A 121,896-nucleotide genomic window follows, 5' to 3' on the forward strand; every position below is an offset into this window, starting at 1 on the left:
TTTTGAGAACATTGACCTCCCCCTCTCCGTGCCTCAGTTTTCCCGTCTGTAAAATGGAGATAATACTCCTCACCCACCTTGCTAAAGCACTTTGCATGCCGAACGCTTGGTAATGCTTGCTGGAGAGACCATAGAGAGAGAGGAACTTTCATCACACACGGATCAGAGACCTAGCAGCAGCCATATTGCTTCCCACCCCCTTGACTGAGTCCCTGGAATGCCCAGTGAAAATATGCGTCCACTGAACAATTCTAGACTGCCTTTGCATCTCTCATGGTCACTAAACGGCTCCTCAGTGGTACATTGGAAGAGCAGATGCCCCTGACAATACTGCCTGGGGTTGGGGGGACAAGATACTCTTATTACAAAGGAACACTGAGATGATCAGAAAGCCGGAGCCAGGGACCATCCTATAGTTTGGCAGCTTTTCCTTAAGAGAGTCAAGAGCTTTGATTAATTCTAAATTAGACTCTTCCTCAGTCACTCTGTGTGAGTGTGTGGATACAGAGAGAGAGAAAGTACTTGGGTGTGTACCAATATGGGTAGGAAAAAGCAGGGAGAGGCGGCAGGGAGCAGAGACAGGCACTAGGGAAAGACACCCATGCGGAATGGGGAGCAAGTGGGTTGGGGGAGGAAGAGCCAAAAAGGGACAGAAGGAAAGAAAGAGGGGGGGGGAAAGAGCCCACAGGCCCCAGGGAAAGGGGTTGGAGGAGGTGCAGAGGAAGAGAATAGAAAAGAATGAGACAGAGAGAGGGAGAAGATGAAGGGGGAATAAAAATCATAGGGAGAAGAAGGGATAAAAAAATGGCTCAAGGGGAGGAGAGAGCAAGACAAGCCACCACGTTAGTGGAGCCTGTTGTAATAATTTGGGCCTCATACGCCTACCCCGATTGTAAGCTTAACTTTGGGTAAGTGGATAAAAAGTTGATCAAATGTTCCAATAACTCATAACAGGGAACGTTGAGGAAAGGGAGACAGACTGAATGAGCCCAAACAGAAAGGCCAACTAGTAACTCAAGGACACTGTTAAGATCATGCTTGGTTAGGGTTACCATTCGTCCGGATTTACCCGGACATGTCCTCCTTTTGTGTGCTAAAAATAGCGTCCGGGGGGAATTTGTAAAGCACTCACAATGTCCGGGATTTCCCCCTCCCCCGGCAGAGCGAGCGGCTGGGAGGGCTGCAGGAAAGTCCCGGGCTGGACTCCGGAGCAGCTTCCTCCTCCCACCCCCCCTCCCTGCATTCTGAGCCGGCCGGCAGCTCCTCCTCCTGCAGCCCGCTCCGGCAGCCCTGTGCAGGGCCAGGGACCGGGTTTTGTGTTGTGCAGGGGAGCTCAGCCATGTGTCCAGCTGGCACAGAGCCCAACACCCTGTTCTGAGCAGCAGGGTAAGGGGGGGCAGGAGAAGGGACAGGGAGGTTCTGGAGGGGGCAGTCAAGAAACGGGGGGGGGCTTTTGGAGGGGAGTGGAGAAAGTTTTGGGCAGTCAGGGTACAGGTAGGGGGTAGGGTCCTGGGGGGCAGTTGGGGGGGGGTCTTAGGAGGGGGCAGTTAGGGGACAAGGAACAGGGAGTCTTAGGTAGGGGGTGGGGTTCTGGAGGGCAGTTAGGAGCAGGGGTCCCAGGAGGGGGCAGTCAGGGGACAAGGAGCGGGGGGTAGGGGGCTGGGAGTTCTGGGGGGGAGCTGTCAGGGGGCAGGAGTGGGGAGAGGGATCGGAGCAGTCAGGGGACAGGGAGCAGAGGGGTTTAGATGGGTTGGGAGTTCTGGGGGGGCTGTCAGGGGGCAGGAGTGTGGAGAGGGATCGGAGCAGTCAGGGGACAGGGAGCAGAGGGGTTTAGATGGGTTGGGAGTTCTGGGGGGGGCTGTCAGGGGGTGGGGAGTGGTTGGATGGGGCGTGGGAGTCCCAGGGGTCTGTCTGGGGGTGGGGGTGTGGATAAGGGTTGGGGCAGTCAGGGGACAAGAGGCAAGGAGGCTTAGATAGGGAGTGGAGTCCCGGGGGGCAGTTAGGGGCAGGGGTCCCAGGAGGGGGCAGTCAGGGGACAAGGAACGGGGGGAGGGTTGGGGGTTCTGGGGGGGGCGGGAAGTGGGAGGGGCAGGGGCGGGGCTAGGGCGGGGCTCCTCCCGTCCTCTTTTTTGCTTGTTGAAATATGGTAACCCTATGCTTGGTCAACAAGAGAACTGTGGGGCTGGAAATCAAGGGACCAAAACTGGTGTGTCGGAAATGAGGTCTAATTGGTAGACAAAATAATAAGGGGAAGGACTATTCCACCCATCGCTCCCTTTGGGGTCCATTAGAAAAAAGACCTTTGGGGAGAATGAAGCGCTCTGACTAGCTGGGAGATGGGTGGACAGGAAGAAGTGAACTTCACTGCATGGCTGCCACATCCACCATCTCCTCGGGACCTCAGGATCCACCGTAACGCTGTTGGGCCTTCATGATCCTGGTCCTGATGCTGAGAAATGTCCTGTCCAGACCAGGCCTGAGAGAGAGGGACTCAGATGACACGGCTACCTCCACTGGCTCCAGCCAAATCCCAAACACCACCTGGGATGTAAGGGGGTGTTTGCTGTGGGACTGAGCAGACCAATGTCTGTGTGTAGCAAAATTCCAAGCCTTGTTTCACTGTTCAGTGCTGTACAGTGGCAGGAGTCATGTTAACACCTTTCAATCTCTTGGCCAATATATTCCATTAAACCAAACCACGGTCTCAACCTTGGGGTCAGCTACAACTCTACCTCTCCCCCTCGCCCCACCCCACATCCAGGCTGCTGCCCAATCTTGCCAGTCATAAAATCATAGACTATCAGGGTTGGAAGGGACCTCAGGAGGTCATCTAGTCCAACCCCTGCTCAAAGCAGGACCAATCCCTAACTAAATCATCCCAGCCAGGGCTTTGTCAAGCCTGACCTTAAAAACCTCTAAGGAAGGAGATTCCACCACCTCCCTAGGTAACCCATTCCCGTGCTTCACCACCCTCCTAGTGAAAAAGTTTTTCCTAATACCCAACCTAAACCTCCCCCACTGCAACTTGAGACCATTACTCCTTGTTCTGTCATCTGCTACCACTGAGAACAGTCTAGATCCACCCTCTTTGAAACCCCCTTTCAGGTAGTTGAAAGCAGCTATCAAATCCCCCTCGTTCTTCTCTTCTGCAGACTAAACAATCCCAGTTTCCTCAGCCTCTCCTCATAAGTCATGTGCTCATTTTTGTTGCACTCTGCTGGACTCTTTCCCATTTTTCCACATCCTTCTTGTAGTGTGGGGCCCAAAACTGGACACAGTACTCCAGATGAGGCCTCACCAATGTCAAATAGAAGGGAACGATCATGTCCCTCGATCTGCTGGCAATGCCCCTACTTATACAGCCCAAAATGCAGTTAGCCTTCTTGGCAACAAGGGCACACTGTTGACTCATATCCAGCTTCTCGTCCACTGTAACCCCTAGGTTCTTTTCTGCAGAACTGCTGCCTAGCCATTCGGTCCCTAGTCTGTAGCAGTGCATGGGATTCTTCCGTCCTAAGTGCAGGACTCTGCATTTGTCCTTGTTGAACCTCATCAGCTTTCTTTTGGCCCAATCCTCTAATTTGTCTAGGTCCCTCTGTGTCCTATCCCTACCCTCCAGCATATCTACCACTCCTCCCAGTTTAGTATCATCTGCAAACTTGCTGAGGATGCAGTCCATGCTATCCTCCAAATCATTAATGAAGGTATTGAACAAAACCGGCCCCAGGACCAACCCTTAGTGCACTCCGCTTCATATGGAATGCGAAGATCTACGAGAAGATCTCCAAAGCCATGATGGAGAGAGGATACAGCTGGGATTCAACGCAGTGCCACGTGAAAATCAAGGAGCTAAGACAAGGGTACCAGAAGACCAAAGAGTCAAACGGATGCTCCGGATCCCAGCCCCAGACATGCCGTTTCTACGAGGCACTGCATTCCATTCTTAGGTGCGGCCGCCACCACTACCCCACCACTGACCGTGGACTCTGACGATGGGATATTGTCGACGGCCACTTCCTTGGAGATGTTAGCGGACGGGGAAGATGAGGAAGGAGATGAGGAGGACAAGGCAGTCGACAGCGCTTACAATGCTGATTTCCCTGACAGCCAGGATCTCTTCATCACCCTCACGGAGATCCCCTACCAACCCTCCCCAGGCGTTAACCTGGACCCTGAATCAGGGGAAGGATCAGTCGGTAAGTGTTTTAAACATGTAAACATTTATTTTTAACAGAACAGGAATATTAACAATGGGTTTTTCATGATTAGTTTGCCCTAGGCGCTTAACGATTTAGTCCTTGGCAGTGCAACTACTGCAAAAGAATCTAAAAATGTCCGGTTTATCATGATTAGTTTGCCCTAGGCGCTCTACTTTTTAGTCCTTGCCAGTGCAGCTACTGGAAATAAGATCTATATGTCCAGGGATAGAGCTGAAATCCTCATGGGACATCTCCATGAAGCTCTCCTGGAGTTAATTGGAAAGCCTTTGCATGAGGTTCCTGGGGAGAGCGGCCTTATTGCGTCCTCCGTGGTAGGAAACTTTTCCGCGCCGGGCTAGCAGAAAGTACTCTGGGATCATTGCCTTACAGAGCATGGCCGCAGATGGCCCTGGTTTTTGCTGGCATTCATGCAGCATGCGGTCTTTCTCTGTGTCAGGCGCAGATTAGGCGGAGAAAGAAAAGGACACGGGACGAGATGTTCTCCGAACTTATGGGCTGCTCCCGAGCCGAGGCGGCCCAGCAGACCCAGTGGAGGGAGAACATGTCGCAATACCAGCAATCACAAAGCGAACGGGAGGAGAGGTGGCGGCAGGAAGACCAGCAGGCGAGTCAAACGCTGCTTGCATTTATGAGGGAGCAAACGGACACGCTCCGGCGCCTTGTGGATGTTCTGCAGGACCGGAGGCAGGAGGACAGAGCCCCGCTGCAGTCTATCTCTAAACGCACCCCCCCCCACCACAAAGTCCCATCCCCCCCTCACCCAAAGTCCCAAGAAGGAGGGGCAGCAGGGGCTGTGAAAACTGTCACTCCACCCCTGCAGACTGCTCAAGTACCAGAAGGCTCTCATTCCCAAAAATTTGATAAGTCCTTTCCTTCCTGCCTCACCCAAGCCCCCGTCCCAGTTTCATCCCCTAACTGTGTAGTTGCTAATAAAAAATATGTTTCTGTTAATTACTGTTTCCATCATGTTCTTTTAGAGGAGAGTGTGTTTGAAGTGGGGAAAGGGAGTTGGTAATTGGAGAGGACAGTCACCTTTACCAGGGTACAGACACGGGGGCAGGTTCAGCAGAAGGCCTCCAGGATGCACAACGCGTCCCGCTGGGCTCTTCTAATCGCACGGCTGTCTGGCTTGGCGTAATCAGCAGCCAGGCTATTTGCCTCAACCTCCCACCCTGCCATAAAGGTCTCCCCCTTGCTCTCACAGAGATTGTGGAGCACATAGTAAGCTGCAATAACAATGGGGATATTGGTTTCGCTGAGATCAGAGCGAGTCAGTAAGCTTCTCCATCTCCCCTTGAGACGGCCAAAAGCACACTCCACCACCATTCTGCACTTGCTCAGGCGGTAGTTGAAGAGTTCTTTTTCAGTGTCCAGGGCACCTGTATAGGGCTTCATGAGCCAGGGTATTAGCGGGTAGGCAGGATCCCCGAGGATCACTATAGGCATCTCCACATCCCCAACAGTTATTTTGTGGTCCGGGAAGTAAATACCTTCCTGCAGCCATCTAAACAGACCAGAGTTCCTGAAAACACGAGCGTCATGAACCTTGCCCGGCCTTCTGACGTTGATGTTTGTAAAACATCCCCTATGGTCCACCAGTGCTTGCAGCAACATTGAAAAGTAGCCCTTTCTGTTAATGTACTGGCTGGCCTGGTGGTCCGGTGCCAGGACAGGGATGTGAGTTCCATCTATAGCCCCACCGCAGTTTGGGAATCCCATCGCGGCGAAGCCATCTATGATGACCTGCACGTTTCCCAGGGTCACTACCTTTGACAGCAGTAGCTCAACGATTGCGTTGGCTACTTGCATCACAGCAACCCCCACGGTAGATTTGCCCACGCCAAAGTGGTTCGCGACTGACCGGTAGCTGTCTGACGTTGCAAGCTTCCAGAGGGCTATGGCCACTTGCTTCTGGACAGTCAGGGCTGCTCGCATCCGGGTGCAGGGGACAGCAACTCACAAAGTTCCAGGAAAGTTCCCTTACACATCCGAAAGCCACCGTGATTCATCGCAGACCTGCAGCACTATGCGGTCCCACCAGTCCGTGCTTGTTTCCCGGGCCCAGAATCGCCGTTCCACAGCATCAACATGACCCATTGCCACCATGATGTTCACAGCACGGGGTGCCATGCTTTGTGAGAGGTCTGTGCCCCTCTCAGACTTAATGTCCTCACCGCACTGCCATAGCCTCCTCGCCCGATTTCTCAGCATCTGACTCTGAAAAAGGTGGATGATAAGGTGCGAGGTGTTGACAACGGCCATAACTGCAGCGATGGTCACAGCGGGCTCCATGCTCGCAGTGCTGTGGCGTCTGCGCTGTCACTCACCAGAAAAGTGCGCGAAGTGATTGCCCGCTGGCGCTTTCAGGGAGGGAGGGCGGGAGTGACGGTTGAACGACGACAGTTACCCAAAACCACCCTCGACACATTTTTTGCCCCAGCAGGCATTGGAGGCTCGACCCAGAATTCCAATGGGCAGCGGGGACTGCGGGAACTGTGGGATAGCTGCCCACAGTGCACCGCTTCCAATGTCGACGTTTGCCCCATTAGTGTGGACTCACAAAGTCGAATTACTGTCCTTAGTGTGGATACACACGTTCGACTTTGTAATATCGGTTCCACAAATTCGATTTAAGTAAAATCGAACTACTCTCGTAGTGTAGACATACCCTGAGCAATATTTTTATACTCCTTCCTGGTCATTTGTCCAATCTTCTACTTCTTGTAAGCTTCTTTTTTGTGTTTAAGATCAGCAAGGATTTCACTGTTATTTACTATTCTTTCTACACATCGGGATGTGTTGTTCCTGCAACTTCAGTAAGGATTCTTTAAAATACAGCCAGCTCTCCTGGACTGCTTTCCCCCTCATGTTATTCTCCCAGGGGATCCTGCCCATCAGTTCCCTGAGGGAGGCAAAGTCTGCTTTTCTGAAGTCTAGGGTCCGTATTCTGCTGCTCTCCTTTCTTCCTTGTGTCAGGATTCTGAACTCGACCATCTCATGGTTACTGCCTCCCAGGTTCCCATCCACTTTTGCTTCCCTACTAATTCTTCCCGGTTTGTGAACAGCAGGTCAAGAAGAGCTCTGCCCCTAGTTGGTTCCTCCAGCACTTGCACCAGAAAATTCTCCCCTACACTTCCCAAAAACGTCCTGGATTGTCTGTGCACCGCTGTATTGCTCTCCCTGCAGATATCAAGGTGACTGACGTCTCCCATGAGAACCAGGGCCTGCGATCCAGCAACTTCTGTTAGTTGCCGGAAGAAAGCCTCATCCACCTCATCCCCCTGATCTGCTGGTCTATAGCAGACTCCCACCACGACATCACCCTTGTTGCTCACACTTCTAAACTTAATCCAGAGACTCTCAGGTTTTTCTGCAGTTTCATACCGGAATTCTGAGCAGTCATACTGCTCTCTTACTTACAATGCAACTCCCCACCCTTTTCTGCCCTGCCTGTCCTTCCTGAACAGTCCTTCCTTTACCATGTCTCTACAATTCCCCTCATCCTCTCCAGCCCACCTGCTCCAGGCCTTGATCACCCATCCCATTAACTCTGCCCTCCCCCCACATCTCCTCTCATTCCCCTTCAGAGCCCGCTGTAAAATCATCTAACCCATCAGACCAGCCTATTCTGATCCCTCCCCTGGCTCCCTCGCAGGTCCTACGCTAGAGCTAGCAAATTCCCCAAAAATGCATCTCTCAGGGCCATCCAAACCAGGTGCGAATTCAGCAAATCCTTTCAGCCACACACAAAAAGGGAATGTTTTCTTTTAAAAGTCAAACCAGTCTGTTTGGACCATTCCACAGCAAAATGTTGTCACTTTTCATTTTGAAATTGAGGCAACTTTAAAAAAAGTGGGGGGAGGGTTGAAAAACACCCACAAACAACCTGAAACGAAAAACCAAAACAATTTTGTTTTAGGCCAAACCGAACCAATATTTATTTATTTTTTGTATTTCTCCAACTGGCCCCCAAACTGAAAAGTCACTGATTTGCTCAGCTCCATTCAGCACCCAAGTGCGGCTCCTTGTTGAGTCTTTGCAAACTTCTTCCCCACCTAGCTCTCCGGGCTCATTCCCCCGCCACTCTCCCAGCCATTCCCTTTGTGTCCTTCCCTGGCTCTCCCTTGCCAACCCCCTGCCATCTTCCTCCTCAGGCTCCCTTTCTCCTGCCCCAAACTTCCCTCTCTTCCTTCAAGTTCCTGCGTAAACAAGATCCTGCTCAGGAGAATGGGAAATCAAATAAACCAAGCAAGAGATTCGCTGCTCTTTGGGGTCAGGCCTGTGCCCTCCCCTGTATTGTACAGCCCCCAGCATGCTGTTGGGACTCAGTAAATACCCACAGGTCCTGCGCTCTGACTGCCTTTGATTGCAGACTTTAGGAATGGGATTTAGTGTCTGTGTGTATCCTTAGGAAAGAATCTTCTCAGCCCTTTTATTCTCTCGGCCCAGGGCACCGATGCAGCTGTGGCTGGACTAACAATTGGAGCGCCTCACGCTGAGACAGACGGCCAGTCCAATCTCATGCTTCAGGGATTCCATGGTCACTGAGGGGTGAGGAAGGAATTTTTTACCCATATGTCAGAGAATAGCAAAGCTGGCCAGGTGCATTGTGGGGATTTCACCTTCCCCTTTGCTGATGCAAGAGGCAAGATACTGGAGTGGACTGACACAAAATGATTTTGCACCTTGTGATCGAATCTCCTTTTCTCATGACACATTATACAGACAGGGTTTGTGGGGAGGCCCCGGGGCTCCCTTGGATTAAAATTCCCAACAAAAGCCAAGAGCAATCCTCCTTTAATCCAATCTGGGGGATGCAAACCCCAAGGGCCCTAGCCAGACAGCCCCAGCCAACCTTGTCTCTGTGATGTCAGCAGTGGCCCTGTGACACGAAGGGGGCAGGCAGCCTGTGGCTCAGTGTGCTCTGGGAGCTGGAGGAGGGAGCACACGGCTGTCTGGGCTCTGCTTTTCAGACAGTTGGGAGCGGTTTTTGGAGCGCATAGCACCTGTTTACACAGAACTCGTGGAGGAATCCACATCCTCACTGTCATCTGCGATTATATGTGAGACATCAAAATTCTTCTGTGGCTCGACCATCCCAGCACAGGGGTGAGGGACCTTTCCTAGTGTATCCTCAGGGTTAGGAAAAAGAAGTACGAAATTATACCAAGCTCTGAGAATCAGCCTTTCTTTAGGTAAATATCTAAAAAGCAAAAATGGAAAACAAGTTTAAAATCACTGATTTAAATCAAGATTTCCTGTGCTTGCTGATTTAAATCACAATGAAAATCATTGATTTGACTCGCTCTGATTTAAACCAGTCCATACTGCCGTGAACTTGGTGTGGGGTGGAAAGGGGTCATTTTAAATTGTGTTGGATGTCAAGTAATTTTATCCCAAAACTTAGTACAAATATTTAGTTTAGAGAAACAAGAAATGCTAGGCTAGTTCTTTCTCTCTCTTTTTCTGACAATTCAGGGTGTGACTCCACTATTTTAGTCACAGGGGCTCTTTTACATACCTTAGAGGACACTGTGATTAAAGCCAAGCAAAATAATCACTGTTATTAACCATGGCTATTTAAAGAAAAGAAAACACTAAACAAAACAACAAAAGACAGAACACAAATGATAAAAGGCTGATTTCTGTCCAGTCTCATCTGTATGCTTCTCTCTGGAGAGCTTTTAACAGATTACACCTTTGTGAGCAGGCTGGCCTTTGATGGGGCACTTTTCTTTTGGTAAATTGAAACCAGGTCTTATTTCCCAAAATTATTGTGAGTCATAGATACTAAGACTGTTTATGGATGGGCAACATACTTTTAAGAGCAGGCGGATCCTATTAATAACTAGACTGTTTATATAGATGGGCAAAGTAAGCAATTTTAACTCAATCCTCTGAAATAGAAGAAAGTAGTTAAATTACTTAGTTAGAAGAAACCATTTAAGGAGCTGGCTTGAGACTGGCCAATTAACAAAATATTTAGAATCTTAAATTCAGTTAAATCCCACTATTTCTCCGTTTCCCAATGATTAGCCCTTGTCTCTTTCCCAAATGCATGGTCTAAGCATTTAATGGTTAACAGGAGAAACTGTTAACATCTTAAATTACAACAGCATTTCCATATCACAACAAAACGGTTGCAAGAGTTTATCACTCTAATCCCTTGGCAGGGTTTTAGTTAACTTCTCTTACCAACACATGCTGAAGTTTTGGGGAGGTTTCCTTGGGCTGGTTTCTTCCCAAGTCTTCTCTCTTCTGTCTGTGTCAGCTTGCTTGTAGAGAGGGAGAGGATGAGTTGAGTTTGAGCAGGGTAGCAGAGCGTGTGCAGGGTGCTCACTTAGAGTTTTTATACTCGTCTCTTCCCTATTTCTGTGCAATTTTAGAAAAACACACCTCTCTCGACCTTTCATTGGCTCCGTACATTCATGGAGCCTCTTCATCTTATGGACAGGTAGTTTGTTAATGTGTATATGTGTTAGGGTTGTACATCTTTCTTGACAATTATATTTCCTTTGTTTTTGTTGGAGAGATTCTCAGAACATCTTCAAATTTAGTCTTTTAACTCTTAACTTATTCAGTTCATTTTCTGAGGTATTTCTTCAGTTTCATTAGGGTTCAACAGGAAATGAAATTCTGTTTTTAAAAAGTCCAAACCTGTGGTTTATGTACAGGTTTTTAGTTCTCGAAGCAGTCTTTTAAAATTAAATCATTCTTAACGAGTCTTTAGCTTAAATACGATTGAAGAAGTTGTTGATTCTCTAGAACAATTGTTGATGATGATTCTTCTTATCTTTCTGAGTTGGGGGAAGGAGTGGCTAGAGCTCTGCCAGTAACTAATTACTTCCCCATTAATATAATAAATAGTCTAAACTTAAAATGTCTTCTTATAATCAGCTGAGCAAGGTCATTAGATTTCATGTTAGTACATAATGCATTTTACCACATGTAGTAATGTATTAGAAAATCAATTAGATACTTTGCATTCAGTTAAAATACTTTGCAAATATGCAAATATGCAAATATGCCCTCCAAAACAGTTTGCCATTTCAATATTTTAGAAATCAACTAAGGTTTTCTACAAAACTTTTTCTCAACTACACGCATTCTTCTCTAAAGTTTTAAGGACACAAGCAGAAGGTTTTCTTGCAAAGAGGGGCTGGTAGAGCCCACTTTACAGCCTAGATGTATTGTTCTAACACATCCCTACATTCATTTTGGAATATCCAACATCCTCACCTTCTCCTACAGGGCCAGATCTTTCCTAAAACATTTCTCTTTATAACATTTCTTTTATTGAGATAAAGGATTAGATCTATAATAAACTGGCAGCTTATAGAAGAGGGAAGTGTTCTGGTGTAGATAAAACACTCTTTTGGTTGGTTTGACTCTTGACCCAAGCGGTCTGTTATAGCAATTAAACTTCTCTTAAATATTTTGTGCAAAGCACAGATGCCAATAATCAACACATATTTTAAACATAGCACAGAAAGAAACTAGTATAAAAGTTAAAGCAGATTAAAATGAGCACAGGTGCCTTTTAAAGTTTGTACAGACAATCTTGGGGGACATAAACAGTTTTGTGGTCAAGGAGATGTTATTTTCCGGACATTTGCATGTTTCTGGATGACAGAAAGCTGAAGACTTCTGCAATGTCTTTGATTAGCGTGAACATTTTATAACCTAGCTAACTAAAACTGGGCTACTGTTCTATTTTCAAGCCTCCTGGTGACAATATACTTATAGCTATGTTTGAATGTTCAGTAAAGGCACAAACATGTTTGTAATGACCTAACATTATAAAAAGAAGTGATAATAATGCTATTCATAAAATTTTACATCAAGATTGAGGTCTCACCACCTCATAGCGGTCTTGTCTCTCCAGCCAGGTAGGCAGCAAAAGAACTACGCCTGGGTCCCTTTGGCCCACCTAGAACCGTGTGTGAGTATGGTGGGGTCTGTGTCATGGGAAGGAAGCCTCAGGGACTCATTCATGTTGGTTCTTGTCTTAGGAGCCGATATGGATCTTTACGACCACCTCCGCCGACTGCTGGTCCGGTCTGGAGGTGAGTAGGAATTCTCCCCAGAAATGGACCCTCCTCTCCCCCCATTGCTGTCCTGTCCAGAGCTACCTGCAGGGGACCACTGGGAATCTGCATGGAATCTCCATGTGCTTGGGGAGTCAGGGTCTCCTGATGGAGGAGGTTTGTTTTCTCCAAGGTTCCTTGCAGCATTTTAGCTTTATTTAAACCCCCAGACATTTCTAGCCCTTCTGGACTGGCAGGGAATTCTCTGGTGGGACCCCAATGCAGCACTGCCATCCCGGCCTTGTCTGCACTCTCCTTGTCTCCTGAGGGAGATCTGTTATTAACTAGAGAAGCGGGGACAAGCAGAGCTGGGGAAGTCCGGGCCTCTTGGGCTCAAATCTCTAATGGAATCCTGCTGGTTAGGGAAAAATTGGGGGCAGATTCTCCTCAAATTTCCCCCTGGCCCCTATTGCCCCTCCCCATGTTATCTCAGCTCCCTACCTGTGGGGTGAGGTGTTTGTCAAATGCCTTGGCGATGGGTGTGCAATATAAATGCTCTGGGCTGTGACTGGTGGAAGTCCCTCTCCAGAGGTGCCCTGCAGTGTGATTAGTTCCCCACACATATGTATTATCTACCTCACCCCCCTGGGATTTCTATCAGTGACCAGGAAAGGAGGAAATGACCCCTACCCCTTTGCACTTATCCACAGCCACAGACCAGGGGAAGGAGGATACAGCAACAACTGGGTGTTGCAGCCCTTCCCTGTCTGGGCCTGCTTCAGGTAAGTAGGAAACAGGGGTACCGACTCCTCAGATTCACCCCTTTTCCTGCGTAACCTTCTGGAACCTTCATGTTGAAATGTTTCCAATTCATAGTAAGTTGTTACAGATAAGGCTGCAAAAAAACCCAGGTTCAAGCCACTAGGTCAGTTACAGAAAATGTATTTAGGCGACACTATGAATGATAAAACCAAACTTCATTCCAAAATAAAACGATTAGTTAAGCAAACAGGTGCGCAATTACCACCTACACTGTCAACACTAACTGTTGTATTGTGGATCAATGCGGGATCAGTCCACTGACAACAGCGTGAAGTACAGCCTTAGAACCCTGGGACATAACGGTACCCTTGGGGCGTTCATTGGAGCGCTCACCGAATTAACAAACAACTCCCAGGAGAAGCCATTCTCATACTATTGAACGTGCAACTGCCCCTTACACTAATTATATTTCCATCGCCTCCTTATTGACTCTTTACATTACACGTGGTGTACATTAACATCTGCACCAATATCCTTCCCATACTATTAGTATAGATAACATTTTAATAAAACAGTCACAATTCTCAAAAACACTCATTAAAAGCCCTGCTTAAGCCAGTTATAACCAAAACCTAACAGTAGCATAATCCCGGGCCATGTCCTTGCTAACTCTTACTTTCCCATAACAGGATCTCCAACTTATGGCTAACTTTCCTCACACTAACAACTTCAGTTTTCTAAACTCTTCTACACTTAAGCTAACTTAGGCCCCAGACCTATTTTCTACTTATTTCTTAACCTAAACCATCCCATAGGTAGGCCAAATTCACAGCCATGAAAAAGTCATGGACCATGAAATCAGACCTCCCCTATGAAATCTAGCTATTGGGGAAGGGCAGGCTACTGCCATGCCCCTGACTCCAGCTGCTAGTCCCCTCTGGGCTGGGGAGGGACGGAACTGGCACTTCCCCTGCACAGCCGCCCTCGCCGGGGAGATCAGACCCCCCTCCGGGTACATACCCCGGTTGCTCGGAAGGCAGCGCAGAAGTGAGGGTTGCAATCCCACAACCCCCCTACAACAGTTTTGCGACTCCTCTGCAACTCCCTTTTGGGGCAGAACCCCCACTACAACATTGTGACATTTCAGATGTAAACATCTGAAAACCTGAAATTGGGTTTCAAATCCTATGGCCACAAAATTGATCAGAATGGACCGTAAATTTGGTAGGGCGCTACCTATAGGCTATACCTGCTCTTTGCCAACTCCCTCCAGTGGGTCGGCCCCCTCCTTCCCATTACTGAGGTTCTGCTTGTGCCTGGCATTCGACTTCTCCAGAGGCCTTGTGGTCTGCACTGCCTGAATGAGGAGGGCTCTTGGAGTCTCCATCTCCCTGCGGTTCTCCCTCCCCAAGCACTGCACGCGCTAGATTTCTAAATCCTCCAAGCTGTTTGCTGCAAACTAGTCCCCACCCCCTGCACTGCTGAGACCCCATTGTATACTGTGTGGGAGTCGGGGGCTGTGATTGTTGGCCCCAACCTGTGACAGTGAGAAGGAGAGCTGGGGTGGCTTTGCCTCTGTTTAGAGAATCGCTCCTTTCTGGGTCACACAGGTGTTCTCTGTAACTGAGAAAGTTCTTTGGTGACCCAGGTGTGACTGTATTTGTTACTCAGTGAAATCAGGTTCATTGAAGTGTCACAAGAGGACTGGGACCTGCTGCTTTGGGTACAGAAAACTCCCTTCCCCTCAGCACTATCATTCACATCATTCCCCTGGCGGTTCAACCAGAGACCTTTAATGGAGAAATTTAACCCTTCTCTTCTATTGACAGACACAGCAGTGCAGGAGACTGCAGTGTCAGCCAGAGATGGCAACCCACCTGTCACAGAGTCTCCTGGTCCAGGTAGGCAGAAAGCGGCGTGATACACAGCCAGAATTCCTTTCCAAGGCCAAAGTTGCTGTTCATCTGCACTGTCTTTTACAGAATCAACATAATGTTTAGTATCGGGGGCAGCCATGTTAGTCTGTATCCACAAAAACAACAAGGAGTCCGGTGACACCGTAAAGACTAACAGATTTATTTAGGCATAAGCTTTCGTGGGTAAAAAAACACTTCTTCAGATGCACAGAGTGAAAATTACAGATGCAGGCATTATATAATGACACATAAACTAACATAATGTTTAGTTCTAGCTTGTGCAAACAGTATACTTCCCATAGGATCCTTCGGGGTGAACAGTGGTATATTAACACAGGGTGCTATATTAGAGAATCACAACAGTTATTATGAGAGTAAACGTCTCATTAGCCTCAAAATTCAGAAGGATGTCCACAACTTTAAACTAGCTTTGATGGGGACAGGTGAGCAAAGCCCACAGGTAAGTGGAGAACATGGAGACCTGGGAGATGGATCAGAAATAGGAGGGAGCGTGGGCTATAATGGCAGAGAGAAAGGTGGGTCAGGGCAAAACTGGGAGGCAAGATCAAATCAGTATCTTAGATGCCTATCTACAAATGCGAGAAGTATGGCTAACAAGCAGGAAGAACTGGAAGTGCTAATATGACATTGTTGGCATCACCGAAACTTGGTGGGATAATACACATGATTGGAATGTTGGTATGGATGGGTACAGCTTGCTCAGGAAGGATAGACAGGGGAAGGAAGGGGGAAAAGGGAGGAGGTGTTGCCTTGTATATTAAAAATGTACACACTTGGACTGAGGTGGAGACGGACATAGGAGACAGAAGTGTTGAGAGTCTCTGGGTTAGGCTAAAAGGGGTAAAAAACATGGGTGATGTCATCCTAGGGGTCTACTACCGGCCACCTAACCAGGTGGAATAGGTGGATGTGGCTTTTTTTAAACAACTAACAAAATCATCCAAAGCCCAAGATCTTCAACTATCCAGATATATGTTGGGAAATTAACACAGCAGGGCACAGACTATCTAATAAGTTCTTGGACTGCATTGCAGTCAACTTTTTATTTTGGAAGGTTGAAAAAGCTACCGGGGGGAAGCTGTTCTAGATTTGATTTTAACAAATAGGGAGGAACTCATTGAGAATTTGAAAGTGGAAGGTAGCTTGGGTGAAAGTGATCATGAAATCATAGAGTTCACAATTCAAAGGAAGGGTAGAAGGGACTACAGCAAAATAGAGACAATGGATTTCAGGAAGGCGGATTTTGGTAAGCTCAGAGAGCTGATAGGTAAGGTCCCATGGGAATCAAGACTGAGGGGAAAAATGACCGAGGAGAGTTGGCAGTTTTTCAAAGGGACACTATTAAGGGCCCAAAAGCAAGCTATTCCGCTGGGTAGGAAAGATAGAAAATGTGGCAAAAGACCACCTTGGCTTAACCACGAGATCTTGCATGATCTAAAAAATAAAAAGGAGTCATATAAAAAATGGAAGCTAGGACAAAGTACAAAGGATGAATATAGGCAAACAACACAGGAATGTAGGGGTAAGATTAGAAAGGCAAAGGCACAAAATGAGCTCAAACTAGCTACAGGAATAAAGGGAAACAAGAAGACTTTTTATCAATATATTAGAAGCAAGAGGAAGACCAAAGACAGGGGAGGCCCTCTGCTCAGTGAGGCGGGAGAAACAGTAACAGGAAACTTGGAAATGGCAGAGATGCTTAATGACTTCTTTGTTTCGGTCTTCACCGAGAAGTCTGAAGGAATGCCTAACATAGTGAATGCTAATGGGAAGAGGGTAGATTTAGAAGATAAAATAAAAAAAGAACAAGTTAAAAATCTCTTAGAAAAGTTAGATGCCTGCAAGTCACCAGGGCCTGATGAAATGCATCCTAGAATACTCAAGGAGGTAACAGCGGAGGTATCTGAGCCTCTAGCTATTATCTTTGGAAAATCATGGGAGACAGGAGAGATTCCAGAAGACTGGAAAAGGGCAAACATAGTGCCCATCTACAAAAAGGGGAAAAAAAACAACCCAGGAAACTACAGACCAGTTAGTTTAACTTCTGTGGAGTCATAGAATATCAGGGTTGGAAGGGACCTCAGGAGATCATCTAGTCCAACCCCCTGCTCAAAGGGGGACAACTCCCCAGACAGTTTTTTTTTAAACTCTAGTTCCCTAAATGGCCCCCTCAAGGATTAAACTCACAACCGTGGGTTTAGCAGGCCAATGCTCAAACCACTGAGGGAGGTATCCCTGTGCCAGGGAAAATAATGGAGCAAGTAATTAAGGAAATCATCTGCAAACACTTGGAAGGTGGTAAGGTGATAGGGAATAGCCAGCATGGATTTATAAAGAACAAATCATTTCAAAGCAATCTGATAGCTTTCTTCGATAGGATGACGAGTCTTGTGAATAAGGGAGAAGCGGTGGATGTGGTATACCTAGACTTTAGTAAGGCATTTGATACGGTCTCGCATGATATTCTTATTGATAAACTAGGCAAATATAACTTAGATGGGGCTACTATAAGGTGGGGGTATAACTGGCTGGATAACCGTACTCAGAGGGTAGTTATTAATGATTCCCAATCGTGCTGGAAAGGTATAACGAGTGGGGTTCCGCAGGGGTCTGTTTTGGGACCGGCTCTGTTCAATATCTTCATCAACGACTTAGATATTGGCATAGAAAGTACGCTTATTAAGTTTGCAGATGATACCAAACTGGGAGGGATTGCAACTGTTTTGGAGGATAGGGTCAAAATTCAAAATGATCTGGACAAGTTGGAGAAATGGTCTGAGGTAAACAGGATGAAGTTTAATAAAGACAAATGCAAAGTACTTCACTTAGGAAGGAACAATCAGTTTCATACATACAGAATGGGAAGAGACTGTCTAGGAAGGAGTATGGCAGAAAGGGATCTAGGGGCTATAGTGGACCACAAGCTAAATATGAGTCAACAATGTGATGCTGTTGCAAAAAAAACAAACATGATTCTGGGATGCATTAATAGGTGTGTTGTGAGCAAGACACGAGAAGTCATTCTTCCGCTCTACTCTGTGCTGGTTAGGCCCCAATTGGAGTATTGTGTCCAGTTCTGGGCACCGCATTTCAAGAAAGATGTGGAGAAATTGGAGAGGGTCCAGAGAAGAGCAACAAGAATGATTAAAGGCCTAGAGAACATGACCTATGAAGGAAGGCTGAAAGAATTGGGTTTGTTTAGTTTGGAAAAGAGAAGACTGAGAGGGGACATGATAGCAGTCTTCAGGTATCTAAAAGGGTGTCATAAGGAGGTGGGAGAAAACTTGTTCATCTTAGCCTCTAAGGATAGAACAAGAAGTAATGGGCTTAAACTGCAGCAAGGGAGGTTTAGGTTGGACATTAGGAAAAAGTTCCTAACTGTCAGGATGGTTAAACACTGGAATAAATTGCCTAGGGAGGTTGTGGAATCTCCATCTCTGGAGATATTTAAAAGTAGGTTAGATAAATGTCTATCAGGGATGATCTAGACAGTATTTGGTTCTGCCATGAGGGCAGGGGACTGGACTCGATGACCTCTCGAGGTCCCTTCCAGTCCTAGAGTCTATGAATCTATGAAAAACTGCTTATTAACTCGTGTGCACAGTTGCAGCAATTAGCTAAGCAGTTGCAGTGACTGCTTGTGCAAACGATCATTGTGATCTGTAACTGGCTGACTGTGTGTCAAGCGACCACGGCTGTGGTTGGAACTGTGGGTGCTACTGAGCTACTGGACAGCCAGGCCCCACTGACTCTTCTGTCCCAGGTAGGAGTCAACAGCCTTTCGCTGTGACAAATCACCACATGTCTATTTCTGTCCCATCAGGAAGTTCCATCCCAGTGCACACAGGATCATTCAGTGCCTCAGTTTTCCTAGCTTCATAATGGGGCTAACAAGACTGACAATCTTCACTGGGGTCTGGAAGGTGTGGGTAATGTTTGTAAAGCGACTGGAAGAGGAAATGCCTGATCTCAATGTTAAGTAACATGACACTGTCTGGGCAGTGATTGGTGGAAATCCCTCGCCAGGGGTTCCATAAGATACAGACAGTTCCCACACAGTTGTATGTCCCTGTCGCCCCCAGGGCATTCTATTAGTGACCATGATTGCGGGAAATTAACCCAGCATCTGCCTGTATCCACAGACACAGAGGAGCAGAAGGCGGCCCAAAAACAAGACCCGGCGCCACAAACCCTGGCTGCAGGAACGGGCAGCCACTGCAGCACTTTCTGTGCTGAGCCTCCTGATCCAGGTAGGCCCATGCCCAGTATTGAGTGCCAGGAATAAAGCCGGGGAAAGTAGCCACAGTGACAGCCAAACCCCAGTGCTGAGAGGGCAAGAAGAGACTCCAGCCAGGCTCTGTGCCCTGCTCTGCACATGCCCATAAGCCACTGCCCTCTGCTCCACCTTACACGCCAGCCTCCGTGCCATCCCACGCTGGGCTAAAGCCCTGCTGCCATAGGGCAGCACTGGAATCATCACTGGGCAGCCTGGGTGCCAGTAAAGGGGGAACTGACCCACCAGGCAGCTCCCTCTACCAGCTCAGCTCCCCAGTGGCTCTTCATAAGAATATAAGAATGGCCATGCTGGGTCAGACAATGGTCCATCTAGCCCGGTACCCTGTCTTCTGACAGTGGCCAATGCCAGGTGCTTCAGAGGAATGAACAGAACAGAGCAATTATCAAGGGATCCATCATCCCCTGTCATCCAGTTCCAACTTCTGGCCATCAGAGGTTTAGGGACACCCAGAGCATGGGATTGCATCCCTGACCATCTTGGCTAATAGCCATTAATGGACCTATCCTCCTTGAATTTATCTAGTTCTTTTTAAACCCAATTATACTTTTGGCCTTCACAACATCCCCTGGCAATGAGTTCCACAGGTTGATTGTGCATTGTGTGAAGAAATACTTCCCTTTGTTTGTTTTAAATCCACTGCCTATTAATTTCATTGGCTGACCCCTGGTTCATGTGTTCTGTCAAGGGGTAAATAACACTTCCCTAGTCATTTTATGATATTATCGGTCTTATTATCTATCCCTTTCCTAATGATTCCCAACATTCTGTTAGCTCTTTTGACTGCTGCTGCACATTGAGTGGATGTTTACGGAGAGCTATCCACAATGACTCCAAGATCTCGTTCTTTAGTGGTAACAGCTAATTTAGACCCCGTCATTTTGTATGTGGGATTATGTTTTCCAATGTGCATTACTTTGCACTCATCGACACTGAATTTCATCTGCCATTTTGTTGCCCAGTCATCCAGTTTAGTGAGATCTCTTTGTAACTCTTTCCAGTTTACCTGGGACTTAACAATGGTGAGTAATTTTGTATCATCCACCTATTTTGCCGCCTCATTATTTTACCCCTGAACAGCAAAGGCCCCAGTACAGATCTTTGGGGACCCCACTATTTACCTCCTTGTGAAAACCGAAAATGTATTCTTACCCTGTCTTTTAACCAGCTACAGTCCATGAGAGGACCTTCCCTCTAATCCCATGGCTGCTTACTTTGCTTAAGAGCAACCTTAGTTTCCTGCTGTTCATTTTAGGCACCAAGCAAAAGGCCTATTTGTCACCCAGGGGACAGCTCGCCCCAATCAGCGAGGAGGAGGAAACGCCAAGGAAGACCAGCGTGAGTGAGGAGAGAGCGGGAAATCCACAGCACACTGGGGAAGTGCCCATGGCACAGATGGTACAAGGTTCCCTCCATCACCAACTCAGCCTGGACTCCCGCCCCCTACTGCCTTTCCCACGACACACTGACCCTCTAAGGCTCTGACTCCCTTTCCTCATCTCTTGCTCCCAGATTCACTGCCATTCTCTGGCCCTAGAGAACATGCTCTGACCCCCCCTTGCCAGGGCAGGTGTTGCAGACGGGAGGAGAGAGGCGACTCCATTCCCAGCACCTGGCTCTGCTTTCTTTCTTCTTTGCTGGCTGGTCAGCAATGGGCTGCATTAGGGAACCAGGGAGAGAAATAATCCTGAGCTTCACCTCTCCCTAGAGTGTCCCGCGCACTCACCTCTCCCTGGGCCCGGGGCAGGGTTAGCTGTTAGCCCAGCTATAACTGTGGAGAGCAAGGCTCCAGGAGGGGAAGTGGCTGGCCCAAGGCCAGAAAGCAGGAGTGTACATCCCTGGTACACTCTGGAAGTGACCATTGTAGGAGGTGAGCAGGCAGAGACAATGGGCCAGATCCTTGGCCCCTGGTAAGGCCGCATGAAGAGACATTAAGCTCTCCCTTCCAACTCCCGCGTGGTTTCCTCAGCCCAGCACGGGGGCAGGGAGGAGCCCTTGGATGCTGTCTCCCCATCCCTGACCTGTCTGCGTGGGTCTCTAGACTGTCAGCCCTTCAGGACAGACATTGTCTCTGTCTGCGTTGTGCTGCACCCAGTGCAACAGGGCCTGATCCTGACTGGAGCCTCTGGGCGCTACCATAACATCAGTAGTGATAAGTAATCAGGGCAGGCCCCACTCTTCCAAACCGGGCCCCGCCATCCCTGCCATCCTCTCAGCACACACCACCCCAGCTGGCGCCCGGTACAACTATCCTGTTGAACGAACCCTAAGTGATACTAGGCTAGTGCAAACCAAGGGGTCAAATGCCCCTCCCAGAGAAGGGAGAGTCCGGCACCAGCTGGAAGCTGCTCTCCACCAGGCCATAACTTTATTCCTTCCAAGTCTGGGTAGTGGTAACCCAGCTGCTGATGGAGACTCTACACATTGGGGCTTGTCTGCCTGACACGTCATCGCCATGCCCTGCGTCTTTTCTCTTGCACAGGGCCTTGCTTGCATGAGGGACATGGATGAGGCTGCCCTGAGGAAGGACATTGGCACCCTCTTCCCAGCACTCCACTCCATGGTAAGAGATGCTGGGATCACTCAGGCAAAATCCCGGGGCCTGTTGGCTTAAACTGGGTAGGCTGTGGGAAGAGCTGTCCCTGCCTCATCCTGTTCCCATTGGGGGATGGATCCTAGAGAACTCTCCTTTGGTTTCTTTTCCTCCCACTCACCCCACCCCCTTTGACTGGGAACATCAGCATCCCGCACCTTGTTCCAACGCTCCACATCTTCGGTTCCTGACCCATCAAACTCTGCTTCTACATGAGCCATGGCCCCCGAAGCCTCGGCGTCACTCATAGACTGATCCAGCTTGCTGGCCTGTTCTTTAGATGGGAATTAGAATCTGCCTCTCCACCCTCACCCCTTCACTCTGCCATCCGAGGGCTGGGCCTGAGAGACACTTGATCTAGTTTGCCTTTGCTGGTGTTGCTTTCTTCCCCTAGGTGTGTCATCTCCCCAGAGAGGCCCTGGAGGAGCGGAGAGAGGCCCTGGACTCTCTGATCCATCTGGGTAAGAAACCCATTCACCTTTCCCAGAGAAGGAGATTTCCCAGAGCCTGCGGAATTTCAGAGCCCAGGCATAGAACTATATTCCCTTCCCCTTTATGATTCACTCACCCCAGTCTGATTCACTCCTCTTCCTGCAGCTCACTTGTTCCTGGTGGAGCTGCTTGTGTTCCTGTTCAGGAGGCTGAACAAGGACGAGGAAGAGGAGACCTGTGCCAGTCTCTTCATTCTGGACCGGATAGTCCAATCCAACAGTAAGTGACCCCACAGCAAGGCCTTGTCTTTTGATGTCTTATGGCCTCTTGTGCAATTAGCAGCGCTTAGCACTGGGCCTCATTGGGGTCATTTATACCTGTCTGCAGTAGATAATCCAAGTCCTGCAGCCAGGGCCGTAGCAACAAAGAACGTGGCCCCCTCCGAACGGTGGCCCCCTCCGAACATATGTCCGGGCGGAGCCCCTTACAATGTAGAAACTGGAATGTGGTATTTATTTTGCCACTTTTTGGGGCCCCCTTCCTTGCGGGGCCCCCTCCGGTCGGAGGGTACGGAGAGCGCTCGCTACGCCTCTGCCTGCAGCCCCTCAGCCGATGCTGCGGCAATGAGAGAGGACAGTCACTGCTGGAACTGCAAGCGTGGGCAGATGCAGCTGGTTACCCATGGGGGTAACCTGCCAGGAGGGTCATGTAGGGACATTGAGGTTGCTCTAAGGTTCCTGAGATCTCAGGTCCCTGCACACCCCAGTTTAACATCAACCCTGCCGAGCCGTGTGTCTGTGTCTCTTACAGTTTCCGAAATGACACAATACCGAGAAGCTGTTCATAGCCCTGGGGCCACTCCTGCAGAGCACAAGCATACGGGTGAGTCTGGAACCATGGCCAACGCGGCCAAAGCTAGTGAATGTCTGCCTGCCAGTGCAGAGCCTGCCGGGACCCTGTGCATCGAAACACATGACCCATCAGTGCTCCATAGTGTAGGGCAGAAGGTGGGGGAGAGAATCCCTGCAGGGCTCCAGCTGCATTGTCATCTCTGGGCTGCCTAGTAGTATTTCACCAAACCCCCCCGCTGAGAAAGGATCCCAGCCTGGACTGGGAGGGGACAAGGTCCCTCCACACTGTGTGCAAATCATTTCTGTTTCTCTCTGGGTCTGGCAGGTCAGAGAAGCCCTTGCTTATTTTATAAGGACAATGGGGGCGCATGGGCTCTTGGAGAAATCTGCCTCAAGACCCTTAATTGACTTCTTGGTGCGTCAGTGCACCCTGACCCTCGACAGCACGGTAAGAATCTGCAGAGACCTTGGTGACGGGAGTCCGTGAACAGGGCAGAACATGGGGTCAAGGGATAGGGAAGGGGGGCAGCTGCAGATGGGGATGGGCAGGTGATGGGCAGCAAATAGGACTTGGGAAGCAGATGGAACTGGGGACGGCACCCTCCGTCTACTGATGGAAGATGATGACAAATAGAAGACAGTGTTTTTTCCTCCCAGCCCATTCTCTCTGATCCCTCTCCCAGCTGCCATCTGGGCTCTGTCCCTTGAGCAGGGAGGGCAGGACCCCTGGCTTCCTCCTTCTCTCGCCTCACTGTGATCATCCACCTTAGGAGACTAAGCCATGATGGATCTGGTTTTCACCAGGCAGAGGGGTGGAGCCTAGAACTGGCTCCACACAGACCCTGGGCTGGTTATGGCACAGTCACAGCCAGGGTTGCGCCTTTTCTCTTCAAGCCCCATTTTCACCCCTTGCCATGCCCACTAGAGTTACCGTGCCACGAAGCTCTCCACCGAATCTAAATCTCCCTGGTGTCTCCCTTACTTCTCACCATCAGGAGGAAGCAGACGGGAGGTGCACTATGGAGCTCGAGGTCCGCCAGCTCTGCTCCAGCACCTTGCAGTCCCTGGCTGACTCCCCCAGAATGGCCAATGTAAGTGACCCTGCCCCTCTCCATTGGACACAGGCCTCTCTGGGTCTGAGCTTTTCGATGAGACAGGCCCCAACCAGACTTATTTATCTGAGCCTCCCCGCTCCAGAACATCATGGGGTTGGTTAAAATGGACCCCGGATCCGAGCCAGACCTGGGTCTTTGGAACAGGGAACACTCACCGACTGAGTGCCCCTGCACGCCAGCGTTTGGTGTCACAGGGGCTCTTCCACTCGAGTATCCCCTGTGGTCAGTCATGCTGGTTCTGCAGCTTCCATAGCTCTCAGTCCCTCTTCATTGGTCCTTCTGTTAACTTTTCCCTGGCTGTTACAGGCTGGGGTCTATACAGCCCATCACATTCTTGTTTTGCAAAAGCCAACCCTAGCCCAGGAGTTCCTGCCTCTCACCCACACTACCCTGGTGCCTACAGGAGAGTCCACTGAGCTGGGAGACACTACATCCAAATCTCATCTCTGCTGACCATTGCTTAGGTTTCCACACACTGCACAGACCTGATTACTGACCCAGGCGTCAGAACGAAGCCTAAGCAGTCAAGTATTAGCCAGCCCCCTCCACACACTGAACAAATTAACAGCGAGGTTGTGCACGGTCACTTCAGGCAGAGCTGAGACTAGAAGCCACATTTCTAATAAGGCAGACCCAAGTATTGTGCACTCAGCTACACTGTCTTTCAGATTGAGCATGCCCAATATACGTGCTTTAGTTACTACAGGTGGGGATAGACCCCCGGGGATTCCTGATCTCCACTCTTCTATACTGTCTAGCAAAGAGTTGTGTAACCCTCTGGCACAGTGTGTGTTAAGTCCCCCTCTTGTCCACACAGCAGACAGCAATTGCGTCTGTGCTTCAAGTGGCGCAGGTCTGTGTGGGGATGTGAAGGTCAGAGCTCAAACCTCCCTGAGCGCCTGTCATGGTTTCACTTGATAGTATTGGGTTTCCTAGTCTCCTCTTTATTTATCAAGCTGGTGTATTGCGTTCCTGCCGTGAGAACACAGCCTTTCCCAGTGGGACTGGAGTTAGGAAATACTGTGCTGTCAATGACGATGCTACACTCAACAAAAGGCGGGGGGTCAGTCATGTGTCACTTGATTTGGTGCTGGAGGCAGACACTGAAGGTGTGAAGGGGGGGGAGTGGGGATCGCTGCATGGTTCAGGCTGGGTAGAGAGGTCTGGCTGGCGGTGGCGAGGCCAGGGGTCCTGTCTAGTGTAGGAAAGAGAGAACTGGTGCAGGAAGAGGATATTTCCCTACTGAGATGGCTTTTCTCTGCTCTGCAGGTTTTATGGCCTGGGGTGCTCCTTCAACTGAGCCCAGCAGCCCATGGGCCAGCCCTGCCTCTCCTCCTGCAGACCTCGGTCGGGGTGGTAAAGAGGATGCAGGAGGAAGGCAGGCCGCCCTTGGCCAGGAGGTGCGGCAAGGCGAACAGAGGTGAGTCCCACCCGCTCTTAGTCCTTCTGTAGCGAGAGGCGTCTGCCCCCAGGTGGGGTGGGGATCAGCTCTTGGCTCTGGTTCCGGCTCACTGCAAGGACACAGCCAGCCATCAAGGGCGCAGGCAGAGCTCAGAGACTAATGCAAAAGATCCCTCCAGAACCTGATGGGATGCCTCCCCTTTCTGTTCACAGGGTGTCGGTCAAGCCCCAAGTCCACTCTACCCCAGGAGCTGCTGGCTCGGCTGCTGGTGAGTAACCCACAGCCAGGAGGTTCCTTATGCTCAGTGGGAAGGAGCCGCTCCTGGAGCTGGCATGCAGTGTGTGGTGGCTCTTCTCCCCGCAGCCCCCAGAGGAGCTGGCTCGTCACATTCCTCGCGTTCATTGCACATCGACCCAGCGCCTCTCGGCATTTAACAGAACCAGCGAGCTCTCTGAGCCAGCCACCTTCCTGGCTCCCCTGATCCTGGGGCTGGACCGGGTCCCCCAGCTCCAATAGAAGCCAGCTGGAATGAGCCCTTAGGGACTGTTGTGCAGGCCCCCTCCTGCCCCCTGGCCTCCAGCATCCTCCCTTACCAAGGGGCAGCTGGGGAGTCCCTTGACGGCCTCTGGATAATCCTGTCTCCCTTCATCTGAGCTAGAGCCAGCCCAGGAGTGAGAGGATGGAAGGAGCCAATAGCTGGTCCATGGAGTGTCCCTGATCAACTGAAATATCCATCTCAATCCTGTCCTGGTTGTCAGCTCCACCTCCCTGCTGTCTCCTTCCCTCCATCACTGAGCTCTCCCCCGGCACCTGTAGGGAGCTCCCTTCTCACACTGCCTCGCAAGGGAGGGGTACAGCCACCTCTGCCTCTTTGTCCGCCAGATGCTCGGTGCGTCTTCGTTTATGACGGTGCAGGTCAGAAGGGCAGCCATGTTCCTCCTCTTCCAGCTGATGAGCATGTTCCAGGCCGGGTCGGGCCGGTTCTGGAATAACTACAAGACGGAAATGCTCCTCTACGTGGAAGGTGAGGAGGGAGTGTCTCCCCTTGCAGGAGCAAAGGGAGGGGACACCGTGATGCTGGGCTCAGAGAGGGAGAGGCCAGGGCCTCCCTCTGAATCCAGTATAATATGATGCTGTGACCTTGGAATCCGAGAGGATCGCGTCAGGATCATATCCCTTGGTTCATCTAGCCCAGCCCCCCATGCCTAGACAGGAAGGATCCTTTCCAGGACCGTATCTAACCTTCATTTGATATCTCACACCCTAGGGAAGGATCTTGGCAAGCAGAACTCCTGGGTATTTCACATCAAGGGGTTTGGGTCTGAGGAGCATTGTTGTCCATCAGCAATTTGCAAAGAGCCATGGGTCCCCTCGGGGCCCGTGAGTCGGCAGCTCCTCCCCACCCCCTGCCAAACAAGAGCCAAGTTGAAGGCTGCTCCTCAGTAGAAGGGTCTAAACACAAAGGAAACTGACCTGCCCATCTCTTCCAGATCACAAGACCTGCTTCTGCCAGAGGGAGTGGGAGCAGCAGCTGCTGCAGGTAAGGGTCAGAGAAATGGAGGGCTGGAAAGGAACTCAAGAGGTCATCTAGTCCAGCCCCCCCCCCCACGCTGAGGCAGGATTAAGAGGCCCCTCAGCAGCACTACATTGTGGGACAGAGGAAGCGGCTGAGTCCAGCAGATGCAATTGGAGAAGCACCAGGGGCAGCTCACAAGGATTCACAAGCATTAGGAGAGACGTGGGGGGTGACAGTGCACGCTCCCTCTTCCCCTCCCCTCCCAGCTGTGGTGGGTTCCTGGCTGGAGCTATTGAAAGGACCAGTTTCTTGGCCCCTCTTGGTTCTAACTGGCTCTTCTTTCCCTGGCAGTTCCTGGAAGACCTTCTCTTTTTCATCTCGGACCACACCTGGCTGGGTTGTTTCATCACTAGTATCAGGCGCCAGCTGGCCTACGGTGATAAGCGGCCCGGTGACAAGGTCAGTGACCTGGAAGGAATTGGGGTTCAGTGCCTAGTTCAGAACAGCAGTCGCTAACCAGGGGCAGCTTGGGGTCAGTGAAACAGACAACTATACCCAGTGGGCTCTGTGCATGCCCCAATGCATCCAGCATGATGGTGTCTCTTTCACAGAGCTTTCTCTACAAGTGCTGGGGCACCGTGATGATGTTTTTTCCAGCAGAGAGCATCAAGCCCCAGCTATGGCTTCTGGTGGAGATGGTCGATTTCCGAGAAGAAGAGGAAAGAGAGGTGAGGTCTTTGCTCCTCCACTGTCAAGTGATCCCTCATTCTTTGTCAATCCCCTGATGCTACATGTGTATGTTCTGCCTTGGACAAGGTCCAGTGGATTGAAAAGATCTTCCTTATACCCATGCCCATGGCAATGACTTTGAGAGCCCATCTTGGCCCCTTGGCTTGTTGCTCAGCATTCCCAACCTCCATCTTTCTGTCTCTCAGGGATTCGCCCGAGCGCTTGGGCTGTGTGCCAGGCAACAGCTATACGAGATTTTCGCCATCCTGGAGCACTGGGAAGAGTTTGTCAGCAGGGTGCAGCTCCAGCCTTCTGCCGGTGGCTCTCTGGAGGTACGGTCCCACCTAGCATCTCTGTTCTTTCATCCATCCCTTCACCAGCCTTTGCAGGTAAAGGGACCTGCCAGGGAGGACCCTGCTTCCCAGAAGCCTGTTCAGCGAAGAACTGAATTTCCAAGCAGTGGCTCAGCCTCCGTGCAGGGAGCCCTTTCCTTACTCCTCCGTGGAGTTGCAATCACAGCACAATGGGGTGGATCCAGGGGGGAAGGTGGGTCCTGTTGTCTAAGCTCTCCAGGGTATCTCCTGGGGAGCTCAGACATGCTCCATGCAGCCCCATAAACAAGGCTCAGAGAGGGCCCAAAAGACACTGCCAAGCCATCAGCTCCAGCTGACACATTTCTAGCAGAACAGACCCTTGGTCTTCCCCTGAACTGGGCTATTTCACAGACCTTCCTGGCAGACTCACCAGGGCTGGCATGTCTGACATTAACCTGCATCCCCCCTTCCCCTGCACCACCACCACCACCTTCCCAGTAACTCTCTGGGCCAGTGCAATCCACTGTAGTCCAAGTGACATCTCTGGAGCTAGGCTGAATTAAAGCAGCTGCTAGTGCGTCCCCTTCGGCTGCCGGGTCACCTCAACCACCCAATCCTGGGGAGCTGGGAAGGGCCTCGGAGTCCAGGCAATTCAGCTCAGCAGAGTAGCCTTTGGTTGCTAAGCCGGCTGGGTGAAAAATCCTCCCCTGGCCCCATTTGTAAGTTAGGAGCAGCTGGAGGCCATCCCTTCTCCTCACTCTTTCCTTTGCAATTCTCAGGAACCAGCTTCCATCGAGCAGCTGAGAAGCCTCCTGCTCCTCACCTATGGGCACGTGGTCCACTCAGGCCCCACGGATCTCATCCTAGAGACCATAGGCTTCAATATCCTGGCTCCCATGCGACAACATTATTTTCTGAGCCCACACGTAAGTCAGAGCCCTCCCCTGACCGCCCACACAGCACCTACCCGGGCTATGCACAGCAGCACAGAGCTATGTCTTTGCATAAACTCAGCTCAGAGGGCTGGCCCTTTGCCCCAGGAGGGACAGGAGACATGGGAACAACACCATTCTCTGTGACTGCCCCATCTCAATTAGCTTCTCTGATTCCAGGCCCATGGAAGCTAATGGAAGGACTCCTATCTGGGCCTTGTTAGAGTGTAACTGAGCATCACTTGGTGCTATTGTCCCAGAGACGACTACCCTGTTTGGTACCTCTAGGCTTGTGCTGCACTCACGGATCAGAAGATAAAGATTTAGGGCCTTTTTCCCCACACACTGCCGTCAATGGTGTAGCTGGACACAAAAGGTGCACAGGGGGATTCAGGCCCCTAGCCCGGTTGACAGGCTCTGGTGCTGAAGGGGGATTTTTGAGATAACTCTAGGTTGTTTTCTTGCCATCGGAGGTTTGAGGCCAACGTTCAGTCCTACGCTGGTTACGATGCCCCTATGCGCGTCCCAGTGAAAAGGAGAGGGGATGCTACTTTGGTTTAACTGAATGTTCTCTTTGGAGAACGGATGCCTTGGTAGGGAGAGCAGCAGATTCCTGTCCCAGATCGGACAATTACGACCTGATTGTCAGGGGAGCTGAGCAGCCCCAGGGCCCACTGACAGCTCTGGGAACTGCAAGTGCTCAGCACCTCTGGGAATCAGCCCATTCCTTGCATTCATCTCCAGAGATATTCCCCTAGGCCAGGGGTTCTCAAACTGGGGGTCGGGACCCCTCCAGGGGTCACGAGGTCATTACATGGGGGGGTTGCGAGTTGTTAACCTCCACCCCAAACCCCACTTGCCTCCAGCACTTATAATGGTGTTAAATATATTAGAGAGGGTGTTTAATTTATTAGGGGGGTCACACCCAGAGGCTTGCTGTGTGAAAGGGGTCATCAGTAAAAATAGTTGGAGACCCACAGCCCTAGGGAATGCAAAGATGTTCCACTCGGCAAGCCAGGTCCTTTCCCTTAGGGCGTGAGGGCAATCCCGCCTAGGACAGCAGCTCCCTTGTAGAGACTCGCCCTGTAGCCTTGTGTCTCAGCTCTCTATTGCCTGTGGCTGTTTCCTCATTGTTCTCTCCCCCTCCTGCCTGTGAGCCCAGGACCCACTGGTGAGATCTGCTTTTCTGAGAAGCCTCGCGCTGGTGGGTGAAGCTGTCACCCAAGTGAGCAGGATTCCCTTGGTGAGCCAGGACACATACACCGTGCTGTCCCCCCTGCTGGTGAGTGAGCACGCTTGGGTCCTGGGAGGGGTCCCTAGGGCAGATGCACGTGCCACAGTCTCTAGCGTTTAAAGGCCATGTGCTGTGTTTGCAACCCGGTGCCCAGGGTTCTACATTGTGCACTGCAAACCCAGTGCTGATGCCAGATTCTTCTGGTGCGATTCCAGCCCAAGGAATTAAATGACACTATTTTCCATTAGCGGATTCATGCTACTTACACCTGGGACCATTCCCCATCCCACTTCTCAGGGATCTGCCTGGCAGCCAGAAAGCGCCCTGGGGATTAACTCCAAGGGTTTTCACTCCGGGACATGATCCTGAGGAGTTAACAGGCGCAGCCCTCCCTTGGTTTGCAGGAAAATATTTGACCTCAGCTGTTCAGGACTCTAATGCTCCCCGTCACAAAATCGCCTCTGCCCAGATCCCCCTTCCCTGCTCCGTGGCAGATGCTGAAGTTTCCAGATGTGCCGTCAGGAATGGCGAAATAGGGGCTCTGGTGAATGTCTCCTGCATTCTGGCCACATGGCCGCTCCCAGGCCAGCTTCCCAGCTCCGTGCCCCAGTGCACTGCACGCTGGGGCTGAGGGTCGGTGGGGGCATCAAACTGCGTTTAGAGATTCCACATCTTGCTGAGGAACCGGGCTCCCCCAAATTCTTTTGCCTTTCACTCTCTGCTTTGTGCTGCAGGAGATACTCAGAGGCAAGGACCGGGCCTGGCTGCAGAGCCCCGATCACCAGCATGCCCTGCTGGCCATCTCATACATAGGGTACATCCATGGGGCCTGACTCAGCTGCGGAGCCCAGCAGCCGGGGAGGGGCAGATGGAGGGAGAGGAAGTGGGGGAGGGACGAGCTGCAATAAGAACCGGAGGATATTTCTCCCTGGTGGCTCACTAACGAGCCATACCCTCCTCGGCCTCCGGGTCTCTTTATCCAGCCCCCATCTCTGCGTCTTGCCTGGGAAGAGGGAGCCCCTCCCGTCAGCATGAAGTGCTGTGAATGGGTGCAGCCGCAGAGCAGGGCCCAGGATCAGCCCCGGAGAGCAGCTTCCCCAGCAGAGCCCCTGCCGGGCCCAGGGGGCAAAGGCATCTCCAGACAGGACCATTCCCTAGGCGGTGGCTCTGCTGGAGATGCCCCCTGGAGCTCTGCTGCTAAGGGAGGGAGCTGTCCCTCGAGCCATCAAACTCAACCTGACTCATGCCAGGACCTGTCTCTGGTCTAATGGCCCCGTCTGCTCCGTTCCTTCCAATCAGGAAATTTGAGCCTCACCTGTCTAAGGAACAGGAGGCTGAGACCATCGGGACTTGTATCGCCAGCGCCATGATTCAGCGCCCAGCCCTGGCGAAGCTGAGAGGGACTGAGGTGGCAAAAAGCTCCGCTCTCCGGGCAGAGGTTAGTGAGGCATGGACAAAGCTGCAGCTTCCACCTGCCTCCTTGGCTGGGAAACTCAGCCACCCCCCTGCTGAGTAGCTGGACCCTGGCCCGATGCAGAGAACTGCGTGTCCAGCCAAATCCAGCCCCTCGGTTTATTTTCCAAAGGGCTGGTGACAAGTGGCTACGCAGTTGACTCTGCAGTGGGGTTGGCAGGGAGAACAGCTGTAGAGGTGAATGTCTGTGAGACTGTATAGAATTACCCTAGATTCTTGGCACAGGGAGCTAGAAGCTACCCCCGTTTACACCAGCTGAGGCTCTGGCCCAGAGCGTTAAATAGCATTTGGTGCAGAGGGAGCAAAGCATAGATTCGGGACAGCCACACGGCCAGGCCATGACTCGCCCTGCCACAGAAACAGAGATTGGCTGGAGCGGGATGAACAGCTCAGCCCTTGGGGAGCCAGCGGGGTGTTGGGGGGCAGCTGGGGCCCCTCCAGAGCAGGAGGGAGGAGGCCTTCCCTCCAGAGCCCAGCTCAGTACATGTGTTGGGGAGCCCAGGTGGGAGGAAGGATTCTTTGGGGAAGGGCAGCCCGTGGTCCAGGTGAGACCCATGTCTATGTGCAGGGGGATCAGTATCACCTGGGTAAAGGGACCCTGAATACCAACAGCACCTGGCTCCAGACGGGGGGATCCACTCGTCCCCCTGCCTCGTGCACCCCACCTCCCTTGTTATTTACTTCCCTGCTTCTCTCTGCTCCAGTCTCTCCAAGAACTGCCCTGGGAGGGCCTGGATCTTGTGCTGCAGACATTCCTGGAGCAGCACCTGACCCCCACCACGCTACTGCATCTCTTTCTGGTATGATAGGGCGGGGGGAGGGGCCCATTCGCACTGGCCATCTGGGGATGGGCCGGCTGGTCAGGTTCTACCCGAACCACAAGAGGGAAGGCTCCAGTTGATCCCGAGGGGGCTGAGCAGGCCTCCCAGCTGCTATGAACTAGACAGTCCCCCTGGGGCATACACCCAACCCTGGGATCCAGCAAGACAATCCTAGTCCTGCTCCAGGGGTGTCACTTTGGCCTCCTACATTTGGCCTGGAGCCCCTGTTCCCCTGAAGGAAACAGCCCCGAAACCCTACAGGATCAATGGGGAGAATCCTCAAAGCGCTGAGCCCAAGACCCTCAGACCTGTGCCAACGCCCCCCAGACAGGAGAGGAGCGCTGAGTTCCAGTGTCCGGAAGTGGAGGAGAAGAGGTTAAATGCTCCATGTCCTCTCCCTGCTGGGGCGGGAAGCAGGTTCTGGAGGTCGCCCCGGCATTGCTGCTGCTCACACGACTTTCTCCCTGCTCCCCAGCACTTGCAGCTGTGGATCTGCTCTCCCCGGGCCCAGGAGAGGAGCCGAGCTGTGAGAGCCAGCGCCCGGCTCTTCATGTTCTACCGCTTCAAAGCCATCACCGAGGTGAGCAGCGCAGACCCTGCTGCCCCCCCCCCACCCCCCCAGCACTCACGAGAAATGGGGGGAATACAGACAGAGCTGGGCTCGTCCCGACCTATGCCCTCAATTTCTGTTTGGTGGCCCATTAGGACCTGAAACCCATGGTAGAGCAGGGCTACATGGCCGGGCTGCTGACAAGCCAGGCCTTCGATGCTCAGGAGGCCACCAGATATTGGGCATCTCAGGCTCTCTACTGGCTCTTCACGCCTTGCAAAGGTAAGATAGAGCAGAAGCAGTCGCCACTTCTCAGCCTTCACAGCCCCGGCCGTTACCTAGCGAGCAGGGCTGCAGAGAGAACATGGCGCCTTCATCGCAGCCCTGACCAGAGGGACACAGAGCAGAAGTGGGTTGGTACCTCCCGGGCTGACCTGGCATCTGCCCTTCACCAGGTGCCTGGGACCTTCTGGGACCTCCCCTGATCCCACCCCAGCCCCAACACACCTTCTACATCAGGGTGAAGAATGGGCAGTTGGCCCAGAAGCCAGCTGAGAGCTCACCTTAGCTGGTCGTTCCCAGCTGTGGCTGGAGTCTGGCTCTTTGGCACCTCTGATCTGGCTCGAAGGGGAGGGGGAAGAATCCGGCCCTGAGAGCTCTGCCTGAGCACTGCTGGTTTCTTGTGCAGCTGTCGTGTACACCAAGACAGGGGCGGTGGTGAGCATGCTGAGCAAGACGCAGAAGGATGCCAGCTGCAGAGAGAACCCTGTCCATGTTGCTATGGTGAGTAAAAGACTGTGGCTGGAGAGACAGACACACACATGGGAAAGGGGGGTTATTGGCTCCTTCCCTCAATGAGGAGCCGGCAGATGGAAATTCCTGGGTATGGGCTCCAGTGCCCACTCACATAGCCCTGGGCACAGGCTGCCAGTGCCTCTGTCCCCGTTCCCCGAAGAGCAAACCCACCTCCCCGGGCCGGGGCTCGCTGCTCACACTCGGCTTGTGCCTTTCCCTGCAGCTCATCGCGAAGCACCTGCAGTCGAGTGACCTCATGCCCTTCAGCTTCACCCTGCTGGTGGGCCTGCTGGAGAAGGAGGAGTGTGCAGACCAGCTGGCGGGTGTCATGGAGGCGGTGCTGAGAGAGCAAGAATCAGAGCTGCAGGGCCAAGTAATGGCTGGGCATTGGAGGCACCATGCTGACATCTCGGGCAGCTCCATCTTGCCCCGTGCCTAGAATTCCTGGGGCACGAGGGAGGATGTGGAGGGGAGACATCCCTTCTCACCATCATTGATCAATGGGACCCATCCATGCCCTGTCTACAAGGGGGCCGCTGGGCACGGCCCTGTAATGGTTTTCAGGCTTTGATTCCAGGAGTCTGGCTTGCCCAGCTCACTCCCTGGGAAATGTGCCCTATCTCCAGACCCATCCCCCAGCTGGAGGAACAGAGCCTGCGGTGGGGTCCCCCGTGTCCACTGACTCTTTGCCCAGTGGGCATGGATTGACGTACAGGATGGAAATGCATCCCAGATGCTTAGACCCCACTCTGGTGCTGAAGCAGCCCAGGCATGTTGTCACAAGGGGAGGTACAGCCGGGATATCCGGGGGGGTGGGGTGTCACTGGGCAGCGGGATTGGGACCCTTAGTTCTACGGTGCTGGATCACGGGTGGGGGTTTCAAGAACCCAGAACCCCCCTCGGCTCAGTCACTCGCTAGGAGAGTTTATCCATGGCCTCCGCCGGGCCATGTGACCGCTGCCTTGTTTCTGAGCCTGCCCAGTTCCTCTTGGCCCTTGCCTGCCATCCACCCACAGCGGGGGTAGGGTCTCAGCCCCTGCTTTGCCTCCGCAGGTGCAGGATCTCCAGGCGGCTCTTTCCTACACACTGAGCCCACCCCGGGGGGGGCGGCTGAGTGAGGGGACGAGAGACATTCTCCACCTACTGGCCAGACAACACACCAAGACCGCGGTCAGCATCCTCCTGAAGATGCCCTGGCCTTACAAACGGTGAGCGCCGGCCCCAGGGAAAGGATAGAACACCCCACTCCGGCCTCCAAGCCCCCCCTTAATGGGATCACTCCACAGCACCACGGTTACATGCAGCACAGACCCTCCCCTTGCACACAGGCCCCCAGGGAACAGCCCTGCCCCGGCATAGCCTCCCTGTCCCTTGGAGGGCTCCGTGTGCTCTGGGACCCCCGGCTCAGGGCTCCCCCAGCTGAGCTATTCCTAACACAGCTGTCACCCTCCCCCACTTCGTTCTGTGCACTGCTAACCAGTCCACCCCATCCCGGTTCAGCTGTGCAATGGCTTGGCTGGCTGGAGGCCAGAACAGTCTTCCAGCCCCCACTCCCCCCATCACTACACAGACCAGGAGAGACCCCATGTGAGCAGGGTCACCTCCTCTGTCAGCATGGCCCCCCGCTCCCGGCAGGGCATCCCTCCAGGCTGAGGTAGGAGAGGGGCCAACCTAACTGCATTGCCCCCACAGACGCCCCTACACTGAGCATGTCCCCGCAGGGGCACCCCCTCCCCGCAGCTGGGAAATGCCCTCTCCCCCCTGGAATCCCAGCCTGGTATCTTCCCCAGGATTTGCCTGGGCACAGTTATTGCTAGACCCAGCATTTCTCTGCTGCTTTTCAGCCCATTTCTACTATCAGCTTTTCTTTCCAACTGACTGCTCGGTTGGGCCAGTCACTGGCATGCCTCCAAGAGGAGCTGACCTCTGACCTGGGTGGGGACAGGGACAGAAATGTGGATCCACCCATGTTCAAGGCCTTGGGCAGGGCAGTATTAGCCCCAGTTGCTAATTTACCTCTACATTTTTTAATCCCTCCACACCTCGCCTGGAGCTGGTGAGGCTGCGTGAGCAGGGGCCCCCAGCACACAAAAGGCCAGACTGCTACTGGTCCGAGTGGGTTAAATGATTTGGGCTCAAAGAGCCAACAGCAGCGTCAGCCAGCATGTGATAGCTCCAGGCCAGGTTCTGGCATGGCTGGAGTGTTGCCCCGCACGTCAGCGCTGCCCCAGGACTCCCACATACCCTGCCCCTTACAGCTGTGGAGCCTTTGCACTGATGCAGTGGCTGGCTCCACCTCGTAGCGCACACTGTGCCCTGCTCCTAGCAAGGCAGGATGCAGCGGCCGACACACTAGAGAGGATGAAACCTACGGTCAGTCCCCACTTGAAATTCCCAAAGAGCAGCCGCAGGAGGGCGGGTAAGAACGCTCACGTCATCACTTTGGTTAGGAATCCATTTATTCCAGAGCTTGGCACCTCATCACACCAGTCACACTCCTTGTTAGAGTCTCTCACTGCTACACAGCTGGCAGGCGTGTCGCTCATGTCCTAGTCTGAGCAACAGCACAGGCAGCTGTGGAGGAAGGCCCTGCAGCTTAGCGCTTAGCCCTGCTACAGGCATCGCCCCTTCCATGGGCCTCACTGCATTGCTTCTCAACCAGCATCGATATACCACAGCACAAACAAGAGCCTAGGAACACTGGGCAGATACCTAGACACAGCCACTCGACGATATTTAGGCACCTAACGGCCACTGAAATCAGTAAGTACCTTTATAAATCTGTCCCCTCGTGCCTGGCCTTACAGGCTCAGCCCTGCCAGTGGCCATGCGCTGTGTCGCTCTCATGAGCCCATTCTGCAGAGGGGGAAGCTGAGCCTCAGAGGTGCCATGGCTGGCCTAGGGTCACTCAGCATGTCAGCAGCAGACCAGCCAAGCGAGATCACCTTCAGAAGGGCACAGAACATGGGGTCAGTTTGGATTAAAAGATTTTGTTTCACGAGGCAGAACTTTGTGACTAGGAGTTCCCCGAAGCAGATGCCTGCTGGAAATAAACAACTGGGCAGGAACCACCCACTTTCCATGCACTTCATTCCCCAACCACCCTGCAGTCCCCCTCCCCTCCTTCAGCTCTTCGCCTCTCCTCTTTTCCCACTTCCTTGCTGTGGGCTGATGCTAGACCATTACACCACTCGCTTTGCAGGGGCACAGACACGGAATGGTTGGTCTCAGGCTGAGCCCCAAATCGCTCGCTGTTAGATGCCGCATGAGCACAGTGGTTTATTCATTCTACAGGCCTGGAGGTACTCACAAGCCAAAGCTCCCTATGAGCTGATGGAAGCGAGAGGTTTCCCATTAGAGACCCACTAAAGCAGGACACACCAACCATCCTGGAGCTTACTCCAGGGAATGTGGTGAACCTCGGGAGCAGAGATTTGCGTGGCCCTGCCAAGTACAACCCCAATGGGATTAAATGGCCTTACAGCCGGCAGGGCTGGGCGATAATGATAGGAGGGAAGCAGCTGCCTGGCGAGTTTCCGTGCAGTCCAGTCAAACTGTATAAAGAATTCTCAGCAGCTGGCTGTGCGGGGGGTCTCTCGGTGGTGGGAGCTCTGGGTCTACCTGTGCATTGAGAGCCTCATGCTCACACACCGAGGTACACACAGCACCAGGCCCTACACACACCAGGCTGTGAGGTGGGGACATTCTGTCCTGGAGGGACGGGCTCAGCAATAGCAGGGCAGGAGGGTTTCTCGGTTACAGGGATAAGTGAGGTGGGACTAAATTGCTGGCACTGCGTCCCTTCCATCCACGTCCCCACCGCCTGCCTTTTAACAGTCATGGCTGCCGCAAGCTCATTCCTCAAGCCTGGCAGCTGTTGGAACAATGGTGCTGCTAAGAGAGACGCGTCCTTCTACACCTGCAGGAGCAGCCTCAGCGGCAGCTTTCATTAGTGCCCCTAGGCCTCAGCACAGCTGGAGCGAGCGCCTCCATCACCCCACGCAGCACTCTGAGCCAGTCAGAGTCCACGGGGGCATTCCAGGCCCAGGAGACTTCAATTGGCCGTGTGGGTCGAGCTGGGAAAGCAGCTCCCTGTGCTGCCACGCTCTGATGTGGGGAACCCGCCAGCTGAGTTGACCCGGCGCTGTCATTAAAGCGAGTCTCTGCACCATCCCCTGCCTGCTGCTGACTCGTGCTGGCCGTTCCTGGTGCAGCCGGCCCTCACATCTCGACAATGCAGTGCGGAGAGTTTGTTCTGATGGCGTCAGCGATCACCTTGGCGCCGGACTGGCCGATGCGATTCCCCTGCAGACTGGGAGAGGACAAGGGACAGGCATGACCTCAGTGAGCGCACAGCAGCACTAGTTCCCAGCACGGTCTGCCCGACTGGCAGGGGTATGGCCACACTGCGCACTAAGCCCCGGGCCATGGGACTCGGTGTCCCCATGCCCACACCGCATTGTAAACCTGGGCTGACAATTGCTGGAGCCAGGTCTCACAGACGTGCTCCGTGGCCACCATGCAGGACCTCCTGGCTCAGGTCTGTGGGTTGAGTCCACACTGCAAACTGACAGGGCTCGACCACCCCTACACCCCGCGCACAGTCCTGGGCCCCGGATCCTGAGCTCTTGCTGACCTGAGTCAGACTGATCTGTGTGGGGATGGAAGGTGCTTGGGCTTAAACCTGAGTCAGAGCCTGGGCTCAGTGTGCAGTGTAGACATGCCCAAGGGGGCTGGGAGACCCCGTCTCCATTGGCATGACCTCGCATACGCGGTGTGTGCAAGCTCACGCCATACAGAGGCAGAGCAGCACCCTCTTCAAAATGGCGCCCCGTTTGTTACCAGCCCAAACCACGTCCGGCTTTGGCTCAGGACCAGATGGGGGACAGCTTGGAAAAGCAGGAGTGTCTGACGTAACAGCAGGTGAAGGGCCTATGGCTGGGGCTCCCACAGGGCAGGAGAAGTCGTCCAGTCCTGCAGGCACAAGGGCCCAGCGGGAGCAAGGGACGGTCAGGGAAGGAAAAGCGCTGCTCCCCACTTCTGCTGCCTTCAGCCTCCTGCTCCTCATCCTCCGCCCCCACCTCCAGCCCCCCAAGTCAGCCCGCCCAGGGAAAATCGCCCTCCCCCACTGCCTCGGCCCAGAAACAACGTTCAGCCCACGCGTGCTGCGTGAACTTTCAGGCCAGGGCCCCTTCCTTGTCCCTAGAGGCCCACTGCCGACGCCAGGGGCCTGGCACAAGCTCCAGTTGGCCTGGGGAGCTTGCCCCCAATTCCAAGGCAGCTCTGGGCGCTGAGTCCATCCATCAGCTGGGAGGCTGGAGTCCGTGGCCCAGCATCTGCCTGGGCATAGTTGGGGACACTGCCAAGGAGTAGCCAGTGAGGAGGTCAGCCCAGGCCACGAGGGAGCTGGAGGGACCCAGGGGTTGGCACAGCACAGCCCTGTGGGCGTCCTGGAGAAGGTTTGGCTTTCCGGAGGGTTCCACACCTTTGTGACCCCATTAGCCCAGTGGTGTTTGGCAGGGACTTGGGGGCAGGGCTTCACGCCTCCTGTGGAGTTTGGGCATTCCATTGTGAGGCAGCAGCCTGGGGCAGGTCTGGGGTGGAGGAGTGGGTCTCACAAGGGACGCTTTATGCTGCCCACAGTGGGACACTATCGCACAGTCGCCATGGTCCCAGAGGCAGGTGAGTTCACGCTCTTTCCCCACGTCTCCGTCCATCTGCCAACCACGCCCGCAAGCACTGGGCACTCAGCTGCCACTCACTTGACGTAGGTGAGGCCATGGTTTCCGGTCAGAGCTGTGGCAATGCAGATAGCTCCATCCATGCCTAAGGAGTTCTCCTGGAGGCTGAAGGGGAGACAAAGACTCGTCAAGAAGTGAGGCCTGGAGAAAGCATCGGGCAGGTCTGTCAGGGTGGACTGATTTAAATCAAAACAATTCAAAACACAAGTTGTATTCATGGGTTTCAGTCAGCAAGCAGGAAACCTTGATTTAAATCATTGATTTTAACCTTGTTTTTCATTTGTGCTTTTTAGTTATTTTCCTAAAGAATGTTTGAGTCTCATTGGTTGGTACCATTACAACTCTTTTAATGTGCTAGATACATAAGAAAAAAATTATCAACATTTTGCAACTAAAACAAATTGATTTATTAAACATCTGAACTATTATCTGTAGTTAATGAACAGAACTGATTGTTTCTGGTCAGTCCTGCAAGATTTTAGAACTAGCAGAGCTCGTCATTTTTATTCATAGATTGGAAAAAGAAAACAAGTTTTCCCGCTTTTCTAACGTCCAATCACTTTCTTAACTTAGAATGAACTAGTCATTCAACCAAACTAGTTGACTAAACTGAAATGAAGAAAATGTTCTCTCTGCACCTGAAAAAAAGGCAACTGATATCCAAAGCCGCTTTAGCATTGCATCAGCCTCTGGTTTCAGCTGCTTAGCCACTGTCTTTCACCAGGTCAGTGATCTAGCTTTCTTAAAGACTTCAGCAGCAAATACATACTGCTTAATATATTTTTGTATTTAATTTTAAATGATTTTAACAGAATAGAGTAAGTTTAGGCCTTAACACCTGTTTTCGTAATTTCAAATGTAATTTTAAATAGGTTTATTGTTAAAAATAAACCCGTATTTAATTTAAAAATTTTAAAAGTCTGATTTATTTTATCGATTAAACTCTCTATTTTTATCCATACTGGAATTTGTGTATTGACTTGGATTTCTTCCTTCATAGCTGGCCTCTTCTCCCTGCCTGATTCCGTCCACGTCACAATAGAGGGTTAGTAACAATGACGTCACACTCCAGTGAGTGTGACATCACAGCTGCTCCTTTGATGATGAAGTGTGATAGAACAATCTATCACTAGCAGTCAGATCAAAGGAAGCCAGTTAGGGCCCAAGCTGCTGTTTAGATACAGAAAAGATACATGACCGTTTGGAAGCATTTTGGTGACTCATTGTAGACAGTGCTGGTGGCGATGCCTCTAGTTAAGGTTGCCTGACACTTTCCATTATAAGACTCCATTTTCAATTATAACTTTGACCATTTGGATTGAAATTTCCCATGCTGGGCATCAGCCTCAGGCTGAATTTGTTTGGAACATTTCAGCAAACGCAGTTCAGCCATTTCCAAGACAGATTGAGGGGATTAGATCGGATGCACTGAATGAGGCAGGGGTCCAGTGGGGGAAAAAATAGTATGTGATCAGGTAATTAAAGCCTGTATCACGATGCATGTGCACAAGGAAGCCAAATTAAGATTGCACAAGGAACCTTCATTCTGGCACTTCCTAACTTTTGAATGCTGGACTTTGCCACCTTTCCAGCCTTTTACTGTAGCTTTGGAATGCAGGGCGTTTTTTTAGTGTTTGCTCCAGCATGGCAGCTACTTACTTCAGAACGCGGAGACTGCGGTTAACCTTCAGCGCGTTGGCCATAGCTTTGGCTCCAGCCACACCGATGGAGTTTCCTCTTAAGCTGCAGGGAAGCCAGGAAATACAGAAGTGCAATTAGGACAAAGAGCGCCGAAGGCTAATACAGGGATTCCATACAACCACAGAAGGCAGGTTGAGGGACAGTGGGGGACACAGAGCACATGTCAGCTGGCCTGGGGCTTAGACATGCTGGAACTGAGGGCTCCCAAAGGATTTCCAGCCGAATGAGCTGTTGGAGACTGGATGTGCTACAGAGCTGATGAATTTGTCTCCCAGAGGGGCCCAAGGAGAGGTAAGTCGCAGGGACTGCTTGGAGAAGGGGCGCAGCTGGGGAACACTTACTCCAGAGTTGTGAGGGTTCTGTTAACAACTAGGGCCTCCGCCAGGGCTTTTGCCCCGCTCACCCCGATCGAAGCCACCTGGAGGCTGCAAGAGAACAAGGAACATTCAGTGCAATTCATAGCTAGCTATCCCAGCTGGCCTGCACCCGACAGATGCGCGTTATACTGAGCTGGCAAACCGGAGCCCAAGAAACCCAGGCTGCCGGGGCCAGCTTCACAAGCCAACACCGTTCTTCTCCGAGCACGTTCATCCTGCGGAGGAGCGTGGCAGCCTGAGGAGACGGGGTCTGACGTGAGGGCATTGATCCAGCCAAAGATGTATTGATGAGCTGGGCAGATGGCAGCACATTCTCTATTAAAACACTCGCCCCACCGAGTGACTCGCAAATAAACAAAGAGGAAGCTGTGAATGGAGTCCAGCACAGACAGACACAACAGTCTCTGTGAGCTAATTGACTACAAAGCAGGGCTGGCTCCCTGCTGTCGGGCAGTCGGCTGGCTCTCTGCAGGACATGGTGCTGAAGTGCAGTGTGACAGGTACCTATAGCCATCCCCTAGCAGCAAAGGACTCCTGTCCAATGAATTAGCAGCCTGCGGGAGCCCCCCTTCCCGTAGGACCCTGAGGCAGACTTTATTAGCTCTGGCACATCACCTGGGTCAGGCCCAGCTAAACTCCCACTGTCTCTCTGCCTGTGACAATCCAACGACAACAGAAGAGTGAGATTTCTAATGGTCTCAGCCCCCAGGAAACATGGCTCGACTATTCACCCCCAGGGAATAGCTCCCCTTTGCCTTCCCGTGGCCACCCTCCCCTTCCCCATTCACAACACATCTCCCAGCTCAGCCTAGCACATGCATTACTGCCATTCTAATGAGCAGGATCTAATGTCACTCTACGACCTGGCCTGCCTGCCTCGACCAGCCGTGCATCCCCATACAGCATGGTGACCAGAGGGCAGGGCCCCGTCACTTTTTATTAGCTGCAAGGGCGAGCGATGTGAGGAAGGGGACAGAGAGGCGTGAGCAGGGCGTGGGGTCTTGGGAGAAAGAGGCAGGGCGGGAGCTCAGGAAGAAGGGGCAGCACAGGGGTGGGGATATAGTTCAGGCACTACTGCCGCCCCCTTTAGGGAGCCCGCGCTCACTAGTCAGACTGGGAGCCCTTACCAAGCGGGACAGGTGCAACTGTCTAGTTACCAAACTCTCCAAAAGTCCAGCAATTGGAGGACTACAAGGGGCTGGGGAGCAGCAGGTTCCGTTTGCCTGGAGGGTCTTGGACCAGATTGGCCAGCAGGCTGAGTGCCCCTGCTCTGCACACCACTACACATTTCACATAAGGGGCATATTCCCTCCCCCCCATGTGGACACTTACCAGAGGGTGGTGAGAGTGGTGTTCACCTTCAGAGCAGCAGCGAGGGCGATCATGCCTTCATCGCCAATAGCGTTCTCCTGCAAACTGAAACACAACATGTGCCACGTGACGGCATATATGGCCCTTGTCCCCTAGAGTACATACATGGGGAAAGGGTCACGCGGGCGAGGGTTAATGGCTCCTCACGGGGTCGGGACACAAGCTGGCTCCCCTGAGTTGTATGCCCCAAAATGCTGCGGCTTCCAGGCGACCCACGTGGACCACTGCCCCATGGCGAGATGGGGGGGTGCTGTTAGCCCATGGAACTGCCCAGTGACGGGGTCCAGCCACTTGGAAATCAGGTGTACATTTTTAAGTGAGGTTAATTAGCCACTGGGACAACTGACCAAGGGCTGTGGTGAATTCTCCGTCATTAGCCATTTTTATATCAAGATCGGTTGTCTTGCTAAAAGCTCTGCTCTGGGAATTATTGTGGGGCAGGTCTCTGGCCTGTGGGATACAGGAAGTCAGCCTAGTTGATCCCATCCCTTCTGGCCCTGGAGACAGAGACGATGGAGCCCAGAGGGGCAATGAACAGATCTCTCTCAATAGGGTGAAATTCAGAGGGTGCCAGGCAGTGAGATATAAGGCAACAAAAATATCCAATACAGGGTGACCAGCTGTCCAGATATTAGGGGCTCTGTCTGTATATGCAAGTATCCTCCCTCCTTGATGCAACATTGTGGCATTACGACCCTTTCCTCCACCACCCAAGGGATGGTGGCAGCACCCCGCCGCCTCCCCAGCCAGAACACCGAGCAGGGCCGAGTGGCCACGAAGGGGGATGCTGCAGGACCCTGACTGCGTGGGTCACAAGCGGTTTATTGTGGGGGGGGGGGTGATGCTCCAGGAGGGGAGACCTGGGGGTGAGAGGAGCTGGTTTAGGGAGGGAGTGGGTCCCTGGAGGGACCTGCAGAACAAGCGAGCTGGGGAACCACTAGTCTAGAGTGTGCTCGGCAGGGTCCCCTGCTGGCTCCGGCCGGTCAGAGGTAAGTGACTAGGACACAGCGAGATGGGTGCATGTCCTGAACAGAACCTCCTTTGCTGGGGGAGCGAAGGCGCAAGAGCCCCCAGAGAATCTTCTTCAGCAGACAGCTGAGCCCACGAAGGGCTGGTCCTTCTTGCTTGCCCCATTCCTGCTTGGCCTCCTGTCCTCCCCCAGTCCACAGCTCAGCCACACATGCCACATGTGGTCCCTGCCAGCGAGTCACTGAGCCAAGCAGGACGTGCTCCCTGAGACAGCTCTGCGATGCTCCCACGGCGCAGGGCTTTGGCATTGCTGGGGGGAAGTTAGGGGGTCCTGATCTGCTCCTAACTCCTAACTCCCCCCCCGCAAACTCCTAACTCCCCCCGCCCTGGCACCCTCGGACCCTGAGCCAGCGATGCAGCCAGGCAGGGAGACGTGCTGCATCGTCACTTACTCGAGGATGGTCAGGCTTGTGTTGGAGTGTAGTGCTTGGGCCAGTGCCTTGGCCGCCTTCGACTGGATGAAGTTCCACTGCAGGCTATGCAAAGAGAGTGAGCGTGAAGGATTACCACTGTGGGGTGGGGCGGGACTCTGCAAACAGGGAGAAGCCCCCGGACAAGGGGAACGGACCCGTCTCATCAGGGGACCAGCGGGAAGAGGGGATACCTCTCCGCAGGCTGTTCTGGAGTAGCTGCATCCCACCCAATGAAATCCCCCCTGGGTTTGTACCGGACACAATAGCCATCTGCACATCCTGCCCATAACTGTCGCTTATCAGCCTTGGACAGTGCTGAACAGCTGTTGCCTTTGACCCCAGAAGTAGCAGCATTGTGGTGGAAGGTGAAGGGCTGTGATCTCCAGGGGGGTACGTATCTAGTTTGTAATTCTGTAAACCCGCATATCTGAGGCTTCCAAACACCGCTATGCAAATCCATCCCTCACACTACTGTGCACAATCCATTGGTAACGTGGTAGCTTTGATTAATCAGACATTAATAAAAGGGCCAGAGGAATTGTGGCACATATGGCTCTGCAGCCTTAAAAAATGACATGGTTGAAGGGCTGGTGAAAGTTGCCAGCCTGACAGTGCTGGAGAGAGAGGACAGGCTCCAGGTGAGAGAGGGGTTCAGCGCCTAGGGCCATTCAACCTTTGCCAGCAGTGGAAGGGGCCTGGGATGTCGACTCCTATTCACCATTTACAAAAACTATGTTGCTCTTCCCCAATATATTGTGTTTTTCTATGTGTCTGATAATTCTGTTCTTTACTAAAGTTCCAACCAATTTGCCTGGTACTGAAGTTACGTTTATCAGCTTATTGCCAGGATCACCTCTGGAACCTTTTTAAAAATTGGCATCACGTTAGCTATCTTCCAGTCACCTGGTACAGAGGCTGATTTAAGCGATAGGTTACATATCACAGTTGTTAGTTCTGCAATTTCATATCTGAGTTCCTTCAGAACTCTTGAGTGATACCATCTGGTCCTGGTGGCTTATTACTGTTTAATTGACCCATTTGTTCCAAAACCTCCTCTAATGACACCTCAATCTGAGACAGTTCCTCAGATTTGTCATCTGAAAAGAATGGGTCAGGTGCAGGAATTTCCCTCACATCTTCTGCAGTGAAGACTGATGCAAAGAATTCATTTAGCTTCTCTGCAATGGCCTCATCTCTTTTAGGTGCTCCAGTAGCACTTCGATTATCCAGCGGCCCCTCTGATTGTTCGGCTTCCTACTTCTAATGCACTCAATTTTTTTGCTGTTAGTTTTTGTGTCTTTTCCTAGTTGATCTTCAAATTCTTGTTTGGACTGCCTGATTATAGTTTTACACTTGGCTTGTCAGAGTTTATTCACCTTTCTATTTTCCCCAGTAGGATTTTACTTCCAATTTTTAAAGGATGTCTTTTTGTCTGTAACCACCTCTTACTCTGTTGTTCAGCTACGAGGGCATTTTTTGGTCTTTTTTTTTATTTGGGGTACACATTTAGTTTGAGCCTCCGTTATGGTGTTTTTCAAAAGTTTCCATGCAGTTTGCAGGCATTTCAGTCTTTTGACTGTTCCTTTTAATTTCCAGTTAACTAGCTTCCTCATTTTTGTAGTTTCCCTTTTTGAAGTTATATGCTATTGTGGAGGGTTTCTTTGGTTTTTTCCCCCTTATAGGAATGTAAAATTTAATTACATTATGGTCGCTATTACTGAACAACTTAGCTATATTCACTTCTTGGACAGATCCTGTGCTCCATTTAGGACTAAAACAAGAATTGCCTCCCCCTTGTGGGTTCCAGGACTAGCTGCTCCAGGAAGCAGTCATTAATGGATTTATGGCTCATTACAACAATCTGTAACCAAGTAACCCCACATTTTTGTCATGATTGCAGCGGTGTTAACAGGCCACTTCACCTCTGAATGGTCTCTAAGAATACATGGAAACTATTTATGCTAAACTATCTGTTCCACCTTGTATTTGGCTCTGAGTATCTTTCCCACCCTGAAGAAGAGTTCTGTGTAGATTGAAGGCTTGTCACTCTCACCAACAGAAATTGGTCCAATAAAATATGTGACCTCCCCCACCCTGTCTCTCTAATATCCTAGGACCAACACGGCAAAATCATAAAGTAACAGTTTTCAGCCTCTACTGGCCTGGGCTGGATCCGAACCAGTGAGCTAGATGCAGACTGTACAGTGCTGCCCATGACGATGGAATTCTGCTGATGATGCCATTGTGCATGGAGCCCTCCCCTCTCCCCTCAGCTGTGCCATGCTGAGAGGGACTGAGGCCCATGAAGGATGTTGCAGGCTGTTCACTCACTGCAGGGACAGAGCAGCTAAAGAGAAGGAACCAAAAATCAGGGCCAAGGTGAAACTCACTGCAGGGACATGAGCGCCTGGTTCTCTCTCATTGCCAGTGCAATGGCCTTGACGCCTTCATCATACAACAGATTCGCCGCTAGGCTAGAGGCAAAGTACAGAGAAATGAGTTAAACATGGTGTGATGCATTACACCTGCCTCTGGTGGGTTGAAGTGCAGTGAGACAAGTGCAAGGCGGGGGGGGGGGAGGAAGGGAAGAGACAATAGGATGACATTAAAAGGCAATTAATGAGAAACAGAAAAAAGGAAATACATATGGTTTTTACACTGTAATGGGTGATTAATCTGTGGAACTCACTGCTGCAGGACATGGAGGCAAATACCTTCAAGGTTTCAAAATGGAACTAGACATTTTTAGGAACAAGAAGAGTGTCTGCACTGGTACTAGTCAGGATAATATTACAAGGGCTTGCTCCATCCTCATAATTCAGGGCATTTGCTAACCATTAGCTGGAGTAAGGAAGATTCTACCCCTTCTTCCCCTGCCCCCAATGGCAGGATATTCCACACTGGCTTATGTCTTCTTCTCAAGCACTCATTGGTAACTTCACTGGATGGATCGCTGTCTTATCTGCCGAGGCAAAGTGCTCCAGAGGGATCATTAGTCAGGTCCACGCTGGTTATTCTACATTCTGCTTTCCACAGAACTCCAAGTTACAAAATGATTAAGCCAAGCACAAGTTCTTTCGGTCTGCTTACATACGTGAACCACAGGCTCATCAGGCTAGATCATGCCTAGCGAGAAACCCCAGGAGCTTAAACTAACAGAGCTCCTGGAGTATCGTGTGGGTGGGGTTTGCCATTGGAAAACCCTCACCCTCCCCCACACTCCCCAGCCTCCTGACCCTCATGGCCTGCTCACCTGTGTTTGGGCCCAAACAAACCCTCCAGGAGGACCTGCCAGGGCAGACCTGGTGTCTGCAGAAGTTGATGCTGGCCCTGGAGGGGGGGATGGTGCTGTGGAGAGCAGCTGTCTTGCCCTGACTACTCTCCACCCAAGTACAGCACCCCCCAAAGCAGCAGAAGCTCAGAGACGCAGCGTGCAGATGGAGGAACGTCTGCAGAGCTGGAGGGAGGCGGGAGGATGCTGGTTTGGGGCAAACCCCTTCCCTCAAAGGGAAAACAATGGAGGTGATGATATGGCTCCAGAGATTTGGACCTAGAAAGGGCTAATCCACCCCACCCCGATGAGCCATCACAGCGCTGCTCCTTGTCACGCCTTCTCCTTGGCCAGACTCACCTGATACCCAGCCTGAGTGCTCCCCATTGCCCCAAGGGACACACCCTTGGCCACGGGTATTCCACCAACCTGTCCTCCCGCACAGGAGCAGCCCCCTGCACCTGCCTGAGGGCAGTACTGGTGCTGAGCACACAGCGTAAGCTGGGGAGAGGATTTGGACTTCGAAAGCCGGCTGACTTACTCTAGGTTCCTCAGCGTGCAGTTAGCGCGCAGAGCGTTGGCTATCTCCGGCGCCCCCTCTTGGCCGATGGAATTCTCCCGAAGGCTAGGAAAAGACAAGAGATGGGACAGGTCACTGGGATTCCCTCCTTCAAGGGCGAGGAGTGGGAACAGCTCAGGACATTTCTCATTCTCTTTTGGGCACTTTTTGTATTTTAGGGCAAACAAGACAAACCACCTGGTGGCTGGGCCAGCAGGGGGCGGTAGCATCTAGGCGAGAGCTCTCCAGGGCAGATGTGGGAGGGCGAGGCCGCCTGGCAGGTGCCTGTGAATGTTCGATGCATGAGCAGCTGCTGCAGTCACACACGTGTCTCAGGCAGAAAAAGGATACCCCTGAACAACGCCCCTCCCTCTCCCTTCACCCCATGCACAGCCTCCCTACGCCAGGCCCTGCTCTTTGTAGGCTGGCAAAAATCCCCCCATTAGGGGACAGAGCAAAATACCAGACTGGAATAATCAGTGATGAACTTCTAGTCCAGCCCCTGGTTTTCCTCTTGCACTGTTCCCATGACCCTCCCCAGGTCATGCGGCTGCTCCCCCCAGTCATTGCAAGCTCCCCAAGTCAGAGGTGATTAGAATTTCTATCTCACTTTGGGAATGACTCACAGACTCCCTGCCCCGTGCCTCGGACACAGCGTGTTACTTCAGTGCCATTGGTTTATCCTCAAGGCGGGGAGCAGCAGCAAAGGAGCGGCTGAGTTTGGGCTGGGCTATTCAGCAGAAGGAGATTTTTATTTTTCCCCACCTCCCCCGAATATACACCATACTCATTGCCTCAGGGTTTCTGCTGGGCACAGAGATTGCACAGCACAGGGCCAGATGTTTCCTGTCTCTGCGTGGGGGTAGCCGTGGGAAGGATGCAGGGAGTGGGCAGAGTCCCTGGAGAGTAATGATAGCATGCTCAGAGGTGCTGTGGCCCGTAAAGGGGAAGTGGCTGGGTGGGAAGCGGTGTGGCCAGGGGTAACAATCGCTGCATCTCCAAATCAGGAGCCATGGTACATGCAGCATCAATGTGTGCTCCCCAGTGCCTCTCTATGATCTCTGCCAACCTCGCAGACAAAACCCCTCAAGCAACTGCTACTAGGGCAGTATCCTTCAGCAGGAGGCTGCAGTGCAGCTCTGCCTTTCCAAGCCACAGTAGTCCCCATAAAGGTTCTTAGCACACCTGTTGTGGGACCCAAGTGGCCTGAAATATTCTGGAGAACCAAAGCCATCGGGAGCAGACTGCAAAGGCTCTCAGCATTGGCTCACTTTTGCTAGAATTTTTCATTCCTTCTCATTTTGTTTGTATTCTTGTAACTTAAAATGGAATGTTCTGGAAAAAAAACTCCAGTAATGGCCTTTGTATTCAGTGGAAGCAATCAGCCAGGCCGGCTAGGAACGGAATGCACGTGGGAACTCATGGCAGCATTTCTGGAAGAGGCTTAGTGGGTCTTCATCTGTTACCAAGCAGCCCCTGCAGGCCTTACGGTCCTTTCTATGGCAATAATCAGTGAACGATCTTAAAGATTTGTGTCTCCATTGGTGTCTGATCTGTGCAGGAAAATCTACTTTAGAAAAAGCACCTTTGTGATTTAGCCTATTTCATTTGTTTTTTTAAGAGGGGGAGAAATGCATTGTGATCAGTTACACATAACATTGCAGCAGGAAATAAATAGCCCAGGTTTCAGTCTGTCACATTGTACTTTCTAAATGTAACAATAGGAACATGTCATTCTGCTTTGGATGTTTGCCCAGAGTGTTCACAGACATCTTACTTCAAACTCACAGAGTTTGGCAACACAGTCCAGTGCTCTTTGCTGGGGATTCTGAAAAAACTCCCTCCCTAATTTTGTTAAATCTCTCTCTCTCTCTCTCTCCTTTGTAAGTGAGTTTAGCATTGGACTGATGGCCTGTATTTATCCCCAGAACTGGAGCAGGGCATGCGCCCCACCTATCCCTGCTACCAACATGCCTCACCTCTGAGCCACCCCCTGCAAGAGTTCATGCCTGGCAGAAACCAGGGGGTCCAGTAGCACCAATAGTGGCCCTGGTTTCTGTCTACTCTTCATAGACTCCAAGGCCAGCAGAGACCATTGTGAGCAGCTAGTCTGACCTCCTGTGTAACGCAAGCCAGAGAACGACCCCAAATAATGCCAAGAGCAGAGCTCTTAGACAAACATCCAATGAAACGGACTAAGACCCAGCAAACCCATTTCCCTCACTAGCCATCGGGGAGCAGGCTGGGCTGGACTGGAACTGACCTACAGATGGAAGCTACTAAATCATCCCAGTCCCCTGAGCTGTCCAGCTCCTCAGTTGCACGTGGGTGTTTTGGAAAATGTTAAGTGTATTGGCCAAGGGAGGGTTACCATACGTCTGGGTTTCCCTGGACACTGCCTCTCTTTTGATCCTCCACCCTCTGTCCAGGTGGATTTTTCAAATCAGAGGCAACATCCATGAGTTTTCAAGCAGACGTTGCAGCTCAGAAAGAGCTGGCTCCACGTCTGATTGGTCCTTGCAACTGCAGCTGATTGGTCCTTCCCTGTAGCGGGAGCTGCCAGATCCCACCCACCCAGGCCCCAGCTCCCAGCCCTGGAGTGGGGGAAAGCCCCGCAGGGAGGCACTGATGGACGGGCTGGCGCTGTGTCCCGGGTCTGCACCAGCTGCCCTGCCACCATGACAGGGAGCGACACTGCCCCCCTCAAGAGTGAGGCCACAGGTACCCCCTCCAACACTCCCCAAATACTCCCTCTCCAGCACCCCCTAAATGCCCTCTCCTGTCCCAATATGCATACACCCCTCCAGCACCCCCCAAATACCCCCTCCTGTCCCAATTTGCATACACCCCTCCAGCATCCTCCTGTCCCAGTACACACACACACACCCCTCCAGAACCCTCCAAATACTCCCTCCAGCACCCCCTAAATGCCCTCTCCTGTCCCAATACATACTCTTCCAGCACCCCCCAAATACCCACTCCTGTCCCAGTACACACACACACACACACACACACACACACACACACACACACACCTTCCAGCACCCCCCAAATATCCCCTCCAGCTCTCTCCCACCCCACCCCACCCGGCAGTGTCCTCTTTTTGAGAACCTGAAATATGGTAACCCTAGGCCAAGGTGACACACACACACACACACACACACACACACACACACACACACACATTTACCTTCTTTGGCTTGCAATGTTTCACTGCTAGCAGCAGGATTAGGAAAAGCACAGCTGAGCTGATACATTTCACAAGGAGTTAGAAGAGAAGCTCAGCTGTATGAAGAGGCGACACCCACCAAATTAAGATCCAAACCAATGAGCTGGGTGCAAACCTGTTGCCCCCCTGGGCCTGTCCCCCCTCTCCCCCATACTGGTCCCATTCGCCCAGGAGCTGCAGGGTGGGGGGCCCTGCTTCAGTAGCAAGGAACTCAGGCTGTACTAGTGCAAAAAACAAGATTACTGCCCAGGGCCAGCTCCAGGTTTTTTGCCGCCCCCAAGCAAAAAAAAAAAAAAAAGCCAGAATGCCGCCCCTTGAAAAGTGCCGCCCCAAGCACATGCTTGGAACACTGGTACCTAGATCCGGCCCTGTTACTGCCAGAGAGACCTGGGAGGTGCTGCGCCGAATGACGCAATTCTTGTGGTGACAACACGTGGCAGCTCTGGCCAGATGGCTGGCCAGCCAGTGTACGTGTTCGCGATCTGAGCGGGGCAGCGTTGGGAAGAGCTGAGACCAAGACTTACTTGAGGCTGATGAGGCCCCGGTTGGAGCGCAGCGCTCCTATCAGCGCCGTGACCCCCGTGTTACTGATCGAATTGCTCTGGAGGCTAAAATACAAAGAGATACAGCAGAGAGTCACCACAGGAACGACACGGTGGGCGTTCGTACCAGCCCAGCACTGGATACGTTCACCTTATGTGATTAAGAGTGAATTCATCATGGCAAAATGTGCTGGCCTGTTGGAAATCCTGGACAGGTCAGCAGAGCCCGGCAAGACCAAAAGCCCCGCCCCACACCAATGGAGGAGGGGCCACAGAGCCAGCAATCAGCTAAGCAGTGGGGACACCAAATGATAAAACAGGAGGAGGAGTTAGGGTCACAGGTTCAGAATGAGGTGGCTGGGGACACCAAGCAGAGAGCACCAGACAATGCCCCCGGCTCCCCAAAGGAGCCCCAAGAGACAGTGGATGCCACCCAGAGGAGCTCATCTTGGAGAAAGGAGGTAGGTAGAGGCCAAAAAATAGGCACTGTAGGTGCAGGGCACATGCCTGTTGAGCTTCCTCTTCTGGGACTGACAGACCCCCCTCAAGAGGCGGCTGGCTAGGAGGCCCCTGGACTGCGTGGGGCCATACATGGGGAGCGTGTAAAGGAAAAGAGGTGGGGAAAGTTCGGCCAGAGCCCCAGCAGGCAGTCCTGGGGGAGCTGGGAGAAGGGGTGCACCCTGCTGCACTGAAGGGAGGTGTGCGCTGAGGTCTCCCTCTTGGCACAGAAGGGGCATGAGCTCCCAGTGAAAGGTGCCAGACTGAGAAGACAAAAGTATTCCATTTGCCCCCGGGACAGGGACAGTACAGACAAGAGCAGCAGGCGCCCTGCCCATGGTGCCAGGTTACCCTGCCCCACTCCTGAGCAGGAAGGAACACGTCCGTCGGGGCAGAGGGCTGCTTGGTTTCTAAGGCGAGTCAGTCTGCGGCCCCTCTGCTGAGACTCCTAACCAGGGTGGAGAAGTTTTGTGATGGAGCCCACAAGGAAGCAGACAGTGGACAGCAACTCATTTCCTACAGGCCACCAAACCTCTAGCAGGGAAATAACTCTGAGCACAACAGATGAGGGCTGGTTGCAACGGGGGATGCCGAGGCTCCTTATGCCACCCCCAGTCCTCCTGTCTTGTTTGCTGACTCGTCCTGCTACTACCCTCCTCTGAAGCTACCAAGACTTCCAGGGAGACCCCCTGGAACTGATCCCCTGCAGAAAATGCTGCTGTGCAGTAGCCATGAGGCCATCACGCCCCTGGCCATTCCCCTCAGTCCTGCAGTTCGTCAAAGGGAAATTTCCCCAAAGGAACCTACCGGCCCCTTCCCCACAAAGGCCCCTACTGCTTTCCATGGACATGAGTTGGGGAAACAGACAAGGATAGGGTAGGAGGCAACCCCAGATCACTCTGGATCACATGACACTGCCCTTGGGGGAGCTGAGCAGTGGAGCATTAACAAGTGCCCCTTGGCAGCGAAGAACAATGCGTATGGGGTGCTCTGGGCACTCGAATGGCAAGGGACTTACTCCAGGGTTGTGAGACTGTGATTCACTCTCAGAGCTTCGGCCAAGGCTACAGAGCCAGTGTCCCCCACACAGTTACTGGAGAGGCTGTGACAAAGAAAAGGAAGATCAGTCATTAGCAGCTGTGAAATTGCAGTCAGAGCCCAGAAGCAGGGGATCCCAATCAGCCTGAGAAAAGCCAGCAGGTGCCCCCACCCGTGGCCCCGTAGTGAGGGGGTGGTTTGGTCTCCTCACGGCTGCCAAGTCTCACAGCAGGAAAAGCGAGTGTTCTGCAGTGACGTGTCAAGGCCGAGTCCCCAGCAGGCCAGTTACATCCCAAGAAAGGAGGAGCTAAGCGGGCGACAAGGCCCAGCACTTTAGCAGCAATAAGAACACCTCCATCTGGATTCTGCATCTGATCACCCCATCCCAACATAGGACAAAATGACAGTAGAAAACTGACCTAGAAAAGGAAAAGCCACAGGCACCAACTACGTTTACAATGCAAGCCAAAGCAATGGAGACCTCGCCCATCCACAGAGAATGGCTATGTCTGCTCAAGCTCGAAGATCAATTGCCCATTCAGTGACACTGTGTCCCTGTCAGCTGCCAGGGCTGTAGTACCATGTGACATGTGGCGATCCCATCCCATACCGGTGGGGTGTGTGGAATGTTTGCTCTGTGAGCCCTCATCCACCTATTTAAGGGAACTTGGGTGCTCTTCTGATTTATATTGTGCCCGTTGCTGTGTTACCTGGGCGTGGCTGAGAGATTAAAGTGAATTGATGCCAACCGCTGACATAAATCAGCAGCTGTTCCTTCTGCACCCTCACCCACTAGCAGGGCAAATGCTATCTGGCTGCAGGCCCACATAAGAAAAAGACAGAGCAAATAAACGCATCTTGCACTGCTTCCTAATTGTTTCCACACTTGCACCTTGGCAGAGTGTCGGAGGAAGTTAATTCCAAAGCTGAAAGCGCTCCAAAGACAACACGCTTCTGCCCATCCCCTGGAGATCAGCCCTTTTAAGAGAATCAGAGAAATGTAGGGCTGGAGGGGACCTTGCGAGGTCATCAAGTCCAGCCCCTTGTGCAGATGCAGGACCAGGTAAACCTAGACCTTCCTGACAGATGTTTGTCCAACTTGATCTCAGAAACCTCCTGTAATGGGATTCCCCAACCTCCTGTTCCAGAGCTTACCTATCCTTATGACTAGAAAGTTTTCCCTACTATCTAACCTAAATCTCCCTTGCTGCCAATTAAGCCCATTACATCTTGTCCTACCTTCAGTGGACCTGGAGAACAATTGATCACTGGCCTCTTTATAACAGACCTCAACATATTTGAAGACTGTTATCAGAACCCCCCATAGTTTTCTTTTCTCAAGACTAAACAGGGTTTCTAAACCTTGTGGCATTTTGGTTGCTCTCCTCTGGACTCTCTCCAATTTGTCCACATCTTTCCTAGAGTGAGGCACCCAGCACTGGACACAGTATCCAGCTGAGGCCTCACCAGTGCTGAGCAGAGTGGGATAATTACCTCCTGTGTCTTATACAAGACATTCTTGGTAATGTACCTAGAATAATATTTGCCTTCTGCAACTGCATCACTTTGTTCACTCATTCTATTTGTAATCCACTATAACCCCAAGATCCTTTTCAGCAGTACTCCTGCCAAGTCGCTTATTCCCCATTTTGTAGTCCTGCAGTTGATTTTTGCTTCCAAAGTGTAGAACTTTGCACTTGTCTTTATTAAATTTCATTTTGTAGATTTCAAACCAATTCTCTGATTTGTCGAGGTCATTTTGAATTCTAATCCTGGCCTCCAAAGTGCTTGCAACCCCTCCCAGCTTGGTGTCATCTGCAAATTTTATAAGCATCCTTTCCACTCCATTATCCAAGTCATTCATTTAAATATTGAATAGTACCAGACACAAGACTGACCCCTGCAGGACCCCACTAGATACACCCTCCCAGTTTCACAGCGAACCACAGATAATTACTCTCTGAGTACGGTCTTTCAACCAGTTGTGCACCCACCTTATAGTAAATTCATCTAGACCACATTTCCCTAGTTTGTTATGAGAATGTCATGAGGGACTGTATCAAAAGCCTTACTAAAAATCAGGGTATATCATGTCTACTGCTTCCCCGCATCCACTAGTCCATGAGTAACCCTATTGAAGGAAATTAGGTTGGTTTGATATAATTTTTTCTTCTTTAATAATTTGCTCCAGTATCTTTCCAGGTATTGATTTCAGGTTGTCTGGTCTATAAATCCCTGTGTCCTCTTCAGTGTTCCCTCTAATTTTTCCCATCCACGTGCGGAATGAATATTGTTATGTGCACCAATATGGAGATGATGTGTGACACATCACCTTCATATTGATGCACATAACAAAATTCATGTGGTGGGGGTGGGGCCGAGGGCTTCGGAGTGTGCGGGGGCTCAGGGCTCAGCCAGAGGGTTGGGACGCAGGGGTGTGAGGGCTCTGGCTGGGGATGCGGGCTCTGGGGAGGGGCCGGGAATGAGGATCTCAGGGCTAGGCAGAGGGTTGGGGTGAGGGGGGGGTGAGGGCTCCATCTGGGGTGCGGGCTCTGGGGAGGAGCCGGGGATGAGGATCTCACGGCTGGGGCAGAGTATTGGAGTGCATAGGGTGAGGGCTCCAGCTGGGGGTGTGGGGCTGGGGATGAGGGGTTTGGGGTGCAGGAGGGTGCTCTGGGGCTACGGTGAGGAGAGAGGACTCTGCCCAGCTCTCTCTCCCTGCAGCAGCACCTGGGCTGGGGGCAAGGAGAGGTGCCTCTCCCCCATCTGCAGCAGGTCCAGGCCGGAGCTGGGTTGGGGTCAGGGCTGAGTTGGGGGCAGGGGTGGGGTGCCCCCATAGGCACTGACTCCATGGGTCTCCAGGGCTGGAGAACTCACAGAGAAAAATTAGCGGGTGCTGCCACTCCTCCCCCTCCTTCTCAGTGCCTCCCGCCCACTGCGAACAGCTGTTTTGCGGCATGTAGGAAGCTCACCAGGAGGGAGGGGGAAGAGTGGGGATGGGGCGCGCTCGGGGGAGGAGGTGGGGAAGAGGTGGGACAGGGTGGGAAGATGTGGGGTGGGGCCTGGGGTGGAGGGGGGGATCAAGCATCCCCCTGGCTATAGGGGAAGTCGGCGCCTCTGGGCACCCTTCCCCCGGCTGCGGCGGGTTGGGGCTGGGGAAGGAGCGCCCCTCCCCTGGCCGCGGCAGGTCCCAGCTGGGTGGGTTCCTTGAGCGCCTGCCCAGTGCTAAATAAACTGCTGCACAGCCAGCAGCTTATTTAGCTTACAGAGAACTTAGGTCCTCTTTGTCCCCCCTTCTAAAGACAGGTGCTGTGTTTGCCCTTCTCCAGTCCTCTGGGACTCACCCATCCTCCAGGAGTTCTCAAATATAAGCTCTAACAATTCCAAGATTGCTTCAGCTAGTTCCTTAAGTACCCTAAGATGAATTTCACCAGGCCCGGCTGGCTTTAATACATCTGATTGAGCTGAACATTCTTTAACCTGTTCCTTCCCTAGTTTGGCTTTTCAGAGAAATGCCGTTGGGAGGGAAGCTTTCCAGGGAGTTGCAAAGCGTGATCCCAGACACGTGTTTAGCTCTAGTGCTTGTCCGATTTGTGTTCCCTGACTACAGCGGTTCGTATTTCTGGGGGCACAGCTGCCGTGAGCAGCTGTACTTCCAGTAATGGGTGTGTCCAGGCCCTCTCCAGGGTATGTTATTAACGTAAGAACAAGTGTGGCCAGACTGTACCCTTCTGGTCGGCATGCAGAGAGGGTCCCCTTCAAACAGATCTCTCCCTCCCCTGGTGGAAAAGGGGCCATGGAGGTGTGGCTCGTCACAGGCCCAGTGAGGCATATGGGAGGGATGGGGCAGGCAGTGGGTACACTGGAGTAAGGTGGCCACTCACCCGTTCCAAGAATACCAGACATCCTGGTACTTCCAGAAACAGCACGACCCCACCCCCGCCAACATGATCCTGCCCCTGCCGGCAGGACAGTGTGTGTGAGGTCACACTGCCCGGATGGGGCCATTTTTAAGAGACACAGGGTGCTGAGCAGCATCCCCCTCCTATATCAGAGAAAACCACGTCTGGTTCTGTCCCGGTGTCGCACAGGGACAAACCTCTCAAAAAGGGGCCTGCCTAGTTTGGTACCTACACTGGAGGAAGGAGTGGGAGATGCATCTCTTGCCTCTGGCACCTAGTAGAGATTCCTCCGGAGATGTAATACAGCCAGCTGCCCCCTCCACAGTGGGAGCCCCTCTCCCCTTTAACGGGAATCCCTGACAAGACGGCTGCCAAGTGGCCATGCAGTCAGGAAACAAAGCTATAGCTGCAGAGTGCCCAAGCTGCTGCAGAGCCCCAGATGGCCTGCGTGGATGGCCCTGTGCCCATGCAGCTCCCAGATATCCCTTCCAGTCTCAAGGTATCCACAGGGGTTTGGGACCACATGCTGCAGGAGGGCACTCGGCAGCGAGCAAGGGATGAGCAGAGGTCAAACCCTGGCCTCCCGAAGAAGAATGCACAGGAAACCCTGCCAGGGAAATAGGGGTGGCAATATCTGGCCTTTCTTGTACAGCATGTCATAATAGGTTGGGACAGATCCTAAGAGGACTCAGAAGTTAGTGTCACCCACAATCATTGTTCATCTCTCTATTAACGTGTATCCTTTCTGTCAATCCTTACATCAGTTCCCTGAGATTCCCGTTCTGCTTCAGTGCTTCTGCTATTTTCTTTGCACCTTGGGGTCCAATGGAGTTCTTCTGAAGACTGTGAAGAAGACAGAAACACCCATAAACTTCAAAAAGAGGGAGTCAGCTCTCCATCAATAACACACTTTAACTTTCTTCTTCTCACTTGAGCTCTCCCATCTCTGGCTGAGGCACTTCTGCCTCTGTATATTTTGTACACCCTAATGCATACAGGTAGCTTTGGTGCACACTCTTTTGCTATTTATACCTTCACCCCATCTCTTATCATTCTCCACTAGACCTAGATCCTCAAATTCTCTGTGGATAGCTGCCCAGGTAAGCTGGTGGGTGGACTTTTCCACCAGAGTAGAGGATGGCAGACTACCTGGCCTGGTCACATCAAGTAACGGCCATGATCGTGTTGTTATCAGCCATTACCATATCAACAGACATCATCATCATCAAGGAAAATCCTTGCCAATCAAGCATCACACTGACATCACACTCTGTTACATGCCCTATTCGACTTGTCCTAAAATCATAGTGAGATAGGGCTGGTAGGGACCTCGAGAGGTCGTCTAGTCCCTGCACTATGGCAGGGCCGAGTAAACCTAGACAATCCCTGACAGGTGTTTGTCCAACCTGTTCTGAAAAACCTCTAGTGATGGAGATTCCACAACCTCCCTTGGAAACCTGTTCCAATGCTTAACTGTCCTTTTCCCAATATCTAACCTAAATCTCCCTTGACTGAGGCTGAGGGAAGTGGGATTGTTTAGTCTGCAGAAGAGAAGAATGAGGGGGGGATTTGATAGCTGCTTTCAACTACCTGAAAGGGGGTTCCAAAGAGGATGGATCTAGACTGTTCTCAGTGGTACCAGATGACAGAACAAGGAGTAATGGTCTCAAGTTGCAGTGTGGGAGGTCTAGGTTGGATATTAGGAAACACTATTTCACTAGGAGGGTGATGAAGCACTGGAATGAGTTACCTAGGGAGGTGGTGGAATCTCCTTCCTTAGAGGTTTTTAAGGTCAGGCTTGACAAAGCCCTGGCTGGGATGATTTAGTTGGGAATTGGTCCTGCTTTGAGCAGGGGGTTGGACTAGATGACCTCCTGGGGTCCCTTCCAACCCTGATATTCTATGATTCTGTGATTCTTGCTGCCAATTAAGCCCATTAGTTCTTGTCCTGCCTTCAGTGGACATGGAGAACAATTCATCACAGTCCTGTTTATAACAGCTCCTCATGTATTTGAAGACTGTTATCAGGTCCCCCCCTCTGTCTTTTCTCAAGACTAAACTTGTCCAGATTTTTTAAACCTTTCCTCATAGGTCAGGTTTTCTAAACCTTTTATCCTTTTGGTTGCTCTCCTCTGGACTCCAGTTTGTCCACATCTTTCCTAAAATGAGGCAACCAGAACTGGACACAGTATCCAGCTGAGGCCTCACCAGTGCTGAGTACAGCAGGACAATTACCTCCATGTCTACATATAACATTCCTGTTAATACACCCCAGAATGATATTAGCATTTTTTTGCATTTGCATCACATTGTTGACTCACATTCAATTTGTGATCTACTCTAACCCCCAGATCCTTTTCAGCAGTACTATCACCTAGTCAGTTATTCCCCATTTTGTAGCAATGCATTTCATTTTTGCTTCCTAAGTGTAGTAGTTTGCACTTAGCTTTATCTTCTTAGTGGTTAGAATAAATAAGACAGACTGGGCATGAACCAGGCAAACAAACCACACACCATCTTCCTCAGAGTCCACCCCACCATCTATCATGTTTCCTTCAGATCGTCTCTGTCCTGCCCCCTCCTGCTCCTTGAACAGAAGAGCATCTCTCTCCACACACCGCCTCTGTCCACTTTTGGGCACTGCAATTGCAGTAGATTTAGTGCATTGTAGGTGAATGGGTTTGTGTGTGGAAACCAGCTTTGACGTGAGCAGTGCAGGCTTCCTTGTGTGAAATGGTGGCACCCTTGCAACTGGGGTCTGGGCACAACCTACCAATGGAGGAGGAACCGTATTTAGTGTTGTGCAAAGACATGATTAAGTGTCTGAATAGAGACATGGAAAACGGTCAGATTGTGGGGCTGAGAACAACTGCTCCATCTGCTTGTGCTTTCAGCTGGCCCTGACCAGGAGGCCAAGCCAAGAAGGGGAATTAGCAGCAGGCTGCTTTGACCATGGAGATGCCCTTGCAGATGGCCATGGAAATGAGCAGACAACAAACCATAGGGGAGCTTGGGGGTTAGAATCACTCACTGCAAAGTTCTCAGCTTGTGGTTGGTTAAAAGGGCCTCAGCCAGGAATTTAGCACCATCTTCCTTGATCATGTTATTCTGGAGGCTGCAGAGATAAAACAACACAATTATTGTGGAAAAACTGGAAATTAGAGCAGGATGCAGCCACAGACTGTCCCAGTCTGTCTCACATTAGCCATGCCATCTCCTGAGGCCAGAGGCAATAGTATAAAAGAATGAACCCCCATGCGCCTGAACTTCCTGTGCTGTTCTTTTCCTAGTGCGCCTCCTGAGTCTTGCCCCCCGCCTTTTGGGACTGCCTCCTGCCCCCTTAGCAGCCTACCTCTTCCAGACACCTCTTGCCCTTTCTCTTCTCCTCCCTTCTGTTTAAGGTGCTGGGGTTGAGTCACATGTTCCAATCTCCTGAGCACACCTACCAGCCTTTTCAGGGCTCATGTTGCCCTAAGACGTTTTGCTCCAGACACAACAGTGCCTCGTGGAAATATCACAACATCCTCAGTCAGTCATTGATTTGAATCTCCATGGGGCTGATTCACAGTTGCACTAAGGCCCCTTCACACCACTCCAGCATGGTAAAGAGTCCTTAAAGTGGCTGTAGGTTACACGGGCATCCACTTTACAGATCTGCCTGCACCTGATGGCCCTCACGCTGCCAGAGCAGGGTAAAGCAGCCTGAGGGTAACTGAGACATCAGGCTCTTTGTTGTTTATATTGTCTTATAGGCCACTTCTATCCCTCCATTTCCTCCTCTGCCTAGTCTCCCTTCTGCCTGCCTTCCTGCTCTTCTCCATCCCTCAGTGCAGTCAGAAGAAAATAAGAACAGCCATATTGGGTTAGACCAGTATCCTGTCTTCCGACAGTGGATGGTACCAGGTGCATCAGAGGGAATGAATAGAGCACGGCAATCGTCATGTGATCCATCCTCTGTCATCCAGTCCCAGCTTCTGGCAGTCAGAGGTTTAGGACACCCAGAACATGGGTTTGTGTCTCTGACCATCTTGGCTAATAGCCATTGATGGACCTGTCCTCCAGGAACTTATCTAGTTCTTTTTTGAACCCAGTTATACTTTTGGCCTTCACAACATCCCTTGGCAATGAGTTCCACAGGTTAACTGTACATTGTGTGAAGAAATACTTCCTTTTGTTTATTTTAAAACTTGCTGCCTATTTTTTTTTTACATAATCATGATTTTTAAATAGCAGTTGAATCTCAATATGGAGAATAATTAAATAAATATAAACAAGACAGTAAGTCAATAGATATTGTACTGAATAATAAGACATACATATTAGCATGTACACCCCAACCAGATCCATTCCAATCCCTCAGTCCATGTACTAAGTTATGCCCTATGACTTCTACAAAGAGAAAGGGGGAGGAGGGAGAATTCAAAGTAGTTCTGGATAGTTGGTTCAGGGCAAGAAGATATAAGTAGAGCTGGGCTGGAGCCAGAATTCCTCAGCTTGACTCCATCACAACTCAAACTGGGGAGGAGGATATTCAAAATCCAATCTCAATTTTGTGGTTTGAGCCAATCTCTAGATCTATTGGGCTTGATTCTGATCTCCCCTTGGTTTCTCATTCGCATAAGTTCATTGACTTCCTATTCCTGATTTACACCAGCAACTTGGAGAGGCGCACCAGACCCACTGGATCCATAACCTATGAAATACAAAACTCAACAGGTTCAGTTGCTAGGGAATCACGTGAACAATTCCTTTCATTTCCGTCCACATGGGCCCAAAAGTCCAACAACTCCAAAACCTCAGAGTGCAACTCAGTCAAAACCACTGAGTTTCTCCTCATTCCATAGCCAAAGTGCAAATGCAGTACGTTTATAGATACAAACAATTTGCCCTGGACCTGACCTCATCTTATTAAAGAAGAGGGATAGCAGAGAAAATCCAAGAACACAACGTAGATGTTGCTGTGTCCCTCACTGCAGGGAAGCCTAGAATTAGCCTACGACAATGACAATTAGAGACCTCTGTCGTTCTGACGCACCTTTCAACCCAACACCATATGCAATGTTTCTAATGCTGGGACAGCCCTTTTGACACGACACCATAAAGCACAGCATCACTGTAAAGAGCTAGCAGCTTCAGTGAGCGCATCTCCCACTTCAGCTGGGCATCTGGAGAGAACTAAGTAGCATTCCCAAGGTGGCTTCTCCTGGGTCCCCTGTAAAGTTAAGATGGACTCTCAGGAGTTGTCTGCCAAAGCCCTGCCAGGAAAAGATTGTTCCTGGATATTGCAAGTGACACATCGTTTCTATGGCTACTGCTCTTGTAACAGCCACCTGCTGCAAGCTGACTGTACTTGTACTGGGATGAAGGCAGCCGTTTACTATCCACAATCTTTCTGGTCTAGTCATTTGAACATCTGATAGCCAGTGAGATGAAGACTGTTCACACCCACACAGCGGTCTCTTGCATATACAATTATGTCTATTAGGAATTAGCTTTCAGAAGAAGCCAAGGAAGGGAAACCAACAGCACTTACTTCAGGGAGAGTAGGACTTGATTTATTTTCAGTGCATCAGCCAGTGCTTTTGCCCCTGTGGGTCCAATGGCATTACTGCGAAGGCTGGGGAGAAGGTGGAGCGAGGATAAAGAGAGACAAAAAAGCTAAAGTTAGAAAATCCGGACAAGAACAAAACTGGTCTGACAAGAGAGAGTTAAGGGTGGGCGTTCAGTTTAAACCTTGATCTTCCCAGCCACTGGGACTTAGCCTCTGTTACTGGATCTCAGGGTGTCTTTAGTGCAGTTTAATAGATCATCATGGGAGGAGTCAAGAGTCAACTGTCCATCATTCCATAGATTCACAGCTAAGGCCAGATGGGCCCATTGTGTTCATCTAGTCTGACCTCCTGTAGGACACAGGCCAGAGGTCTTCCCTGAATTACTGTAGTTCCTGTCTAAACTAGAGCAGAACTTTTAGAAAATACATCCAGTATTGATTGAAAACTTGCCAGTGATGGAGAATCCACCATAACCCTTGGTAAGTCATTCCACTGGTTAATTACCCTCATTGTTAAAATTTGTACCTTATTTCCAGTCTCAAATTTGTCTAGCTTCAACTTCCAGCCATTGGACCTTGTTAGATCTTTGTCTGCTCGACTGAAGAGCCTATTGTCAATTCTTTGTTCCCCATGTAGGTATTTAACAGATTGTGATCAAGTCACCCCTTTACCTTCTTTTTGTTAAGCTAATTAAACTCAAGGAGCTCAGTCTGTCACTGTAAGGCAGGTTCTCCAATCCTTTAATCATCTTTGCAGCTCTTCTCTGAACCTTCTCCAAGTTATCAACATCCTTCTTGAACTGGGGACACCAGAATTCGACACAGGATTCCAGCAGTGGTTGCACCAGTGCCAAACAGATGTACTATAACCTGCCTGCTCCTATTCGAGGTTCCCCTGTTTGTGTGTTCAAGGATCGCATTAGCTCTTTTCAGCACAGCGTCATACTGGGAACCCATCATCAACTAATTACCTATCATGACCCCCAAGTCTCTTTCAGAGTCACTGATTTCCAGGGTAGAGTCCCCCATCTCGTAAGAATGGCCTATGTTCTTTGTTCCTAGATGTATAGCTTTACATCGAAAAGTTGAGTACATTTCACACGAGTTTGGTGTCCCCCGACTATTATTCTTGAAAATCATTTACATCACAAATAAATAACTGCGAAACTGAGGTTGTAGAGAGAGTTTTTCACACCCCAGGAAGGAATCATACAGCGTCTTACATTTCCTGGATTAATAACTTTTTGGGCTCCCTCATTTTGAATCTTTGTCACAGGTCATGTTCCACATCTGGGCCAGAGCAGGTTGCAAGATATGCTTGGCATGTTTAATATACTAGTCACTTGTAACAGGCTACTGACTGCCACCGTTCGTTTCCATGTTGCCAGGGTCTGCTTGAATGTCCACTAAAGACAATGGAAAGACTCCCATTGCCTTCAGTGGACATTGTATCAGGCCACCAATGAACTAGGAATGAATGTTGCTCATATGAGATGGACTCTGCACTGTCACACTCATTAAGGGATGCACTGATGGACATCAGAGCTGCACTGCCGGCACATCCCAGGAGTGGAAATGTGCAGAGGCTACTCCCAGAAGGATCTTGAAATCTGCAATGTCGTTCATTCTGAACGTGGGGGGAGCAGGGAAGGATTTTAACCTTTCATTTTTTCACAAGAGGGCATCACATGAGCTTTCTTACTGGATTTCAGCTGTTCAAGCTGCTTTGGGGTTGAAATCTTTGAAATTTGGTGACAGCTGATTTCAGAAAGAGAAAACAAGCTTGGCAGCTGACATTTCTCTCATTAGTCACCAGTCTAAAATACTACAACAACATTATGCATCTCTTCTGGGAACTGATTACGGTGGGCAGGAGCCATCCTCCAATGTGGAGAAATTAAGGTCAGCTGACATCACCCGTTCTATTTAATTAATTTTCATGAAGGAAACAGCTGACAGCACATGAGGGCGCTGCAGGCACCCATGTTTGCCCACAGGGTGGACGACATCAACTAGGAAACATACGAAACTTACTCAAGTACTGTCAGGCTCCTGTTGACCATCAGGGATCTGGCGAGGGCTTTGGCCCCTTTGTTACTGATCTGGTTTTCTGCCAAGCTGTCCAGGAAAAGAAACTGGAGTTAGCATCTAGTCTAAGGAGAATAAATACAGTTCCTAGCCCATTACATCCCTCCAAGCCCACTGCCAGCCACCGAAACTGCCAAGGACACAGCTGAGGAATTTGCATGGAAGAGGAATACTGATATAACATGGAGGTCACCATATTACGTTTGACAAATACAGTTCCATTGGTTCATTCTAAGATCATGTTAACCCTTCGGAAACCAGTTGATCCCTAGGTATATGTCATCTGGGGACTGAGGGCAATGGCAGGTGCAAGGAGAGGTGCTGGCGGTTGAGAGACCACCTCGCTGGACTGGAAATCATTCCTGCAACAAGTCCCACAGCCCCAGCGAGCCATCCCTGTCCTTGGCTGTGCTCTGCAGCTGTGACTGACGGCTCTCGCTGGCTGGGCCCCAGGAGGGCAGTGGGAAGGTGCTGTACCGCACTGGGGCAGGCAATGACTCATGTGGAAATGAGAGGGAGTCTGGGCAGGGGCACAGAGCTGGAGGAAGGAAGAGGTAGGTGGGGAAAGGCAGACTCTGCTTGCTGGGGGCCCAGTGCTCCCAGAGAGGTGAGGGTCTCCTGCTCTAAGGGGGCAGGAGAACAAGGAGCCACGAACTCATCCTCAGGAGCAGTGCTAAGCAGGAGAACACTATACTCAGCATTGGTGTCCTACAGGGTTAGCCATTTGCCCCACAGTTTTCAGACATGGGCCACTAACCAGACCCGACTTTAACATTCCAAATAACTCCCAGACTCAGAGACCTGGGCCAGAAGGGACCATCATGAACCACTAGTTTGACCTCCTACATGTCACAAGCCCCACCCAATCCTGTAACAGCCCCCTCACCTTGGGCTGTGTCACCCAGGTCCTCAAACCTCGCCTGAGAGACTCCAGTAACCTGCCAGTGTATGGTACTGGGGAATTATCTGCACCACTGACTTTGAAGGCATCAGCACTTCTTGTGGCCTGGCTACTTTATGAATGCTTTTTCTCAGAAGATCTCAGGGTGCGCCTCCACCAGCATTGCAAAGCACTCTGTCTGCACTGGCACTTTAGTGTCTGAGACCACGGGAACCATTCCTTGTTAATTACACATTTCAAATCCCCCCGCCCAAGAGAGCTGGGAACTGCAATTTGGGGAGCAAAACTCCAATAAAACTTAGTACAAACCACAGTCCTCACTTCCCTGCTTTCGGCCACAATTTGCCGCTCAAGCAGCAGGCTTCGGAAAAAGTCAGAGGCTGAAATCTAGCTGAAAATAACTGGTCTAGGTGGCACTGATCACAAGTTTTGAGGGTCGAAGTCTGCCCATGAACTGCAAATAGCTGTGTAGAGAGAAAGTGTGGCAGTGGGAGACCTGCCCTGCTCACCTACCCCTCTTGACAAATGTGTGCTCCCAGAGCCGCCATCCTGACTGTGATTACAATAAACATCTATTCTCATACCAGCAAAGGACATCATCATCATCTTGGCCAATCAGAGTTGTCCAGCAGGGGAGCCTCCACCCTGGAAGTCCCCCTGTTAGAGGAGGCGTTTGCTGGTCAGTTAAGATGGGATTGAGCACCAGTTTAGCAGGCAGTCAAGAGGCTTAGGGACATCCAGACCATGTGGTTGCATCTGTGACCATCTTGACTAATAGCCATTGATGGACTTGTCCTCCTTGAACTTACCTAATTCTTTTTTGAACCCAGTTATATTTTTAGCCTTCACAACATCCCCTGGCAACAAGTTCCATAGGTTGACTGTGTTGTGTGTGAAGAAATACTTCCTTTTGTTTGTTGTAAACCTGCTGCCTATTAATTTCATTGGGTGACCCCTGGTGCTTGTGTTATGTGAAGGGGTAAATAACACTTCCTTATTCACCTTCTCCACACCTCTCATGATTTTGTAGACGTCTACCATATCCCCCCTTAGTTGTCTCTTTTCCAAGATGAAAAGTCCCAGTCTTATTAATCTCTCCTCGTATGGAAGCTGTTCCATACCCTTAATCATTTTTATTGCCGTTCTCTGCCCCTTTTCCAATTCTACTGTATCTTTTTTGAAATGGGGTGACCAGAACTGTGCACAGTATTCAAGGTGTGGGCATATCATGGATTTATATAGTGGCATTATGATATTTTCTGTTTTATTATCTCTCCCTTTCCTAATGGTCTCTGTTCTGTTCTCTTTGTTGACTGCCACTGCACACTGAGCGGATGAACATGCGGAGACACATGGTGCAATGCTGTGTTGAGGGCACATCTTACAACACGGCTTAGATCATGTGAATGTTTAGATGTTTAAATGACCACTGCAGTGACACCCCAAAATATTTTATGAATGCCAGCCAGTACCTCATCTTTTGAATCTGACAATCCTTCCCGCTCAGGACGCTGCCCAACAGCTCCATCACATTGTCCTTAAACTTGTTATTGTCCAGCCTGGCCAACAAAGCAAAAGAAGAAGAGATGGCTGAGAACAAAGCATTTTGATAACACGAGGAGGAGGAGAAAACGTCCATTTTGAGCTGCTGAGAGTGAGAGCTCTCAGAAAAAATGAAGAGATCCTGATCTGTGTAGCTTCCATGCTCAAGAGTTCACAGAGCGACCCCCATCAGAGGTAGTGTGTTCCTTGAGATGCTGACTTTCACAGTGAACCTGACCTCACCTACTATCCCCCAGCAAGGAGCCGAGAGCCCATATGCTGCTGATCCTCACGACTAGAGAATATTCCATATGCACAGCACCGGAAGAGTCTGTTCTCTCTAGGATAACTCAGTCACACTTACCAGCATCCCAGGATAACTCTAGGAGGCCCTACTCTTCCAAAGAGAATGTCCTTTAAAAACTTGGAAGTGCTTCACTTATGCAAAAATCACATTTAAGTCCTTTGGGTTCCTCCAATGAAAGATAGGGCAGGAGTGTAAAGCCTATTCCAGGATAGAGATACAGGACTCTGCACTGCCCCAGGGCCTCTCTTTATAAGTCTTGTAAGATGGCACTAGGTTGTAGCTGCCACAGGTCATGTCATGACCATTAAACACATACTTTAGGCATGCACAACACTAAAATGCACTGTGTTTAAGCCAGTGCCGGTCCTTGTCATCTGATCGTACCTTGTCCACTTGTCGCTAAGTCTGATATTACCGATAGATGACTTTTGGGGATGACTATCCAATGGGCAGAGGTGAAAGTAAGCCGGACCGGTCCGGTGTACCAGCAAGAGCCAGTACGCCGTGCCGGACCGCACCGGCTTACGCACAGGGATTTAAAGGGCTCGGGGCTCCACACCACTGTGGGGAGCCCCAAGCTTTTTAAATCCCCACCGCAGCTCCAGCAGCCGGGCTGGGCCTGGGATTTAAAGGGCTCAGAGCTCCGCACCACTGCGGGGAGCCCCGAGCTCTTTAAATCCCCCCGCAGCTCCGGCGGCTGGGCTGGGGCTGGGATTTAAAGGGCCCAGAGTTCCTGCCGCTGCAGAGAGCCTCGGGCCCTTTAATTTGCCCCGGGGGCTCCCAGCCACCTCTGCAGCTGGGAGCCCTGGGTTGATTTAAAAGCCCTGGAGTTCCCAGCCACAGCCGGTGCCCCAGGGCCTTTAAATCTTGAGAGGCCCCCCCTCTTCTGGATGAGGCCACGCCCCCCTCATGACTCCAGCAGTACCAGTAAGTCCTGTAAGTTACTTTCACCCCTGCCAATGGGGGTACTAAACCAGCCTCAAATGGTATAACGATCCAATAGACCCCTGGATTGCTCAGGGGACTGTGAGTGAAACATAAAATCTTCTACCTGTGAGTTGCTGATTCTCATTCATCCAGGCCAGCAATAACTAAAGGTCTTTTAAGGGCTGTCCATTGGCCAATGTGAAATGAGTTGGGGATCTGAGTCCAAGTCCTAGTGGAGAAGTGCCCATATCATCCCTCACCCAATTAAATTGACACCTATTATGGTAACCTCAGCAGAGAGGCCAAGTACTATAAAGTGAAGGCAACTGAATTAGCCTCTGCTCCTCAGAGGTGAAGGTACAATGTGAAAGTAGTTCAAGTAAAACCACTTGCCTCCTATTAGTCTTGTTATCTCTACCAGCCTACAAAGCAAAAACCCCAGTTCCAGACTCTGTGGTTTCCTAAGTGGCCCCCATAATGCAATACTAGCAGCATCTCAGGATAGCTCATCAGCCATTGATATACATAGGTAATAACAAACACAGTATGATGTTTGGCATATTAGCACTGCCACTTCCACTTCTCCAGCTTCTTTCACCCAAAGAACACATGGCATTTTGAATATATTAGATAGGGTTACCATATTTAGTGCCTCCAAAAGGAGGACACTTTAAAGGGGCCCCAGCCCCGCCCCCAGCCCCGCCCCAACCCCGCCCCCTCCCCAAAGTCTCCGCCCCCTCCCCTGCTTCCCGCGAACATTTGAGTCGCGGGAAGCCTGAAGCAGGTAAGGGGGTGTGTGTGTGTGAGGGGGTGGGGGGGGAGGAGGCGCGGCCCACCCCCGGCACCGCAGGTCCCCAGCCCGTCCCCCGAGCCCCCGGCCCGGCCCGGCACCGCCGGCCGAGCTCCCGGCCCGGCACCCGGCCCCCCCGAGCACCGCCGGCACCCGGCCCGGCACCCGGCACACGAGCCGCCGGCCGAGCCCCCCGGCCCCGCCCGGCACCGGCCCCCCCCGAGCACCGCCGGCACCCGGCCCGGCACCCGAGCCGCCGGCCGAGCCCCCCGGCCCGGTCCGGCACCGGGCCCCCCCAGCACCGCCGGCCGAGCCCCCGGCCCGGCACCCGGCACCCGAGCCGCCGGCTGAGCCGCCCGGCCCCGGCCCCCCCCCCCCGGCACCGCAGGCCGAGCCGCCCGGCCCCGGGCCCCCCCCCGAGCACCGCCGGCCGAGCCGCCCGGCCCCGGGCCCCCCCCCGAGCACCGCCGGCCGAGCCGCCCGGCCCCGGCCCCCCCACGAGCACCGCCGGCCGAGCCGCCCGGCCCCGGGCCCCCCCCCGAGCACCGCCGGCCGAGCCGCCCGGCCCCGGGCCCCCCCCCGAGCACCGCCGGCCGAGCCGCCCGGCCCCGGGCCCCCCCCCGAGCACCGCCGGCCGAGCCCCCGGCCCGGCACCCGGCACCCGAGCCGCCGGCCGAGCCGCCCGGCCCCGGGCCCCCCCCCCGAGCACCGCCGGCCGAGCCCCCGGCCCGGCACCCGAGCCGCCGGCCGAGCCGCCCGGCCCCGGGCCCCCCCGAGCACCGCCGGCCGAGCCCCCGGCCCGGCACCGCCAGCCAGGCCCCCGAGCCCCCGGCCAGATGTCCGATTTTCCCGGACATGTCCGGCTTTTTGGGATTTCCCCCCGGACGGGGATTTGGAGTCCAAAAAGCCGGACATGTCCGGGAAAAGCCGGACGTATGGTAACCCTATATTAGACTAATAGACTTTAAGGTCAGAAGGGACCATCATGATTATCTAGTCTGACCTTCTGCACATCGTAGGCCACAGAACCTCACCCACTCCTGCAATAGATCCTGGATTAACCAAGCCTCACATCACCCCTGCGAAGTAGGTATTATCCTCTCCCTTTACAAGTGGAGAAATTGAAGCACAGAGCTGGACTGACTTGCCCAAGGTCATACAGCAGGTCAGTGGCAGAGCCAAAAATAGAATAATAGAAGCATAGGACTGGAAGGGAACTCAAGAGGTTTTCTACTCTAGTCCCCTGCACTAGAAGACCCCAAGAGTCTGGACTTTCAGCCCCCTGCTCTGAACATGACACATATTTCTCAGTAACACATGACCATACTATCTTGGGTGACCAGATGTCCCGATTTTATTTGGGGCTTTTTCTTATATAGTCACCTGTTACCCCCACTCCCTGTCCTGATTTTTCACACTTGCTATCTAGTCATCCTAATACCATCCTCAGAGTATATTTCTGTTTGCAGGACAATAGTCCTGAATAAAATAATTGCCACATATCCTTTAAACAGCTGCTACTTTCTACCGCATGTCACAGAAACATGGAAATAGTCCCGGTCCCTACACAAAACCCTGATCTGACTTACCGGAGATTACTGCAGAAGAGGAGCTGGGAAAGCAGACTTTTGCAGATATTGTAGGTGAGGCAGTTGGAGAGGTTTGTCTCCTCCATGCACACCTCAGAGACCTGCAGGAGATAAGCCAGGGCAGAGCAATTCACTGGCGTTAACATCCCAGCTAAGCTCTCGTTTTTCATAGCTTCCTCCACAGTCTTGGCCAGCTCCATGTGCTGCACTTCATACAAGCACTGCATGACGTTCACAGTCCTGGAGGAGATGACATAGTCAGTGTTCAGGCAGCTCTGGAGAAAGCTGATCACGTGGCTTCGGAAGCTGTTATGCTCATCCTTTATCAAGAGCCAACCGGACAGCAATTTGTTCACCTGTGGGGAGAGAAGTCCAGAGAGAAAGCGCACAAAGATATCCAGCTGCCCGTCCTCTGACTGCAGTGATCTCTGGACAGCGTTCTTAAAGTGATTAAGGAAACCAAACTTAGGCCAGGACATCCCGCTCTCAGTGAAGAGATCAAATATTGCTCGCTTTGCTGAAGCATAGTAATAAGTGGCTGCCAAAAACTCCTGGAGGGTTAAATGGGAGAAATAGTAGACAGTGGAAAACTGCATCTCTTCCTTGAGTAACATCCTACTGCACAAGCTGCCTTGTAGTGATGAGAGGTCTATGCCATAGGCTTTCATGTCTTGTTCGTAAAATACGTACTTTTTCTTGAGTAGACCATAAAATGCCAGCCGACCCAGGTTACCAATAATTTTTTTGCTGTTGTTTATAGCTTGTTCTATCCTGGGAGTCTCCTTCTGTTTTTCCTGCCAGTCACTACTCAGTGCCATTTTAAAGTAATAGGAGTAGATTTCTGATAAAGTCTTAGGAACAGTTGTCATTTCTTGGGATTGATCAGTGCTGTTCTTTAGGAAATAGCCCATTGAGGAGCCAGATATCCAGCAAAAGGCAGGAACCGTACACATTGTGTACAAAGATCTATTAGCCTTGATCTGACCCAAGACTTGACTGGATAAGTCTTTGTTCTCAAGGAACATCTGATCCAAGAAGTCCTTGATCTCCACAGCTCCAAAACCTCGTATTTCTGTCATCCGGTCAACTAGGCCACCTGGGATTTGGCTGGCTGCTGTGGGCCGTGAAGTGACCCAAATGGAAGCTTCCTGGAACAGGTTGCCACGGATAATATTGGTGATCAGACTATCCACTTGAATTTCCTTTTTGGGGTCCGTGCAAACGACTGTGTTGGAAAAATCTAAAGGAGTCTTAAACTCATCCAAGCCATCCAGAATCAGTAAAATCCGGGCAGTGCCATTGGAGATAAAGCTGGGTTCAGTAATATGAGGGAATGCTGACCGGATGAGCCTCTCAGCAGAGAGTTTCTCATAAGTGTTCAGTTCCCGGAAGGTGAGAGGCAGCACGAATATGATGTCCTTATTGACCTCCCCTTTGGCCCACATGCAAACAAACAGTTTCACCAAAGTGCTTTTGCCAATCCCAGCCACGCCCACGGTCACAGAGATACGAGGAGGAATGCTGACTTTAGACAGAGGTAGGAAGAGCTTCTCCAGGGGGATTTTCTTGGCAACATTTCTCATGCCTTTGGTGGCCTCAATCTGCATGACGTCATGCTCTTTCTGCTGAATATCTGTCAAGCCTTCCACCAGCAGAAGATTAGTGAGCCTCTCCAGCTGCCCAAGTTCCACACCAGTTCCATAGCGGTTCTGGAGACTTTCCAAATGCTTTTGCACCATAGGGTCTGTGTAGAGAAAAGCAAAATAGGTCAAGAGGGAGACAGACAATGACCACAAGCATAAGCAATAGGCACAGCCTGACTTTTTCTCATTATTGCAAGGAAGAGAAGCCAGCCGGAGCTTCTGGAGGTCAGGAAAACAGGTTTGAAAACTTGCAACCAAGGGGGAGGGTTGCACTGGCTGTGGATGTGATTGTAATGGGGAGCAAGGTTCTCATTACTCAGACACATCCACCAGCTGACCAGAAGGATGGGGCTGGAACTGCTTTAGCTGCTGGTTATCTCTGCTTTGTTGAGTAATGTGTAAACTGAACGTCAGGGCAGGAGATTGCACCTCTCACTGAAGTTAGAGATGGAGTCATCTACTCCAGCCCCCAAGCAAATGCCCAACTGTCCCTACTGTATGTGCTGTAGGACTTTGTTCAGTTTAGTTTAAAATGTTTCATAATGAAGTTTAAAAAGCCTGAAGTGGCAAATCTTTGACAACAATGGTCACAAATTCTCCCAGCTGTGATCCCATCAATCTAGTTCCCAGTGGAAGAAGTAGCACTTGTCTTAAATTGCCTTGATAGAAAACACTGGTTCAAATAAAATGGAACCATTGATTTCTGGGGGAGAGCTTCTCTCGCAGTCTGAGATTTGAACTGGTGCTGAACCTCAGGCCTCATACAAAGCTTTCCTGATATCCATTAGCGACCCTTTTGTTTTCATGGCAATGGTTCCCCTAGCCACGCTAACACCTCGCTGTGCCTGCCAGTTAAGTCAATCACAGTTTCACAACAAACCAAAGTGAGTTATGGGCAGAGTTCAGCACAAGTTCAACTCCAAATCTTGGAGTGCAAGTTCCCCACTCAGAGTGTCCGTCACAGAAATAAGCAGCTCTGTGGCTTCCAAAGGAACGTGGTTTTTGCATCAGTGCAATTCCACTGGCAGGTCAGTCAGAGGGTGGTGTACGCTGGAACACCTTACACTGTCTCCCACTCCCTTAGATGGAGTATTACGGAGTCTAAGAAAGCAAGGGTACATTGAAGTAGAGGGTAATTAACTTACATCTTCATACACCCTTTCCTCTTAGCTGCTTTTCTTGCTAGACTCTCTTGGCCAAATTCAGAGCTGATGGGTAAGGAGGAGATGCAAACAACATGGTAGTGAATGGGTCGGTCAGTCAATTGAAGGCCTTGTGTACACAGGAAAGTTTTACCAGTTATACCAATATTGTTACCCAGGTGGACAGTCTTATTCCAGAATAAGAGTGGCTTTTTTAGATTTAATTTCAACTCCTTCCCAAGCGAGAAAAGTGAAACCGACAAAGGCCATTCTTTTACTGCAGTAGGAGCATTCACATTTGGTTCGATACTGGTATAATGATAACAGTTTAAATTCACTTCTTAGATTATACTGAAAAAAATCTTTTCTGTGTAGACAAGGCCTAAGGGCGTCTATCTAGTCTATACAACAAGGAGTCCTTGTGGCACCTTAGAGACTAACAAATTTATTTGGGCATAAGCTTTTGTGGGCTAAAACCCACTTCATCAGATGCACGAAGTGAAAAATACAGGAGCAGATATAAATACCTGAAAGGATGGGGATTGCGTTATCAATTCATTTATCTTGTTAGACTGACCTCTCACTTGGTACGGCAACCCCCGTCCTTTCATGTATTTATACCTGCTCCTGTATTTTCCACTCCATGCATCTGATGAAGTGGGTTCTAGCCCATGAAAGCTTATGCCCAAATAAATGTGTTAGTCTCTACGGTGCCACAAGGACTCCTCGTTGTTTTTCCTGATACAGACTAACACGGCTACCACTCTGAACCCTGTCTAGTCTATGTTGATAGAATATGCATGTCAAGGGCTGGAAGAAGATATATGTTGCACCAGATAAGACTTTCCCAGACTCATTTAGACTCAGTTGTCAATGACTCCAGTTTGCCATAGCATGGCTTACAGCAGCAGCCCAATGTCTGCACTGTATGTTCCATGCTGGATTTAGCTTGTAAAACCCCTGGGATGGGGACTGTGGTACTCAGTAAATCATCATCAGAACATGGCCATTACTTTTTAAATATAGCACAAGACTTCTTGTTTGGAGGCTGCGTGATGCTGACACACAGAAACAAAACAGAACAAGACTTTAACTCGTGATCCCTTCACCATCATGTTATTGAGTGCTTTTCTGTGCAATTATCATCCAGACCGTAGAGCCCTGATTGAATTATTCAAACTTTCTCACTTGAAGCAGCGTTTCAACGTCTAGGTGGCAAACTATTAAGCAACCTGATTTACACTGAACTGCTGCTGAGGGAGAGAAATGAGAAGACAGACAAATTGGGTGTGTGGGCTAGGAGGCTTTGATCAGCTCCCACAGGAGAGACAGAGCTAGGTGCCTGCTCCTGGGGGTGCAGCTCCACATGCACAAAAACTCAGTCCTCAGTCCCCATACTATGCTGGGGAGGGCTTTTGGAAGCCCCTTTGCTCTGTCCAGGAACTGTCACTGCCAGATCCCTGAGCACTAGATTGTTGTGGTTAGCCGCAGCCCTATATTGAGGGAAGTGCACCCTTTCATTGTACAGTATTTGTAACATAATATGACTCAAGACATTTTCTAAGGGTCTGGCCATCCACACTGAGCCCCAGCCCTGTCTTGGGGCCAGTGTGGAGCTGCACCACCTCAGGTGGGACTCCTACACCAGACATAATCCCTCCTGCAGCTCCCAGGCACACAGGTAGAACAGGCCTGAAGGGGCTGCAGCATGCTCATCCAGTGCATCTAGACAGCCCTGCTGCCTGGGACAGGGTCCAGGTCCTGACATGGCCTCCTCCTCATCCCCAACTCCACCCATGGGCCATAGCACACCTGGGGGCAGTTGTAGGGGCTGCGCTCTGCCACCATGCTAGGGGTGCAGAGACACTCCCTGCAGCCTCCCCAGTCCCACAGACCCATAACACACATAGAACAGACAGATCAAGCAGACCGCAGCCTGGCAGCCTGGCCTCCCGTGGTGAGGAATTACCAAGCTGGGGCATGTACACTCCAGTCTCTCCCCCTGCTCCCCAGAAACAAGCATTTCAGCAACAACATTTCACCCACGTTCTTTTTCCTTATTCTATCTTCTAACCCGCTCCTGGCCAGACAAAATGACCCCTCTCCCTCAGAGCCAGTTAAAGAATGGGTTTTTAACTGCCACAGCTGCCAGCCCCACTTGGGACCCGAGTCGAGCTGACTGACCGAGCTCTCTCTGTCTCCTATATCACTATCAGCAATGGCTGCTGCTTCTCTTGATGCTGCTTGAGGCAGCAGAGGGTAACAACTTGTTCTGTGTAGCCACGTTGGCTCTAAGATGCTAAAACTTGTTTTTACAGTAAAACGGGCAGCTAAGATGTACCTTCCTGTAGCCCCGTCCATCTCAGAGGATCCAAACATGCTTTACAAACTTAACAAGCAAAACTACTGAGATCACCTTGCCACCCACTGAAATGCAGCTACCTCTTGAGTACAACACAGCCATAATTCATGTATGAACTGGAAAAGGGGGTAAACAGTGAGGTGGCAAAATTTGTAGATGACCCAAAACTACTCAAGAGAGTTAAGTCCCAAGCTGACTGTGAAGAGTTACAAAGGGATCTCACAAAACTGGATGACTGGGCAACTAAATGGCAGATGAAATTCAATGTTGATAAATGCAAAGTAATGCACATTGGAAAACTTAATCCCAACTAGACATACAGAATGATGGGGTCTAAGTTAGCTGTTACCACTCAAGAAAGAGATCTGGGAGTCACTGTGGATAGTTTTCTGAAAACATCCACTCGATGTGCAGCAGCAGTCAAAAAAGCGAACAAAATGTTGGGAACCATTAGGGAAGGGATAGATAATCAGACAGAAAATATCATGTTGCCTCTATATAAATCCATGGTACGCCCACATCTTGAATACTGTGTGCAGATCTGGTTGCCCCATCTCAAAAAAGATCTACTGGAATTGGAAAAGGTACAAAATGGGCAGGGGTGGTGTCCCTCGCCTCTGTTTGGCAGAAGCTGGGAATGGGCAAGAGGGATGGATCACTTGATGATTACCTGTTCTGTTCATTCTCTCTGGGGCACCTGGCATTGACCACTGTCAGAAGACAGGATGCTGAGGTAGATGGACCATTGGTCTGATCCAGTATGGCCGTTCTTATGTTCTAAACCACCGCCAAAGAGCACACAGCAGCACAACTTAGCAGTGATGGCTGGAAGTGAAGAAGATTCAGCTGCAAATGCCATGGTGGGCAGAGTGTAGTAGAATTGCACAGGTTAGAATCTGCTGCCAGGACTCCAGGACATGCAGGAAGCAGATATACTACATAAGGTGCCATCTCGTACAGCTGTAACTCTCTCAGTGACTGTCTCCAACGTGCGCCTCGTCACCACGGAACACTAAGCCCCCATAAATAATCTTCCACTGACATTGTGGCGATGGCAGTGCCACTATCAGAAGAAAGCAGCTGCAGGCAACGGATAAGCAGGTCTGGTCCTAATCAACAATGATCCTCTTTTCATGCAAACGTCCCTAGCAACTGACAAGGGTGAGAAATACAGAAAATGAGGTCATTCCTCAGGGCAGGTCAGACAAAGGAGGGGTTTCTCCTTGCAGCGGGGCCCACATTTTGGGTCCTGATTCTGCAGGTTGTTCCACCTTCTCCTCAACACACTGTAGCCCCGTCTTAGCTCGGCCGTGCCAGAGGTTGGGAGGGTGGATCAGAGAGCAGTGGCTCATAAGGGAATGTGCCTAGAGTTGGTGTGTGTGTTTTTCTCAGGAAGTTCAAGTTACCTGCTCACAGGTCTGAGTCAGGACAAAGCAGCTGGTACCCCAAACCAGGAGCAATGTATGAAACATTCCATTTGCGAGTGTTGGAGGCTGAAGGGGTGATCACTAGCAGCCAGCATGGATTTACCACAAACAAATCCTGCCATACCAGCCCAATTTCCTCCTTTGACGCTGTAACTGGTTTAGTGGATAGGGGGAATGTGGTGAACATAATATACCTGGACTTCAGCAAGGCTTCTGCCACAGTCCCACATGACGTTCTCATAAGTAAGGTGGAGAAATGCGGGCTCAACTGAACTACCATTAAGTCGATACAAAATTGGTTAAATAACAGCGAACAAAGAGTAACTATTCATGGACTGATGTCAGATTGGAGGGAGGTCTCAAGTGGGGTTCCACAGGGATCTATTCTGGTCTGGTGTTGTTTAACATCTTTATTAATGGTCTAGATGTAGGAATAGAGAGCAGACTGATCAAGTTTGCAGGTGACAGAAGGCTGGGGAGGTTGCTAACACTTTGGAGGCTAGAGCTAAAATTCAGAGGGATGTTGATAAATTGGAGAATAGAAAACAAAATGAAATTCAACAAAGACAAATGTAAGGTGCTACATTTAAGGGAGAAAAACCAAATGCACAAATACAGAATGGAGGATAACTGGCTTGGCAGCAGCACCGCTGAGAAGGATCTGGGAGTTGTGGTGGATCCAAACCTCAACATGAGTCAGCAATGCGATGCTGTTGCAAAAATAGCAAATGCCATTTTAGGTTGGATTAACAGAGGCATAGCATGCAAATCATGGGAGGTGATAGTACTGCTCTACTCTCCACTGGTTGGGTCTCAGCTGGAGTACTGTGTCCAATTTTGGTCACCAGTGTATAGAAAGGATGTGGTGAAACTGAAAAGGATCCAGAGGTGAGTGACAAAGATGATCAAAGGGATGGAACGCAAGGCAAAGGCTGAAAGAACTGGGGATGTTTAGTTTGGAAAAGAGGAGATTAAGGGGGGAACATGATAGCGGTCTTCAAATACTTGAAAGGCTGCCATAAAAAAAGATGGAAAAAAGTTGTTCTCTCTTGGCACAGAGGGCAGGACGAGAGGCAATGGGTTCAAACTACAGCACAGCAGATTTAGATTGAATCTCAGGAAAAACTTCCTACTTGTAAGAACAGTAGGACAATGGACCAGACTGCCTAGGGAGGTTGTAGAAGTTCCTTCACTGACAGTTTTCAAAAGGAGGCTGGATAGCCACCTGTCTTGGATGGGTTAGACGCAACAAATCCTGCATCTTGGCCAGGGGTTAGACTAGATGACCCTTGCGGTCCTGTCTCACCCTATGGTTCTATGATTCTATGACTTCAATATCTCAGCCAGAAGTTAGGGATCTATTACAGGAGCGGGCGGGTTAGGTTCTATGGCCTGCAACATGCAGGAGGTCAGACTAGATGATCATGATGGTCCCTTCTGACCTTCGAGTCTGAGTGTCTCAGTGGTAGTGTCCTTAGTTGGCTCTCTTAATCAACAGGGGTCTGAGCCGGAGGTCCTTTTTTGTCCTTACTCGGGCAAAGCTCCCCAGGGTACACCTGGCTCTGTGAATGCTACAGGTACACATCTGCTAGCATGCAATGCCGACGCATGTGCACACACACACACAGAGGCTTTTATGACACACATGCACACAGACTGAAGACAACGAACAGCATCTCCTACCATAGACGGTGATGTGGAGATAGAGCTGGGAGTTGGTTGTCTCTATGTAAGTCTGTAGGGACTGAGAGGCATAGCTGCCCTTTCCAGCCAGAAGATCCATGACTGCCTTCACCTGCTCCGACAGGGAGCTCACCTCCTGAACCTGGCCTGCCTCCTCAGCACTGAGGAGATCCAGCTTCCTCATGTAGCAGATGATCTCTTCCAGGAACTGCGACGAGATGGACCTCACCAGCTGCTTCCGATAGCGGTTGATCCAAACCCCTGTGAGGAAGAGGGGAGGGGTGATGAGTGTGAGGAGTCACTGACAGTATCTGGATCTTCTATGTGCTGAGGATGCATTGTTCAGGGGTGACAGGAGACGGAAGGGTGATAGGCAGGTTACTTGGAGATCACACAGCTGTGGCAAGGCACTGCTTGGACAAGGCAGTCTCTGTATAGACTCTGCACCATAATGAACAGAACATGCTGCCCAGAAATGAAATACATAAGGAGATAAAACTGAAACTGACTAGGTCTGTCCAAACAAGACACTAGGCTGAAGCCATCCGGCGCCAGTGAGAAAATCCCAAACCAAGTCCAGCACCAGCTGAGCTACTAAGTTCCTGCTCTATTATTTCTGCTTCATCCATTAGAAGAAAAATTCCAAATACAAATGCATTGGTGGCAATCAAACCTCTTTCTCAAAGGGAGAAAGGTTTAGTGGACAATCTTGAGAAATACAAATGCTTCCCAATGGGGCTGTGCAAATCAGTTTCAGCCAATGTGAGCTTTCACCAAAAACTCACGTCAAACTCAAACTATTTCTGGGCATTTCTGCTTAGCCTGGATTGGGCCAAAAGCCAAAATACTGGTGCTTAATTTGTGCCACGGCTGAGCCCTGGCACCTCTAGACTTGGCAGTTCATAGCCCCGGCACCTCTGGGCTTGGTAGTTCATAGCCCCGGCACCTCTGGGCTTGCTGTATCAGTTATGAAAGTAAAAAAATTGCTTGAGCCCTGGCACCTCTTTCATTACAAAGTAAGCAACGCAAAATACCATAAGAAAGATCATTCTGGGAAGATTTCATCCCTAGTGAAAAAGTGAAGCACCAGAAATCTTACTAGAAAGTCTTATCTTCCTGGGATTTCCACCTCCATTTAAAAACTCTGATCAATTTGAGATATGCCTCCCAGTCTGAATGACACCTCCATAAATATAAAGGTTGTCCTTCATTGCTTTACAATTCCCATGGCTGTTGTAAAGACAAGGAGGGTGAGGCAATATCTTTTATTGGACTGACTTCTGTTGGTGAGAGAGACCAACAGAGCTCTTCTTCACGTCTGGGAAAGGTACGACATTTCAAACACGGCTGTTGTCACATTTCTGATTGGTTAAGCTGGACAGTCACATGAATTCACCTCTCTGGCCACGTTCTGAACATCTCCTTCTTATTTAAACTGGACTTGGTGTTAGGGAACATGGGGCTTGTTTGGATATTTGGTTACATTAGGAGAGGAAATGACACCTAAGCTAAGTCCCTTAGGAACCAGCCTATTAGAAAGGGGCTCTGCAGGTGCCAGCTTCAACATCAGAAGACTTTATAGCAACATACTTGTGTCCTTTTGTGGTCATTAATCCCCACCCCTCATCCTATGCACTGCATGATACTGTATAGGCCAGCTATACTGAATGGAACAAAGGCTGTGAGAGAATGTATCCCATATATCCCAGCACAATACTGGTAACTCTGGTCCAGCCTTTGAGGGGTTAAAAATTGTGTGGCTCACTTTTCAAAAGACAAACTAGGAAGGATTTGTCTGCACTTAAAACACTACAGTGGCACAGCCGTGCTTCAGTGTAGACACTACTTACACCGATGGGAAGGGCTCTCCAGTCACTGTAGTTAATCCACCTCCCTGAGAGGAGGTAGCTAGGTCAACAGAGGAATTCTGCCATCAGCCTAGCGCTGTCTACACGGGACTTAGGTCGGCTTAACACCACCACTCAGAGGTGTTGATTTTTCACATCCTGACCGACGTAGTTAAACAAACCTAATTTTCTAGTGTAGACCAGGCTGGAGACCCTTCCCCTTGCAGCCTCATCTTTTCCAAACAGATCTTCATTGAAAATGGCCCCTTCACACCAAGGAAATCTTGTCAGAGAAAGCTCCCCATCTTTTCCCAGGAGTCAGAAAGCAAGGTTACCTTTTGGCTCACAACAGCAACCCCTGGCAGCTGCCACCAGTGACAACCCAAAGACGAACTTCTGCTGAGAGACAGCCCCAATCGTTATGCACACTCGCCTTTCACGCCCCTGCTCACCTTCCATCAGGGGGTCCCAGTGGCATTAGAAGCCTTCTTTCCGACTGCAGCGTGACGACTGGCAGACAGACCCCACTGCCTTCCCATTGACTCTGCCCGTTGTCCTCTCAGGCCGGGGCCCCAGTGAGGGCACACCATTCACGGCTCACTCTGCGACAGTTAGCCTTTTTCCATGTTTCTGAGGGAGGGAGAAGAAAAGCATCAGTAGCAGGGTGGGAGCCAGCACCACTTAAAACCTGACCCACAGGTGCATTTCCTTGCAGCCTGTTGGGAAAACATGAGGGGAGGAACCTTTATCGACAGGAAAGGTTACCCTGCCATGGTGACATGAGCTACTTCCAGCTGAGACAAGCTTTTGCAGGTACCAGGAGAATGTCCTGCACTACAGCCAGTGAGGCTGCTGACTGAAAGTGTGGTACTCTACTGAAAGCTTATAATGGAAGCCCTTCCCAGAGCGACTGCCAGAGACTGAGCAGGCTGCAAGCCACTGAAATTCTCATTCACAGTCATGCCACAGCTCGGGACCCCAGTTCAAGACCCATGCCAGGATGCTGCTGCCCAGATCCATGATGCTATCACCTGATCCTCACGATACTAAGAGCTAAATATCAATCTGTCCATGCGCCACTAGGATCAATGCTCCCTGTGTTACGGAGCTGGCATCCTGAGACCTTATGCCAGGATGCTAGTACATCATGGTCTGAATGCACAGACTGCCTATGTCAGCTTTCAGTGCCTATGCCATAGCACCAGTGCCAAGACTACTGTGCCAATGCCTTTCTTGGCTAGACCAGTGATGCCAGTTCTCAATGCCACCCGCAGAGTGCCCCCCAAGTGTCTGAGTGAAAATCTAAGCCTAGCCCCCTAGGGACTGCTGGGTGGGGATTTGACTCTGGTTTGGAAAGGAAGATGCAAAGCCAAAAAAACCAAAACACACAGCTGCAAGGGGCCTCGTTCAGTTTTGGGCAGGTCTAATCAGAGCTCAGAACCTCTGCCCAGCTTTGTTAATTAGCAGCGATTTCAGAGCGCTGTACTCGCTCTGTTTTCAACTCCACAAATTAATCATGCTCCAAGTAGGCTAACGAGCACCCACCTACTCCTTCTCATTTCGGTGCTACAGTATCGCTGCCTAATTGCTTTGCTTTGTGAAAATGGCCACTGAATTCAGTAACTTCCTGTGCCACGAGCAGTGGGAGGGAAGGATCGCTTAGAAGAGGAAAACGTCTGGTTTGAGAAGCCATAGAAAACCAGGCCCCTTTTGATCCATGCGGAGGGGGTCTCTGCACATGCATCTCCCCACCCCCAGGTGGAAACTGGCACGCGGGGGGAGGGGTCAGCTGCCTTCAGAGCTATATTCGCCTGTCTGCTGGGCTTGCATGCAGGCAGGCTGGGAGCTGGAGGTGTTCACCAGAGACTGAGTTTCATTTGCACACATCCTCCTCCCTAGGGCGGGATCCCCACTTCCAGGGGGCTCCTGGAGACAGGCAGACCCAACGGAGCCCTTCGCAGAGCAGTTCCAATGGCACAGCCTTGCCAAGGAGCAGGCCTAAATCTTCCTCTCTTCTGGTGGGGGGCAAACCCAACCCTTCCCACAGAGGCGTGCAAAAGAAACTCTCTGAAGGGAAGTTGAGGAGGGTCATGCTCCCATGTGGCTAAGATCTGGCCCTTTGTGAGGCTGCCGTTCTAGTTCTCATCGCTACTAGTTCTCATGCCAGGAGCTGAGAGACAGGGCTGTTCCACCAGGAACAGCAGAGGGTTAGGCCTCCCAAACTAGTGCCCACTTTATCCTACCCCCCAGGAGCTGTGCAGATGTTGGGAAATCTGCAGAGGGCAGGGACATCCACCCAAAAGCCTTGTCCCTGTACAATGGCTCCCAGTCCGGCTTTGTCCCCTGGGGCCTTCATCAGCATTCTGGAAGGGTCTCTCCTGTGGGCTTTGGCCCCAGACCATCTCTAGAGGGTCACAGGCACAGCAAATTCCCTTGAGGTTGGCGAGAGGACAATGCCTCCTCCAGACACCCCTGAGCACAAACCATCCTGCGCCCCAGAGAGCCACCGCAAAGGGGCTTCCATTGAGTCAGGAGAAGGGGAGAGAGGTTCTTCTGGAGGTGCTGCCTTGGGGTTGGGATTAACTGGATCCCCGTTCCCTCTTGTGATAGACCCAGACCAGTTGGGAACAGCAGAGTAGCAGAAGGGAGATATACTGGCCACTGGATAAGTAGTTTTCTGTTCCCTGAGTGACCAGAGCAGGGGCTGCTCCAGGCTAATAGACCACCTCACTCCAATTAACCTGCTAAGAGTCAGGTGAGGCAATTAAGCACCTGACTCTAATTAAGGCCCCTCTGATGCTATAAAAGGGCTCACTCCAGTCAAGCCAGGGGGAGCTAGGGAGCCAGAGGAGAGGAAGTGTGTGTGTGGGAGGAACTGGGAGCAAGAGGTGTGCAAGAAGCTGAGAGTGAGTAGGCGTACTGCTGGAGGACTGAGAAGTACAAGTGTTATCAGACATCAGGAGGAAGGTCCGGTGGTGAGGACAAAGAAAGTGTTGGGAGGAGGCCATGGGGAAGTAGCCCAGTAGGTGTCGTGCAACTGTACCAGGAGGCACTAAACAGCTGCAGTCCACAGGGCCCTGGGCTGGAACCTGGAGTAGAGGGCGGGCCCGGGTTCCCCCCATACCTCTCAACTCCTGATCAAACACAGGAGGAACTGACCTGGACTATAGCTTCTACCAGAGGGGAAGGTCTCAGGACTGTTTCCTGACCCACAGGGTGAAGCGAGCAAATCCGCCAATAAGCCCAGGACCCACCAAGGTAGAGGAGGAACTTTGTCACACTCTGCACACAGAAGGGGAGGCTACAATATAGCACAACAACAACTTTAAATAAGAACCCTACGTAGGGAGCGTCCCCACCCCATTGCTTGGAGCATGGCACAACAGAACAAACCCAAACACAACACAGTCAAACGCCAGTGCCAGAAGGAGTGCTGCAGTGAGCACCCCGGCCTGACTTCTCAGCTCCACCCGGGTCAGGGAAGCACAGAGCTCAGTTACTCACCTGAATCGAACAAAAAACAAGTTGTAATCAGCAAGAAACGTTTCCATTTTATCAACACGCAAGGTTTCAATCAACCCCCACTGTGACAGGGTCCCACTGCGCCCATCCTTTATGTGCAGCCCCTCAGAGACCTTCCCTGCCGTTTATCTGCAGGGATTCACTTGCCTGCCTTTCACACGTGAGTGCCATCAGAGTATTTACAATATTACCCAACTTTACTCCCCCTTCTCCAAAAAGCAGTGCGGGGGGAGCCAGGACCGGCTCCAGGGTTTTGGCCGCCCCAAGCAGCCAAACAAAAACAAAAACAAAAAACAAAAAAAAAGCCATGATCGCGATCTGCGGCGGCAATTCGGCGGGAGGTCCTTCGCACCGAGCAGGAGTGAGGGACCGTCCGCCGAATTGCCGCCGAACAGCTGGACGTGCCTCCCCTCTCCAAAGTGGCCACCCCAAGCACCTGCTTGGTAAGCTGGTGCCTGGAGCTGGCCCTGGGGGGAGCGTCTTCTCTCAGAGCACTCCCTTTTGACAGGCCCTTTTAGCCTTTTCTTTTATATCTCTCTCCTGCATCCTCCCCCTCCCTCTCCCTTCCTTCCTGTGCTCTTTTATCCAGTCTCGGTGTTACTGAACTCAATAGCTACTTCCACCCCAATCTGATCCCATAATCAGAAATTCCTCTCCTTAACCAGACCCTCCCTGGGGGGACACATGGGTTAAACAGTGACCAGAGTGCTGTGTCAGTGGCTGATTCCCAGCACTCTGTCACCACCACCCCTCCTCCAGCCCCCACACAAGTCAGAATTTTGTTTCACGGGAGATTTGGAACATTTTTGGTTTTGTTCCAATTCTGAACAAAAAATGGGTTGAAATCGCAGACTTTTCCTTGAAACAGAAAATCCAGTTCCCCCAGCTCTATTCTCATCCCTTTGATCTATCCTGGATCTCTCCATTTGGGGGTTTACAGTGGTTTGAATTTGGCCTCATGCCTCGGACATGTTTTGCAGGTATGCCCATCGCCTCTTCAAGGAGTTTTATTGGTGGCCTAAGAGCTCCTTATTTTTTTCTCAGTGGCTGATGAGTTGTCTCATCTCGTATTTCTTTTTGCCCTCGAGCCATTGACTTGTGCAATTAGGATACATGATCAAATTAAGGACAGTCCAGCGAGTCAGTCATTCTCTGGCTAACCCGTCACTCCTTGCGGCTGTCCTGTTAGATCTAACCAGGCTGCGAAGTTCAACTCAATCTTTGCTTGAAGTAATCACTGGGTTTTCCTTCTTCTCTGAGTAGACGCTAACCAGGCTACAATCAGAAGCTCTTCTGCTGCATGCAATACTCTTGCCTCATCTCTCTTTATCTTCCGCTCCTGGAAAACCTAAATGGATTGAGTTCGGCCACTGATTGTCGATGACTGACTCTGATACCACAGATTATTTACCCACATGCCATGCTGTGATTTCCCAGACCTAGTGCTACTCTAAAAATGTAATATTCTCTCTGGGGAAACTATCAGCCTCACATTAGCAGAATTCAATGAATTCCACCTGGAGGGGTGGGAGTGAATAAACAACATCAGACATTTTTTCTAATTCCACTACAGCCCTGGGATATTCTGTAGGATGTTGGGATATTCTAGGGTTGCATTCCTCTAATGGCAGTAAGGTAAATTGTTCCACTGGTTAATTACTCTTGCTGTTAAAAATTTACACCTTATTTCCTGTCTGAATTTGTCTAGCTTCAACTTTCAGCCATTGGATCATATTAGACTCTTCTCTGAAAGATGGAAGAGCCCATTATTAAATATTTGTTCCCCATGTAACTGTGTATAGATTGTGATCAAGTCTCCCCGAACCTTTCCTTTATTAAGCTAACTAGATTGAGCTCCTTGAGTCTATCTCTAGAAGGCAGCTTTTCTAATCCTTTAATCTTCTTGTGGCTCTTCTCTGATTTATGAACATCCTTCTTGAATTGTAGACACCAGAACTGGACACAGGATTCCAGCAGTAGTCGCACCAGCGCCAAACACAGAGGTGAAAACCTCTCTCCTTGTACTTAAGATTCCCATTTATGCATCCCAGGATCACAGTAGCCCTTTTGACCACCGAATCTTACTGGAAGCTGATTATCCACCATGACCCCCAAATCTGTTTCAGAGTCACTGCTTCCCAGGATAGTCCCCCATCCTGTAAGTGTGGCCTGCATTCTTTGTTCCTAGATGTATACACTGATATTTAGCCATATGTTATGAACATACAGCTAAGGGTAGCATAAAATTCCTCTTTTACCTGTAAAGAGTTAAGAAGCTTAAATAACCAGCTGGCACCTAACCAAAAAAAACAATAAGGGGAAAAGATACTTTTAAATCTGTGGGGGAAGGATTTTGTTTTGTGCTTTGTGTTGTTGTTCTTTCTGAGACAAAGAGAAAGACCAAGCAAGTAATCCAGTTTCTACTGAAATGATACATTTAATATTACAGAAATAGTAACTAATAGCAAAAATATGTGTTAAATTGTCTTTTGTTTTAGCTTGTGAATTTTCCCTATGCTAAGAGGGAGGTTTATTCCTGTTTTTTGTAACTTTAAAGTTTGCCTAGTGGGGAATCCTCTGTGTTTTAAATCTTATTACCCTGTAAAATTACCTTCCATCCTAATTTTACAGAGGTGCTTCTTTTACTTTTTTCTTTATAATAAAGTTCTGTTTTTAAAAATCAGATTGAGTTTTTAGTGTCCTAAAAACCCAAGGGTCTGGTCTGTGTTCACCTTGGTTACCTATTTGGTTGGTATACTATTCTCAAGCCTCCCCAGAAAAGGGGGTGAAGGGGTTTGGGGGGATATTTTGGGAAAACAGGAACTCCAAGTGGCCCTTTTCCTGAATCTTTGTCTAACTCACTTGGTGGTGGCAGCGATACCATCCCAGGGCAAGAAATTTGTGCCTTGGGGAAGTTTTTAACCTAAGCTGGTGTAATATAAGCTTAGGGGGTCTTTCATGTGGGTCCCCACATCTGTACCCCCAGAGTTCAGAGTGGGGAGGAAACCCTAAAACCATGTTAAAATTAATATTGTTTGCTTGTGTCCAGTCTACCAAGCGATCCAGATTGCCTTGTAGTGGTTACCTGTCCTCTTCATTATTTACCGTTCCCTCAATTTTTGTGTCATCTAGAAACTTTGGGTGATTATTTTATGTTTTCTTCCAGGTCATTAATAAAAATGTTAACTAGTGTAAGGCCAAGAACCAATCCCTGCAGGACTTCAATAGAAACATGCATTCAATGATGATTCCCCAGTTACAGTTACATTTGGACACCTATCAGTTAGCCATTTTTTAATCCATTTCATGTGTGACAATTTTATATCTTTCTAATCTTTTAATCAAATGCAATTTGGTACTGAGTCAAACATCTTACAGAAGTCTAAGTATATTACATCAACACTATTACCATTATCAATTAAACTTATAATCTCATCAAAAAGGCATCATGTTAGTTTCACAAGAGCTGTTTTCCATAAACCCATGTTGATTGACTAATTATATTACCCTCTTTTAGTCCTTATTAATGGTTTCCTGTATCAGCCACTCCATTATCTACCCCAGGATCGATGTCAGACTGACAGGCTATAATTCCCAGGTCATCCCACTTACCCTTTTTAAATACCAGCACAACATTAGCTTTCTTCCAGTTCTCTGGAACATCCCCAGGTTTCCAAGACTTATTGAAAACCAGCATTAATGGCCCAACAAACTCAGCCAGATCTTTTAAAATTCTTGGATGCAAGTTACCTGGACCTCCTGATTTTAAAATGTCTAACTTCAACAACTGCTGTTTAACATCCTCTTGAGATACACGAGGAATGGAAAGAGTGTTATCATATGATATGACATCATCTGTTTTTCCCAAATACAGAACAGAAATATTTGTTGAACACTTCTGCCTTTTCTTAATTGTTATTGATAATTCTACTGTTTTCATCTAGTACTGGACCAATTCCATTGTTGGGATTTTTATGGTCCTAATATACTTTTTTTAAAAACCTCCTTTTATTGTCTTTAACTCTGCTGGCAATGGTTTTCTCTTTGTGTCCCTTTGCTTCCCTTATCAATGTTCTACAATATCTAACATCTGATTTATATTCATTACTATCAATTTCCCCTTTCTTTATTTGTTATATATTATTATTTTTATTTTTCATAGCTGCCTTCACTTCCCCTCTAAATCAGGTCCATTTTTTAACCAGTACAGCCTTCTTCCTTGTGGGACTATGCCTTTTGGGGCATCTAGTAAGGTGTTCTTAAACAATTCCTATTTATCACTCACATTTTTCTGATTAAATTCTTCCTCCCAGCTGATCTGGCTCATAACTGTTTTCATATTTGTGAAAATGGCCCTTTTAAAACGCCAAGTATGTACATCACTGGTCTGGACTTTATTCTGTTCACATATTATAAATGCGATCAAGTCTTGATCACTTGTACCTAAGTTGCAGTTCCCTGCTGAGGCGCACAAGAGGAAATCAAAAGGTCCTTGCACAGTCTTCTCCCACATTCTCACCCAACCAGGACTGACCATTTTGGAGTCCTTTGATTTCCCCATTAATCCACTTTTAGGTTTGGGTATGGTGCGGAGATTGCTCTGGTTTTATTGGGTGATGATCATTAAGCACTTTACTAAGGCTGGGAAGTGCCCAGGCAGAGCGTACAAGGTTAAGTAAGAGGTTAAGGTGAGTCAATGAGAGAGTTGGGAAGAGAAGCCAGATTTCCAGAGATCATAGTACATTGCCAGAGCAAGCTGTTAAAGCCAGGAAAGTGCAGCCCCAAAGTATTCATGAATATTCATCCAACTAAAATCTACCAGTTTGCTTTCTTGGTATTTGCAGGTGGCGTTAGTTATTAAGCCAACATCAACTCCACTGGGATGTGCAGTCGACACTATGTTCTGTTATTCTCTTCATGTCACAGAAGACAGGAACAGCTAGACAAGACAGAGGCAGCTCTTCACTAAGTTGCTTCCTCTATGGATGCATTCCTTCGGATGCCTAGTAGAACTGAGCAGGAATTTTGTGAAAAATTCCAATTTTTGTTGTTGTTCCATAATGGAAGAAAAAAAATCTTGGAATTTTTCACTAAATGGCTGCATGACTCCCCGGCTGCCTGGCCAGCAACCTGCCCATCTATCTTCCAGGATGGCAGCTAGGCAGAGAACCAGCTGCCCAGCTCCCTGGCAAGTCAGCAGCCCTGGAGAGCCCCGGGTCTGGGAAAAGTTCTCCTGGTGGACTGCTCTGGAGCTAGGAACCTTGGGAGCCTGGGCTCTGAGGATCTGGGCAGGCAAACTGGGAGGAAACCAGGCAGGTTTAGAAACCTATGCAAGGGCTCTGTTGGAAATCTGTTTCGTTTGTCGGAATTTTATTAAAAATCGATACATTCCCACAGAACGTTTACATTTTGACAAATCAGCCCTTTCCAATGAAAAAGTGTTCCCTCCGAAAATTCCCACTGACTTTCATGCTAATTTCTGAATGGAGCTTTGACTCGACGTCACAATTAAATAAATACCAATCAACAGAGTGTCATTAATGAGACTATTTGAACATTCCTAGTTATCGAAGCTAAACCTCACTTACAGAGCTACTTTGGCATTCCAGTGCTTCAATTGAGAGACTGGCCCCATCCACAATACTGGATTCAAAACCATCCATGACCATACTCATGGGCACACATCCAAGGATCAAATATCCATGCACCTTTTTCCCTTTGGGAATATCAAATTCAGATCTAGTTTACAATCCAGGCATCAGGACTTGGATCAGAACATCCTGACCTTAAGGAAATGCAGATTTGGATCCAATTCCAGATCCAAACTTTGCTACTGGAGCCAATTTCCACTTAAATTATGTAAATGTGTCAGCCTTGTCATAAAATAAAGACTTTGGGAGTGTCTAAACCTGATGAATAGTTCCGGTGCAGTTTGGTGCCAGAGCAGACATGTAATTGTCCTGTAATACTCCAGCTCTCATTTTTGTACCTCAGTGATCCTCCTCAGGAAGGACTCATTTTTCTTTCTTACTGAGTGGTTGATGGCGTCTGATGCCCGGCCTGAAGGCTCTTCCTGCACCCAGACTGCAGCATCAGTGCAGCATGCAATTGTTCGTGCAGGCAGCCCGCACAAGAATTGAAAAAAGACCCACAGTCAGCACAGCACTTGGAGCAGCACAGAGCGTTTATTGGTCTATGGCAGGGGCAGCTAAACTGTGGCTCGTGAGCCACATGCGGCTCTTTTACCATTAAAGTGCAGCTCACAGAGCCCCCCAAGCCTCCCTCATTCTCCACCTACCAGACTGGGGGCGGGGAGCGCTTGGGACCTCTGCCTTGCAGCAGGGTGGTGCAGTAGGGGCTTCTGCCCAGCAGGAAGGGGGGTCTTGGGGCTTCTGCCCAGTGGGAAGCGGGGTTTTGGGGCTTCAGCCCCGTGGGTCACACCTGCCAGGGCTCAGAGCTTCAGCATGAGCGGTGCTGAAGCCCCGAGCCCAGTCAGGTGCCTTCCACAGGGTCCAGCATGCCCTGTTCTGTTTTAAACTTTGAACTATATGTTACCAAAGTGATCAGAAAAGACACACCATTATTTTCTCTCTCTTCTGAGTCAGGAGTTCCTGCAAATACCACAGACACAGAACGGTATTGCTCAGCTCCAAAACCAAATACAATGGGTAGATTATCAAACAGCTCAGGCATGCAACTGCACTGTTATCGCAATTGCACACTTAAACTGGGCAGCTGTACACGCCAATAGGTAATTAGACGCATTTGTACAAATCATAACCTCTTGAGCATGCACAGTAATTATGTGCTTAATTTTAGTGCACAGTTGGATGCTCCCAATGTCTGGAAATCTGGCCTGCTTTGCTGTTTTGGAGTTAATGTTTGTCTACTTAAAGCTACACAATGTAGATTTTTATAAAACCAAATATAAGTCAGAAGCCACAAGACAGGAAAGAAATAGCCACTGGAATGTAGTTTCTTCCCAGAAGCACACGGGAGTAATCCCACCAACCCTCCAAGCCTGCTTGTAATTTGGGTTTGGGGTGCCTGTGTCACTCACCATGACGAGCTTCTCCAAAGCCCCCAAGTTAGAGGCACTTCACTGTGGCACCTCCAGAAGCACAGTATCCTTTTTCACCATCCTGGGGCATTGGTTCAATACAAGGGCTTAGCCACGGTTGGCCGTGAGTGGGCCATGGCCCACCCAATCAGCACCCAAGCCTACTCCGATCAGAGCCTCTGTGTATGCCAAGTTTAAGTCAATTTATTAATGTGCAATATAAATGATTTGCTGTGGGTTCAGGCCTGTAGTCAGTGCCTGCCCACCGTCAAGTTGGGGCCCAACCACATTTCCATTCCTAATTATGCCACTGGCTCGACAGCTGCTCAGAGGGGAGCATGGGGGCCTACAAAGCCCTAGGTTTCCCCTGATGACTCTCAGATCCCGCCTGATCTGGCCTGACCCTATTTAAGCTGTGAGATGGGATGAAATAGCAGTTGGAAGCAGATTGACTGGAGGCTGAGGTGGGAAGAGCTCCAGAACGTTGGGGAATCCTGGCTGCTGGTCAATCATCAAGGGCGGAGGATGACTGCTGAAAATCTGCAGAATGTCAGCACTCACTACAGGACTTGAAGTTCCTGCTGAGCATGTTGGCTCCTCCCTGCCACTGGACACACACTGCAGTGGTGGCTGCCTTTCAGCCACCCTTTGGCTGGCCAGGGAATGACACTGTCTCTGCTCAGGCACAGACCCCACCCCTGTGACCCACACGTTCACCTCCTCGAGAGCGCATTATTGTAGCTGTAGCTGAGGACACATGTAACTGCCCCTGAGCAGCAGAAGCTCATGCAGCAACTACTGGACAAATCTGACCCTGACTATGTTCAGGCCTACATGCACAACCCTCCTCTTTGAGGAGATGCTCAGACAGTAGAGACATCTTCCCAGGACTAATCCACAGTGGTGGAGACTGAAAGCAAAATAGATGAAAAGAAGGAGGAAGAAAAAAAGCTACAAACACTTTGACATGTACATGGGGAACAGCAGAGGCTGTGATAATATTACCATGTAGGACACTGTCAGTGCTATTGTATGTTGTTGTAGAGAGCTTAGATACCACAGTGGCACACAACTTGAATACTGTGTGCTCAAAAAAGATCTATCAGAATGAAAGAGGTACAGAGGAGGGCAACAAAAATTATTAGGAGGAAGGAACAGCTTCTATATGAGGAGAGATTAACAAAAGTTGGACTGTTCAGCTTGGAAAAGAGATGACAAAGGGAGGATATGATAGAGGTCTATAAAATCGTGAGTGGTGTAGGGAAAAAGTGTTATTTACTCCTTCTCATAACACAAGCACCAGGGGTCACCAATGAAATTAACAGGTAGCATGTTTAAAACAAAGGAAGTACTTTTTCACATAGCACACAGTCAACCTGTGGAACTCGTTGCCAGGGGACATTGTGAAGGCCAACAGAATAACTGGATTCAAAAAAAGAACTGGATACGTTAATTGAGGACAGGTCTGTCAATGGCTATTAGCCAAGATGGGCAGGGATGCAACCCCATACTCTGGGTGTCCTAAGCCTCTAACTGCCAGAAACTGAGAGTGGAAGACAGGGGATGGATCATTCGATAATTGCTATGTTCTGTTCATTCCCTTTGAAACATCTGGCATTGGCCACTGTTAGAAGACAGGATACTGGGCTAGATGGACCATTGGTCTGATCCAGTATGACCGTTCTTATTTTCTTAAGCAGTGATAGAAAAAGATAGAAACTTTGTTGGTACAGCATGCATTTTTCCCCATCCACAACCAGTAACATTTGGTCGACTGGCTACTGGATAGAAATTGATTTGGAGATGGAAAGTGTCTTAAAAACCAGGTCACAGCTAATGCAGAGTTCCAGTGGAGCCCAGAGCTGTGTCATGCATCAGTCAAAACAAGTGATGGGTTTCTGGTTTTTTAATGGTCCCCCAAGCCAACTCTATCAGCTCCACCAAGGAGACATTGTTCACTTTATGCCCTGCAGCCATCCAATACTTCAAAGGGAAGATAGCGTTACGCACAAGAAGTAAGGCTAAAGATAGCGACATCATTAATCATCAGGATGTCAGTGGCATCCTTCCAAGAAAAACAGAGGCGTAACCAGGTGGTAACTCAAGAGCTGTACATCTTCAGCTGCAGTCCTCCACTGGTGCCAGGAGGTCGTACTCTTTAGCAACCCACCTACCTGCATCTCTTGGACTTAGGCCAGTTCCATACTAGAAAATTAGGTCAGCATAACAACATTGCTCAGGGGTGAGAAAAATCCAAACCCCAGACGTCAACTTAACTACGCTGCTAAGTCCCTGTGTACACAGCGCTAAGTCGACAGATGAATTCTCCCATCAATCTAGCTACCACTTCTCAGGGAGGTGGATTAACTACAGCGATGGGAGAACCCTTCCCATCAGCACAGGTAGCGTCTACACTGAGGCACTACAGCTGTGCCACTGTAGCATTTCATGTGTAGACAAGCCCTTAGATCTTCAATCCTAAGAGCTCAATTCTGCCACTCTTACTCAGGTGGAATCCTTCCAAGCCGAGGAGCCCCAGTGAAATCAATATTCATGCTCAGTAAGGATGGCAGAATTGACTCCAAAGAGATGTTTGTAAAGGAATACACAGTAACAATTCAGATGAAGGTAACCATGGAATATAAAGGTCACCACTGAGGGATTTAACGTACACTATAACTAGGACCTGTCCTCTGGTGTCTGTGCCTTGTCGTGGCGGGACAGCTTGCGTGCTCTAATGATCTCCAGAGTCTGTGTAGGTGGGGGCTTTTTGCTCCTGGTAGGTTAAACCATGCTGGATTTGTCTGTGGGGGAGGGGCCAGACAAAACAGACACCCTGGTCCTCCAGGTTGAGGGTTAGGCATAGGGCTAACAACCCTGTCCCATAAAAAACAAAATATGTTACAGAAACAGCGACAGAGAAATCGACCATTATTGTGTGTGATGGCCTTCAGGAGTCAATGACCTGTATGACTGCCAGTGGTGAAAGCTGAAAGGAAGCCACTGGCATGAAGACTGAAGTGCTCAACACCAAGACAAAAACCAAATTTGGAACCTACGGACAATGTACGAAACAGGGAAGTTAACTCAGGTCCCAGCAGAGATGAGACACTACAGCTTACACATCCTGGGTGTCAGCGAGAGCAGATGGACGGGATCAGGAAGATTAACAACAGCCTCAGGAGAAACTTTGCTGTTTTCTGGACGAGATGATGGACAACACCATGAGGGTTTTGCCATCCTTTTGAAGAAGGGAGTGGAGCATTCCCTGCTTGAATGGAAATCCATCAGCAGCAGACTTATGAGAGCCAGACTGAAAGGGAAACATAATAATATCACCCTGATTCAGTGCTATGCTCCAACAAATGACAGCGACGAAGAAATAAATTTTTACACTGCAGGAGTTAGAGAGAGTACTATGCCACGACCTAACTATCATCATGGGAGACCTGAATGCCAAGGTCGGTAAGGATAACACAAACGACAGAGCAATGGGAAGATATGGGTGTGGCACCATGAATGAAAATGGAGAAAGGCTTGTTGATTTCTGTAATATGAATGATCTAGTCATCAGCACAACCCTATTTGAACATCAGGAAATTCACAAGCTGACATGGAGTTCTCCAAATGGCAGAGATAAGAACCATCTTGACCATATCATGATCGATGGCAAATGGCAATGCTCACTGACACATGTAAAAGTGAGAAGGGGTGCAGATGTTGGCAGCAACCACCACCTTGTGACATTTGTTAGTCTCTAAGGTGCCACAAGTACTCCTGTTCTTTTTGCGGATACAGACTAACACGGCTGCTGTTCTGAAACCTGTCACCTTGTGACAGCTTCCATCAAGCTCAAACTGAGAAGTGTGGGTCCACCAAACAAAGGACATAGACGTTATGATATTGACAAGCTAAAGTCCCTTGAAATACAGAAAGCCTTCATTCTGCAGTTAAAGAACAGGTTTCAGGCACTTGCAGACCTTGATGGAGAGGAGGGGAATGCAGATGAGGAGATCAACAAGAAGTGGGACAAAGTAACAGCAATTTATAAACAGAGCAGTGAAGCCTGTCTAGGCTACAGGCAGAAGAGAAGGAAGGAGTGGATTACACCCAGCACATGGAAAGCCATAGAAACCAGACGAGCCCTGAAGAAAAATGTTTTAGACACAAAATCCCAGAAGCTAAAGAACAAATACCATGAGCAGTATAGCAAGGCTCACTGGGAGGTCAAACACCTCTTGAGAGCAGACAAACGGCATATATTGATAATCGGGCAACACAAGCAGAGGATGCAGCTGCTTGTGATCAAGGAACTGTCTACAAAATGATACAGCTTATCAGTTTGGTAAACGGCAGACACTAACAAACACTCTCATCAGGAACAAACAAGGCCATCTACTAACAATCAAAAAAGAACAAGAAATGCGCTGGACAGAGCATTTCAAAGAATTGCTGAATGGGGAGCCACCTAAAGAGGAAGCAAACATCCAGAAGGCAGAAGAAGATCTTGATATCAACACAGACACCACAACTAAGGAAGAGATCATTCAAGCCATCAAATCCTTGAAAAATGGGAAAGCTCCTGGCAAGGATAACTTGAATGCAGAATTGTTCAAGGTAAATCCTAAATTAGCGGCATCTATCCTGGCCCCTCTAGTTACATCAGTCTGGGAAAGGGAAAAAGTGCCAGATGAGTGGACCAATGGGGTTATAGCGAAGATACCAAAGAAATACATTCTCAGTGACTGTAATAACAGGCATCACACTTTTATCTGTGCCAAGCAAAGTATTGTGTAACATCATAGTCCAGCATATATCAGAGGCAGTTGATAGTGTTCTCAGAAAAGAGCAAGCTGGTTTTCGGAAAGGGCCTAGATGCACAGACCAGATCTTCATTCTACGAAACATAATAGAACAGTGCTTAGAATGGCAATGGCAACTGTAAATAAATTTCATAGACTTTGAGAAGGCTTTTGATAGCATTCACAGGACCAGCATATGGCGCATTCTGCGGGCATATGGAATTCCTTTCCGTATAATCAACTTCATCAAAAGCTTCTATTTCAACTTTACATGCAGTGTTGATCACAGTGAGCTCAGTTTTGAAGTCAAAACAAGAGTACGCCGGGGTGTGTCATGTCTGCAATCCTTTTCAACACTGCCGTTGACTGGGTAATGTGGCGTACAACAGAAGACACGCCAAGAGGCATTAAATGGACACTCTTCTCATCCCTTGAAGACCTGGACTTCGCAGATGATGTTGTTCTCCTATCACATACCCAACACCATATACAAGAAAAACAACTTGACTCAACACATTCAGCCAGCAAATAGGACTGAAAATCAACCACAATAAGACAGGTTTCAGAGTAGCAGCCGTGTTAGTCTGTATCCGCAAAAAGAACAGGAGTACTTGTGGCACCTTAGAGACTAACAAATTTATTAGAGCATAAGCTTTCGTGGACTACAGTCCACTTCTTCGGATGCATATGCATATGCATCCGAAGAAGTGGGCTGTAGTCCACGAAAGCTTATGCTCTAATAAATTTGTTAGTCTCTAAGGTGCCACAAGTACTCCTGTTCTTTTTGCATGCATCCGAAGAAGTGGACTGTAGTCCACGAAAGCTTATGCTCTAATAAATTTGTTAGTCTCTAAGGTGCCACAAGTACTCCTGTTCTTTTTGCACAATAAGACAGATATCATGACCGCTAATATTGCTTCACCATCACCAGTATGGATAAAGGATTATGTTTCACCAATGTAGAAACATTCACATACTTGGGTAGCACCATCAGCCAGGATGGTGGAACAAGCCAGGACATCCAGAACAAAATCAATAAAGCCAGGAATACCTTCAGGAGCTTAAATACAGTCTGGAAATCATCAAAATACAACACCAAAACCAAACTCAAGATTTATCAGAGCTGCATGCTTTCTATACTACTTTATAGTGCAGAATGCTGGGGAATGGGAAAGTATGACATGTCCAAACTGTCTTCATTCCATACAACCTGCCTCAGAAAAATCCTCTGTATTTTTTGGCCCAGAACAATCTCAAACCAAGATCTATTGACACAGTGCAGCCAAGAGGATCTGAGCACCATCATTGCCAGGAGGCGTTGGAGATGGATCAGTCATGTGCTTCGGATGGAAAGTGATTCCATCACCAGAGTAGCAATAAGATGGACACCTGAAGGCAAGCGAAAATGAGGCCACCCAAAAACAACATGGCGACGAGCTGAGCTGAAAAACCTGGGGCACAGCTGGGAAACTATTGAAAGACTTGCCAGAAACAAACAGGAGCGGAGGAGCTTCGTCACTGCCCTAAATGCCAGAGGCGTAATAGGAACATGATGATGGTGATAACCAGGACATTTCCATTTCCAATGTTTTCACACTGTCAATCAGCATCCAAGGGCCTGGGCTGCTCTCAGAGTACCAGTGCGAGAAGCTGAGTTGTGTGCCTCCTGGTTGAACGATGCACCAGACATTTTCACCAGGAGCTCTCTCTTTCAAAACACAAGATAACATGATTTACCTTCATTGCATGCACTCTGTACACAAGATGGGAACACTACACTATCTTACAGTATAGGAAGCCATTCCCTCCGCCATTCCGATGGAAGCATTTGGATTGGAACAAAGCTCTGGTGGGTATCAATACAGCCTGGAGTTTTCTAGATAAGCCACAGTAACTGTGTTCAGATAATCAAGAAGGCAGGAGCTGTTCAGCAATGGGCTCATCCTCCTGGGGTCTCTGCTCTATTAATCAGACCTCCTCATTATCCAAATCTCTTCCTTGTTGCCCAGCATGAGACATGCCCTGTGCATCGTGTAGCTCATGCTAGGGGACAAGGAAGGGATTTGGACAATGCGGAGGTTTGGGGAATAGGGTTTTGGATAAAGAGGAGTATTCTGTATATTCATGAAAAATATTTACTCTAATGTAACACAGTATTTTCCATCGTTTTTATATTATAGTGAATATTAGATATTAGCATATAATATAATGCCCATATAAAGGTCTAATTCTTGCCCTTTAATTCCTATTAATAGGTGTCAGACGGTTATCCTTCTTCAATTCCTGTCCTACACTGTTGTACTGTAAAATGGTTAGTACCTTCTGCTCCAGGGGCAGCATTTCAGTAGTGAAAAGGGGATTCCAACTGAAGTTTGTAGAGCACTGTGGGATCTTTAACTGGAAGGTGTGGATAAATGTCAGCCATTAATAACATTTGCACAAGGAGACACAGTCCAGGCTTATTAAGGGCAGACAGTTAAACCAGGGTCAGAACGTTGGAATTATATTCTTTGCTGTATCACGACATCAGATTCCCATGAGACATGCATAATGCTCCATGGCACAGTAGTTAGTCAGGATTTGACACTGTGCTCAAAACCTACTTCCTGTTTTACCAGTGATTTGGCATTGACTTAACTTGAAAAGGAGGATGGGAGATGGTCCACAATTTTCCACTTAGCTCTTCTCAGCTGCATGGCCATTTTTACCCAGTGGATGTCAAAACCCAGTTCATCTCTGGCTATCCCATCTCTGGGGTAGGGAGGAGTTGATTTCTGTTGTAGGACCTTCTCAGAGTGAGAGCTAACAGCTGGCATTCTAGCTCCTCTGAGCTCCAGCCTAGCAATCTGTTTTAGGGGACTCAGGGCCAGACTATGGCTGGACCCCTGGGGCTCTGCCAGGGTGCATCAGGCAGATGGAAGAAGTCTACTTCGTTGGGGCCCACGCTGCAGGGACAATCGCAATTGCAGCTCCGTGCTCTCTGGTCATAAAGGGGATCAGAGCAGAAAGGGTGTCCCAGAGCTCCAGGAGGCATTGTCTGTCTCCCACAACTGCCGCCTGGGTGGTAGCATTTCACAAAGCCTTCAGCACAGAACCTTCATTTAATGCCACACTCTAGACTAAATGTGTACTTATACCCTGACTCTATAGACAGGACATCAAAGGGTTTCATAGTGATCATCTCTCAATGATTCCCCAGCACCATACCCAAGTGTTGACATCAGTCGGGACCCAAGAACAAATTCTCCTGTGTTTGTTGCTCTCCCCACTACAGTCTGAGCCAAATTCTCCACTCAGCTACATGCTTTAAACTCCACTCACTTCCCCCTGGGATCTGAAGCCAACCTGGGTTCTTTTGCCTCACAAATTAGTTAACGATTTGATGTGTAAGCCAGGCTACAATCCAGCTTCTTGTCCCAGAGCCACATTGGCTCTCCAAAGCGAACTGGAGTGAAAGGATCTGTCTACACCACACAAAAAAATACGTTCTTAACTCAGGTTAGCTAACTCGGGTTAAAACAGCAGTGAAGACACAGCAATTCAGCTTTTAACTCGGGTTTGTAGCTCATTCAAGCCTATAGGGAAACCAAGTTGCTATGGCTTCACTGCTATTTTAACCTGTGTTCTTAACTTGGATTAGCGAACACATCTTTTTTTGCAGTGTAGACATACCCCAAAGCAGTACACCCTTATTTTTGCCACTAAAGTCAGTAGATCTGACTCTGAATATACAGAGGGTCTGCTTCTGACCTCACATTGCTGTGAAGTGCTGCATGCTGGAGCAGAGAGGATTGAAATCTTCATTGTAGAAACGTTATTGGGCAAAATTTGCCCTTTTTCCTGCTTACAAATCATTTGAGAATTAATAGTTGCTGAATTGCTTATGAAAACAAATTTCCTTCCCATTAGGTGTTCGCAGACTGGTTTCCTTAGACTGTCCTGAATTCACGGTTCAGACTGCCACCTTTTGGGAAAAAAATAGGGACACATTCACTGTAACATGAACATTTTATGCAAATTATTTAATGAGTCTACTTGTATATTTGCAAATAATCAGCATAGAACCCTAAACTTTAGCTTTAAAATTACTGTATGGGTTTAGTGCTGGTGAAAAGTGTTGGGCTGGTGACTAAAGCCCTCTGTTTATCTACAAGCCAGCCACATGGCCAGCCAACACACATTGCCCTGCCAGCATGCCTTCGTCCTGACCAGGGCCGGGGCTTTCTCTAGGGGTGACAGAAGTAGTTCAGTCTCTATGGCCCATGCAGTAGTTGACCTCTGATGACTCTGCCAATTAGTCATGGGTGGTGCATGAACCCCCCCCGTTCGGGGGGGCTAGCCTCCTGCCCCGCCCCTTCTGCCTTAGGCCCTGCCCCCACTCCATGCCCCCACTCTCACCCACTGGGGCCAGAGGAACCCTGAGCTCCCCATGATGGGGAGCGTTAGCGGAGGTTTGCAGAGGCTTAGCCTCCCGCAGCCTCCTTCACGTGGCACCCAGGCAATTAGTACAAAGTCTCATAGCCAGATTGTAATGTGGGAGCTTGAATGGAGAGCCATGAAACCCATCTCAAAGAGAGGAAACCAAACATCCATCAGATGGGAACAACTCGCAATCCCGGCTAAACTGGATTAGAGTCCAACTGGTGGCCTACACATGAAAGGCTCTGCAGCCCATTAGCAACACTCCGGGACTGGATGTCTCAGGATAAATGCTAATTTACAGGGGGGTTCAACAACTATATATTACATATCAAGCAATCTGCCTATGTTTAAAAAAATAAAGTTGCCAAGTCAAGTACTAACAACATTTAGGCAAAGGCAGAATTAAGTTTGCTCATGCAACCATAACTCTTCCCCCTTGTGTGTCAATGCATTAGGAAACAGTCTTTCATTGCATGATCCATACTAGTTTTTTCCCCATTTTTTCAGCTGAGTTTGAACCCAAGACCTTGAGATTCATAGCACAGGCCTCAACCACTTGAGCAAAAGGAGTAAACCCACAACGAAAGAAAGCCATTACCGTATACATGCCCCTAGAAAGAGCCACGGCACACAACTTGTCAGTGGGTCTCACAGCTATTTGTAAGAGAGTGGAAAAGTGCTGGGTATCAGGAGCCATAAGTGCTATTCCTGATTCTGGAAAGGGAGCACATGCTAGTAATTAGAGCAATGGTTCCAGATAGAAACTCCAGGCACATAGATCTGACACCTGAAAGGCTGTGTGTCTAGTTGGATGAGATTTAGGCCTGTCATAGCAAAGATCAGACTTCTAGTCCCACCTCTGCTAGAAATGACCTTGTGCAACCTTGCAGTTGACTTATCTCTAAAACACAAGACTGTTTTTTGCCTGCCTCCTAAAGCAGCAGGGTTGTGGATTACATGAAAACCTGTCAGTAGAAGAGGTGAGACCGGGATCATTGGTGTCCTAGCTTCCAGCCCAAGGCACCTTCTCCTAGGACCTAGATCAAAGGAAGTGTGGGGCACATGCATGCACGCATGAATTGTGACAGTCTCACTTTGCAGGTCTGAGGAACGTGAGACAGCCCTTTGGATGTAGGGACTGTCCTATGAAAACAGGGAAGAGTTGCAACCCTATTACAGGTGTATGATTGGTCACTTAAGTCATGTGGTATTGATTCTGTGCAATAATTGGATGTTGAAAACTTTTTAAGCAGGAACATCATGAATGGCAATGAATGAACAGGTCAGGAATAGTCTTGTTCACATGAGGCTATGGCTGTTCACACAAAGAGCAGCCAAACCCCAAACACTCCTGAAAACAAAAGACTATTTGCATGAATGTTCTTGAATACTCAATGGAATTGAGGGGCAGGAACATGTTTGCATCAAGCAGCCATTCCAGACTTGGTGCTCCCAGACATTCATTTGTGCAGGGTTGGACAGCAATAATAATGAATCATTTCGTTCCTTGTGATTATGCCACAACTTTAAGGCACAAAGACATGGCATAATAATCCCCATGAAATGTATTCACTCACTTTACCAGCTTATTGCTACATTGCAACTACACAGTGGTGGAAACTACCCCCTCATGCTGTCAGAGGCATTGGGCCTGTAGCAGCACTGACAGCCTCGGAGAATGAGTGAAATCTCATTCCCAGTCCCACACATATAGTGTCCTTTTCTAGCACTGTTAATGTTTTATACTGACCATGCACTTCAATGGCATCTTGCATCCAGAATTGTCAAATCATTGTACATACATTCATTTATGACCCTGTGAGCTGGGCCAATGAGGAAACTGAGACCCAGAGAGCTGATGTGACTTGTTCAATGTCAGACAGAGTGGCAGAGTCAGGAATTGAATGCAAGCATCTTGACTCCTAGTTCCCTTCTTCTCTAGCTATGAGACCACATTTAGCCTTCCTTCCTAAACCCAAATGGGAAAGCCAATCTAAGTTGCAGAAGCACATCACAGAATCCTGAATTATGTTAATATATTTAACTTTCATGTAAAATATAATCAAGAAAAATTGATCTTTCCAAATCTTTGCACACTTATTTATTCCTAGTTTAACAATTGTCAGGAATTCTCTTCCTTGACATTACTGTGGGAGTAAATGATGTCAGAAAAGCCCCATTGCTACCAGTGGATAGAAGGGATGCTTAGCCTGCATAGACCTGCTGGGTTTTCTGCGGTCAGATTTGTGCCAGGGATAGGTACTAATGATCCCACAGTAAAACCAGCTCGCTGTCAGCGACCAGAATCACTTGCAAAAGTCTATTCTAACAAGCCACCTGGGACTTTGGTTGTCACTATGCTACACCATGGTCCCTTGGGATTTCAAGGTAACAGCAGGGATACAACTCTGATCCATTTGCTCCAAAATGCACAAGCTTCTACCACTGGTGATAAAGAAGAATCTCCTCCACAGGCAATCCAGAGCCTCACACACCCAGCTGAGCTGCTCTAAGTCCATTCAGCAGAACGAGGGAGTGGTACATATTGACAATAGCACTGTGTTACTACTGTGCTGCCAGCTACTGCCAGTCAGGCCCGCCAACAAGGGCGGGGCAAAGGGGGCAATTGCCCAGCAGGCCGGGCCACAGGAAAGATTCAAGTGCCGCTCAGCTAATTAGCAGACCGCGCACAGCCGGCAGCATGTGGGGACCGACTGGCTAAGCAGCAGTTCTGCAGAAAAGGACCTGGGGATCACAGAGGATGAGAAGCTGGATATGAGTCAGCAGTGTGCCCTCATTGCCAAGAAGGCCAACGGCATATTGGGCTGCATTAGTAGGAGCATTGCCAGCAGATCAAGGGAAGTGATTATTCCCCTCTATTCGGCACTGGTGAGGCCACATCTGGAGTATTGCATCCAGTTTTGGTCCCCCCACTACAGAAGGGATGTGGACAAATTGGACGGAGTCCAGAGAAAATGATTAGGGGGCTGGGGCACATGACTCACAAGGAGAGGCTGAGGGAACTGGAGTTAGTCTGCAGAAGCGAAGAGTGAGGAGGGATTTGATAGCTGCTTTCAACTAGCTGAACGGGGGTTCCAAAGAGGATAGTGGCAGATGACAGAACAAGAAGCAATTGTCTCAAGTTGCGTTGGGGGAGCTCTAGGTTAGATATTAGGAAACACTATTTCACTAGGAGGGTGGTGAAGCACTGGAATGGGTTACCTAGGGAGGTGGTGAAATCTTCATCTTTAGAGATTTGTAAGGCCCAGCTTGACAAAGCCCTGGCTGGGATGATTTAGAAGGGGATTGGTCCTGCTTTGAGCAGGGGGCTGGACTAGATGACCTCCTGAGTTCCCTTCCAACCCTAATATTCTACGTTTCTGTGTGTTCAGGTGCCCCTCACACCATGTTGCTCTGTCCTGCTGCAGCTGCTCCCAGGACCCTCGTACTGTCTGTGTAGAGTGGGGGAAAAGGGGGTGCTGATGTCAGGGTGTCCCCCTCCCCTGTACCCCATCTCTGCAAAGCAGGGGAAAGAGGATACAGCCTGGCTCAGGTGGACTCAGAGGTGCTGAGGTCTGAGCCTGAGTGTGTGACTGAGTGCCTTTCTTAAGGAGACAGTGCACTGTTTGTGAGATTTTCCCAGCGGCCAGCTCACACACTCTGTCTCGCTGTCTCTCTCTGCCTCTCTCTCACACACACACACTCTCTCTCTCTCCCCCACCCTGGCCCCCGCCCATGTACCCCATCTCTGCAGAGAGGTGGAGAGACAACAGGACTCAGGAACAGAGCAGGAGAGCTTTCAGTGAGTGTCTTAAAGAGACAGCGCAGGCATCTCTCAGAAACTTCCCCAGCAACCAGCACACACACTGTCTCTTTGTCACACACACACACACACACACAGACAGAGTCTCTTTCACACTCACCTCCCAACACATACTTGCATTATTATTGTTGTTACTTCTTGGTACTTCCTGCAATGCTCATATATTCTCTGTAATTTTATTCTTTCAAAGTGTGGTATTTTAGTGTCTTGACTAGGCTACGCATTTCATAATTTTTATTTCTCTTACACTCAAATTTAATTCTTTGAGTAGTGAGTTCTAAAATGCCTAACCTGTCCTGGCTGGAGTAATTATCCCTATGGTAACTTTTTAAAAATATATATTATTTCTAGGTTTTTTGTTTCTACTGGTGGTGCACATCCGCACATACCTCAGTGCACATAACAAAATGTATTGCTCACATGGATGGAAAAAATTAGAGGGAACTTGGTAAAGTTGGCTGTGAAATCTGTACATAGGTGGAAAGTGGCAGCGGGAAAACAACTGTAAATAAAGAACACTGGTGTTGCATGAAGCTGAGGCATTCCTGACTGATTGGAGAGGGCAAAAGGGGCCAAAACCAGAGGGGCCCAGCTGTGCACCTTGCTACAGACCCGATTCAGCAGGGACAGAAACCAAACTTGAAAGGAGAAGGCTGTTGGGATGGGGAAGAAGAGAGAGGTGGGAGCAGGGAAGGACCTTAGTGTTGTGGGTGAATCTCAGAGGGGAAAGACACAGAACCACTCCCTATGGGGAGAAGCCAGCCTCTCAGAGGAGGAACAGTCCCCTTTCAGCAAACATTACCACACATTTGTTTCCATTAATGAACAGAGGGGCCTATTGTTTCCTATGGCCTTTTCATACACCCTCCATCTCGGAACACTCTACAGAGCAGTGCGTAGAGCTGGCTGAACAATGGAAATACGGATATACACATGTATGGGATGAGCTCTGCTGCTATTTGTAGGTTCATATTATCCTCATTCATGAGGATTCGGACGCAAGCTGGGCACTGGGGAAAACGTTTGAGATTCCAAAAGTTTCATATACTTTACAGGGATGATTATTCATCCAAACACATGTGCTGCAAAGTGCATTGTTTGCTACTCCCTGTTTCAGTCATCCAGTCAGTGAGCAGAAACCTCATCATCTGATTTAGGTGACTGGCCATGAATAACAAATAGCAAATACTGGAAGAGAACAGTTCACGAACAACCCGTAGGCTGAAAATTGTTCATCCAAACAACAAATCTACTCAGCGAAATCAGGATCTAGTTTATGGATCATTCCAGATAGAAAAAAAGGCTAACTCTTAGGATATAGAAATAAGCCCCCTAACACTAACCTCACAGAGAAAAGTACTGCTGCTGCATTTACAGCATAGGTAATCTTCAGAGTTATATATTTACTGAGTTAGCTGCTGCTGCCCCAAGGACAAAGCTCTGCAAAAAGCATTTAATTTAGTGGCAAATCCACTTTCCGTCTTATGTGGTCTGCATTTCTCTCCAGTAGGTTAGTTGGAGGCAAACCCTGCTGAATGTTCTGCCTGCAACTAGAGTCATCATTGTCTGTTAGCCATATCACCAGGGCCGGCTCCAGGCACCAGCCCACCAAGCTTGTGCTTGGGGCGGCACCTGGAGGGGGGCGGTGCGGTGCTCCGGCCGCTGGGGAGAGCGGGGCCACGGCCGGGGCTCGCCGCCGGGGAGAGCGGAGCCCCGGGCGGGCTCGCCGCCCTCCCCCCGGCGCTCTGGCCGCCGGGGAGAGCGGAGCCGCGGCGGGCTCTCCGCCCTCCCCCCGGCGCTCTGGCCGCCGGGGAGAGAGGAGCCCCGACCAGGACTCGCCGCCCTCCCCCCGGCGCTCTGGCCGCCGGGGAGAGCAGAGCCCGGCCGGGGCTCGCTGCCCTCCCCCCGGGGCTCCGGCCGCCCTCCCCTGCCACTCTGGGGGGGGAGAGGCGGCCGGAGGCTTTTTTGCCTGGGGCGGCAAAAAAGCCAGAGCCGGCCCTGCATATCACAGTTGTCTGCCATCCTGGAAATGATTTGGGGCTTATTAATACTGAACTGTCACAGCACCCAGCCAAGCCGCTCATGGTAATGGCCTGTCGGCAACTCCTTTCCAGGCATTTAAATTAGTAGGAACCTGTTTGAAGCCACAGCAGTTGAAACTCAGCAGGCCAATTCAACTTCTCAAGATGGAAACTTGTCAGGCAGCTTCTTAGGAGACATACGCTTGTCCTTGTGCTGGGAGCTCAGTGGATTCCCACAAGGGAAGCAGATTTAGAACTGGTTAGTTCTTGCTCAGGACACTGGAATATCGAGGTGTTGCAACAAGTAGGGTTGGCGTTTCAGTGGTGGCACTAACGAACCAATGCCCTCTCCCCCCCCACGGTACAAGGAAGCAGTGGTCCCTTGTGATCAATAAAGATCTTATGATGCTCTCTGTAAGAGTGGAATAGACCCTGATGTTCTAGATAAATTCCAGCACAAGTAACTTGATACCTCAATTCCCTGTGTAGTTTTAACTGGGTTCAGCACTGACTTCACACTCTCAACTGCTGTGCTGCATTATTGGGACCTGTTAAATACTTGCCATGTTCCTCCCTAGTGTTCTCTGCATTTCTTGACATGAGTCCTGTGGGTTGTATGTAAAGTGTTTTGGGATCCTTCAGGATGAAAGGCCCTATCAAAGCACATGACAGGATGATTTCTGCTTTAAAGATTTCATTATCTCTGGGGCTGCAGCACAGGAAAGAATTTTGGACTTTTTTTTCTAAAAGGAACTCCACCTGCAGCTTACAAGGCGTCAATATGTCAAACCACAGAAGGGTTCCAAACTCTGCTGCTCTCTTTTTGGTGGTGAGAACGCCTCATTCAGGGGCAGTCACCTTGTGACTTGGCTTGAGTTTTGTACCGGTGGTACACACTCTGCAGCACATACTGGTGTAGAACTTCGTTTCATTCCTTTTTATTAGGGTTTCACCTTACTGGTAAGACGGACAGGATGAAATGTTTAAAAGGTCTTTACCATTTGGGACCTGTATGGCTAAATCTTAGAAACTTAGTGGTGATTTTCAAAATGTAGGGGCAGGAAGCTCACATAAAGCCACGCAAGCAAAGACATTCAGACTTCAGGTTGCCTCTCCGTCTTTAACTCACCCCTATGGTCTCTACGCAGACATGATGCAGCACAAGAAGGGCTGAGTGACACTTGGGGCTGTTCAGAACCTGTCCAGGCCCATCAGTGCTCTCTCAGACCTTTCCCTCTCTGTTCTGTTACTGTCTGTATTACGGACACTGAAATCTATGAAGTTAAACAAAATTCAAAGGTCAGAAGGGCTGTAACGTTCTGAGGCAGCTCCATCAATTCCAGGCCAGCCAGAGCAACTCTTTCATGCCTGTACAGATCTCAGACCTGAGCTGTTCTTGCACACCAGATGGACTTCCTTATGCTATCTCATGTCAGCTTGTCTCTCCTCGACCGTTATGTTCAGCCCATGCCCAGGCAGATTACCCCAGGGCAATATAGTTATCCCATGCCAGGTTTTCCCATGACTGTCCATACTGACCACTGGGGTAACAACGCTTGCGGGCTACGGCACTTCTCCTATCCCTAGCACAGTGCCAAAGCTTTCCCCTCTTTCCATTAGCCCCATCCACAAGAAGAAAAATGATCCAAGGGATCCCTGCAAAACTTACCTCAGTTTGCTGCAGCCTCCCTCAAGTCCAACAGCCACCTCAATACCCAACCTTGTCCATCAGCTCTAGGGTTCTTTTTAAGCCAAGCCCAGGGATTTTGAGACCATTTGCTCTACGCAGCTGGAACTCCTTGCCGAGATGTCCAAGTTCATAAAAGAAAATGCAAGAGGCGCTCTTCCATTTTTGAGGGAGCTTCCTCCCCACCTGAGGGGCCTCAAGAGAGTTTTCAGAGGACTCAGAAGACTGTACGGAAATCAGGAATCTTCTTAGACCAAAGTGATGCAGATGCAAAGTTCACCCGCCACTGTCCACTATTACTCGTCTCCCTGCCTCACCTCGCTCTTGCAGTTCCAGCTGAGTAGCTTTCTTTCAGTTTTGCTCCTCACCTCTTCCTGTGCTGTGGGTCTTACTTGATCTTCCTTCCTGTCAATTTCAAAAGCTGCCAGACTGCAGTATATGCAAATGCATGCCAGCGTCTACTGAGAAAACCTGTGGCCCACAATCAGTTGATAGTCACGCGAGTCCTTTTCCAACTCAGAGACAGCCACCCCCTGGCTCCTTCTCATGAGCAAAGTGGTGGTGATGCTCTGCTGCATGTGATGCTCTGCTGCATGTCCTCTCATCACAGCATATTCTCCCTCAGAGATGTCCACTTTCAATCTGAACAGTTTTCAAACCAGACCAAATGTTCCTTCTCTGAGCAGCAGCACTTGTCAGCTCACGCTGGAATCTGAAAGTCAAGCTGTATTCTTTCTGCTGCATACGTCGTCACCAACAAGATCTCAGAACTTAGGTTAAAATGGAGTGGAAATCTCAGGAAATCAACTGGAATCCAGTCCACTCTTCTGCGAGTATGTTGGCTCTGCTGTAGCTACAGAAGTAAACCCATATGGTATTTTTATCAGAAAATTAAACAATTATGTCTTGAAGACACAGAGACCAGAAAGAATCAGTAACAAAGTGTGATTTTCCCACAGTCACTTTCCTGGCTATGATGAGTGTTACTCCAGCATTATCCATTTGCCATTGAACCAGTTGCAGAGATGCTCATCAACAAATACTGTCCTCATAAATCTAGGATTCAGAGACTCTATCATCAGTGGTTCTGATCTCCCTGGTCACAGCACTGTGGTGGTCGCTCAAAGTTGGCTGGAGGAGTAGGTTGTGTGAGCAAGCTTCAATCTTTTTTCTCTGCTCTTTCAGATAAATGGTTTTGATAAGCCTCTTGTAGTCAGGTCCAGTTTCTTTTCTTTTCTTTAGAAAGAAGTTTAACTTGCAGATCTCAGGATAACTGTGCAGGGCTGGCACTTTAGAAAATCTTTTTACATGAAAATGAAGCTAATTTGATCAAGAGTTATGGAGAAATAATAACCAAGGAGTTCCACACCATTTTTTTTGAGCAACTTTAAACACTATTGTTTCACAGATGCTCCATTTGAATGAATTCAGATGCAGAGATGTGGCCATAATGTAAAATAGTGTTCATACCTTTCATTTAAACAGTGCAATGTTCTGTGAGATGGTTACCTGCAGTGAAAGGATGCAGTTTGCTACTACATCAGTTTTCTTTCCAATTGCTCAGTCTCATTCCACTGTAACAAAATGAATGAAACAAACACACTGCAAGTTTCTCTAGCAGGAGGGGCTCAGAAGGAAGCAGTGTAAACAAGTGAAGGAGGTGAAAGCAAATGAAAATAGCACATCCTGTTCGACATCTGCTTCTTGGGATGAGTTTGAATCGAGCTGTTGCCGTAATGAAGCAGCCTCTACTGTATAACTCTCTGTTTTCTGTTACAAAACCTGACAATATTAGTAGAGCTGTAACCTTGCTAACCCAACAGGCTCTGTATTCTGGGGGGATAAAGTTAAACAAAGAACAAGTTTGTCATTCTTTTCTATTCAGTGTATGTGGTATTGTTTTAGACTGGCATCAAGGATCTTGCACCATTTTGGGTATAAATAATCCTAGATTTTAAGGCCTTTGTAACTCTTACTTGTGCTCCGCAGATCCAAGCTCCCAGCTAATCAAAATTACCAGCATCTTGTCCTGTCCAGTCCACTGCAGACAGAGCCTTCATCATAAACAATGGGTGAATTTATTACCTTTCAGGAGACAGCCTTCAACAAAGCAACAGCCCCTGCAAAGGTTGCACTCGAGCCCCAGTCATGTCAGTTTGGTGTGGAGCAGAATCATGCAAAGAACAGGGGCTTTGGAACCCAGAGATTCCTTATTTTCAGTTCTGATTGAAACTTGGACCAAGTTCACTTCCAGATGTTGGGTTTTGTTACAGACATTTTTTGCCCACTTCTGTTGAAAAGATCTCACTTTATTTTAGGTAGCCGGGCAGGAACCTCGGTAGGATCACAGTTTAGATTTAGAGGAGAACCCAAATGTTGAGAGGTTGATCTGGTGCTCACTCACATCTGAGCCTGAAAAGTGGCCTGGAAATCTCCTGAGAACAAGCTTAGCATCTGGTACTCCCTGCTTTCAAACACTGCGCTAGAAACCCTGGGAGTACAGTTTGGACAGGTGCCACCCCAGAGCACTCCCTCATAGCCTGCGATGCCCAGCAGGCACCCTGCCCTGCATCCTTTTTTAATTCTTTACAATTTACCCTCAAGTAAATACCTTGCAATGCCGGCTACAAAAGTGCCATGCGAATGCCTGTTCTCACTTTCAGGTGACATTGTGAATAAGAAGCTGGTAGCAGTGTCTCCTGTAAATGTAAACAAACTTGTTTGTCTTAGCAATTGGCTGAACAAGAAGTAGGCCTGAGTGGACTTGTAGGCTCTAAAGTTTTACAATGGGTTTTTTTGAGTGCAGTTATGTAACAAAAAAAACCCCTATATTTGTAAATTGCACTTTTCTGCTAAAGAGATTGCAGTACGGTACTTGTATGAGGTGAACTGAAAAATACTATTTCTTTTGTTTATTATTTTTATAGCACAAATATTTGTAATAAAAGATAATATAAAATGAGCACTGTACACTTTTATTCTGTGATGTAATTTAAATCAATATATTTGAAAATGTATAAAAACATCCCAAAGTAGTTAATAAATTTCAATTGGTATTCTATTGTTTAACAGTGTGATTAAAACTGCGATTAATTGCAATTACGATAATTTTTCTGAGTTAATCATGTGAGTTAACTGCAATTAATTAACAGCCCTAATTTCTGCTAGACTTCTAAGATGTGTCCCATTCAGTAATGTCCAGCAGCAGCAAGATTATGTTAAAGTAGATCCTACGCCAGCTAGTCAGCTGGGTTTCATTCTTTTAACCATGCCAGAAAACTCCTCATATTTCTTCCTGAACTTCCTCCACTATATCAAATAAAGGAATGTAAAAACCCAGAATCCTTTCTCAAACTTTCCTCCTGAAACACGATCCTTTCCTTTCATGAAGGAACTGCTGCTACTGAGCAGTACAATTGATACCGGTCAGTCCAAACATTTCTAAGCCCTTGTCCTTCATCTCTACTTTAGCTCTTTGCTTTTCCAACTCTGTAAACCCAACCCTGGACATAGGGTTTTCTTGCTCTCCAATAGCTCTGAAATTAGACAGTGCCTTAAAGACCTGGAGGGCTGGACAGAGTACGCTAGCCCCCATGGGAGCTCAGAGAGGAACTGAGCTCAGTCATTTTAGAAAGTGTTTCATTAACCTTTGTCTGAGTGTTACTATTATTTATTACTTGTAAAGTGCTAACAGCTAGATAGGTGTTTAATAGCTATGAAGACAAGGTCCCTACCCCGGAGTCCTTACAATCTAATCTGTCAGAGGGATACAGCTCTTCAGCTGTATTGTAAAATGCTGTTAGAGCTGGATAATTGTTTAATATATATTATTTGTAATTCACATGCATGTGATCAGATGTATCACATCCAGGGTCTATGTCTTTTCCCCTCCACATGGGCAGTAGATCAGTGCTTCTCAAAGTCGGGCCGCTGCTTGTTCAGGGAAAACCCCCGGCAGTCCGGGCTGGTTTGTTTACCTTCCGCATCCGCAGGTTTGGCCGATCGCGGCTCCCACTGGCCGCGGTTCACTGCTCCAGGCCAATGGGGGCTGGGGGAAGTGGCGCGGGCTGAGGGATGTGCTGACCGCCCTTCCCGCAGCCCCCACTGGCCTGGAGCAGTGAACAGTGGCCAGTGGGAGCCGCGATCGGCCAAACCTGTGGACGCGGCAGGTAAACAAACCGGCCCAGCCCGCTAGGGGCTTTCCCTGAACAAGTGGCAGACCGGCTTTGAGAAGCATTGCAGTAGATGACTCCTGAAAAGGATGCAGAGTCAAAGGGCAAGTCTACACTACAAAATCAAGTCGACCTAAGTTACGTCAACGCACAGCCACTGCAGTCATTACATCACTTTTGCATGTCCACACTGTGCTCAGCAGTGCGCGGCCTCACCAGAAGTGCTTGCACAGATTGAACTGTCAGTGTGGGGCACTGTGGGACGGTGTCTGAAAGGCAGCAACTGTCTATATAAGTGATGCAGCGTCTACACTGACAGTGTGTTGACCTAATTACATCAACCTCAGCGCTATGCCTCTCACAGAGGTGGAGTTAAGTCGGTGTAGTGGGCAAGTTACATCAGTGGAAGATACATTTTAGCGTAGATGCTTACAGAGTTAGGTAGGTCGACAGAAGGCAGCCTACATCTAACTCTGTAGTGTAGACCAGGCCAAAGAGAGGCAACAATCATCTCCAAAAGGATGCACTGAAACGAAATGCAAAGTTATGCTGATGCTGTTCTCCATGCCAGCCCCTCCACTAGCACCACCTGGGTTTCCCTTCCCCCTCGCTCTCCAAATCAGCTCAATTTAATTCTCAGAGGCTCACTGGGGTGAGCTGCATTGTTGCGGTTTGCTCAGAGCAGCTTGCACAGCCTGCCCAATCAGATCTGGGGGCTCGTTACACATAATGCGTCCATCTGCAGGAGACGTTTATCAAAAACAAAAGCCGGTGTGGTTTGTGGGGTTTTTTTGAGCAGGTCCAAGGGACTCGGAAGGGACTTTTATCCCAGAACTAAAAGTATTTCTCCACTGGGCACTACCAAACCTGCTAATGATTTTTTGCCCTTTGCTGATGCCTTTCATCAGAGGATCTCAAAGAGCTTTGCAAACATGACCTAATGAAGCCTCACGCCACCCATGTGAAGTAAATAAGAATTATTGTGCCATTTTATTGATGATCAATGGAGGCACGGAGAGATTAAATGATTTGCCTAAGTTTACACATCAAACAAAGCAGTGGCGCTAAGAATAAAAAATTAGAGTTCTGACTATCAATCCCCTGCTCTAACCACTAAGGTGTGGTATATGCAATTCACCTGACTAGGAGAATCTAGCTCTGTGATGTTGCTACATATCTGATTTCTGAGGGGTTAATCTCTGCTCTCTCGGTGAGTCTCATGGCCCCTAAAAGTTTCTTACGCTGCCCTGTTTCTATAATGCGAAGAATCAAAGGAAATGGCGTTCACATCATTCATCAATATCCTTCCTAAGCTGCAACTGACTATGTCACATGCAGAAAATAAACCCGGTTCTATGACACCATTCCTAACATATAGACCTAGTCTCCACTCCCACTGGTGTTTAATGGGCACTTCACCCAGTGTGCCCCTCTCTCCTAGATCCACCTTCACCTAGATGCAGCAGGAAGCCAGAATAATTCATTTATCTTAGTTAATATATTTGAATTATTGATTTGTATGTGTATACTGTGTGGCAAGGTGGGCTCACTTGAACAGCATGTTTTAACACAGCCAAATGCAAGGTCATAGCTAGGAACAAAGAATGCAGCTCGCACTTAAGTGTATCCTGGAAAGTAATTACTCGGAGAAGCACTTAGAGGTCGTGGTAGATAATCAATTGAACATGAGCTCCCAGTGTGATGCTGTAGCTACAATGGCAGAAGTAAGCCTTGGATGTACAGCAAGAGAATATGAAGTGGCAGTAGGGAAGTAGTATTACCCTTGTATCTAGAACCATAGGCTTAGAAGGGACCACAGGGGTCATCTAGATCTAGTCTAACCCCTTGCCAAGATGCAGGACTTGTTGTGGCTCAAATATGGCCATCACTGGAATGCTGGGTCCAGTTTAGGTGCCCACTCATCAAAAAGAATGTTTAAAAATTGGAAAGGGTTCAGAAAAGAGCTACCAGAACGATATGAGGTCTACCCAGCCCTCCAGTAAAGACTAAAGAAGCTCAATCCATGTAGTTCTCCCAAGAGAAGGTTCCAAGTTGATGTGATTACAGTGTACAGGTACCTCAGTGGGGAAGCAGTTTCTAGCAGACAGCTCGAAGGAACAGAACAAGATCCAGTAGCTGGACACTGAAACTAGACAAGCTAGAAATAAGGCTGTTTTGTTTAACAATGAGAGTAGTTAACCACTAGAGTGGCTTACCTAGGGATGTGGTCGGAGGCTGCTCTAGGCAGAAGCAAGCTACGTAACTACCTAGGGCAGCAGATTTTGGGCCCTCCCTGAGTCCCTTCCGGGCAGGGGGCATGATGATGGTAGGGCTGCCCAGGGAGGGGCAGGGAAGTGTTTCTGCCCTCTCCCCAGGGGCCCAAAAGAGCAGGAATCAGCCTCCAGCTAGCTGCCGCTGACATGCTCCTGCCCCCTCCCCAGCTGCTTTCCCCCTCCCCAACCCCCCGGCATGGGTAAGATTGTGGCTGTGGGGCTCAGGACTGTTCCTGGCGACGCCACCAGCACTGCCAGGCCTTTCACCACAAGCAGAGCGACCCATCCGACTCCATGTTGACACCCACCACACAGCATCTGCTCCGTGCCCAGCTCCCGCAGGCCTTGCTGCCTGGGCAGCACCCCCGGACGGGGGCCAGCCACCACCCTCGCCTTGCAGCATGGCCACCCAGCACTATGAGCCCGACTGCAAGGAGCTCAGCTGGGAAGGGGTGGGGAGTGGATTGTGGGGGAGGTGGAGGTTGGCAGGGGCAGGCGGGAGTTGCGAGCCAGGGGTGCAGACATACACAGGTCCATTGTGGTAGAGCTGAGCACCTCCAGGGGAAAGCTTGTGGGGTACCCACCAGTCCTACGGGGTGGATGGGGAGTGCGTCCTTGGCTACAGGAAGAGGCTGGGGAAGCGGGTCCCTGCTGCAATCTCTTTAAACTGAGGCTGGGTACTGTGTTAAAAGCTATGCCATGGCTCAAAGAGAAGTGATGGGCTTTGTACAGAAATTACTTTGGCCTGCGCTATCAGGAGGTCAGACTCGATGATCAGAATGGCTCCCTGTGGGCTTAAAATCGATAAACTTCTGTGTGCCTCAGTTTCCTTATCCCTAGTTCCAAACTACCTCCCAGAAGGGTTGTGAGGCTGAACTCAGTGTTAATTAAGTGATTGGAGAGCCTTGGATGGAAAGTGCTAGCTGGGCATAAAGCATATTCATTATTATTATTTACCCCCGAAAATGGCTTTCTTGTCTTTTCTTTGTAGTGCCGATGACATACACAGACTGCCTCATGAGATCACAGGCCCCAAAACAGACTGCACACAGGATGCAGGAAACCACACGTCTCTGGAGCAGGAGTGCTCAGTGTGTCACTTACTATAAAAGGAGAGGCAGAAAGAGACCTAAATCTGCCAGTGTAGGTTTTTCAAGTGGTTCAAATGCACCAGCCCTCCCCTGTCATGCTGAAAGAACACAAGAGAGTTTCTAAAGGAGGTGCTGGGGCCACATTCACACGGTCACTGCTCTGAGCAACCCGCAATATCTCCCGTGCATAAGTAGGGGGAGCAATCTTTCACGTGCAATCAAAAGATGGCCAGAGATTGAATTCCTGGGGCAGTGGAGAACTCGGTCTGTGTCCTGCTTGTATCCTTGTCGCCAGCACATTGTTTTCAAAAGCTGGGGCACAGGTCCCTGGCTTCCGCAATACCACAATCATCACCATCTGCTGTGGTCATTAAATGCCATGGTCATACTTGTAGTCCCAATACACCCTATAGACTAGAACATGTGGACATAAGAATCTATGTCCATTATGCTGAACATACAAGAATAATAAGAGATGGTACAAGAGACCTTGAGCTCTAGAAAGGACAGTTTGCTCTGGGAGCTACAGAACTAACTTTGTTAGCTCCGTCAGCAAAGGGAACTGACACACACTTCATCAATCCAGAACCTGAAGGGTTAAGTGTCTCTGAGCCTATTGCATATGGCTTAGCTAGACTACCAGGAGGTGAAGAGGATAATTTTAGGGCATTTGAAAGACCACGCTTCCCCACCAGCTGGCTTGCTTTGCGCAGCCTGCCTCTCTGGAGAGAGTGAGTTATGAGATACACAACAAAGGGGAGATCCATTGTTTCCATATGTTTTCCAATTAATGGACTTTAATGATGGCTTGAGGAAAAAGCATGTGACAACTCCAGTTCTTGGATAAATTGCTTGGTAGCCAAGGCTTCAGTCCAAATTCTGTACGGCACCTCTCAAGAGAGGGTGCAGACAGCACAGCCTAGGAGATGGGAAACGGAGGGGGTGGCTTTCACACCAGGGCGGCTCTATGTATTTTGCCGCCCCAAGCATGGCAGGCAGGCAGCTTTTGGCGGCACGCCTGCAGGAGGTCTGCCAGTCCCATGCTTTCGGCATACTCGCCGCTGAATTGCTGCCGAAGCAGCGGGCCCTCCCGCAGGCATACCGCCAAAGGCAGCCTGACTCCCGCCCTCACAGCAACTGGCAGGCCGCCCCCCCGCGGCTTGCCGCCCCAGGCACGCGCTTGGTGCGCTGATGCCTGGAGCAGCCCCTGTTTCACACCACCCTAATACTGGGCTGCTCAAAGGGGGGAGCAGTATAAATTGAAGCAATCTCAGGATCTGCTCAGATTTAGACCAGCCTCACATGGCTGCCTGTTGCCTGCTCTGCAGCGCAGAATAAACAGAGACCTTTGTGCTCATCCCTCAACACATCCTCTCCTGCTTCTGGCACCAGCCTAGCCCGTCCCATCCCACCCAAGTCGGCAGCACGCAGGGGGCCCCTAGGTGCTCCAGCAATTACACTCAATAAGTATTCCCCAGGGGGCTGCTTCAGCTTTTCCTACTGCTGCAGGGACAGAATGCACCCCATCATCTTGAATAGGTTTCCCTCCTGCTGTGTGTTCTGTGCTGCTTTGGTTCAGTTTTGCATACGTTGCTAGTTAGGGCTAGTCAGGGCCCTGGTTAATCTCCATCACTCCTTGGAAACATTTTTTCCACCCATCAAATCACAGGTTTGTTAGGGAAATCTAAGGTGTTTAGTTGTGGAATTCTTTTAGATCCCCTAGGCCATGGCTGGCCTGGCTGATTCCATTGCAGCATGCCACCCTAGCTCTGCCTCGTGTGGTGACAGCCTGTGGGTGGAGAACAGCGTCTACCCACAGCAGCACAGGAAAGGGGAGGGATTGCAATGTGTTTGTTAATACTGGTATTTTATACCCTGAGATACACAGATGTAGCCCCCGCCACCCCTTAGCACAGGGGCAGTGCACCAAGGGGAGAGACACCCCTTCTGGGTCCCTTGGGCTCCATAGCAGAGCCCTGCACTGATGACTTCCCCAGCAGCAGGGGAGGGGATGCAACACCACAGTCACCTTGGTGACCCTTCTCCTTCAACCCATCAGAGGGCAGGGGACAGCCAGGCAGATGGAAGCAGTGTCTGATCCATGCAGAGCCCGGGAAAGGAGGAGGGTGGCTGTAAATGGCCCAGCATTCCCTGGGCTCTCCCTGCAGCTGGCCAGCACTGCACTGGCCTGTCTGTAACCCAGCCTGCAGGAAAGCCTCAGCAGGGGACAACCCACTCTTCCTGCCATTAGCCTGCCACCAGGAGAAAACAGCCCCCCCTCCCCCCCCCACCACCATCACCTGCAGCAGCCCACCACAGATCCAAGGGCTTGGATCCGGAGACCAGGCTTCCTTGCAACTGTCAGCACTGTTCCAAAATGGGGCGGGTGGTTAGTCCCTTTCCCATGCTCCCCCAGGAAAGCTGCTGGCCTGCACCAGGCTCCTGACGGCTCAGCAAGAAACGGACTTTGCGTGGGGACACTGTGTTATAGTTACACCAGTGGCTCGGGTTCGGTCTTGCACCATTAAGGCACCTTGCATCTCCGACAGGCCTTTCCTCTACCTGCATCATCAAACCCTGCCAATTCCCAGTACGATAACGTGTGTTTCTAACAGTGTCTCCTCACCAGCTTGCAACACGTCCCTCCCCATGTACAGCAACCGGGTACCTGAGATGTTGGGGCCAGAGCACAAGAACCTTCATAGAATTGTGGGGGGGGGAGGGGCATTGGCACTGGAACCGGAACCAGAGGGCCAGGAACTATGCCCCCCACTTTTTAACATGGGCAGAATTTGGGGGGCAGGGGGCAAGCCTCAAGCAGGCGCAGCTCACCTCCCCTGTTGCAAAGTGCAGCTCCTGCCTGTGCCTGCCAGAGGCTTGCTGTTTGGGATGGGGGGCAACGCTGCCACATGTCCCCAAACTACACCCATGTTAAAAAGTGGGGGCCATGGCCTCCCAGCCCCATGACCACTGTTTGGGGGTAGAGGGGAAGATACACACTAGGTCAGGTGACTATACACTCTCCCAGTGTTCCTGAACAAAATGTCTGCTGGCATAGCTTTTAGTCATTAGGACTTATTATTAATATCACTCATCCTTTTATTCATTTAGTATTTTTACTGCCTATTTGTCTGTAACCACACCCTCACCTACAGTTATAGCCAGTGCCCCTTCCAGCCGGCACACTTCCCATTCTCGCTCCAGGAACTTCAGCATCCTCTCCATGACTCAGCCCTCCAGCCAGGTCACTGGCTGGTTTCCCCTTCCAGGGGGCATGTATCAATGTCCCTGCTCACCCACAATCTCAACCAGTCCTCCCCTTCACCATCCCAGGCCATCCCCTCAGTAGCTGGCAGGGGAACCCAGACCCACCTGCCCTCTACTCTGGGTTCCAGCTCAGGGACCCTCTAAACAGCAACCAAACTGTGGTTCCCTCCTTCACCTTGCCATCTTTCCCTGAGCCTCCTCTTTAGTGCTGGGCCTTGGCCTGAGCCTCCCCAGTCCCCTGCGTCCACCAGCCTCTTAGCTCCCTCCTGCCAGGGACTTACTGCAGCCTACCTCCCTGCAGTCCCTCTGCTTCCAATTTCCTGCCTTTTCCACACCCTTGAGTTTCCCCTAATCCATGATTTTCCACCCAGGCTTAATCCTCCCAGATTACAGCCTAATTGACTGATTGGCCCCACTTGGCCCAATTCAGGTCCTGCAGGGCCAGCATGGAGACCACACCCCATCACAGCATCATACAGGCACTAAGTCAGTGCCGAAAGGGGGGTTACACAGCTAGGACACACTTGTGTCCTTCAGGCTTTAATGTGGTCCCTTTAACACTCCTGAAAAAACCCAGTGTTATCCCTCATTATTACAGTTTACAACAGCAAAGTGTCAGGCTAGGATACAAGTGGCATTACCTTTTTTTTTTTTTCAGTATTAAAATCTTTGATGCTTGCAGTTTTCTGTATCTCTGGAGGGCCTTTCTTCACTTTCCTGAGCAGCATCATGCAGTCTCTTTAATCTTTTTTCTTCCACGCAGGTAAAAAAGCTTTGAGACAATTTCCAGACTTAAGGATGTAGGCTGAGATTAGGGCTGAGCAGAAGCAAAGGAACTTTCTACAGTCACATTAAAAATGGCTCAAAGGCAAATTAAGGCACTCGATATTTTAATATGGTTTTAGATTAATTGCTCATGAAGACCACCTTATTAATGAAATGATGGCATAAGTCAAGAAGTCTGCCCACTTGAGCTTTACGTGAGCTCACAGGCTCATTAGGTTATAATGAGTTTGTCAGGTCTTAGGTGAGAGGTGTTTGTAGTGGACAGGGCCCTTTGCCAAGGGTCACAGCAGTGCCTGTGTTGGTGGGGAGCAGAATGGAGCCATGCCCGGGGAGGGGCAGACACAGCAGCGTTGGTGGAGCCCTGGTCCCACCACTGCCCAGAAGCTGAGGAGGGGACAGGAGGAGTTGCAGAGGGCCCTGGACCTTCTCCCACTGGCCACCCACCACCTTTTCAGGACAGGTTTATGAGTTGGGAGGGGGTGAAGCGGGGACAGGAGAGCACTGGCAATACCTCCAGCATTGGGCTTTGGCCCCAAGCACCTACTTATGCCCCAGAGACCCCCAAACTCTAGAGAAAACCCTCTGAAATTTGCTGCAGCCCCAGATCCCTGAGAAGTCCGCAGCCCCCTGTACTCTGAGACACCCTCCCTGACAGACCCCCAGCCCCATTGAATCTCACTGAACTTCAAACTCACCGGATATATTTTTATGTTCTTCATTTTGGTGAGCCCTTTTGCCTTATTTAAAAACAATAAAGCACATTGGTATAAATAGTTTCATGAGCTAAAATCTGAATGCCACGGTGATGCCATACACGTGTACAGAAGTGGCAAAGGGTCTGTACAGTGGATGACGATTTATTTCAGCTGGGTTTATAGGAGACCCCCCTAACTTTTTTCAGATACTTGAAGCCTTGCTAAGAGGCTCTCCTCTGATCTCTCAGGGTTGGGGAAGGGAAGTGAGCCACTAGGCTGAGCTGGGCTTTGCTCATAGGAGAGTAATGGTCTCTCCCCTCCCCTTGGAAGGAAGGTGGGAAGCCCCCCTGCCAACTCTGTGGCAGACTGGAGCAGAGATGGGCATAGGGGGTTAATCTGGGGGATGCCAAGGGGCATTGGTTCCCTTCCATCCCCTCAAGCTTTGTACGCTAGTCAGACAAATCTCCTACAGCCTCTGCGGGGAACCATGCACATGCAAAGGAACCTATTGTGTGCCAGGGTCTGAGCACCACGCACTACACCAGCTGACAACAGGGACGCATTAACCCTTGCGGTAAACATGGCTCAAGTCAGTCCGTATGGGGCTCGCTGCCTTTCCTCTCATTCCCTTGGTTCTCTCTCTCCACTGGCCCTGTCTGTGTGTAAAGAGGCACACCGATTTCCAGGGCTCTCAGCGCTCCAGCGGTGGCCCTGCCAACCACTGGGGTAACACAAACAGGATGGTGATGGCAGGAGTCTCTGAACAGATCCAGTTTGCTCCACAATCTCCATCCCATGCAGCTTTACC

At 49.8% G+C, this 121,896-nt stretch overlaps 1 protein-coding gene across 3 annotated transcripts; it reads right to left on the minus strand.

Annotated features, from left to right (window-relative positions):
* Positions 1 to 36,438: 36,438 nt before the first annotated feature.
* On the minus strand, positions 36,439 to 109,170 carry NLRC3 (NLR family CARD domain containing 3). 3 transcript variants are annotated; one of them, XM_005306163.4, is made up of 19 exons: positions 108,787 to 109,170; positions 81,920 to 82,097; positions 79,621 to 79,881; positions 71,364 to 73,107; positions 67,681 to 67,767; positions 65,254 to 65,337; positions 63,202 to 63,285; positions 60,700 to 60,783; positions 58,428 to 58,511; positions 53,747 to 53,830; positions 52,213 to 52,296; positions 48,442 to 48,525; positions 47,020 to 47,103; positions 44,609 to 44,692; positions 43,149 to 43,232; positions 41,781 to 41,864; positions 41,398 to 41,481; positions 39,760 to 39,843; positions 36,439 to 38,309 (listed from the first exon to the last, which is right to left on the minus strand). In XM_005306163.4, the coding sequence occupies exons 2-19, from the start codon at positions 81,924 to 81,926 to the stop codon at positions 38,219 to 38,221; spliced, it is 3,282 nt and encodes a 1,093-aa protein (XP_005306220.2). In that variant the 5' UTR covers positions 81,927 to 82,097; positions 108,787 to 109,170; the 3' UTR covers positions 36,439 to 38,218. The 3 variants fall into 3 exon arrangements, with proteins under 3 accessions (XP_005306220.2, XP_065415899.1, XP_065415898.1); XM_065559827.1 differs by lacking the exon at positions 79,621 to 79,881; XM_065559826.1 differs by lacking the exons at positions 79,621 to 79,881; positions 81,920 to 82,097; positions 108,787 to 109,170 and adding an exon at positions 77,181 to 77,360.
* Positions 109,171 to 121,896: the final 12,726 nt, after the last annotated feature.

The sequence above is a fragment of the Chrysemys picta genome, chromosome 10 (genome assembly GCF_011386835.1).
Source record: "Chrysemys picta bellii isolate R12L10 chromosome 10, ASM1138683v2, whole genome shotgun sequence".
NCBI classification, from domain to species: domain Eukaryota; kingdom Metazoa; phylum Chordata; order Testudines; family Emydidae; genus Chrysemys; species Chrysemys picta.

Bases quoted from the DNA above. Each gene is read 5' to 3' on its own strand.
- NLRC3 (XM_005306163.4), bottom strand. The intron at 58,512-60,699 runs GTGAGTGATTCT...TCTTCTTCACAG, and splicing joins CACAAGCTGAGAACTTTGCA to TCTTCAGAAGAACTCCATTG. The intron at 44,693-47,019 runs GTGAGTTTCACC...CTCTTTGCATAG, and splicing joins CAGGCGCTCATGTCCCTGCA to CCTGCAGTGGAACTTCATCC.